This window comes from Urtica dioica, chromosome 7, assembly GCF_054948205.1.
Source record: "Urtica dioica subsp. dioica isolate 48M chromosome 7, U.dioica_male_clone48M_v1_H2, whole genome shotgun sequence".
In the NCBI taxonomy this organism is placed as follows: Eukaryota; Viridiplantae; Streptophyta; class Magnoliopsida; order Rosales; family Urticaceae; genus Urtica; species Urtica dioica.
Genome location: NC_142762.1, coordinates 45,423,088 through 45,554,391, shown reverse-complemented (window position 1 = coordinate 45,554,391; position 131,304 = coordinate 45,423,088). Strand labels below are relative to the sequence as shown.

The window sequence follows — 131,304 nt, the reverse complement described above, 5'->3', positions numbered from 1 at the left end:
AAAATTCATTTGAGATGAGCAATTCATATAACATTTTTGGGCTGTTCCCTTAGGGACTCATGTTTTATAACTTTTAAATAACTATATTTGCTTTTGTAAAGAACAGCATTCGTAATAATAATAAAAAAACCCCTAAGAAATTAATTATAAACTAAATCTATTCTTAGATTTAGAAGAACACGCATTGTGAATTCGTATCTTCCAAAGGACATGATAATCTATAATAATGTGCCTTATGGAGTTTTTTTTCATCTTCCAAAAAAGATAAGTAATTGGTAACAAGGAAGTGAGCTATATACTATATTACTATATCGCTATAAACTTTTTAACCAGAAGAGTTTTTTTTTTTTTTTTTTTTTTTTTACTTTAATTCTCCTTAAGTTCGGAGTCTAACTCTGACCATTATTCCATATCTTGAAAAACATGACAACGAGAAATCTTTTGGTTTGAAAAACAAGCCAATACCCAATAGGAAACTAACGGAGCAAATACGAGGAAAAAATTGGAGGGCCCTCATAAAACAGTTAATAATTTCGGAGAATTTTTTCTATAAAAAAACCGATGAGTAATAATTTACGAGAATAATATATAATATTTATTTTTATTGTATTATTTGAAATCGAAGAAGAGCCAAGTGAAAAGAAGTTCAGGTTAACTTTTCTTGCGAAGTGGGACCCACTTCATTACCTTTTTCTCCCACTTTCCTATTCACAGCTTACGTGTCACTTGCTACAGTCGTACCATACCATTGTTTTCGCTTGGCTGTGTGAGTAAAATGAGAGAGTCGTTAATTCCAAGGCAAACTAACTCAAAGCCAAAGCCTCGCTCTTTTCATTCCTCTGTATTAGATTTTGCACAAACTGTTGCCCAATTTGCCTTTTTTTTGTCCTTCTTCTCTCGAACATGGCCATTTTGATCTGCCAACTTCCAGGTACCTCTTAATTTTTTTTTTTTTTGTATTTAAATTTTATAAATATTTCATCCGCTTCGAATAATGATATTTCACTCTTACTCGTTGTCACAAGTCACAACAAGCAATTACAACATCTGAAACTAGAAGAAAAAAAAAGACTCAGTGAACGATGTTGTATATCAATAAATGAAACAAAATGAGTATTATTTACAAGATAATAACAGAACCGCTGACGTGTCATCTGTCCATTTAATGATGATGAATTGGTTTCGTTGTAGCACCTTCGGATCATTTAACACCGAATATCCTCATCTCATCTCATTAGTACGCCAACCAAGACCAACCTCTTTTTTTTTCGGTTTTTTTCTTTTCTTCTTCCGGTATAAATTCTTATATATTTCATAGGTCACAAATTAAAAAAAGAAACCACACTTTGAAAAGAGAGGAAATATCTTTAATTATCTTTCCCTTCCCAACTAAATAACAGACAGCCCATCGATACAGAGCTTTTCGGTCCTCCTAGTCCTAGTCCTAGATCAACGTCTCTTTCTCCAACTCCATTAATTAATCAATTATCTTTTTTGGCCTCATCTCAAGAAAAAAAAAAAGAAACCTTTTTATTGATGTTCATGTGCTGTATTGGGTTCTGGGTTTTGTTTGTTGTGTAAAAAGACTAGAGAGAGAGAGAATGAACGCCGTTGGGAGGCTAGGAGGGTATATATCACGTGGCGTTTACACGGTCTCTGGTCCGTTTCACCCATTCGGTGGCTGCGTTGACATAATCGTGGTTCAGCAACAAGACGGCTCTTTCAAATCCTCGCCGTGGTACGTTCGCTTCGGCAAATTCCAGGGCGTCTTGAAGACCAGAGAGAAAGTCGTCACCATCTCCGTCAATGGATCGGAGGCCGATTTCCACATGTTCCTCGATCACAAAGGCGAGGCCTATTTCCTCAGAGAGGCCGACTCGATCGGAGACGGAGACCTCGTCGCCATGAACACCTCTTCCTCCTCCGGCGACGATGACGGACCTCCGGTCGCCGTCGCTGTCGCCAGGTCGAATTCTCGCCGGGCCAGGATTCTAGGGCTCGTTTTCGGCCGGAGTTCGTCCAGGATCGAGAGCGATGTCGAGAGGACCGACTCGCTCGAGCGAGCCGAGTTCGCTGCGAATCTCATGGAAGTCAAGTGGTCCACCAATTTCGATCCCGACGCGGCTCTGATCGACAGAGTCGATTCTTCCGCGGAGGTCCTTCCCGCGAAACAATCCGGCGAGGAAGAGGAGGTCTCTGGCGACGAAGTTCGGTCCTTTGTCCATTGTGAATCGTCGGAGTGCTCTTTTGCGATCAACGGTTCTTCGACTGAACAAACTAGCGAGGCTATGATCGTCGCCGGCGGAGAAAGCGAGGAGCTTCGTGTTCTTTCGGAGGCGGCTATAGCAAGAAATGAACCGCCAGTTGAGGTAAACTTGCTATTTATGTCAGATATTGATTGCTTAGTAAGTACTATGTTTGTACATTTGGTTATTGAGTGAGTCATATGAATTTTGTTTAGACTGAGGTTATAAAAGAGTCTGTATCAGGACACAGTTGTTGAGCATCTCTCCGAGGATTACGAACTCGGGATCGGTGACAAGCCTATTGCAGAGCTAGAATCTTGTACTCGAAGCCAAGCCGGCGAGTCATCACAGGATCTATGCACTGTTTCCAGCTTCCACAACTCGGTTCTTCAACCGGAAGTTGAAGAAAATGTGAAGGTGGAGAGATCCTTAGATGACTCGGGATCATTTTCCGAGTCCTTCAAAGACATAGCATCGTCGGTTGTTCTAGAGGAAGAACAATTGCTTTTCGGTGACATCGATGAGCTCAGTTATGGGGAGGTTCAAAGGGTCGAAGACGCGAAAGGGTCTATCGATGAGAGTGATCGACCAAAGTCACCGTCCGAGAAATCTGTTGACGAAGAAGAAGAAGAAGAAGAGATCTTGACGGAGAATTTGCAGGTATCATCGAGTCCCATAGCTATCACCGGAGCTCGGAAGGAAGTGTTGAAGTTGGCAGAGTCATTGCCTATTATGTGGGCCAACAACATTCAAACTTTCGAGGCAGGCAATGTTGATTGCCTCAGCCATTCGTTGGATTCAAAGTCCAAAATTCTTGATTGGGCACTTCAAAGCAAAACTATTCCCAGCTCAATTAAATCCGATGTACAGAAAGATCCGCAATCGGTTCCGGGGCTTTCAGATACGAGCGATACCGTGAAAACTGGCGAGGTTGTGGATTCTTTGTCCGCTTCTCCAATTGGTAAGAAATTCATTCATCGAATTCATCTTTTTATACTTGGGCGGTTAGGTATTTTGCTTGTTTTGTACAAAAAGAATGATGTTGTTATGGTATTTTGGGGATAATATTTATATACCTCTGCATTAAATTTCAATATCAAGCTCTTCTAAGCTCATATAGGACTGCGTATTTATAATCGATGTCTTAATGAATTTGTGTCGTACAAACCACGCTGAGCATGGCAGAGACTTTTCTTTGCAAGCACTTTAATTTATGTAGGCTTGGTCTTGAAATCACGAAAGACAATAGACTTGACGTGGCGCGTCCAACCGTTTCAAGGATTCGCTTCGTTCATGACCACGAAACCAAAAGTCAAGATGTGCATTGACCTGGTTGAGAAAAATGTTTCAGGGGACCCATCGAGCGCCACTGCCTCTCCCAGAGGAAACTGGAGACTCTGGCCATTTTCTCTCCGGAAGTCAACATCCCAAAAGTCAACGCAGTTGGATTCGTCTAATGTTAGAAGCTCAGACGTTAAGATTGCTTCCGAGGAGGTCAAAATCGACTCGAATCAAGACAAAAAGGAATTGGTGGAGACCAAGGCTGCGAGGAAAATGGTACGTGTACCGTGTCCAACGTCAGAGCAATTGGCTTCGCTGAATCTTAAGGAAGGAATGAACACTATCACCTTCACGTTTTTGACTCCGATGCTTGGGAAACAGCAGGTACTTTTACTATATGCTCTTAAAGAGTTTAAGAAAATATGAAAAGCATTATCTTTTTCATAACTTTTTTTTTATTACCTTATAGGTTGATGCAAGAATTTTTCTGTGGAAATGGAATACTCGAATAGTGATCTCCGATGTGGACGGGACTATCACAAGGTAATAATGTTGTAGGTTTATTATAACTTATATTTTACGGTGCTGTATTTGTCTCTGATTTTCTGTGCTATTTCAGATCGGATGTTCTAGGCCAGTTTATGCCTCTGGTTGGAGTAGATTGGTCGCATTTGGGTGTTGCTCATTTGTTTTCCGCTATAAAGGTTGTTTATTTTTGGGTGTTCAATATTGTGTATCAGAAAATGTTCAGGCTTCATATATAAGTGAAGTGATGGATTTGATGTGTCGTTTTTTATCTTTGGATCTCAGGAGAACGGATACCAAATGCTTTTTCTGAGCGCACGTGCGATCTCACAGGCCCATCTCACGCGGCAATTTCTCTTCAACCTTAAACAGGTTCGCTGGCAAAGAAACCATTACTCATTTGTGATTTCAGTTTGAGAAGCGTGAATTTTTTTTTTTTTTTTTTTTTTTTTTTTTTTTTTTTTTCAAGTCCTCGGAAGCTTTTATTTATTTATCATCGAGTTTGTTCCATATCTCAGGATGGGAAGGCTTTACCCGACGGACCAGTGGTCATTTCACCCGATGGCCTTTTTCCATCCTTGTACCGAGAAGGTAATCTTTGCATTTGCATCTTATATATTCTCTATTTTTTTTTTAGTTAATTGAACTCGAAGCTTTTGAGTTTTCGGAGGAATATATTTTATGGCGATTAAAACCCACACGTGATTTGGTCGCAATGTCTTAAGACTCTGACATCCTACTTTATACATCCAGTTATCAGAAGGGCTCCTCACGAATTCAAGATCGCGTGCTTAGAAGTGAGATTTCTAAGTTCTCCATTCTTTTTTTATCAGAATGTATATCGCCTTATTTTGACATCATTTTTATCCAAATCCAAATCGCCAGGAAATCAGGTCTTTGTTTCCTCCAGATTGCAATCCTTTTTACGCTGGTTTTGGGAATAGAGACACGGACGAAGTGAGCTACCTTAAGGTTGGAATCCCTAAAGGGAAAATCTTCATTATCAATCCCAAGGTAAATAATATATATTATTAGTAATATCAATTCAACAATGTCTATGATATATCATTATCAAAAACTTCTTTTTTCTAAGCTCTCAACGGCTTTTAGGGAGAGGTTGCTGTGAACCGCCGTGTCGACACAAGATCGTATAAATCAATTCACACTCTTGTCCACGGCATGTTTCCGCCGGCATCCTCGTCTGAGCAGGTTTGTCATTTAAAAATAAAAGTGAATGCAAAATAGATTGTTGATTGCATATTCAAATTTGAATCCCGCAATTTTTTTTAAAGCTAAAAGTTTGGCTCCCTTCTTTAACAATCGTGAAAGCTCAGCTATTTTACAATAAATGACTTGGTGATATCTGGTTCTGCATAATGGGGTATTAAAGGCTCCGTTTGGAATTCGGATTTTACTTGGGAAATCGAAATTCTCTTTTGTGTTTGTACTGTAAGTCAACGAAAATTTGGGAGTAAAAATGAAAAAAAAAAAGATAGGCTTGAAGGAAAATACTGAGGAAAAGTGGGTTTCAAAAAGGCACGAGAAGTGAGATAGGAAAGAAGATAGAGAGAGAGTCCCAAGAGAGTAAAAATCTTTTGTGATCGAATTTCCTTGGGTCCTGATTTTCCACAGGAAAAATGAATCCATGTACAAGTCCTAATTACAACTCGATTTGGGCACGATATTGAAAAGAGTTCTTGTTTGTTTGTCATAAATGAATAGCAGGAGGATTTCAACTCGTGGAATTTTTGGAAACTACCTCCACTGCATATTGATGAGTAAACCGAGTTTGTAGTCGACGAGAAAATCTCTTTCTCAAACCAACTAAAATTAAGGGGAATTGGCGAGTTCGAAAAAGACTATTAAGGTGATTTTTGTTTTGTTTCTGGAGTAATCCTATATACTTTTAAGGTTTAGTCTTCCATTTTGATTTGGAATGTCTAAAGATTTTTTTGTTAATTTTGCTTTATGAATGAAATTATAGGGTAGAGATCTTGCCAAGGCTTGGCTGGCTAAAGCTCAAGCTTAGTTCTTCACAAGGTTTGCTGACTAACTTACTGAGGATCGGAAAACGACATCATTTCAAGATTTACAAGGGTAACAGGTATTAGGGTGAATGTTGCCACTGTTTTTTTCTGTTTTAATTTTTTCTTCCCATGCTTAGGAAAAAAAAACGTATCAGATTTATATTCTTTGTGAATATTAGTGGGATCGTGTTATACGTCGGGTGGTAAATAATACATTTATTCATGTATAATATTTATGCCTTGTATTATGTTATATACCGGCTAGTCATGTAGTCTATTACTTCTGGTTTATATAATACATTTGCTCATGTATAATATTTTTTTGGCTCGGATCGTGCTAGTCATGAAGTGTATTCTTGGTACCAGATTTATATTCTTGGTGAATATTAGTAGGCATTTTGTTTGTTGACGTTGATTCATTTAGATCAACTACTTGCCTTTAATTTTAAAAGATAACCGACAAGAAATTTGTACAAAACATGTCGTCTGATAGAGATGTAGGTTTATTTCAAAAAAATAAAAAAAGCCAATTAAGCCAAACGGCAATAATTCACCACTTTGCAGGCTAAAACATCAGGTCTATGATTCCCACAACGCCTATCTCGCGTTCAAATAACTAGAAAACGTCATCAACTTGGCCTTAGTCTTGTAAGACAGTATTAATACAAAACTAGGTATTGTTGCTTCTGGTTTACGCAATACATTTGTTCAAAGTTTTCGATTCGCAGCATGTTATACGGCGAGTAGTCATGCTATAAATTGGGTAGTCATGTACTCCATTGTTCACGTATGATGTTTTTGTTATGATTGCAAAGTGATGAAGAAAAATTTGGGAGAGAACAAAAGTGAGGCTAGATTTTCATAATATCTAATAAAAATTTATGGAAGAGGTTATAAAATAATACTTATATAATAAACATTTACACGAGACAATAAAAAATTTCACCTTGTATACTTTTAAAGATCAATGTTTGTTGACGTTAACTCGTGGAGCAACTCGTTGCCTATGATTTGAAATAGATGTACGACAGAAAATCGGTGGAAAATAATACGTCGTTTGGTTGAAATGATGGCGGGTTTCAGTTTAAAATTCAACGTCAAACACGAACGAGAAGTTGGATAAGTTTTGGGGGTTTGTGTGTGTTTGGCTAAAATTCCAATTAGGAATCCGGGTGAGAGGGAAAAGGGAATTTGATTCATAATAAATGCACTTTTATGCGATTTCGACGTCCACTACCAATTTGGATGCTGAATGATTGATTCCAATTGAACAATGAGATGCTTATTCTTCTTCCTACCAATAAGGTTTTATTTTTATTTTTATTGTTTTTTTTATATAGATTTTATTTTATTTTATCTATTATTCCCATGGCCGCAGAGCTTTTTGAATTGGTATTTTGATCTTTATCTTTATTTGTTTTTTATTTTTATTTTTATTTTTTATTTTTTATCCTGGACTGACGTTTCCTTAAGGTACGTGTAGTATATAGAGTTTCATAAAAGAAAAAAAAAACAAATTAGTAGGAAAAATTTGTTTGTTTGTTTGTTTTTTTTTTTTTTTTTGTTCTTGTTTTTTTAAATAGGGTTCTAAACCGGTGATTCTATTTTAAGTTGAAATCAAGCCTAATATTTTGATCAATCTACTCTTGTAAAGATATGGAAACTTTTTTGTGAAAATAGTCGAAAGTAACTGTTTTTCGTAACTTGTTTTAATATTAGTCGTTAAACTTTTTAATTTTCATAAATAGTCGTTTTCAATAAAAGTTCACCAGATTTCAATGATAGTTGACCAAATTTCAATTTCAATAACAGTTGATCAAATTTCAATAGTTATTGATCATATTTCAATAATTATTGATCAGATTTCAATAACTTTAAACCATATTTCAATGACAATTAATCAGATTTCAATAATAGTTAAACAGATTTCAATGGTTTCTTGACCATTTTTCAATAATTGGTTATTAGATTTCAATAATTGTTTATTACTAGTGAAATATTTTGAAAAAATGAAAAGTGACGCATGTTTTAAGTTAATTATGAAAAAAATTTCGCTTAGTTAAGGTCTTGTTTGAATCGCCAACTCGGTTATGTATTGAGAATCATGAATTTGCATTCGTATTGAAAGTTTCAACATAGTATTATTGGTATGCACTTTGGAGGGAGGGTTTTGAATTTGTCATAATTGAAATTCACAAAATAGAGCTCAACTTCGAATTCGTTATTTGCTATCTGATTCTATTAACTTAAACTTATATATATTTTATGATAAATTGAAAATATAATTTTATGTTCACTTGAATTTTGTATTGAGAGCATATTCTATTATAAGTTTATAACTCATAAGCAAAGAGCTTAACTCAAGTTCCAAAAAAATCATCTCTAAAATAAAAGGAACATACGTTAAGAGATTAAATCATTGTAATGTTTTTGACTGAATACCTGAAAAAAAAAAAAAAAAAAAACCCGGCCGGATCCTTTTCTTTAGCTGAAAAAAGGAAAAATACATATATATTTGTTTATAATATAATATATATATATATATATATATATATATATCAATATTTGTATAGGTTACAATAATAGTGTTTCTTTCCATTGCAAGTAATCTTCCACATGCGGGTCTATATATTAAAAAAAAAAAAAAAAAAAAAAAAACAGACACATAGGAGTACCTTGTAATTTATTTACTCCAACAACAGACACACACACGGGATTTTCTTAATATATAAGAGAAATCAGACATATGAAACAAACATCGATAAATAAAGTACCTATGAACGATAATATACAGATATTCAATGACTACGGGTTTTGAAGCCACAGTCAAAGGCATAGTCAATGAGGTCGTCCATTTCTTGGTCGGAGATCTCGACGAAGCCGCTGTTATCGGCGTCGACGCAAGCCATGGCTCGGCCGGCTCTGAAGCCGCCGAATTTGGAGCCGAGATAGTTAAAGGCTTGCTTGAGCTCAGCTTTGGAAAGCCTTCCGTCTCCGTTCAAGTCGTAGCGCTTGAAAGCTTCCATGAGCTGAGCCTTTGTCCACTGCACTTTCGGGCCTCGTTTCTCGTTTATTTTGTGGTTGGAGTTGGGGTGGATTTGAATAACCATGTTTCTTTTGCTTGCTTGTTATATGTTGATGAGAGAGAGAGAGAGAAAAGGAAAACAAGGTTTTTGTTTTGGTGTATATACAAGAGCTTGAAAACTTGATTTATATAGGAGACTTTATGGCCTCCATTCAGCTAATTAATTTTTTTTTTTTTTTTTTTTTTTTTTGGTGGATAGAACAGTAGAATAGCTAATATAAAATTTAATTTTGGCTAATAGCTAAACAGTAGAATGGCCGGGGATTCAGGCTCCGAGTGTAGAGACGTTGGGCATAGTGGAGATATCTTGGTTCTTCACCTTTTTCGCGTTTTGGCGGCGTTTCGTGGCATTCTCATGGTTCTTGATTGTGTTTTCCTATCGCCCAGGGAGTCTCCGATCGATCTCAAACTCGATTCGAAATTTTCTCGGAGAAGCAAAACAAATTTCGGTTTTTTGATATTTGAGTTCTTAGTGAGATAAATTGTTTGGTTTCCTTTTAAATTGTTTTCTTTAATTTATTTTATTCACTTTCATTTAAGAATTTACAGTAAAGTTTTATAACACGGGTACGATTTTCTAACGATTCCCAATCAAAGCATTAAACACTATTTTTTGTTTAAAAATTATCCACGTGTCATAGAGTGTATGGCTTGCCTAAAGTCGTCGGTCGTGTTAAATAGCACAACTCAAGAATTTAAGAGAGAGATTAAGAACCTGACAACTTTATTAATACTTTTTTTAAAAAAAATATTTTTGTTAGCAGGGAAAAATTTGGTATTATACATTGTGAAAATACTTTTTAATATGAGCAGTATCATATATATAAAAAATGGCTATTTTTTAAAGATTTTTAAAACGTTTCGACTATGATGCAATCTCAATGTTTGACGTGGCTTATATCTCGTGTCACTTTTATTTTATTTTTACTCGCAAGTTAGTTTTTTAATATTTAATTATTATTCTTTCACATGTTTTAAATATTTTGATGACACGTAATTAAGATGTATACTTATTTAGGTAAATAAGTATATAATACCTAGAAATGAATAAAATTTTAAAATTACGATTCATTAATGGAATTAAATATAAAAATTCGGTTTCAAATTATCACGCGCTGATTTGGGTGAAGATTCGGAGATCATAATTGAAAAAAAATGTATTTCGATCACAATATTGTTCTTGGTTATCTATATCAAGAAAAAGAAAATATATAATGGTTTAAGGGCAAAGAAGCATATATTATTATTGTCAATTGGACGTGTGTGTGGTGGTTGGATGACCCTCGAGATCATGGAATCATTGTCGTCCAGAATCTTCAATATTTGCTTAGTGGGTCGAATATTGTATGTCGCCCAGAGAAATAGTATATTATGCTTTTTTTTCAAATAGTACATTATGCTTTTTTCAAATAGTATATTATGCTAATTATGTGATTTTACATTTATAATACACATATACCTTATAGAAAACAATGATACGTGTGGTACCTAGGATAGTCTAGTGGTAATTCCACATCACCTCCTGTGTGGAGGTCGTGGGTTCAATCCCCACTGAAACAAAGTTGCCTTAAAAAAAAAAAAATAATGATACGTAATATAAAAAAGGAAAAATTATATTAAAGATTCCTTTTTTGTGGACTCACCTTGACCAAATTGAAAATTTTCCTTTTTATTTTGAGAAATGGATTAGAGATGGAAATTGATTACAATGTCTTCATAGTTTTTTTTTCTTTTCTATTTTCCCTTAACGTTGATCTCATGCCATTATCGCGTCGTTTGGAGAAGATTAATTGTGTGAATCTCATGTAACTGGTTAAACCAACGCTCGGTTCATATACCTACTGTAGTCTTAAATTAAAATGTTTAATTAAAAATATTAAAACTAAAATTTACTTTTAGTTTATTTCAATCAGAGATTTAAATAACACAATTTTGAAATATTTAATTAAACCCGTATTAGTTTGAAACGTATACATTAATTTTGTTCCTGTAGACCGTCTTGATTAAAACTTTTAATTTCATATCGTTTTTTTATTCCACTAGTACAAAAACTAGATTGCAAAAAATAAAAGTCAATTATAATTTTTTTTTTTTTTGAGTTCGCTGATTCGAGATCCAAATTTTCTATTAGTTCATGCCCGCACTCTAGCCGACTTGTGCTACCATCCCGCAAGAAGAACAAGATAGATGGACAGACAAGACAAAGAGAAAATGAAAAATAAAATCATGGAGACGAAAGAAAAATAACAAGACGGCACACACAAGAGAAGAAAACGGAAAAAAGAGACAAAGAGGAGAAGGAGGAGAAGGATTTTGCCTCTTCCATCTCGCGACGGATCTTTGGTCCAATGGTGGATCCCGAGTCTCCCGTCCCTCTTTTGGGTGATCACTCACTCGGATCCAGTCACATCTTCGACGCTTCCATCTCCGATCCTCACAATGGTATCTCCGCGGTCGTCCTCTCCCTCCGCCTCCCCCGGCTCTGCTGGCCCGTTCTGCCGCGACCTCTCCCGTGCGTTAGTGGTGTTTGTTGTTGTTTTTTGTGGTGGGTATTTTTAGAGAGGACATTAGTTTAGGATTAGAAATAATTTTTGTTTCTTGGAAATTGTGTGTTTTATCTTTGATGTTAAGGGGTTTGGCTAGCTTAGTTTATCTTTTGCATTTAGTTGGTGTAAGTTTTGATACTTTGTCCACTATATTATGGTGGTTTTTGTGTTCCGAATATGACTTAGTTAGCTATCGTTTCTTAATTCAAGTTTTGGTTGGTCTTTTGGCAGTGCAAACTTGAACGTTTTTCTCTACGATTTCGTTCGCTAAAATTTGAGGTGGTGTTTTTTTTTTTTTTTTTTTTTTTATAGAGCCAATAATTTTAATGTGGTTTATATTCCGTTTCTCAAAAATTCCTACAGAACTTGTTTTCATCCAGTTTTAGTATTGTTGTTGATATCTCATTCTATCTTATTAAGTGATGTAAGATCTTTTAGTTTAATACTTATCATCTAGTCTTGAACTACTTATATATATATATATATATATATATATATATATATATATATATATATATATTAGGGGTGGCAATTCGGATTACGTGTCGTGTTCGTGCCGTGTCTTAGTCGTTTTCATGTATTTTTTGACAGACCCAGACACGACCCATTTATTAATCGTGTCTAGGAGCAAAACCCAAACACGATCTGCTATTTTTTTGTCAAACCCAGACCCAACCCATTAAGACCCATTTATTAATGGAAAAATGGTATGGAATAGCCAATTCAAACTATGACTTTTACAAAATAGCCATAGTTTCATTAGGTATAGCAAAATAGCCAATTGAGAGTATACGATTTTTAATCCTGCCTCGATTAATTTTAATTCAGCCTTCATAAAGTTTACATTCTGTCTTTATAGTTCGTTGGGATTAAATTTAATCCAGCCTAGATTAATCTTACTTAGGCTAGTTTGCTTATAATTGATAAACTATGGCTATTTTGCAAAAGCTTAAGTTCTATTTGGCTATATAGCCGCTTGACCCTTTATTAATCGTGTCTCAATGGACCATGTAACCCACGAACCCACTTAGACCCACAGACCCATTTAGACCACTAAACCCATTTGAACACGCGAATCGGTTTAGGTCCTTAGACATGTTTACTTCAAAATATTGAAATTCTCTAAATAAAATTAAATAACAAATTAGTCAGAATAAGTAATTAATAAAAATACTCCATATAATCAACTAAGCCACCAACATAATATTTTTAATACAAAAGAGAAGTTCAAACACAATCCATTGGGTCATTATGGGTCTTTATCGTGTTTACCCATTAACAACACATTTAATATTCGTGTCTAATTGGGTCCCAATGAGTTATCGTGTTCGTGTCGTGTTCACCCGTTATTTAATCGTGTTAATCGTGTTCGACACGGATGGACCCAGATCCATTTTAGGTCGACCCAACTCAATTACACCGTGTCGTAACCGTGTCGTGTCTCGTGTACGCCCCAAATTGCCACCCCTAATATATATATACATATATATATATATATATATATATATATATATATATATAACTATCAGATTCTATGAGCATAAATAAAATGCTAAAAACGTTCAAACAATGTCACATCATCACAATGGTTATTTATTTAAAATTTACAAAAAAATTGTTTTTTTAGCAAATCTCCAAATTTTTAGTGGTTTAATTACTCAATTAATTGTAAATATAAAGGAGCTTATTTAGTACGCAAGAATGTTTATTAGATTCTCTAAAATCTTATCGCCTATCTTGTTTAGTGTATATGCAGCCGTGCTTAAAAAATATCCAAAAAGTGTACTTATCTGAAAATAAAAATTATTATTTTTGCGTGTTTAACTAAGCTAAATAGTCAATTGAAGCTAATAAATTTACAAAGTAGCTTAACTTTATTTAAAGTTAATAAAATAGTCAAAATCTATCTAAAACTATTAAAATAGCCAAATTCTAAAGTGCTAGCTGTCCATAATTTATATTGATAGTGTCAAACTTTGACTATTTCAGTAAAACTTCATAATTTTTATAATTTTGCTAAAAATCTTAATATATCAATTGATTTTGAATAACTACTGTAAATTTTTTCTTCCTTTAAAACTAGTTAATCGGAAAGCTAAAAAAATATGTATTTTTCAAATAACTTTTTTTATCTGATGACTAGCGTTATTAAAAATATATATATATATTTTTTTTATTTATAATCTGGGGTAGTTTAAATCTTAATCTTAATTTCAATATTCTATATAATATTTACAGTTAAATTTATACATAATCACATATGAAATTACTTGTTCTATTAAGAAGGCATAAACTCTTGCTCTAAGAGTCTCATCTAATTGTATTTTTTGTATATCAAACTGTTTATTTTCGTTGTGAAGGCTAAATTTTGAGTCAATTTTAGTCTGTTTATTACTTGATGTATCTATTTCATTGCCTATATTCGATTAACTAAATTGTTACATATATAAAGTCAACATATATTACTTGATGTATCTATTTCAACGAATAGTTTTGTCAGTTTAACGGAATCTATATCACTATAATACAGACTAAATTTATTTTAAGAAAAAAAATACATGAAAAACATTTTAACAAAAAATAAATCTGTATATACTTCTTTTGTCGCGGCAATAATATCGGTGCTTCGCCACAAAGCAAAGTATATCCCCGAAGTTTAATAAATAAGAGGAATCTTGATACTAAATTAGCTCTTTCTCAAAACTTCTTACAAAAGAAAGTTAAAGCCACAGACACCTGTGGTATGTAATATAATCGTTTCCTGATAATCTATATAATATATATTTAACCGTGTATTTTTTATACACACTTATCGTATAGTTTTAAGCTTAAATCAAAATAAGTCCTTAAATATTTTTGATAGTTTTTCTAGTTTTTTTTTTTTTATATATTTTTAATGAACTATAAGTGTTTTGAGGATAGTGGACCAATTTTGAAGTGATTCGAACACTTTTCGGACAAGAGTGAAACAAGAAATACGACGTTCTCTTCTGCATGATTTTGAGATTATCTGACGATTTTGGATGAATACTATTCCAGCAATGAATAAAGCTTTCTCTTATATTAATTTGCGAAAATCAGAGATTATGCAAGAAGTTATATGGTCATGTCAACATCATTAATGTGCGATCTACAGAAAATTAGTGTGGCGGACAGCTTCGTGGTGCGGTGCACCGCATCCGAAAACTGAAAAAAAAAATATTGCTTGGCAAAAAAATTAGAACCTCTGAAAACACAAATTTTGTTTATTATTAGGAAAAATTTCCTTGTTTGGCTAGATTAGAGAGAGAAGAAGAATTGGAGAAGAGGGCCATATCATCACCGTCACCAAAATTCAGCTATTCATCTTCTAATCTTTTCTTTGGAACTCTCGTTATGCTTGTTTATTTTAGTTTGATTGTCATGAATTTCGTTTATTTATTTTCTTCTTTTGTGTTTTTTGTCGTCATGAACTAATCCCCTTAAAGGTTTAATTATGGTTGTGAATTTATTATTTGTTTATTGAAATATTCTTTGCTTGTTCTTACTCTGTACTTAATGCTTGTGTGAGATTAGCTAACTCGTGCTTGATTGTTAGGTTTTTTTTTAAATAACTCGAGAGAGATTTGAATGATTTGTGCATAAGATTAAGAGCACCGTAGTGCATTCTTAGAGACAAGAGTTAGCCTAGATTGCTACAGAGTCATCTGTGCGTTACCGAAATTACTGCTTGTCGTATTTTTTAAGATTTGAGACCGAGAGATAAAAATACGGCATTGACTAAAGGTATTAGATGCGCTCGAGAGATTTAGCGAGAAGATAGTGAAGCCAAAACTCTTGCCTCCCTCGTATCCATTCACTCACTCATTTTATTTAGATTCTTAGTTAATTATCAACCTCTAGTTATGATTTCAAAATATAACTCGTGTTTATTTAGATTATTAGTTAATTACCCCGTTGATGGCAAGGGGAATCTAAAATATAACTCAGAAACGATTTCAAAGAAAAAGTCCTTGATAATATGCATATGTCTATGTCTTCATCTGTATTTTTTTTTTCTTCGGAAAATTTAATAAAACTAAAACATAAGATAAAAGACCACCTGGTTGTTCTCACGGAAACATTCTAATCTTGCCATGATATACAAACAAAAGAAAAATGACAAGAAGTACTAATAAGAAGATTACATATATATAACACTTTTTTTATCTTCTTCTAACCAGGACACTTTTTCGTAAAGCTTAAACTAATACCAAAACTCATCACCCGGAACATCTATATTATATATACACACACATATATAGATAATTAAAAATACTATTGCCAAACAAAAAGCTAGGGCTTGTGGGATAATATAATTAATATATATATATATACATCCAAAGTTCTATACAGCCTAAAGGGTATAACCTCTTTTGGCGGCGTATTTGGTGACAGCTGGGTACTCTGCGGCTTCGATGAAGCCGTCTCGATTCTTATCGGCTTGGTACATGGCTCGGATGGCTCGCCAGCCTGGCATGGATGAGCCGGCTTCCTTGAAAGCGGCCTTGAGCTCTTTCCGGGTGAGCCGACCATCGTTGTTTCCGTCGTAACGCCTCAGCACTGAATTGAAATCAGACTCGGCGTCTTTCGGTACCGGCACGCGAATGTTCACGCACTTCCCTGATATATTCTTCGCATTAGTGGCACTAAACATTTTCCCTTTGTATATAGAATTGTGTGTGTGTGTGTGTGTGTTTGTTGTGTATAGCCTTGAAAACAAGGAGATATTGATCACCGGGGTTTAAATAGCGGATATATGCATGTATATTTAATTGTATTGTGTCTAGATTTGGAATTCCAGTCATATACTTCTCTGATATCATTTGTGCTGTCCCACTAATTAATCACTTTTATGCAAATTGTTTACTAAGTATATTGTTACTTCAAGGTTTTGTTTATATTAATTTAATTGACGTGGTATAGTTTTATTGGAGAGGCGTTAAAGCCGTCTCCAGAAATTGATAGAGAAGAAAATAATTGTCTAGTTCTCTAGAAAACCAAAAAGTACGTGCCATCTAGCTATATATGCCTTGGTTGATATATATCTAATAACAGCGAATCTAAAAATATTTAGATAGAATAGAGAAGTTCAAAGCTATCTTACAGTAGTGATGATCCACAAAGTGATATTGAGGAGATTCTAAGGAATTTAATAATTGAGAATTTGTGGGACCGATAGTCAAAGGGATTATTAGGGTACACTGATAGTGTGTGTGAACGTTGGATGTAGGAGGGAACACAAAGCATCTAATTTCAACAAGTTGAAAGATCTAAATATCAGGATATATAATAACAACAATAATATATATATATATATAGATATATATATATATATATATATATATATATATATGGCTTTAGCGCTTGAACCTAATGTGCTAATAATTAATAAAAAGAACCATGCACCTAAACATTAATTTATTTAATTTTTTAATATATGTGTTAATAATTATACTATACACGTAAAGATGAGTTTTCAATTAAATATATTACATGCAGAAAAATGTAATAATATAACAAGTTAGTTATCTGTTGCTTTCTTTCATCTTTCATAAAGCAGATTTCAAAATCATTGAAACTTCAAGGTTACAAAATGGATCTCTTTCTTTATTATTATTATACAGTTTGGCGATTTAGTTATATCCCGATCGTTAGATATAGAATAATTCGTGAGACCACGTATCGGATAAGATTATTAATTTTGTTGCATCTCTTGAACTCTTTTTTGTGCAACATGTGTATGGGGAATATTAAAAAGATACATCCTCATAATATTTTTGATAGAATCCAGATTTCCAGTATAAGATATGATTCCAAAAACTAATTTTATATATGCAGAAAAATCACTGTGCTCAAAAAGCAGATATATATTGTGCGCTTTCTTAATTACACTTGATCGATTAAACGTAGATACAGTTTTTTACTCTGCCCTATCTCTCCGAGTCAAAATGTTGAACTGATTACCCGATAATAAGACGAGAAATCGTTATCTTTTGACGGTAGCAAGTCCTTGATCTGGTTCAAATATACGGTACCGTCTATGTTTTCTTTCATCAGTGATTGTTTTATCAATCCATAATGATATTAAGCAAAAAAAATAAAGTTAAAATTCCTCTTTGTGGCCTATATGGGGAGCTAGAAAATAAAATAAAAAAAATAAGCCAGATACAACATAATTGAGAATAAATCTATTTTAGTTTAGAATTATCCTCAAAATTACCTAAAATTATCATTCTCATAAATACTTCAATTTTTTTTTTCATGTCACATTGTTAAGCTTTGTGAATTGATTTGTTTCGGGTCCAACAAAAAAGTACACGCTGTAATATATATTGCGTCTAGATATTATAATTGTAGATTAAAAAGACAAGCAAAGATTATTCATATTTTAAAGATTATGCATGTATATCACCGCCCCAAGATGCTTCAATTTGATCTGATCGAATAGTCACAATAATATATGTTTTCATCATAATTAATCACGTTTCACAATCTACTCTGTTAAATAGATACTTAATTTGGCAACAAATAAAGTGTAATCGTTCGATCGACTTTACTATGATGTATACTGTTACAAGGGCCAGAAGATTTATGCAAATTATATTAGATATCACTGATACTGTTGCTTCATCAGAAAGAAAATTCAAACTTTAAAGAGCCAATAAAAGGAAAAAGTAATAAGTATTGAATTCTTTTGAAGGAATATACGATATTTAAACTTATTCGTTTTGTCCATAAAAAAATAAAATAGACTTTATTCGTTATTCATATGTAGCCTCTTGAAGTGGCCAACGGGTGGATTTTCTTAGGCCTGATTCTCATGATAAAAAAATAAAAATTATTTTGGTCGTAAATATTTCTGTTTGTAATTTGTATTTTTTTGTTTTATTATTTGACATCCATTGTCAGTCTATTAATTTACGTGAATATTGCAATGAAAAAGTACATGTACGTCTGTAATAACTAAGTTTGAATCTGGTTTTAGTAATATATATAATTATGAACGACTTAGTTCTATAATTTGAATACGGTTTAATAATTATTTAGCTATATATGTAGGTTGAAACCTATACCTTTTTTTTTATTATTATTTATTTATCGAAAATTTGAATTTTATGTATTTATAAAATTAAATTATATATATGAGAATTCCTTGAACTTAATTGGTAGAATCAATTATTAACGATGTTGAAAATTCATAAAGTTAGCGAGTCAAATAAAAAACACACAAAATATATGACACTAGTTCATCTTCTTCCTCGAGTGCTATTAACTATGATATTAATATGGTACAAAACATAAGCACTTCGCAAGACCAGCTTAATGTACACGATACCGAACATGCTACAAGAAAGAAAAAGTAGGTCCACCTAAATTAATTAACCTACAACAACAAACTAAAAGCAAAAAGTAAAAAGAACAAAAAACACCCATTTACGTACGCATGGCGTGAATTACTTGACAGAGTAACCATGACGCCTGGCGTATTTGACGAGAAGGTTGAGCTCATCTTCGCCGTCGATATAGCCGTTACGGTTGCGGTCGGATTCGACCCGTGCGAAGTGGGCCCGGATCCGTGGAGCCCGAGACCCGAGGCTCTTGAAGGCTTTCCTGAGATCGTCTTTGCTCAGACAACCATCCTCGTCCGAATCGAACTTCTTCAAAAGCCCTTTCAGCTGCGCTTCCTCGTACGGCATCGACAAACTCCGTGTCCCGTACGACGCCACCGATAGTTCGATAACCATTTATAGTTTACTATTTATTGAGCTATATATGAAGTAAATTTTTCTTTTTAAAAGTTGTGTTTTTTTGTGCTTGTTATCAGTTGTGTACTGCCAATTTATATAGAATTTTCCTTTAAAGTGGGACGGTACACGCAAATGCTGTGCAATATAACATATATATTTAATAAATTCATTATTAATACTTAATTAATTTGTCAAGTGTTTGCTGTTATGTTATTGTACGCACTAGCTACTAGTGGCCATTTCTTGGGAGCTCTTTATTCGACTTTATCCAGGTATGTGGTGAAGACCATGATATGTATAACGGACCAGTGAAAGAGAAGAGTTCGTTATTATTAACTGTTGTTATTCGTATATGTTTTTTTTTTTATTATTATTATTATGAATCATCAGCTCAGCCGTTTATAGCACTTTTAACAAAAATGTGTATCAAAGTATCGTATATAAGCATTAATTGATGTATCATATGACAAGTTAGATGTATCTTTAGGCATTGGCGGATCCAAACTCGGAAGGAGGGGGTTCAAAACTGAATTTAGGCTGAAAAAAAAAAAAATTTTTTTTTTTTTTTTTTTTTTAAGCCCGAATTTTTTTTTGGGCAAGCCTCTTGAGGCCACCACCTGGGTCCGCCCCTATCTTTAGGGTTTTCAAACGAGACGAGGCACGGAAAAATATATACTGCAAATTTTGCGGATAATAAAATCTCCAACAAAATTGACAATTACCCAAAATTAAACCATATCATATCTTGCGGGACATAAAAACAAATGGGGCAATTAGATCAGTACCTCAAAAGTTTATTCTCTTTTTAAAAATAGATAGAATATTATTTTATTAAGAAAATAGCTCATAAGACTTACAGTAAATTAATTAATTAAAGAGTAAATAAAATAAAATAAGTAAATTAAATTTACTAATTAATTTATTGCGGATCTGATCAGCTATTTTTTTAATAAAATAAAATTTTGACTATAATCTTATAAAAATTAAAAAATTAGTTACTCACACCAAATTTTTGTAAAAAAAATGCCAACGGTGTCTAAATATATGTGTGAAACATGTTTTTTGTGAGACATCCTGCACAATTTTACCATAGTAAAAAAAAATCCAATAAGACCATATTAACACTACTATATATGTCGTGTTTACACTATAAGAAAAAATCATCATAAAAAATATTAAACGTAAGATCCAAATACCTGTATAACTTTCCGTGACTATAAAAATCCCAATGATAAGGTACGCAACTTTTAACTAAAAAAAATGGAAAATAATTCATCTGCCTTTTATTCTTAAAGGAAAAAGAATCTACATTATATTGTCCTCTTGAATATTTACCAGGGATAAATCATCAACATATAAAATATGATTTGTGAGTTACGTCCACTATATTGGAATTTTTCAAATTTTACAGAATAGTAGAACCCAACCAGCAAGGGTAACTACTAATCATGGTTAACAAAATATTCTCGTGTAGTCCTACTCGAGGAAAATAAAAAAGGGTACTTACTTTCAAAGATTAGATCAATATTCTACCCCATGGTGATGGAATAATATACTTTCTAAGTTCACATCACGCATAAGCATCAAGTCAAGTGTTCAAAGAATTCTCTAAAGCAAGTGACCGTCCAAACACAAATTTTTTATGCTCAAAATCCTCGGACAGGGCAAATAACAGTCGTGACTCAACCTTTATACGATATCCCGAGTGTATTTATTTTTTTTAATTTATCATAATGATGACGTGTAATAATTATATTAGAGAAAAATATCGAAATACATTATACAAATAGTAAAGATTTGTTATTATGGTACATGGATCATTAGTCTAGACTCTAGACCAACAACACGAGATAATTAGCTTTGGCTAAACTAACGCACTTAACAGAACTGATTGAACAAGGCAACAATTAGGCGCCACTTTGCTTATGATTCTTCACCAAACTTCTTGGTTTACTACTTGTATCAGGATTCTATCTTTTGTCTGTCGATATTTTTGTGTGTGTGTAGTTCCCAAAAAAAAAACATTAAAGTTTTCCTTTTGATTTACACGTGTCTGATGCGGTATCAATTATGTCGGTATAAGCTTGGAAAATAATATTACTCACAATATCTTGTCCGTTTTGTTTCAAAATCATAATTTTAACAAGCATTAGATTCGATCGGAGCAAAAATAGACTAGTAAGCCTTTTCGTAGATATCCAAAAGTTTAGAAAGGTTATGCTAAGAAATTATCTAACATATCAATTTTTAAACTTAATTCTCTAAGTATCAACTGGGATTTTTAATTTCATAAAGTATCAACTGTTTAAAAATAATTTCAAGGTTATTATCTTAAGTATATAATTTTATTTGACTTTTTTCCTTGATGTTTTACTTCTTAATTTTATTTTTATTTTTACTATATATCATTTTATTTAGAATAAGAATTCTTGATATGAGCGTAAAAATGGGTATCTGAAAAAACTTCATAAGTTTAATTGAATTATATCAAATTTAACAGTCTCTTATTACACTACATGTCTTGCAATTTTGCGAGATTTTTTTTTTCTTTTTTTTGCGTAACCACATTTTACCTATGTCGCTAGATATCATCGCAAAAATAGTTACGCAAATATTTTCCACATAGAAATGGTCATCACCCAAACATTTGTGCTGCAAGAAGTCATAGACTTTTACTTGTCACGCAAAAATTTGCGCTAATTTTTTGGGTAATAATAATTTGGGTCTTGGCGCATGAGCAGATGACATTAATTACATATTTTTCATGGACTCATAAAAGAACTCATCAGCCATAATTAGTCTGATTTTTACATAACATAAAAATAAAGAAAACGGACACATCTCGACCAGAGACGTAGATTCTATTGAACGAGGTCCCCAAATTGGTGGTCATAATAAAGCGAGTCACACCGTGATCTCGTGGTGAAACACGTTTGTTGACTCCCCACGGAGATGCTCGTCATTGGGTGCCTGAAGAGAAGATCGGTTCGGTTTTTGACATTTTTAGTATCCGAATCCGAATTTTCAGTTTTTAAAAACTCGGTCCAGTATCCGGTCCAATTTAGTCTAAAATCGAAATTCGGTTATCTGAATATTCGGTTATCTGGTTTCTTAAATCCAGTATCCAATTTTTAAAATTCGGTTATCCAGTTTGTAAAATTTCAGATCCAGTTTAATATCCAGTTTTATAAAATGGATATTCAGTTTCTAAAATCCAAATCCGGTTTGTAAAAATTCAAAAAACGAGTACAAACGATTATTATAAAGCTCCAAAATGACAATACATAATCTAAAATTGAGTAAAAATATAAAATTCAAAAGGACACTCGTCTCCAACTACCTGTACATGTAAATATCATAATATAAAATTAAAATTACAACCCTAATGATCATAATAAACCATACAACAATTGAATTTGTATGTTACCTTTATAGATCACATAATCAAGTTGTAGTAGCAGTAGAAGTTGATATATGAGAAGTTTGTTCTTCTATGACAACTTGACCATCATTTGTTAATAATAATGACATAAATTTAAAATGTTAGGTCTGTCTCAAAATTAGGTCAAGTTTTTTTTTAATATATATATTTTTTTAATTAAAAAAATCGGTTAAATAACCGATATCCAAATTTTCTCAAAATCAAATCCGATATCCGGTCCAGTTTTGTAAACCGGATCGGTTATCCGAATCCGAATTTCGGTTAGCTGACGTGGCTCCAAATTTCGGTTTCGGTTCGGTTTGGATATCGGTTTTATCCGATTTTCGGTTCGGTTTTGTACAGTCCTAGTCTTAACCTCGTCTCCATAGCGATATAGAGAGGCGTTGTGTCAGGAACATTGTACGTAGGAACAAGGTTTGATCTCATTGAGGGGCGGGGCTGTAATGAGTATCGAGATAGGAGCATATAAGAAGAAAAATGGAGGTGGTATCTAGTTTGGTCTAGTGGTAATTTCACACCACCTCCAATGTAGAGGTCGTGGGTTCAATATTCACCGCAGAAAATACCCTTAAAAATAGGAAAAAGAAGAACATGTAAAACCTGTTTTTATTATAAAAAAAAAATTCTCTAAACTTTATGGGATAAATATTTTATCATGCAAAATTAAAGTACACGTACATGCCTAAAACTTAAGAATATATTCTTGCATCTATATATTAACGTAATTCGTTTTTTGCATCTATAATTATTTCCTATCGCGCAAAGGCTTTGCACACAATAGAAACGATTGTGGAGCAAATTCCATCAAGTTGCTTGTATTTTAATTTAGAATAGACACTCACTCGTACTCTTAATTAGTATAGTGTTCTTTCTTGCTTTGATGTTTTCTTTCTTGTCCACAATACACTTTTTGGAGAGAGTATAATTTTAACATGTTGTCGGGACAATATCTGGACGTTATATACAACGAATTGCATGTATACATATCATGTGGTTCCTACTATAACTTAGTTAGTAATTACACACCACCTTCAAAGTATCCATGCTCCTAGCAAAACTACCTTAAAAAAATCATATATATTTGGGCTTTCTAATAAGTGCGATTTATTCACACTTACCAATTCTTTTCGAGTAAAAATCGAGACTTGTTCTTAAGACTTTTGATGTTATTTTTGTAGTTTCTTTTGATTTTATAGGTTATTAAGGAGCTACAAGTATTACGAGGATAATTGAGCAATTTCATGGTGATTCCAAGACTTCTCGAACAACGTAGAGAAAAACAAGAAAGAAATTGCTTTCTTCTGCACGATTTGCAGATTTATAATTAACTACTTTGGATGAATTCTTTCCAGAACTAAATAGATCTTTCTCTTAGCTTTTCAACGCATGTTCATTTTCCAAAATCGGAGTTCGAAGCAAGAAATTATGGCCAATTCAAGTTTGTTGAGCGTTTTGGACAGAGGTTCAACATGTTGGGCGCGTCTCAAAGGCGCTCTGCGCCTTCAATGTCCCCAGTACGCGCACCGGGCCTAAAAGTGGTGCAACACGCTGCTCCGCAGACTAGCCTCATTTTCTCCGCCTTTTTATGTGTTTTTGATCCTTGGATCAAATTCAAGAGTCTAGAGTGCCCCGAAAACACTCAATAACTTTAGGTTTATGTTCACTTGTTGGGTCTAGACTTGATTTTAGAGAGTTTTTAGAGAGCTAAGCTTGGGCTTGGAGAACGGGAAGGGGGCATTGAAGGAGATTGAAGATTCTTGGAGAAGAACAAGAATAAGAAGAAAGAGACCCATTCCTTATCACCAGGCTCCATAGTTTTATCCTTCTATTTTTATCTCTTATTTCTTTTGTTTTGCTTGAACTCTCTTTTATAAATAATTTCATTCCTTTCTTGAATTTAATTAGATAATATTCGTTGATCTTGATTTAGATTATTGTGAGATTCTTGGAATTGGCATTATTGAATTTTAAATGTCTATGTCCCATCACTTTATTACCTTCTTTGCTTTGATACGGTAAGGTAACAAAAGTTGATTGGAAATAATAAATATTACTACTTTGTCATAGAACAACAAAATTCCCAATTATTCTGCTAATAAATAATGCATACTTTTATTCTTGGATTAGATATATTTTTTTATCCGAGCAAACTCCTCCTCTTCGCACCAATTATTAAATAAAATACGAAAAAATAATACACACATTAATGTAATAAAAAAATCCAAGTTTGAAAAAAAAATCACATGATAAGTACAGAATTTCACCATCTTGAGAAATAATAATAATTTGTGATTACTTAAAAGGCCAATAAAGAAAGAATATAATATTTGAACTTATTTGTTTTGTGCATTTATATTTTATAGCCTCTGGAAATATCTAACTGTAGGGGGCTTTTCGTTGGCCTGATTCCCATTAAAATATAAAGTAAATTATTATTATCTCAAGCGACTAGTAGTGAAGAAACCTAAGAGTAATATATGGCAATGTTGATAAATTCAGAAAGTTAGAGAGTCGAATCAGAAACACACAAAATATATAACACTATATTCATCTTTCTTTCTTCGGTGCTATTATAATATGGTACAAAACATAAGCACTTCTCAAGACCAGCTTCATTTACATACAGAACATGCATTAAAAAAAAAAAAAAAAAAAAAAAAAAAAAAAAGTAGGTCTAGCTCGCTAATTAACCTACAAAAACAAAAACTAAAAACATAAGATGTAAGAGAACAAAAACCCCATTTACGTACGTACGCATAAATTACTTGATAGAGTAACCATGACGCTTGGCGTATTTGACGACAAGTTCGAGCTCATCTTCGCCGTCGATATAGCCGTTGTGGTTGTGGTCTGCTTTGACCAAGGCGAAGAGGGCCCGGATCCATGGAACCCGAGACCCGAGGCTCTTGAAGACTTTCCTGAGATCGTCTTTGCTCAGACAACCATAAGCGTCCGAGAACTGCTTTAAAAGCTCTCTCAGCTGCGCTTCTTCGTACGGGATCGGCATCATCCGTCTCCCGTAAGGCGTCACCGGTAGCTCGATAACCATTTATACCACACAAATATATATGAAGTGAGCTTTTTCGGTTTTTTTTTTTTATTATTTGTTTATTTTATTTTGTTTTTATGAAATGGTGTGTTTGTGGTTGTGATCAGTTGTGCACGACCCACTTATATAGAATTTTAGTGGGACGTTACATGCAACGCTATAGTAATAAACACACACATATTTAATAAATTCATTATTAATATTTATTTTTTTTCCTTGCGGTCATTATCGTTGCACTAGTGGCCGTTTCGTGCGAGCTCTTTATTCGGCTGTATGTAGTGACGGAGTCAGCATAGCTAATTAGGAGAGGCAAATTTGAAGAAAAAAAAATTCACAAGGGGCAAAATAAAAAAAAAAAAAAAAAACAATCCCAAATGAGGCCCTTTTTTAAAATTTTAGGGTAAATTTTTTATTAAAAAATAGGCCAAAAATGTATTAATTATTTTTAGGGCTGTGTAAAATAGCCAAAATGAAACTATGAAGTTTGTTTGTGGCAATAATTAAGGTCTGATTTGCCCTTATTTATTAACAAATTCGTCATTTTCTCTCTCTTATTTTTTTCCTATATTTTTTTTACATAAAAACTTCAAAAAATCATATCTGTCTCATATGAACTCGAAATTGAGTAATTCCAAATCCTGCGAATTCGTGACGCCGAGATCTTCAAAAATAGATCCATTGTGTTTGATGAAAAATCATGTTTAATACCATAGATGTAGAAAAATCACGTTACTACTTTAAATATATATGAAAATAACTGAATTTTTTTTAAATTATCACAAAAAATGGAAACGTAAATATGATGCATTAAACATAATTTTTCAACAAACACAATGCGTCTATTTTTGAAGATCTCGACGCCACGAATTTGTAGGATCTGAAATCACTCAATTTCGAGTTCGTATGAGAAAGATACGAATTTTTGAAGTTTTGATGCAAAAAAAATTATTTGAAAAAAAATAGGAGAGAGAAAGTGACGAAATTGTTAATAAATAAGGGCAAATCAGACCTTAATCATTGTCACATAAGCCATTTGGCTATATCCCTAAAAATTATCAAACGTAGGCTAGATCCAAAATCACATGTTTAAAGTGGGCTAGTCAGTTACAAATCTCTTATTTTTAAGGGTGTCACGTGACCCCATGAGTTTCATGTAAATCCGTGCTTGACTATATCCAGATATATAGTGAAGACTGTTTTATATATGGACCAGAGAAAGAAATGAATTCGTTAATATTATCTACTGCTATACATATATATATATATATATATATATATATATGCTCCATTATTTTTAGGAAAATTAGTATGAAATGACCAATTCAAACTAATTCTTTAGTAATATAGTCATAGTTTTATTTGTTTGGTAAAATACTCGTCTTTCAAAAACTTTAACCAGAGAAAGACGATTGAATCGGCTTCACTCTCGCCGCCGGCGGAATCGGCTTCGTCCTCCTCGACCACCACTCCCTCCGCGATCTCGCCGCCATCGCCGTCGACGCTGCTCGGAGAATCGTCTTCGAAGAAGGCGCCCTAAGACCTTCGAGTCTTCTCCCGCAGCGATCCGGTTCCGCTGCCGCCGTCGGAACGATCGGGAACGTCGCAAGCGTCGAGGACACAAGAATCGCATCGCCGAAGAAGGAGTTGTTCCGGTTCTGCTTCAGATCCTCGTCTACGGTGCCGGATCTGATGCACATGAAAAGACGGCTGGATCCGTTGGATTTTCATATTGTCATTAAATTTAATCATGCATTCATTAATTTTAATTTTGCCTTCATTAAGTTTAATCATGCCTTTATTAATTTTAATCATGTCTTTATTGACCATTTTGCATGTACTTGGTAAACTTGAGCTATTTTGCAAAATCTTAAGTTCTATTGGGCTATATAGCCGCTGGACCCTTATTTTTACAAATAATTAGCAAATTAGCGATATTTACACTTTTAGATTGCTATTTAATTAACTTTTAGTAAATATTTGGTAAATAATCACGTCCACGTATTTACACACGTAAATTGACTAAAATACCCCATTTTATTTGCGCACTAGGCGGGAAATAAAATGAGATATTTAGTCAATTTACGGGTGTAAATATGTGGACGTGATTATTTACCAAATATTTACTAAAAATTAGTTAAATAACAATCTAAAAGTGTAAATATGGCTATATATCTAATGAACCTTTATTTTTATATGAATGATAAGCCGCTCATAGCACTTATAGTTAAGAACATGTGTAATAAGTATGATATAGAAAAAAAAGACACCTTTTGAAAAAGCAAAACTGGATGAGAGAGAGAGAGAGAGAGAGAGAGAGAGAGAGAGAGAGAGAGAGAGAGAAGGAGGCATACCGCGTATGACGTCAGGCATTCCTCTACTCATTTTGTAAGTCAATTACTACTTGAGAACACTCATACTCTCTTTAGACTACTCTATAAAATTTCCGAGCAAACGGGGACGTTTCTCCATAACGTGAACATTACACCAATACTAATATTGAGCGTCGGAGAGCGCAAAGAAGGAAAACTTTATGCCCCCTCTAGTTCACTATTTACGTCCTCACATGGATTTGAGCAGGAGCGACTCCGACTATTCAAAGAGGTCGGGGATCTCAGGTTTTTGATGAACCTGCCTACGTGCAATTTCAGAGTCCGATCCTGAGTTGAACTGCGAACGGTTCACTAGTGTTGATCCGAAATGGTGCGTAAACGATAAGGATTTGAACCCATATGTTTATTTGTTATTTATTACTAACAATATACAAATTATATTGAATTCTAACCTAAATAAACTATTACGTACGTAAGACTGTCCATGACCATCAAATATCAAATTATCAGTATACCATAAATCGGTTATAATCTGTCTTGGAATATAAAGCAAAAAAAAAAAAAAAAAAAAAAAAAAAAAAAAAAAACTATGTTATATTATCTCTTGATTATTTACCAGGATATATAGGATCATCGAGGGATGTCAAATATTGTTCAAATTTGATAGAATTGAACCCACCCACCTTATACCCAACCAGGTAGGGTAACTTTTTAATCATGGTTAACAAAATATTCTCCGTTGTTTAGCCCTTCTCAAGGCAAAGAAAAAAGGGTGCTTACTTTCAAAGATTTGATCAATATTCTACCACATGGCGATGGAATAATTTACTTTAGGAGCTAAAGTGCTCAAGTTACTGGAGTAATCGATAAGTTACTGCATGATATACCGCTTATCGCTAGATTTCAATAGTAAAACGTGTCAAATCGTGAAATATCCGTAAAATCGAGATTTATCGCGTTAGTATCTGTAGAGAATCTCGTGATGCAAAAAATCGATCCGACTCAGTTAAAGACTTCATAAAAATTGGAGTTTACTGTGAGAAAATAGTAGTTCATTGCAATTATAAATAAAAATATAGATAGAATAAATTTAAATAAAAATAAAAGTTATGAAACCTTATTTTATATTTATTTATTATGGAAAATTTTCAAGTTTTATTTTCCAAAAACTCCACAATAAATCTTTGCGATAAGAGATATGTCGTATACCCATAAAATTTGAGTTCTGACACGAAAACCATAGACAATATCTCAAATCTTGTTTAATTCACATCAAATAAAAAAATATCGTGGTCAAAAGATCCGTTCCAAGTGCTGGAAGAATTTATTTTCACTCAAAAGTAAGAAAATGATGTCTCTAAGCAAGTGACCATCCAAACATAATTTTTAATGCTCAAAATTATAGGAAAGGCAAATAACAGTCGTGACTCGGCCGTTATATATTTCATACAAAGAATATATTATCTTGTTGGTAATTGTGGTCAATGTAACTCTTCAGACGACTTTATATATATAACTTTAAAAATAAGGGTTTTAAGATTATGCTCCAGGTCAAACCTATGCCGCAACAGATTATGATTTTTGGTGACAACCAAAAAATTATCTGCAGAAACGAATACGAAGATGGTTGAAAGATAGAGTGAACAAAGATAAATCAACCAAACAACTACCATGTCTAATAAACATCAAAATACGTACTTTTAAAATTTTTCTCAAATTATAAAAACCCAAAAATATCTCTAAAATTACTGCAAGATGGACTATAACACTAACTTCCGTTAAATTAACTCACTTTTAGAGAACTGAAGGCACCAATTACGGGTACTTTGCTTATGATTCTTCGCCAAACTTCTTGGTCTTATACTTTATTAGGATTCTTTCTTTTATTTGTTGTTTTTTAGTATGGTTATATAAAACATTAAAAGTTTCCTTTTAATTTCCACGAGAGCTGATGCGGTATTAACTATGTAGCTTGCTCAAGTATCCCGTTGAGTATAAGGTTGGAAAGACTATTTGGCCCTTTGGTTTCAAAATCATAATCTAATTTAATAAGCATTTGATTCCGAGCAAAATACACTAGTACAGCTTTTTGGTAGATATCCACAAGTTTAGAAAGCTTATTTTACCTCATAGTTAGATTTTAAAAAAATATAGTTCAAAGTAAAGCAAGATCATGCGCCATACTATGAAGGCATAATCATGAGTTAATAATAATTAGACTATAATTTTAAATAAAAATAATCATTTGTCTATTTCATATTTTTTTCCTTTTATTTACTGCTTCATTTACTTTACTAAGAATAAGAATTGTTATGGTTTCAGTCAATGTTTAAAATTCCGGAGAAACTGGTATGTACAAATTTTTCAGTCCGAATTTTTTTTTTCTTTTCAAAATCCCGATACTGGTATGTACAAAATCGTTCACTTTCCGTTTTTCCTTGAATTCCTAGGAAACCGTTCCGATTTCCGGGGAAACCGTACACTTTCCGATTGTCTTTAGGCAAATTTTCTCGCATTCCGACGGAAACTTACCGGTAAGTGGTCAAATACCGACAATTCTAAAAATTTGATGATTAGTGTTCTTCACGAAATTTTCGTTAGTTTTTGATGATTTAGTTCAAATTCTTAATTTCTAACTTCGTTATTGTGTTTAAACTTTAATTGGAGTTTGTATCCAATTTTTTTCAAGTTTTTTGTTACATTAGAAAATAAGATTTAGATTTGAATGTGTTTTTGACTTTTTATATTTGTTAAATTAGTTGTAGAATAAGAAATTTTATGTCTAATTAATTGATTTTCAACATGAATATCATCATTATTTTAATTTTGTACTTTTCCTTTATCTTTTCTGTTTTCCACGGTATTCTTTTCGGATACCAGTGGTTATTAGTAAATTATGAACCTCGGAACGGTAACGGTATTTCGATCCTTGGTTTTGGTTTAAAAAGTTGGTATTTTGTGAAGTTTTCATATTCAATATTCTCAAAATAAGCATAAAAGCTCGATATCTACAAAACTCCACAAATTTAATAGCATATTAAATTTATCTGTCTCATCACTTATTCCACTACAAATGACTTTCTTACAAAGGGGCACGTTAGCTAAGGACAAAAAGGCATATATCCTCTTGAATATTTTAAAATTAAAATGATTACAACTAAAGTTTATCATTTCATACATTTCAGCTCAAAATAATATGATTTTATCATATGTGGTTCTTTGAATAATTTAGAATAATTTTGTTTGATCAAATTTGCCCATGACCATAAAATATGGCTCCCCCACTGAGTAAGATTATAACTCTTTCACAGAATCACAGGAAAACTCTCCCGTATGTCTTTTTTTTTTTTTTTTTTGCATAATATTGAAACTTTTTTAATTGAAATTGTAAATTACTTTTATTCTAAATAAAATTGTAGTCAACAAAATGAAATTATAAACAGTACAATAAAAAAAAGGTGATGTAGCTAAATAATCAACTTAAGTTAGAATTTGAAAAATAGCTAAAATTTATCTTAATTTAGTGAAATAGCCAAAATATCTTGTAATCTGGTTTCAAATTTTTTTTTTACCCAAAGAGTAATTTTTTTGAAAGTGATAAATTGCTTAAAATAATCGACAAAAATTTTAATCTTGGTTGTCAAATTTTTTTTCAAAACGTCAATTTGACTTCTTTTATGAAAAGTTGAAATTTTGGTTATTTTGCTAATCAATAAGTTTTAAATGATTATTTTGTACAATTTTTCTTAAAAAAATTGAAAAAATAATGTTGGTACATGATGGGATTAAATTTATTTGTTAATATTTATGTAATAAGTTCCTAAAAATTGATACATTGGGCAATTTCTTCGTAAATAGCTAAATAAATGTTTTAAGAGAGGGAAATTTGCATCAATGTCACAAATTCGTCGGTTTTTTGCATTTGTGTCACAAAGTTGTCAAAATTGCATTTGTGTCACGTATTTACATTCGTGTCACATGTGTAAATTTCAAATTACTCTCTCTCATCATTTAATATTTTTATTAGTTACTCAATGTCTTCTGAATTTTTACAATACCTCATTAAAAATCACTTCATCTTCCCCTAAAACTTTCTAAATTTTTTGCGTGTGACTTATTTCCAATTGGATTGCCAATTTGTGACATAAGATGCAAATACCACTTTAAGAGATCACTTGGATTGGTTTCTCAAATCTCGTATAAATTGATACATTGGGCAATTCTTCGTAAATAGCTAAATATGGTGGAAGTTACACTACTTAATAGAATTTCTTACCCTCTCTTAGTATTTTTTTTATAAATTATAGCCAAAGTTTCATTTTATTAAGAAAATAATCCACCATATCGAAATAAATTAATGTAATTAAAATAGTTAATTTAATTTATTTCGACTTAATGGTCTATTTTCTTAATAAAATAAAATTTTGACTATTTAAATGCATGTGAACTATTGAACTACTGATTTAATTGTCCATAATTTTAAACATACTCCTTCAAATACAATTTTTTTTTACTGAATACATTTTCATTTTTGTGTGTTTATAATTTCATACAAATTAAAAATAAAAAAGTTATCTGTGAAATTTTTGAAAATGTGATATATTTAATAAATTAATTTTTAAATGGCATATTTGTATAATTCTCCCGCTAATATTTGGACTCGAGTTGCCAACATTCATGGATCCTATATGTAAAACCATCGCTGTGAGATCCACCCCGACGTTTTGATTTATTTTCTAAAAAGAAAAATGATATTTGGAAAATGGCCTTAGATTTCATCAAGGATAGAAATATTCTTATTGATGTACTCAAATTTTGCTGAAATACCGAGAGATACCAATGGCTTATCGAGATATTCAATAAAAATAAAGGTAAATTATACGATGAAATTATCGTTACTGACGTAGTTTACTGACAAATATCAAATTTATCGATGGGTATTTAATAAACACATTATTATAAAAAAAAATATTTTCTTACATAGGATAAAAATATTAATAGTCTAAATACTTTCATTGCAATGCTCGTGTTGAATTGTAATAAAGATATTGCAAATTATTATATTTTTATTCTATGAGTTACCGACTTTCTTTTCTTTTTCGAGAACAATCTTTAAACGACGGCGTCTTATTCATCGTAGGATTAATTGGCTAATATTATTGTCGTTGTCCAACTCGAAGACTGAAAGGAAAAACGAAGCTTCGAACGGAAATCCATGGAGTCTCCAAAACCCTACGGCTCGCCCTCTAACCCTCTGATATCCCTCTCGGCCTTCGTGCACCAGAACTGCCTCCGCCTCGGCGCAGAGCTCGCCTCCCGTGCCGACGAAACTAAGCGGTTCGCCGGAGCTCTGACCGGGAACTGGAAGGCGACGGCAAACCGGGCCAGACGTGCGGCGGCGCCGCCGAATTCTCCATTCGCGTGGTTCGGTCAACCGAAGCCTGCATTGGCCGCGACGGCGACACTAGGACCGGACCACGTGGCGAGGACACTGGCCGGCACGGCGGTTTATACGGTGAGCAATTCGAATAACGAGTTCGTGCTCATCTCCGATCCCGACGCAGCGAAATCGATTGGCTTGCTCTGCTTTCGCCAAGAAGACGCCGAGTCGTTTCTTTCTCAGGTTTGGCGCTTTAACTTTTTCTTCGTCTACGGAAAAATAAATTGGGACGTAGATGTTAAGCATTGATTTTTAGGTTATCATAATATATGTATTTCACCTGACTTTCTTTATGTGAAATTGAAACTGGTGGATTGCAATTCGTGTTTGGTTACATCTAAAACTTGAAATGCACCGTGAATGCTATTTGTTTGTCATGATATGGTCAATTTGCGGTTGAATTTACAGTTGTATGCTCTGAAATTTACAGGTTCGGTTGCGGAGAAGAGAGCTGAGAAGCGGGGCTAAGGTCGTCCCTCTTACGCTTGACCAGGTGACATTTTTTCGCAATAAACTTCACAAGTAAATCTATGAGTGTTAGGAATGTGTTTAAGGTGTTGAATTGTATGACATGCCGTTTCTGGATGACATTTTCGATATTCTTTTAAATATATAAAAAAGAATTGCCATTAATTCATTTGGTGGTTAGAGAGTCCAGCATCGGTCCTTCCATTAATCGTGGAGATTTACATTTCTGTAGTCTAAGTGCAATACGAATATGCTGGTCATAGGAGGATTGCTTGTGAGGATAAACTTCTCTTGGTTTTGTTCAGAACCAAAGTATGAAATTATAACGATGCAGCCAAAACGTTTAGGTATATTTGTTGAAGGTTGAAGGAATAGCGTTCCGTTTTCTGCCCGATCCAGTTCAAATTAAGAATGCCATTGAGGTAGGTTTTCTGTATTTAGTTTAAAGAATTGAGAGTTTGCCTTTTGGATTTTTTGTGACAGTTTAGTACTTGTTTTGTTCTAGCTCAAATCCGCGGATCTCAAGAATGGGTTTGATGGAGTTCCTGTATTCCAGGTATACGCTGAGTCATTTGTTTTAAAATCCGCATCTTGTCAGCAGTTTAGCAAAGAAGTTAGATCCTATATGTAATTGTCAGCGAATCAAAAACCTTCAAGCTTAATCCTTTGTTGTTATTATTATTATAAACTGATCTTGCATTGTAGAAACTAAAGTTTTGTTTCTTAGTTTCTAATCCGAGTTGCTATCTTTGTTTACAGTCAGAGCAACTGGTCGTGAAAAAGAAGAACAAGCGTTATTTACCAATATATTTTACCAAGGTTGGTTTAACGACTTTTTTTTTCCTCGAAACATTATGTTGACGATGACCATTTGTTTTAAAAGTCACTCGTTTCTTTCTTGAGCTGCTATACAGGAAGACATTGAAAATGAGCTGGGCAAGGTCTCAAGAGCAAGAAGGCCTCAAAATATTCTGGTACCAATGTACTTTCCATGATTTATTTGTCATCGCTCTCTTGTTGTCGAAGTGTTGGTTTGTTATTCAGATGATTAAATTGCGCTTTTCTTTTGTTGGATTCTCATCATATGGTTGTAAATGGTGTTAACAGGTTGGTAGTCTTGAAGATGTTCTAAGGAAAATGGAGGTATATCTGTTTGCCGATACAGTAAATTGATATTACGTAAATTTCACTGATAAAAGAAGCTCATGATCTGGTTCATTTGGGTCCAATGCAGACAAGTGAGATGAACTCAGGCTGGGAAGATATGATTTTTATTCCACCTGGTAAAAGTTCCTCTCAGCACATAGAAGATGTGAGTAAAAAATGAGGACATAGAAACTGACCAGAGTTCACTTTAAGATTCTAGAAGCAGTTATTTGATGGTGTTTACTGATGGCTCATGGGTCACAACTATGCAGGTGAGTTGTCTCTTTGAATTCTCTCTCTCTCTCTCTCTCTCTCTCTGAACTTGAATTTTTGACGCTGCAGCTATCTAGAAGAAATGTGGGCTGGCTTAGCTAAGTTTTGAAACGATTATAGAAGAATGAAGTTTATTTATGGCGGTTGATTAATACTTCGGAAGAGGTTTCAGTTGATTGTGTATTTTTTTTGGGGGGGGGGGGGGGGGGGGGGGGTACAGATTGAACTTTAAACTTTATTTAGTAATATTTTATTTATTTATTAACTCTACTGTTGTCTGTTATGCCCAAAGTTGATAAAATATCTTGAAGCAATCAATTTGTGCTGCATTGTTCTTCAAATCAAGAAGAAAACAAACACCCAAACAAATCTTCTGAAACAGTTGTGGAGTATGATAATTGCCGGTTCATTAATAATTACATTGGTGATTCCCATTTAAGAGCAGATCGATTTTATTTTTCATTGATCTATCACTAAATTAATTTCTAATTTCCTTCATATAATAGGATTATGTGACGGATTATATTAGTTTAATGGGTTTGGTCCCAAGCTGTAGTTGGGCTGATATCAAGAAGTTGACTAATAATATAAGGCATGCTAGTCTATCCAACCATCTTAAAATATCATGCAAAACATATGTCCAATAATTATACAGTATTATCACTTAATGTGTGGATGTTAAACCTAAAATTATTTAGACAAGATTGATTTGTCTAATAAAAATTGGGATTGATAATTGACAAATGGGAAATCGGTGGAGCCTCAATTTCGTAACGAATAAAAGCGACATCGCACTGCACGTAAGAAGTTGACGGCTGAACCAAATAGTAGTTGAGGCCCTAAAGAGGACCTCTTTGAAGATTCCGATATCACCTAATTTTCTCTTAGCAGTTGAATTTACCATTTTGTCCTCTGTCTCCAATCTCGTTTCTAAGTATGTCGTATTTTATGTCAAAAGCAAGATACGTGTCCTTCCACAAGAACATTGATCCCATTCTAGCTTAAAAACAATTTTTATGAAGACTACAAATGAAACGCCACGTTCTTTAGTTGCTCATAAGTTAAGCTTCCATTAAAATCTTCACTCCACTTTGCGTCTCTCATCTCTCAAGCCCCTCTAATCCCCAACAACAAATAGGCAAACAGTTAATCATAATAATAATAATCATGTTGGAAGGAGGAATAAGCTTCAATCAGAGGCTCATTAAATCGGTTCCTTCAAGAGCTCTGGTGATCAGAGTCAACCTAGTTTTTCTCGCCGTGTTCGTCTTCATCTACGCAACTCTTCTCCTCCGACCTCAGTCACCGCTGAACGCAGTTTCAAACGTGCGGTGCTCGTTCAGAGAATGCCATCTTCACAAGGTAAGGTGAGCCTGAACTCTCCGACAACCAGTACTAAAACATATAGCCGTTTTCATTGGCAGCTCTACTCATTCACTAGGTTAATCATCATCAGGAGAAAATCAACGGCGTGAGAGCAAAAGCGGTGCTGGAAGAGACAAACAGCACCGGCGAGTTTCAGCTCCCAAGCTTCCTGACGGGGAAGAGGATCGGGATGGTGAACATGGGCGAAGAGGCGGTGAGGCAATGGAACTCAGGCGAAGGAAAATCGGCGGCGGCGGTGGCGGTGAGGTTCGAGAGGGTGTCGGAGATGTTCAAGTGGGAGGACCTGTTCCCGGAGTGGATCGACGAGGAAGAGGAGAGCGAGGTTCCGACGTGCCCCGAGATCCCGATGCCGGAGTTTGAGAAATACTCGCCGGTGGACGCGGTGGCGGCGAAGATTCCGTGCGGCGGCGGAGGAAGGGACGTGGCGAGGTTGCAGGTGCATTTGGTGGCGGCGGCCATGGCGGCCAAGAGAGGGAAAAGGGGTGTGAAGGTGGCGGTGCTGAGCGAGTGTCGGCCGATGATGGAGATTTTCCGGTGCGGCGATTTGGTGGCGAGAGAAGGGGATTGGTGGGTTTTCCAGCCACGGGTTTCGAGGTTGCTCCAGAAGCTGGCTTTGCCTATCGGGTCTTGCCAGTTGGCTCTTCCCATTTGGGGTCAAGGTACGTTATTGTGTCATCGCTTGTTTTTTTTGGTGGGTTAATAATAATACGGTTCTCGTGATGGTTTCCAATGACTTGTATACCAAGCAAGATTAATGTGAAGGGAAAAAAAAACGAGGGAGGGTAAAACACCGCGCCAGGTAGGGGTCGAACCTACGACTTTCTGCTTAGGAAACAGACGCTCTATCCACTGAGCTACAGGCGCTTGGTGACGTTAATTAATTATTAACAATTTAATTATAGTAAAATTTCTTAAGATCTTCATTTCGTTTGTGATTTTACATTAATCACCATACTTACTTGCTAGCTTGAAAATTATGCGAAAATTTATCTAATAAATACATGAAACGTCAACCTCCGAAAATTTTTCGTTTTCATTTGTGATTTACATAATTACATTAATAATTTAACTTAGCTTATATATAATTTTTTTTTTGCTAGCACCTAACTTAGATGTTGGTTCAGAGTAGACTATCAACCAAACAACCACCAAAAGTATTTAACAAGTCAGCATAATAACTTTACATTTATATTTACATATAATTAAAATAATAAATACTACAGGAATCCACGAAGTATACGAAGAGTCTAAGATCCCGAGCGGCGGCACGGAAACCCTACCGGCACGTGAGGCGTACGCGACGGTGCTCCACTCGTCGGAATCGTACGTCTGCGGGGCGATCGCGCTGGCGCAGAGCCTCCGGCGAACAGGCACGACCCGCGACCTGGTACTCCTTCACGACGCGTCGATCAGCCGCCACAAGCTCGCCGGACTTTCCGCCGCCGGTTGGATCCTCCGCCTCATAACCCGGATCCGAAACCCTAACGCCGAGGCCGGCTCGTACAACGAGTACAACTACAGCAAGCTCCGGCTATGGCAGCTCACGGAATATCGCCGAGTCGTGTTCGTGGACGCCGACGCCGTCGTCCTCCGCCCGCTCGACGTCCTCTTCCGCTTCCCGGAGATCTCCGCCGCCGGAAACGACTTCTCGCTCTTCAACTCCGGCGTCATGGTTCTTGAACCCTCCAATTGCACGTTCCAGGTTACATATATACTTATTATTTTGTTTTCATTTTGGTCCAAAAAATTGTTGTTCATTGATACATAAAAGTTTAAACATAAACAGTGTCATATCGGTTCTCATAAAAATCTTAAGGATCCAATAATTTCTATTTACATAATATATTCAACCTTACACTATACAATTACATTAATTAGACGTCTTCAAGCGTCAACATAGAAACCTTTTACTTTTCATTTCACGGTGATTGAAGTCTTGTCCTCCAACACAAGTGATCTTTTAGAAAAACCCATTGGAGGCTCATATTTCATTTAGTAGTATAGTTCAGCGTTTAAAACTTTTTTTTTTTATAATATTTTATTTCGTATATAGTACAATAATATTTCATTTTTCTACAGTTATTTCCTTACTATTTACAGTACTTTCATAATTTTTTATATTTTTTTAATATTCTCTTTTAATTTACAGTTTGATTAAACTTGTTCTTAGTTATATATCTAGAATTTCATTTACAATTTGAAGTATTTGTATACAATTTCTACCTTGTCTTTTAAATTAGACAGCCTAATTTAACCCATTATTATTAGAAACAACAAATACAAGTACATAGAGGACTAACATAACATATGGATTTCCAACACGGACCAGGCTCTGATGGAGAGGATCGGAGAAGTGGTGTCGTACAACGGCGGCGACCAAGGGTTCCTGAACGAGGTGTTCGTGTGGTGGCACAGGCTTCCTCGGAGAGTCAACTTCCTGAAGAATTTCTGGGAGAATTCGACGGCCACGGAGATCGGTTACCGCAACGAGCTCTTCGGAGCAGAGCCGCCAAAGGTGTACGTCATACACTACCTCGGATGGAAGCCATGGATGTGCTACAGAGACTACGACTGCAACTTCGACAAACAAGAGAGCCTCGTCTACGCCAGTGACGTGGCACACCGCCGCTGGTGGGCCCTACACGACGACATGGACGAGGGGCTTCAGAGCCACTGCAAGCTCACCAAGCGGAGGAGAATTGAGCTCGATTGGGACCGGAGAGTCGCCAGGAAGAACGGCTTGGAGAACGGAAGGTGGAGGCTAAATGTTACCGATCCCAGACGACACCGTTTGGTCGATTGATTTTCCCTTTTTTTTTTTTTGTCAATAATTTATTACATGCATGCATGGATCTCTTATTACGTCGATCATGTTAATATTTTGGACCCCCTTTTTTTTTTTTTAATATAATATACTTGTGTTTGTTAAATAGGAGAGTTTTATTAAATCAGTAAGAATTGATGATGAGAGAAATATATCAAGGACAAGGTTTTGAATAAACATAATTAATTTCGGTCCATATTTTAAAAATCAAAAGTTATTAATAGCTGTTTTATGTTTATGGCTATGTGTATATTTTGGAAGATAAAGAGTAAATTAACACGAGTAAAGACTGTATGGTCGTATTATATATCACAAGGTGATACCTAACATATTACACATCATTTATATATAACTAGTAAAGTAGAAGGAAAAAAAAAAAAAGTTGCACTTGCGGTGGTTGAGACTAGAGAATCGATTACGTTTGTTCAACTTGCTAAACATATTATAATACAGTTAAGTGCGTTGAAAGATACAAGCTTTTGCCTTAGTAACGAGAGATTCATGAATCCAGATTTTTGGTCCATTTTTACTGTTTTTTTTTATTGTCCTCTAAATCAAAATAAGTTAATTTAATTATTTTAATCTATTTTTAAATAAATATAAATTGATAATTAAAATGATGACACGATTTATTTTGATTGGAGATACAAAAAAAAAAAAAAAACCAAGTAGTAGAGGATCCGGTTTCGACATTCATATATACTCTTGAATTCATTCATGTCAAACCGGTATATTATTGCTTATATGTTTAAGCTAAGCTTATATGTTCATATAATCAATTTTTAATAAACTTTAAGTAAATAGTCACGAGATTTTATTAACAAAGCAAAAAAAAAAAAACGTTAATAGTTATAAATAGTCGTAATAATTGTAAATAAACAATAGACTCCAATGACATAAATAAAATGCTAAGCATGTCTAAATAATGTCACATCACTATAATGATTATTTATTAAAAATTTACAAAAAATTAATTATTGAGTAAATCTCTAAATTTTGATAAATTAGTTACTTATAAATTTGTACATATATATATATATATATATATATATATATATATATATATAATATAGCAATACGTTTAGAAAAAAAAAGGTAGAAAATGATCATCGAAGAAATTAATAAATGTAATAATAAATTAGTTGGCCTCGAGTATAGTCAATAAAATTAATATCTCGTACGTATATAATTAGCTTACCTCTTCGAAGACATGAATCCATCAAATTAACATATGGCTGCTTGACTTGTACATAGATAAGCTGATTGATTAAATTGATATAATTTTTTAAGTTTGTGACGCAATTCAGTATTTCATAGATACTGACTATGCCCGGAAATAGAAAAGTTTCTTACAAACTAATATACGTAAGGACATTACAAATTTACATAGCAACAACGGAAAATTTACGTAGCAACACATCTATTAAGTAAAGGAGTCCGATGCTTGGTCTTTATCATCGGGGGGTTGGGTTAGCGATGGCAATATCTACTTCGGAAAATATTATTTGATTTGGGTGCAAGTCAAGCATTAAGGATAATAGAGAGAGTTGGAGTTTAGTTGTGAATTTACTGAATATCTTTGTTGTACCAACTGATTAGAAGACCTTTGCATTCCATTATTTTATTTGGGAAATTTTAATCTCTTATTAAGAGTTTGCATATGATTTAAATGGTTATATTAGTACCAAAGTACAGAAAAAGAAAATAAAAATATGTGCTTGTTTGACAGAATTAATAGTACTTTTACGAGGAAAGTTCTCATAAAACTACAAATTTTGAAAAAGAAAAAACAAAATCACATTTTAGAAATAAAAAAAAAATATTATTAATATCTTCGTCGACCATGCCTTTATTTTCTTCAAATGAAAGCAATAGTATGCAATCTCTCCACCATTTTGTGGTCCATCAAGTGTCCAACTTGTTGAAAGAAAGAGAGAATCGGAGAACAGAGAGAGTGTTCCGAGACTTTGAATATTTCTTATATTTGATATGAACTTTATCACCTATTTATACATATGGTGGATACAAGAGAGAGTGTAATAAATACATGTAATAATTCTATATAGGAAATAGAACGTAATAAATGTTACACAGAAAATAAGACATAGAAAATAGATGACAATTAAATTAACACAATTTCCTATGTGATGAGTTCCAAGGAGAGAGGACTTCCGAGGCACGCTTGTCAGGAGGAAGGGCGAACTGACGAACTGACGAGCTGGCGAAGTGGCGAGCTGGCGTAGTGGCGAGTTGGCGAACTGACGAGCTCGATTTCAACACTCCCCCTCAAGCTTGACTGTATATGTTGAGGAGGTCAAGCTTGCTACATAGCTCGGAGAAGGTTGCTCGAGGAAGGGCTTTAGTGAGAATGTCGGCGAGCTGACGACCTGATGGAACGTATTCCATATCGATTATTTTTTCTTCAATCTTTTCACTGATGAAGTATCGGTCGATCTCGATATGTTTTGTTCTGTCATGATGGACTGGATTTTTGGCTATGCTGAGAGCAGCTTGATTATCGCAAAAGAGCTTGATTGGACCTTCGATGATGATCTTGAGGTCGTCGAGAACTCTCTTCAGCCAGATGCCTTCACATACTCCGCTTGCTAAAGACCTGAGCTCGGCTTCAGCACTAATTCTTGAGACAACGGACTGCTTCTTGCTTCGCCAGGTAACAAGATTTCCCCAGACGTATGTGCACATGCCTGATGTTGATCGTCTGTCTGGAACATATCCGGCCCAGTCCGCATCTGTGAACACTTCGACACCTCGACTTCGTCTTTTCTTGAAGGAGAGACCAGTCCCTGGGGCAGCTTTGAGGTATTGGAGAATCCTCATGACTGCGTCCATGTGAGTTTCCGAGGGATTACTCATGAATTGACTTACCATACTCACTGCGAATCCAATATCTGGTCTCGTGTGAGTTAGGTAGATGAGTTTTCCTACGAGCTGCTGAAATCTTTCTTTGTCGGTGGCGGCCTCGGTGATGCGAGCTAGAAGTTTCACATTGGCGTCCATCGGAGTGTCAACTGGTTTACAGCCAAGCATGCCAGTTTCTTTGAGGAGATCCAACGTGTACTTGCGCTGGGAAACAGAGATGCCATTTTCTGATCGAGCTACCTCCATGCCGAGGAAGTATCGTAGGCTGCCAAGGTCCTTGACTTCGAACTCAGATGACAAAGTTTGCTTCAGTCTCCTGATCTCTTCTAGGTCGTCTCCGGTGATGACTATGTCGTCCACATACACACTCAGGATGGTGTGCTTGCCTTGTGTTGAGATCTTTGAGAATAGTGTTGGATCGGCTTGGCTCTGCTCGTAGTCGCAACGCTTGAGTACATTGGTGAATTTTCCGAACCATGCTCGAGGGGACTGTTTTAGACCGTATAGAGACTTCTTGAGTTTGCAGACTTTGTTTGCTCCTTGATCATTGTCAAATCCCGGTGGGAGTTGCATGTAGACTTCCTCTTCCAGTTCTCCATTTAGAAATGCATTCTTCACATCGAGCTGAATGAGAGGCCAATCTAAGTTGGCTGCTAGTGAAATGAGGATTCTGATGGTATTGAACTTCGCAACTGGAGCGAACGTCTCTTGATAATCAATGCCATATGCTCGAGTGTACCCTTTCGCGACAAGGCGGGCTTTGTATCTCTCCACTGTCTCATCTGGATTGTGTTTGATGGTAAAGAGCCATCTACATCCAACAGTTCGCTTGCCTGGTGGTAGCTCGACGATATCCCACGTATCATTCTGTTCGAGGGCTTGGATCTCGGCATGACTCGCATCTCGCCACTCAGGACTTTGAAGGGCTTCTTCGATGGATTGTGGCACTTTACCTTCATCTAACTTCGCCACATAGGCTTGGTAGCCCGTAGATAGGTTCACATAATACACGTAATCCTCTATTTTGTATTGTCCACACGACCGAGCAGGTTTTCTCAATGTAATTGGTAAGTCCGGAGATGAGATGTTACCTTGTTCAATAGTGTCGTGGTTCAGGTTCGGAGAGACATTTTGTTCGCGAGCTTGTACCGGACTCTGGATGATGTTCAGTTCGCATGGAAAGGGTTCAGAGGCTTGCGAGCTGGGAATCAGAGTCGGACTGGGCGAGCTGGGAATTTCTTGAATAGGCGAGGTCGGACTGTGGGGCGAGCTGGGAATTTCTTGAACAGGTGAGGTCGGATTTGGGAGCGAACTAGGTGGACTTAGTGGCGAGGTGAATTCTGGGTTTATGATGAGCCAATTTGGGAAGTCATCTCCATTATATTCCCCATGACGAGCTGAATTGGCGAAGTAAGGACTTAACTCATGAAATGTTACATCCATGGAGACTATGAATTTACGGGACCGGGGTTCATAGCATTTGTAGCCTTTCTGAGTTGCTAAATAGCCAAGGAAGATGCACTTGAGAGATTTTGGATCAAGTTTACCTTGGTCATAAGAATGGGTGAAGACTGAACATCCGAATACTTTCGCAGGGAGAGTTGAGATGAGTCGAGAGTGAGGGTATGACTCTAGAAGGACTTGGGATGGGATTTTGTAGCCAATGACACGAGATGGCATTCTGTTTATGAGGTAGGTGGCTGTGAGGACTGATTCTCCCCAAAAATGAGATGGAACGTTTGAGGAGAACATGATGGCTCGAGCGACCTCGAGTATGTGTCGATTTTTCATTTCGGCTACCCCATTTTGTTGTGGGGTGTGAACGCACGAGCTAGAGTGAATTATGCCATGTGTTTTGAAGAAATGGCCGAGCTCGGAATTAAAGTAGTCTCGGGCGTTGTCGGTGTGGACAATTTGGATGGAGGTGTCGAACTGTGTTTGGACCATTTTGTGAAAGAATTTGAATAGGTTGGATGTTTCGGATTTTTGTTTCATCATGTATATCCAACTAAGTCTAGTGTGGTCGTCAACAAATAGAAGAAACCATCGAACTCCAGTGATATTGGGAATTTTTTAGGGTCCCCATACATCACTGTGAATTGTGGCAAATGGGCGAGATGGTTTATACGAGGTTGAGTGATATGAACTTCGAGTATGTTTAGCGAACTCACACATGTCACACTGAATGGAATTGATATTTTTATTGATAAACAAAGAAGGAAATAGTCTTTTGAGATACATGAAATTTGGATGTCCTAGTCTAAGGTGATTGAGCATGATCTCTTTATACTGGGGTGATTGTTGGGCGAGCTGACACATGGCGGACTGATCTGACTTGATGACATAGAGTCCGATACTCAGCTCGGCATTACCAATCTGTCTCCCCGTGACCTGTTCCTGAAACACACATGAACTTTCATAAAAAATAGTTCTGCACTTAGAGTCTTTGTTGATCTTATGCACAGATAAGAGATTGCATTGTAATTGGGGAACAAAGAACACCGATTCTAGCCTCATAGACTTTGTTAAGACCACGGTGCCAACACCAGTGACTTGAGTTTTGGCTCCGTTGACGATGGTGACTGATATGCTTTTATTACAAGCGGAGTAAGTTGTGAATAGACTTCGATTACCAGTCATATGATCAGAGGCACCGGAGTCGACAATCCATGCTGTGGGATTCTCTGAGCTTACATGTTGGAGGGCTCTAGGAGAGTTACCTAGAGGACCAACGCTGGAGGTTTATCCACTGAGTTGGACTTGTTGGATAAGTTTTTGGAGAATAACGAGCTGGTCGTTGCTGAAGGGAGAGTCCGAGGTCGAGGTCGAGGTCGAGGCAACGGACGAAGTGGATACTAAGTTTCCGACTGAGTTCGGATCCTTAGTGTCTTGGGTTGACTTCGAGCGGTGGTTTCCCATGCAGCTTCCAGCAGGTTTCTCGGAGGTGTCCAGGTCGTCTGCAATGATCGCAGTAGGGGCGAGGTTTGCGAGGTCTCTCTGTTGAGACACGGGCTGCAAGTACTTCGTTTCCATGCGTGGTGAGGGCGGACGAGTCTGAGGATGAGCCCGGAATTGAGCTCGATTGGATAACTCCCAGCATGAGTTTCCTCCTGCTTTCCTCGTGTCTGACCGCGGAGAAGGCTTCACGGAGAGATGGTAGTGGTTTTGTACTAAGTATCCGACCTCTGACCTCATCAAGGTCTTGGTTGGGACCGGATAGTAGTTTAAACACATGTTTGGTCTCCACTATCCTGCGGTAGAGTTTTGAGTCTTCGGGGCAGGTCCACTAGTGCTGTTCGTAGAGGTCGATCTTCTGCCACAAGTGTGTGAGCGAGCTGAAGAACTGAGTAACAGACATCTCTCCTTGACGTAGGTCGTGGAGAGTGTTCTCAGTCTCAAACAGCTCGGACACATCTTCGGAGTTGGAGAAGATTTCTCTAGCTGCTTGCCAGATTTCTACTGCCGTTGGGTAAAGGAGGAAGGTTTCCCCGATTTCGGGATGCATAGAGTTTATGAGCCAGGACATCACCATGTTATTATCTGCCTTCCAACTCTTGAACGCCGGATCTTCGATCTTTGGAGATTTTGCCGCGCCTGTGAGGTAGTCATCTTTACCTCGTCCCGATATGAACATGAGCACGAATTGTGACCACTGTAGGAAGTTGTGACCGTTGAGTTTGTGACTCGTGATATGTTGGGAGAAGGATTCAGATTGAGACTGAAAGGTGGTCGGAGTAGTGTTCATGGTGATTGATTTTCCCTGCTCTGATACCATGTTGAAAGAAAGAGAGAATCGGAGAAGAGAGAGAGTGTTCCGAGACTTTGAATATTTCTTATATTTGATATGAACTTGTATCACCTATTTATACATATGGTGGATACAAGAGAGAGTGTAATAAATACATGTAATAATTCTATCTAGGAAATAGAACGTAATAAATATTACACATAAAATAAGACATAGAAAATAGATGACAAATAAATTAACACAATTTCCCATGTGATGAGTTCCAAGGAGAGAGGACTTCCGAAGCACGCTTGTCAGGAGGAAGGACGAACTGACGAGCTGACGAGCTGACGAAGTGACGAGCTGGCGAAGTGGCGAACTGGCAAACTGACGAGCTCGATTTCAACACAACTAGATTGTGGTAATACTTTAGGTAGCTATATCTCTCCACCATTTTTATGTCTCGAGACAATATATACACAATATGTCGTATATGTTCATAATACCTCGCGATATTTATCTGAATCTTGGGCTGATACAATGCTATTTATAAGACAATTTATCGTGTATAATTTTTTTTTTTTTTATTCTCGGTCAGAAACCAATTAAGGAACTCGTCAAACCCTTTAAAAAAATATTAGAAACCTGGCCAGATACATTCGATTCTCAAGGTTTGGCTTGTTATCTTAAATGTTCGTGTATTTCTTCTTTAATCTCGGTAAGATACGACATAAAATTAGCGACGAGGTACACAATTTTTTAAGGTCCAATACTTGCATGTGGCTTGAGGAAAAATAAAATGAATTAAGAAAAATTGCATAGGCACATGGTTAAGGTTTCATTATTTACTTATGTTATGTGCCTTCATACTAAGAAGCTGAAAGAAAGAGAAAAATTACACAATTAACAGCCGTCCGACGGCTAGCCACCCAACAGCTCTCTACACTACTTCAAATTGGTCTCTTAGAAGTAACTTATCTCTTCTAAAGATCTTGAATTTAAATTTTTGTCTTTTTTATATATAATTTAGGGACGCTTAACAAGTCAAGTAAATTTTTTTTGAAATTTTGAGCGAGTTTGACTTCTCAAGGGTGACATTAGAAGCCAAGTGCCTTTTCAACTTTAAACCTGGTTCCGCCACGTGGCGCCGCCAAACGGCGACACGTGACGGTCATTTTTTTTTTTTTTTGCCTTTTGCCTTCCGATTTTTTTTTTCTTTTGCCTTTTGCCTTTTTTTTTTTTTACCTTCCAATTTTGATTTTTTTCCATTCCAATTTTGATTTTTTTTCCTCACAAACATCAATATATTTTGTATAATTTTTTTTTATGTATATTATAATAATAATTATTAATACTATATCAATAACATATATTATCATTTATTTATTTTTTCGACCTTTAATTTTTTTTCCCTCTCTCATCAATATATTTTGAATATATTTTTATTTCAACTTGAATCTTGGTGCCGTCAGACGGCGACACGTGAAGGCCATTTTTTTTTCCTTCCGATTTTGATTTTTTTTTCCTTTCGATTTTGATTTTTTTTTGCCTTCCAATTTTGATTTTTTTTCCCTTCCAAACATCAATATATTTTGTATAATTTTTTTTATGTATATTATAATCATAATTACTAATACTATATTATACTATATCAATAACATACATTATCATTTATTTTTTTTTCCCGAGCTTTAATTTTTTTCCCTCTCTCATCAATATATTTTGTATATATTTTTATTTATATTATTTTCTTTTTTCTCCCTCTTTCATCAATATATTTTGTATAATTTTTTTATGTATATTATAATCATAGTTACTGATACTATATTATATTATACCAATAACATACATTATTTTGAGTATATGTTATTATATATCTATAACATAGTTAATAAGGAGCAACTCCTCCCCCACATGCATCCTAGGGCCATCATGTGGCCCCGCCTGACATCGACACGTGGTCGTTTTTTTTTTGCCTTTTTTTTTCAGCCTTCAATTTTTATTTTCCAGCCTTCAATTTTTTTTTATCTTTCATCATTATATTTTATATAATTTTTTTTTTATGTATATTAATTTTTTTTCCCCCTTCTCTTATCAATATATTTTGTAAATGTATATTATATTTAATACAATTACAAGTCTTCAACTTACTCTATTTTACTTATTTTTCTTTTTCATTTAAAAAAAAAAATAGTGCTGACTCGCGCATCGCGCATTTTTTAAACTAGTCCTTCTAAAAGTTCAAGTCCAAATCACTATAAATCTTTCTCCTCTCTTTTGTTTTTTTTACCTCTCTGTTATCTTCCTATTTGATAAAAGGAGCTGTTTTTAAATAAATCTAGTGATTGATTTGATAAATAAGACTTGAAAAGTTAATTTTATGATCATATCCTTACAAAACCCAATGACTAATTAAGCGTTTAAGATTGCGTAATCAAGCTCATTTGAGCCCGTCAGCTTAACTAGGAAGCAACGGCGCTATCAACAACACAATCCAAAAATAAACAGCTATGTGTAGACTCTAGTTGAACTCTTAAATTAATGCAAATGTCACACTTCGTGTATACGCACTACCGTTAGTCGTAGCGTCTGTGTTGCCCACAAACCGCCAAGCTATCTTTTTTTTTTTTTTTTTTAATTGCTATCTTTTGTTTTTGTTTGTCATCGATTGGTTATTTTCACAAAATACCAAATTTCAATTAATCTGATCTAGAGGTAACTAGTTGCATATACCTCCAGAGAATATAGAACCACGTGGATGTATCAGAACTCAGAAGAATAGGCTTAAAAAACTGGCAAACCATAATACCACTTATCCATAAATTGCAAAAACAATTGCTGCCACAGATCCCAATCTCTTCTCATTGCGACACAATTATATGAAATGAATGGAACCTTCTTTTTAATTGTTGTTAATTTTGTTTTTTCCTTTACTTTTGCGATTCCAATTTCCAATTACCGAAAACATGTTCAATTGCGTTGGAATTCCTATTCCAAATAAGTCTCGGCTCATGCTTTTACCATAAAATAATGATTAACGGTCATGATTGTGCTTTGAGATCTGGACCCACCAACAGCTAGGACTGCCTTTTTAGCTTCAATTTGTCCATTTGTTAATATTTGTTTCCATGTCTTTTTTCTGGTTTGGCTTTTGATTTTTTCTAATTCTTATTTCCGTTATGTGTGTTCCTTCCTCTGAGCTTTTACTCGGCCCACACAAACTCATCGTCTAAGCTCGTGGCTTCATTTAAACGCGTCTTTTCTTTTAAAATATTACAAAACTCCCATTTCACTTCCTCAGCAAAAACATTAAACCCGGGCAAGCTAGTAAATTCATAGCGTTCGGCGGTGAGTTATTTATTTTACCTTCCGCTATTAATGGCTATTATTATCTTGAAAGGGCTTCATTTATTATTATTATTATTATTATTATTTTAGTCACTTTAAAATAATAATAATAATAATAATGTGTTGAAAGGGTAGAGCATCTTTAATGGTTTAGCTTAGGCTATTGCTTAGTTAAATAGTATTTTTGCCACATAGATTTTCTAGAGCTAAATAGTTAAGCAACTAGCTTAAATTAGCCAATTTGCTTAGATTTGCTTAGCTAAATCAATAACCAATATGCAAAACAATGGTTAAGCAACTAGCTAAACATTTTTTATATTTGCAAGCAAATCCCTACAATTCTTAAGCAAGAAACCATTAAAGATGCTCTATCTTGATCTATAGTCACTTTAAAAAGTGTTGTGTATTATCTCAAGTACTAAATTTTTTTTCCGAATTCAAGCTTTTTCTATAAATAAGAAAATGAACACTCGAAATTAAATGTGGGAATGGTTAGATTAGTTCACCTAAAAAATACGTGTCTATTTGCTTTTCTAGCTCAACGACAGTGAAAAGTGTCATATAGGGCTCGGTTGGGATTTAAATTAATTATATATATATATATAAATAGATATAATTGAAAGAAATACCCCCATTTCTCCAGCATATCAGCTTCATTAATTTTAGTCAAACTTTCATCCCATGACGCTAACCTCTTCTTAAGTTAAAGACGGAAAAGTCATTCTATAGTCACATACTCACATCTAAAATAGCATTAAATTATATAATCACTTCTTAATCACATTAAATTACAATCACTTCTTAAATCACATTAAATTACTTTTTGTTCTTGGGATGAACATTTTATCATAAATATTGAATCCCTTACCAAAAAAAAAGTAAACCAAAACTGACCTATAAGATGGAAAATGTAATAAATCAAATTGGCAGCAGATAGTACATACAGTTAATAACTAAGGTATATAAAACATCATAATTGAAATAATAATAAAAAAATAGATAAAAGAAAAAGACAAGTGAGAGTGAGGTGGACAAAAAGGGTCCAAAGAAGAGAAGGTGTGTGAATGAGTATTATGGAGTAGCTCTTCTGCTTTCTGGGCCTCCATTTATAAGTCAAAACAAAAACAAAAACTCAGAAAATACTACAAAAGTCGTTTCATACTATTTACTAATATTAATTTACACTTGATAGCAAAAAAATTAAATCTTAAAATAGGAAAATAAATATATACGAAAAAATAGAGAGCCGCAGAGTGGATCGAGTCTTTGCGAAGAGGTAATAAGCTCCACTCACGTGTATTATTGATTTCTATTCTCCCCGTTTTCTTCTCTTCCTATTTTTAGACTTTTTTTTATATTTTATTTTAGCAAAGCTTTTGTTTTGCTAATTCCTCCTTTTTCCTGTTAATTTTATAGAATTCCTTGATACCATCATTAATTCAATTTCATTTCTGGATAATCCGGTGAGCTCTCTCTCTCTCTCTGTTTATTAAAGGAGTTTAATCCGAGTTTAGATTTTTGATTTCTGAGTTTCGGGATAGAATTATTGGTAATTAGTGCGTCTCTGGCGAACCTAAATCTGTATTATTATCTTTTTAATTTGTTGTTTCTTCTTTGACTAAAAGTCGCTAATTTGCTTTAAACTCATGTTCGTAGATTAAAGTTCCTCTGGTTTTTGTTTCTCAATATTCCTTCTATAGCTATTTGCTATCAGAATATTATCTCCTCGTCTTTGCAAGTTTTTTTTTTCCAAAATTATCTGTCTTTGAGGTTTTTTTTAAGGCTTTGTATTCATTGCTTGATACCTGTATTGGATTGGAGATTAGAATCGTATTGGACCCAGAAAAACCTAAATTCTTTTTGCTCAAAATATAGTGACTAAATAATATCACTTACGGTTCAAAGACAGAAAAAAAGTATGTGCTGAAGAATTGAATTACTAGTTAGATATCAAGATAAAAATAAATGAATAAATAAGATTCTTTTATGGGTTTCAGTCTAGTTTTCTCATGTTATAAAGTCGATTTTTAGCTGGTTTAGCCTCACTGCATTTCACCGTTAAAAGTGTTTATTTTTTAAAATAAATCATTGAACTTCTGTTGAATTGTAATATGTTGATGACCACATAACAAACCTTGCATTAGAGTTCTTAAAATTTTTGAAGTATTGTCGAAATCTCTAAAACATACTTTTTACTGATTCAGAACTCAGCATCGATATCATTTTGCACTTCTGATTGCATTGTGCAAATGGAGGAGGTGAAAAGTGTTGAACAATTACCTCCAGAACCCTCATCAACACCCCACAATGATGTCGAGGAAAACCCGATTCTCAATGGAAAAGTTGAAAACAGCACAGAGTCTGTAGTAATAAAGTCGGTATCTGAACCAGATGCTCCCGAAGAAAAAACCCAGTCTCTTCCAATAGATGATCAAGTTTCTGACCCAACCATCACTGAACAAATCAGTGAAACGGAAGAGACCCAGATTCAGGATTCTGTGCCCGAAAGTGCCGAAAGTCGAGGCTTAGTAGAAGCTGAAAGTGACAGCCACGGTAATGGGGTACCGAATCCAGATGTTGGTTCGACTGGCCTCAGTGACGTGATCGAATCATCCGATTCCTTTCTTGAGGCAACGGAATCTAAAACGGACGATGTGATTCAACCCGTGAAAGCCCCTGTAATTGCTGTCAGAAAACAAAACGCTGCAGATTCTCCGAGCAGAGGCATTATCGATACGGCAGCGCCTTTTGAATCTGTGAAAGAAGCTGTTTCAAAATTTGGAGGGATCGTTGATTGGAAAGCCCATAAAATTCAGACTGTGGAGGTACTTAATAAGTTTTCCTTTTTTCTTTAACCCTTTGTTTTTTTTCTTCTTGTTTTCCCTATGTTAACCCATTGGTGGAAATTGTAACAGAGACGCAAGCTTGTAGAGCAAGAACTCGAGAAAGCACAGGAGGAGATTCCCGACTACCAGAAACGGTCGGAATACGCGGAAGAGGCGAAAGTTCAAGTTCTGAAAGAGCTGGACGGTACAAAGCGGCTCATCGAGGAGCTGAAGCTGAACTTGGAGAGAGCACAGACCGAAGAACACCAAGCGAAACAAGATTCGGAGCTCGCGAAGCTCCGAGTGGAAGAGCTCGAGCAAGGGATCGCCGACGAGTCCAGTGTGGCTGCCAAGGCTCAGCTCGAGGTCGCAAAGGCCAGGCACACATCGGCGGTCTCCGAGCTGAGATCCGTGAAAGAAGAGTTAGAAGCTCTGCGTAAAGAGTACTCTTCTCTGGTGATCGAGAAAGACGTGGCCGTGAAGAGAGCCGCGGAGGCCGTTTCCGCGGCCAAGGAGGTCGAGAAGACGGTGGAAGAGCTCACGATCGAGCTGATCGCCGCAAAGGAATCGTTCGAGTCGGCCCACGCGGCGCATCTCGAAGCGGAGGAGCAGAGGATCGGAGCCGCGATGGCGAGGGAGCAAGATTGCCTCAGCTGGGAAAAGGAGTTGAAGGAAGCCGAGGAGGAGCTCGGGAAACTAAACCAGCAGATCGAATCAGCGAAAGATCTCAAGTCGAAGCACGACGCAGCTTCGGCGTTGCTGGTGGATCTGAAAGCCGAGCTGGTCTCTTACATGTCCTCGAAACTGAAGGAGGAGGAAGAAGGGACTTCTCTGGCGAAGAAGGAGGTCGAGGAAATCAAAGTCAGCATCGAGAAAGCCGTGACGGAAGTGAAGTTCTTGAAGGTCGCGGCGGCGTCGCTCAAGTCCGAGCTCGAGAAGGAGAAATCGGCGCTGGCGTCGATCGAGCAGAGGGAAGCGATGGCTTCGGTGGCGGTGGCTTCCATCGAGGCCGAGCTGAACAACACCAAGTCCGAGATCGCCGTGGCCCAGATGAAGGAGAAAGAGGCCCGCGAGAAGATGGTTGACATCCCTCGGCAGCTTCAGAGAGCGGCCCGAGAGGCCGACGAGGCCAAGTCTCGGGCCCAACAGGCCCGCGAGGATCTCCGGAGGGCAAAAGAAGAAGCCGAGCAAGCCAAGGCCGGAGCGAGCACGATGGAGTCCCGGCTCGTCGCGGCCCGGAAGGAGATCGAGGCCGCCAGGGCCTCCGAGAGCCTCGCGATCGCCGCGATCAAGGCTCTGCAGGATAGCGAGTCCGCGAGGAACTCGCTCGACGCGGAGTCCCCGACAGGTGTCACGCTCTCGTTGGAGGAGTACTACGAGCTGAGCAAGCGGGCCCACGAGGCGGAGGAGGAGGCCAACGCGAGGGTGGCCGCGGCCGTGGCGCTGATCGAGGCGGCGAAAGAGTCGGAGCTCAAAAGCCTCGAGCGGCTCGAAGAGGTCAACCGGGAAATGGCTTCGAGACGGGAGGCTCTGAGGGTCGCCATGGAAAAGGCCGAGAAGGCCAAGGAAGGCAAGTTGGGAGTTGAACAAGAGCTCAGAAAATGGCGCTCCGAGCACGAGCAGCGCCGCAAGTCCGAGGAGTCCGCTCAGGCCGCCGCGGCAGTGACTGAGAATTCCGGCGGAAGCCCCGGCGGCGGCGCTTTCGGGGGAGCGAAAGGAGCCACGTTGGATCGCCACTCCTCCGAGGCGGCGAGCCCTAACTCGTACCGACACGGGAATAGTGACGACAGCGATTCGTTACAAGAGCCTAAGCCGACGAGGAAGAAGAAGAAGTCGCTGTTCCCGAAGTTTCTGATGTTTCTGGCGAAGAAGAGAGCACAGGCGAACAAGTCGACGACGTAGTTACTACTTTTACCAAAGGCTATTTTTTATTCCATGTACATGTTTTGTAATAAGTTGATTCATGGTATTGGCTGATTTTTTTTTTTTTTTTTTTTTTTTTTTTTCTGGTGTATCTCCGGTGGTTTTTCGGAGAAAAGAGGGAATAGCATACTTGTATAATGTATAGCTCTTCTGTCAATTGTTTTTTCTCATTATTGTTATTGTTTTTTCTCATTATTGTTATTGTTTTGTGGAGACCGGTATGTATAGGGTTGTAATATTGAAGGTATACTCTTGAGTTTGCATAATGAAAGGATTTGGTTGGGTTTCCTGTGATTGACTACTTCAACGTGGGGATTGTTATTATTAATTTTCTTTTGAATGTAGCGAATGAAAGTTATAAACGATTGGTAATAAAAGCATATAAATTCTACAATTTGATTTTGACATTCATATAATGCAATATAGTTTTTGCGCTAATCTCAGTGGAATATACAAAAAGCGATTAGTAAAATGTCCGGCTTGCCGGATTCGAACCAGCGACCTAAGGATGGCTGTTGGAAACAATTACAGTCCTCCGCTCTACCAACTGAGCTAAAGCCGGGTTTATTAATTAATTTTGTTTTGTATTAATTAGCCTTAAAAAAACGTTTTTTTTAAACAATTTAATCGCAGGAGCGAAATGCTACTAGTGACCAGCGCTTTACATAATAATAATATTGTAATGCAATAAAAGAATGAAGCTCGAATTAAAACATGGTATACGCATTACGATATGAGGCAGCCAAGAATGGTTGCTTGTTTGGTGGTGAGAGAGTAATAATATTAACCAAAGTAGGCATTTTCATTTTTTTTTTTTATAAACTAGAGTTGGTCAGTGTCTGGATAATGGTCTTGTGCCATGGATCAGAGAGATGGTCCAGAAGATTGTCAACTGGTCCCACGTGAGTCACGGAGGCTTGAACAAAGAATCCGAGCATCGCCATCATCGCAAGACGTCCTGAACAAACCATAACAACTAAACAGCTTAAAAACAAAAACAAAAACTTTCAAAAGCACCACCATAATAAACAAAAGGTACTACAAAAGAACTGAATCGAACCGTTCTTGATCTCCTTGAGCTTCCAAACATGAGCGCTCTTGATGTCTTTAGCGATGCCCATAGGGTTTAGAATAGGACCACCCGGATATCTGTGAATCTCAAACCATATACACATAAAGTATATAAACAAATAAACAAACAAAGCTCAGCTTTTTGGTCTTTGCTCTAAGACTGAGAATTGCTAGAGAAGAAGAGAGAAATCTACCCGGGCTCTAGACCCGCGAGCGCAGACTCTGCTCCAAAAAAAGATCCTTTCGTCGCTTGGGAACCGGGCCTAACAAAATCCATGTATCTCTTACTTTCCACAAATCTGCATGAACATGGGAATCAAGTAAAGTTGGAAACCTAGAGAGGAGCGTAATTCGGGTATTTCAGTGATTTATTACGAACCCCATCAGGATTAGTTGGACGAGGAACAGAGTTTCCGTGTCAGCGAAATCAAACTGAATTGCTCCGGCTTCATACCATATCGGCATATTGCTCACACCTACTACGCGTAATAACTGCAAGAAAGAAACTATAGTCAAAGAGAGAAATAATGTGTAGGCAAATTGTTTATGAGAAGAAGAAAAGAAAATCCAGAGGAGTCCGAGAAATCACTGACATCTGTTAGAAGAATCCCGGCAACTCCAAGCATGGCAAAACGGCAGTGAACCAGCTCTGCCTGAACGTACCACTTCAGGCTCTTCGGGTCTTCTCCGAGCCCAAGTGGGTCAAACCCGAAATCCCCAGGTAGGCTTTTCATGTAATGGACGGAAAAAAAAAAAAAAAAATGAATCAGCCGAGCTCGAGTCCAAATGAGAGCATTATGGATTGACAATTCACCTTCCATCGAGATAGGAGGGAGGGTCGAGCCCCGGAAGCCATGTGGGACGAATCTGGGCACGAGCCACCACAAGATTGCCACGACTTTGAGCCGGCCATGGATTTCTTGTCGCTCTAAACTCGCTCTTCCTACTAAAAGATAAAGGACACTGCAGAAATTGGAGACCTCTTCCCACTGTAAATGCCATATTCTTTTTCAAATTTTTTTTTTTCCGGGGAAGTGGCTCACTCAATTCTCATGCCATGAGGTCCACAGGTTTCAGCTACGTATATTTTATAACTACCATATGTTCATGTATCTCTAATTCTATGGAGAGGTGACAGAAAATTATGGGACCACTTCCCATATCCTTGTGCTTTGTGGCCAAGTTTGCAAAATGTATGCAAAGCCTTGTGAATTCAGATAAGAAATATATATATATATATATATATATATATATATATATATATATATATATATTTTAGTCTTGATAAATCCGCCATCCAACGGTTTAAGACTGTCACAGCACTTTCCTTTCAAACGTTACAAAGATTTATCACCATCACTAATATTTTCAACACCATTAGCTGAAGAGACGACGATAATTTCGTAATGAAAAAACATCAAGCAACTGCAACAACAATCATCCAAAACAATGTCTGAAGCAAACACATTACTAGGATTCAGAAGAGACTCTCAGTTGCTCTAAAAGGCCTAAACACCCCTGGGAAGCCCTAAACAGAAAAGTTTATACACTCCATTTGCTAGAGAGAGAGAGAGAGAGAGAGAGAGAGATGAAACTGTCATCGCCTGTTGGTGGAGATGCTAAAGGAGCTGACTTTCATGGGGGTCGCGATGACAAGCGGTGCCTCGGGAGAGTCGGTGACGGCGAACTTGTCGTGCATGAAGCGACTGTCGACAATGGAGTCGTCTTTCAGGACCACCTTGTAGCAATAGCAGCTCTTCAGTCCCTCCTGGTTCTTATAGCACTCGTGCGAGCTGTCCTTCACCTGTTGGAAATTCCATATCGCACTGAACTTCCCAACCGTCGCCACCAAATGCCTCTCCTGCTTCCCACTCTCCGTCACCTAACCCCATTTCAAATCAAAACCACCACACATTCATATTCATATTCATATTCATATTCACATTCAATCCATTGCTAATTCAAGGAGTTTAAGGGCTAAAAGGCTATATATATAAATATAACTTACCCAAGAGAACTGGGCGTTGCGGAACTTCTTATCGGCTCCGGCGAGGTGAGAGTCGAGAGGAGTGAGCTTCAACAGCCTCGGAGCGGAGATCCTGTTCCCCATCCTGCCGCCGAACCCCGTCTTCGATTTCCCGTCCTTGTCGATGAAGAGAGTGCAGATGAGGATCAGATACGTGTCGGTGGTCCCGAGAATCCATTTCCCGTCGTAGGTCACGTCGACGTGAGTGATGGGCGACCCGAGGCCGGGAAAAGCCGTCTTGGCCATCCTCATCGAGCTGCTCGAGTACAGCCTGATCTTCCCGTCCAGAGACCCGACCACGATCGACCCGTCCCCGGTGCTCGCAAAGCACTGGAAGTTCGTCCCTCTGGAGAATTGGTGTCCCTGAGTCCAGTTCAGGACGGGGCCGTCGGATTCCGCGAGATTCTGGACGATCCCGTGGCGGTCTCTCATGTCCCACCGGCAGAGACGGTTGTCGTCGAGCCCCAGGAACGTCGAGCCAGCCGGGTCGAGCTGGGATCCTTTGCTGTCGTTGGCGATGTCTCTCATGGAGATATCGGTCCCGTCCTTCTCGAACTTCCACTCCGTCACGATCTTCCCGGTCTCGATGTCCAAGTGGTGAAGCCCTTTCGCGTGGGGTTTTCCTTCCGTGATGGGGCTCATGAGAAGCATGTTCGTCTCGGCCTTCATGAGCAGAGCTTTCTTCGGGGTCGAGTGGACGAGCTTCGGGCCCGCGCTGAAGCTTCCACGATCGTAATCGACGAACACTCCTTTGCCGTGGATCCCGTGGCTGAAGTTCTTGACCACCTGAATCCCCGAGTTTCCGACGAGGAAACTGTTGTCCAGAGCTCCCAAGGCCAGGCTCTGAATCCCTCCGCCGTTCGAGGCCTCTTCGAACTCTTCCCTCAGGTCGTGGTTGACCCTCCGCGGCACCGGCGAAAAACTATCTTCAGCGTCTTCCCACATCGAATCGTCCGCGGCCTCTGGGTTAGCCCACCCAACGAAGTCTTTTCCGAAGACCTTGACCTTGTTCGCGTCGGTGTTCTCAACCCCGTAAGTGTTCTCAAACATACACTCTCTGAACTTTGCGACGAAGCTTTGGTAATCCTCTGGCGTGAAGAACTTCATCGCCCACACGCCTCGGGAGACCAAATCCACCCTTCGCTGGTCCGCTAGGGTTTTCAACTGCAGCTCCGACGAGACCTTCTCGCGGATCTTCGAGCCGACCTTGAGAAACCACCAAGAATCTCCTCCTCCGCCTTTTCCCTGTCTCTCGTCTTCTTCGTCATCGTCGTCTTCGTCCTCGTCGTCGTCTCTGGAGTTTTTGGCTTTGACGAAAGAGTAAGAGGCGAGTTTGTCGGAAATTACCCATTTGGCCTTGGGGGTGTTACCGCCGATGTGGAGGTAGAGCTTGACGGCGTTTTTGGGGTTCGGCGAGGCGTACTTGAGCTTTAGGGCTTTGAGTTTGGCTTCGACGTCGTCGATGGAAGACGGAGTTTTGGATCTCTCGCTGCTGGTTCCTCCGGCGGCGTCCTCGTACTGATCTTCTTCTTCTTGTTCTCGTTCTTCGTCCTCTTCCTCGTCGGAGTCGGTGATCTCGAGATCCTCGCGGCTGTGTGAACCACCCATGGCGCCGAAGAGAGAGAGAGAGAGAGCGGCAAATTTCGAAATTTGAAAAAGTTCGTTTCTAGGGCACGTTGGTTGGTTTTCCTAAGCGGTGATGAGGAAATGAGAAGGGGTGTGCCAATTACCTTCTGGACAATCAGCGCCTCATATTTCTTGTCGTATTTCTTCTTCAGCATTTTCCGACATGTCGTATTTCATCTTTACCGCTTTACGAAATGTCGATTTTCGTTTAAGTGTTCTACGACATTTCGTTTTTCTTGTAAACTGTTATACGACATGTCGTTTTTCACCACCATTCTACGATGTCGTTTTTCATCTAAACTGTTCTATGACATGTCGTTTTACTCACCGTTCTACATGTCGTTTTTATAAACTAATCTACGACATGTCGTTTTTTTACACTTCTACGACAAAATTTTTCTTCTCTAACCGCTCTACGACATGTCGTTTTTTTAACTATTCTACGACATTTCGTTTTAAAAAAATAATAAACACCCTTCAATCTTCCATCTAATTTAGAATCTGTACTATTTAATTTTGTTTGCAAGTTTTTTTTTTTTTTTTTTTTAAAAACCCTGAACTAAACAAAATGAAAAAAAAAACTAAGAATTTCTTTTTTCAACTAATGCTCTGAAGGTGTTAGTACATGATAATACAGAGGACAATTTTTTTTTTTTAATCAAACATAGCTATAGTTGAGAGAAATTAGAATTGACATCTCTCAATGAAGTGACTTGAATCATGCTAAACCCACCGGAATCTCCGGCGGCGGTCTCTATGATCATCTCTCTCATTTTGGCCACGTCATCCCATCTTCCATTGATGGCGTAAAGATTGGACATCAACACGTAAAACCCGCCACTCGTGGCGTCCAACAAGAACATCTTCTTGGCCAAATACTCTCCAAGCTTGACTTGTTGGTGGACACAACATGCTCCGAGCAAAGCGCCCCATATCGCTGAATCGGGCTCTATTTTCATATCTCTGACCAAAAGCAAGGCCTCGTCGAAAAGGCCTGCCCGGCCCAACAGACCGACCATACAAGCGTAGTGCTCGAGGCCCGGCTCGATGCCAAACTCTTTCCTCATCGCCTCAAAGTGCTCTCTTCCTTGGCTTACTAGGCCTCCGTGGCTACAAGCCGCTAATAAGCCTATGAAAGTGATGCGATCCGGGTCCGACAGCTGTCGTTTTCTCATCTCGGAGAAGCTGGACAGAGCTTCGCGTTCTTGGCCGTACAGGCTATACCCCGAGATCATCGAATTCCACGCGGCCAAACACGGGTCTCTGATTGAATTGAAGACTCTCTCGGCTCGCTCTATTCTTCCGCATTTGGCGTACATGTCGGTCAGAGCGGTCTCTACAAAGCTTTCGATCTCCACGTCGTTTCTGAGGATGTAACTGTGGATCGTCTCGCCGATCCTCGAGCACCCGAGTTGACCACACGCGGATAGCAGACTAGTCATAGTTATGGCATCGGGTTTATAGCCGAGCGTTTTCATTTCGGAGAACAAGTCGAAAGCGAAAACTGACCTACCAGACTGTACACAACCGGAGATCAACGAATTCCAAGTAATCAATGGCTTTTCGCTCATCTCGTGGAAGATGGAGAAAGTAGCTTCTGTTTGATCCAACTTCGAGTACATGCTTAACAGCCCGTTTGCGAATAAATTATCTGTGCTCAGCCCGACTTTGACACCGTAACCATGAAAAGCAATCCCGATGGCGAAGTGAGCGGGTTCCGAAATCCCGTGGACAATGCCAACCATAGTAACCGCGTCGGGTTTCATGTCCAAACGCTGCATTTGGGAAAAGTGTTCAACAACAGATCGCATTTCGCCTTTCTCCGCGTGGCACGAGATGATCGCGGTCAAACCCACCAAGCTCTCCTCTTGAGACGACATGTAAAGCTCTTCGGCTGATTTCGAGCTCCCGCGTCTCGCGTACTCACAAACAAACGAGATCGTTACGGAAAATTCTTCGACGAGGCCGGTCTTGATCGCGTAACAGTGTATGGTTTCGGGGTCGGCGTTTGCAGATAGAAGGCACACCATTGTCACCGTGTTCGCTTCGACTCTCTGTTCCCTCATCCGCTTGAAGACCGTCACTGCTTCGTCAGAGAAACCATTCTGGCCAAAGGCACTGATCATGGTGTTCCAAGAGACCACGCTCTTATCTTCCATTTCTTCGAACAAACTCTCGGCCGATTCAACGCTCTCGCATTTCGCATACATCGAGGTCAACGCGTTCTTCACCTGAGAGTCCAAATCAAGGCCGGTCTTGATTCCAAACCCGTGGACAGTCTTCGCGTTGAAAGCCAGACCTAGCCTACCACACGACGGAACCAACCCAGCGAAAGTCGTGTGGCAAGGACTAAATCCCTCTCTGAGCATTCTAACAAATAAATACAACGCGTCAAAGTGACACCCATTTCTTGAAAACCCACAAATCAACGCATTACAAGCCACGAGGTCTCTGTCAGGCATATCGTCAAACACTTGCTGTGCAAGCTTCAAGTATCCCAACTCCGCGTAGAAACCGAGAAGAGCAGTGCTGAGGTGTACAAACTGGCAACACCCAGATTTCATCAGCTGGTTGTGAACTAGATTCGCTTCGACTAAATTCAATCGAGAGGAGCTAAACGTACTAGGAGTTGCACAGCCTTTCATCAGCAAAGCGAAAGTATGGTCGTTGGGCTTCTCGTCGTAGATCAACAATTCGCGGAAAACAAGCAAAACGCGCTTTGGGTTTTTGCTTTCGGTGTAGCACTTCAACAGAGCGTGAAATTGAGCGAGGCTTGGCTTCGTCGAGAGACCAAACGAAGATATCAAGCTCATACTCTGCCTTCCAGAGCTCGGGGGCGGCGCGAAAACTTCAAACCAGCTACTACATATGAAAACTCGCTTCGCTCAAACTGAACTTGTTGAAGTTCGCAACTTTCCAATATAAGAGAGAAAGAGAAAAAAAATAAAGCACATTGTTTGGCTTCGGTCAAATTAAAAGTGGAAAGCTCTAAAATTATGTTATATATTATTTAAAAACGTTATCATTATAATGATAACCGTTATTACACACCAACGCCATTTAGTAATACTTCGTACTTTTGGCTCTACATTCTTGAAAATTACCACATACTTTAAATTCACTCGATTTAGGCATACATATATATGAGAGAGAGAGAGAGAGAGAGAGAGAGAGATCAGACACAATCTCTAATTCTTATCCCACACGGCATAAGCTTCACCGCTAACGGCAACGTAGTAGCCATTGGTGGTGACCATGGTTTCCAAATCGCTCCCCAGATTCATTTTTGGACCAATCTTCATTATGGTCTTGTCATCGATAATCGCCATGTAGATGTCAGGCTCGGCCGCCAAAACCTTGACGACGCTTCCGCTGTTTATTCCGTTCTTCTTTCTGATCGCGCTCAGCTTGCTTATTTCCTCTTTCAGCCCCCACTCTATCAGGTGATCATAGAACTGCAAAACACACACACACACACACACACATCATTATATACACGTGCACACAAGAGAGAGCAAGAGAGAAATGAAATACTTACAACGGTCGGAGTTCCCGGGTGGGTGAGGATATAGACGTAACCCAGCATGACTTTGTCTCTAGGAAAAGGCCACAGGCTCTGAGACCACGTGTCGTGGTTGTCGATGAACGTCACCGCGCTCTCCGGCCTGATTCCGATGAGCCCCGGCGGGTTTCCCGCGGAGTCTTTCAACCTAGACAGCTGTCCCTTCACCGCCTCTTGCAAGACTCCTTTAGTGGTGAAGTCGAAGGCCTTGACCGCGCCTCCGGCGGCATCGACCCACGAGGCGAGGGCACCGCGGTGAGAGTCTGAGTCCACCAAATCGTCCCATTTCTCGCCGACTACAAACTCCGGCTTCACGGCCTCCACGTAGATTTTGGCGACGGCCGGGGAGTATCCGGTGACCATGTCGAGGCGCCAGCCGGAGAAGCCGACCTCCGGCGAGGAGAGCCACGTCAGCCAGTCGGAGAGCTCTTGCCGGACGCGGGGGTTGGTGTGGTCGATGTCCGGGGCGCCATGGAAGGGCGCTCCGGTGTCGTCGTTTCCGGTGCCGGGGAACTCTTTGTCGTTTCTGCAGATGGATTCCGGGCCCCAGTCGAGTCTCCCGTCCGGAGTCCCGCCCTCGAAGATGGACTCTGGACCCTCCGCCGAGCGGTGGTTGATGACGATGTCGGCGATGCTTTTTATTCCGGCGGAGCGGAGGGCGGCGATCAAGGACACGAGCTCCGCTTTGGTTCCGTATTTTGACCCGTCAAGGTCGTATAGCCTTTGCGGAATGTACCCTTTATAGTTTAATACAATTTTACACCGTCAAAATCATCAAAACATGTTAAAAAAAAAAAAAAAAAAAAAAAAAGACGCTGCTTAAAACATTATATTTTAAATTTTAGTTATTTAACTAATTATTTTGCTATTTTACATGTTTGTTGATTTGACTGATTTAGCTAATTATTCTAAAACATTAATGATTGGGATGGTAATTATTGGAATTAGATTTGGTTTAGGTTGTTTTAGCTAGTTAGTGGTCGTTTTATTTCCTCGTCGTTTGTGTTGTTATCAATAACTATAAATACCTGTCCTTGTTCGTTGTTATCAATTAATGAAGATTATTTCTTTTTCAAATTTCTTTTCCGATCTCTCTTTGCAAATCTTCGACGAAGCTCAGTCGTGAAAGTAATCAAATTCATATTATAGAACAAAATATATGTATATTTTATTTTGCATGGATAATTTATATGTATATAATAGTTTATAAGACAATTTACATCACATAATAACTTATATGAATTTTTTTTTAATGTATTTCACGATTAACTGTATTATTGTATGTGTTTTTGGAGAGTTATGCATATGGGTATGATCTATTTAAAAATTTAGTCTAATTATCTAATACTTAAAAAAATAAAATAGGTCAAACTAAAATAATATGCATGTGTTATACAATGCGAGAATTAAGCATAAGATAGATTATTTTTAATACTTTAAATACTTGGATAATAATTTTAATTGAGGATAACCTTTCAGATATCTCAAGAAATTTCTTCTATATTTTTAAGTAAACAAAATTTATATTAGTGAAAAAAAATTGAATTTATTTACTGTATTGTTTGTTTTTTATTGGTTGTTATTATTTAAGTTATTTGTCCGATAAACAAAAGTTTTAATTCTTTTTAATATGTACGATACGAAGGAAAATTTCATACTCCATGTGTGAACTACCATGATTCAATTTTTAAATAAAATTTATCATAAATATGATAAATATGTGTATTTTGACCAGTTATGTCCTCTCCTTTGACCGAGTGTTATTGACCATAATTGATTATACACTACTACAAATAAAGGCATCGGGTGCAACGGAAAGTTGCACCCGATTATCAAAATGTCGCACTTTTATGAGTATTTTATTAAGAGAATTTTGAAAAATTCAATTTCTTTTTTTTTTTTTTTTTTTTTTTTTTTTTTTTTGTAAAAAATTAAACGAACAGTGTAGCACTTTTATGAGTACGTGTCATAATCTCAAGTCTTATTCGTAAGAGGATAAGTGGTATTACTAGTCTCAAACACGTTTGCGTGTATCTAAACACTAGTATAAGTAAACTAGTTAATTTGTCATTTCTTTCTATTGTCATCTTGACTGTCTTAATAAATACCTTAATAAATATGGGGGCACAAAATCTTAATGCAGTTGATTTTATTTGAAATTTGAATCATATAATAAGTAGCGCACCTTGGGGAGCATTGGCATTAGAGTGAGAAGGAGGGGGAAGCCAGACATGAGTAATTCCGGCGCCAACCAGATCCGGAATTTTGTCCTTTAGTGAGTTATACCATCCTCCTTTCTCACTTGAACCCCAATTGAAACCCTAATTAATTACAGCGTATTATTATTAACCCAATAATTATATCATCATGTAAGTCAAGTAGTAATAAATAAGCTGCTACTTTGTACCTGGAATAATATTGTGGAACTAGCCAAGGAAGGGAAGAGATAAATGCAGAGGAAGAAAGAGCAAAGTGCTTTGGCTTTGACGAGCGAAGCCATAATTGGTCGTCCTGTCCTGTGTGTGTTTGAGATGAGAAAATCTTGGTGTTTAAATAGAGGTGGTGCTATTATGACTCATCTCGACTATTCCACAAAGTTTGGCGTAACTATCGATTTTGTACAAGCTAATTGGATTTTGGTGACCCCACATCTTATTGACTGACTCCAAAGATGGATAGTTGAGTCAAGTCGCTGTGCGTCTGTATTAATTTCTAGGATAACTCATCGCAACTTACGGATATAGTGAGCGACTGTTTGAAGCTGTGGAAATTAACAAGACCCAACCCAATACACGATCTAATATTCAATGGAGGTTCGCAATGATATATGACGTCATTTTTTGAAATCAAAATGAAATATTATTAGAAACAATATTTATTTTTACAATTCATACAAAAAAGTTTGAATTGGCCTACTAATTTTTTTTTACATCATACTAGCTTAATCACAAAAAATAAATACTTTGCCTTCCAATGCGTGGTTAGGAGTCCATATTTTCTTTGTGTTGTTTGGATGGAGGAAATTAAAAAGGAAAGAAAAGTATTATAATTGTCAATGAAGATTGAACTCACAACTTTAACATTGGAGGCGGTGTGAAATTAACAGCTATGCTAGATAGATATGACAAGTGTATAACTAATTAGTTGATTACATTTTTATGAAAAATTGGGTGAAAAATGGAATCTATACTAATGAATACACGTGGAGAATGCTTGTGTCTATTTTTTCATTTTCCTATTTTGATTCCTCATAATTTAAAATTTATTTTACGTTTCGGACTACAAAAAAAAAAAAATATATATATATATATATATATATATATAGTAAAGAATCGGTTACCATGGGTTAGCCTTAATAGTTCATTGGGTCCTACGCCCGTCCATATGGGTCATGACCAACCAAAAAAATATATAAGTATAGTATATACCTCTTTTTTTTTAGTCTGGAAGATCTCCTCACAAAAATAAATACTTGAGCCAATTTTTTTTTTTTTTTTTTTTTTTAATAAGATGAAAAGTGGATATGGAGCTAAACCACACTAATCAACGATATGATGGTACGTATACCATATCAAATTTGAATAAATGAAACATATAAAACGAGAGAAGAACAAACGAAATAGACTAAAGAAGATGTGGAGTTTTAGCGTGAAATTGGGCTAGCTCATGCTTTGCGTCCAAAAAGTTAGTACGAAAAGTTCAAACGATCCTCGGACTTTTTCAACGACTAATACATTTACTTGCCAGAGTTTCGAGTGACTTACATTTGGCAGCTTATGCAATATAAGAAGAAAAATACATATGACTTGGTAAAGGTGGCAGCTTTTCAAATATTTATAAAGATTTGTTGTATATTGTGATATTAGGTTCCAAAATTGTATAGAAACTTAGAATCATAAAAGTTGAATTTGACCTATAAAATATGAAATTTCTCTTTTCATTTCATTTATTTCATTTTATGTTTAGAACAGTTAATTATAACGATGACCAGTGTAATTCATTTTTTGTTCTATATTTTAGAGCGCCGATGTCATCAACATCAACAAATCATCAGACAATATTACCATTCTTGTTGTGGATCAACTTTATATTTATATTTATATTCTTGTTGTAATCATGCATTCTCCCACAGAGCATAGTCTTGCTCGGCAGTGAGAAAGTGAGATATTACAAGGGAAAAAAAAAAAAAAAAAATAGGTAACCCTGTAATGAAATGTACATCGGTTACCTAGTTTTCAAAATAAATTTTAGTTATGTCTCGGTATGTTTAACAAAATAAATTGTGTATAAAAATACACATTAAAAATTTAAATAAATAAAGAATGTGCTAATCCTAGTCTAAAAACACGAAGACTAATCCCAATAAAGTTGATAAAATAAAATAAATCCAGTAGCACGTACTCAATCTCTTGTATTTTGCATCAACTCGAACCACTGCAACCAAAAAGGGAAATAACTTTTTTCAGACTTTGCCTAGATTTTAGCCAATAGTAAACTGAAACTTAATTAATGAAAGCGAAACTGGATTTACCTGTCTTAATAAATCAGCGAGTGTCCTCGGAAGCACCTCAATATTTCTGAGAGCAATGTAGAAGGGAAACGGAAAGGAGTCCATGTACTTCGTAAACTTAATATTCCCGCCTTCAAACGATGCTTCCTATAACCACCAAGTAAATACAAATATTTTCTTTTTATCAGAAAACATGTACAAAGAGAATATATATTTCTACTTTTTTCAAATATACTTGGATGATTAAATTTACCATAAGGTCTACAATGGATTCTTGCGGACTGTCGAGCAGCAAAAATGCAACCATTCGCTTTCTACTCAAGAAGTCCCTCACGCAGCGTTTCAAACGCTCCTGCATCGATCACAATTGGTAAGTTCAATACTCAAAGAAAATATTTGGTGAAGTGAAATAGGAAAAAAAAAATACTATACAAAATTTAGTGGGATTTTGGAAAAAAAAAAATGAATACCTTCTCATGGAACCTGCCATCCGCAATTATCAAAACAAGTTGTTCCAGTGGGTTCTGTCCCGATGGAAGTCTTGCTCTTGCGACTGCAGCGTCGAGCTTGGTGTTCAGATACTTCAATAGATCGACCACTGGTTCGTCGGCAATGGTATTCTCTTGCTTGAAAGTGAAGCTAGAGATCATCTGCGGACAAGAAACAAAGACGAACCCAAAAACCAATAAAATTAATGAATGATCCGGGTACCTCTGAGCAAAATTTACCATCGTTAAAGATTGAATATTATTTGAGTATACTAAAAATGAAATCAAATACATAAAAGACTAATTCACCGTTCCAAGTGTAACAATAATTTCGGACTTTTCCCAGAATGAGTACTGACCTTGACCCCAGCTTCTGCGGTGAAGGGCTGATCGAAATCGTGAAGTAATCTTATGTTTCCTTTGGTACCGAAATTTGCCACAGCCAAATTTCCCATTTCAAGCTGAGACATGGCTCGACACACAGCAACGAGGGCTTCAATGGCAACACTCCCACAACCACTCTCAGACATACTTCGAGAATCGTCCACTGCAATAACCACTTGGTAGTCTCGCTTGTTCGGCCGGGTTCTCCTCAGCCATATCTTGTCCCTCCGAAAATGACTAGCTATGTATGGAATGACCTGATTGGAGATGAAATGAAATCAAATATCAATATTATACCAGCACACTAACAGTACGACTTTGTAATGTTTTTCAAGGAGAGTCCAAATGAAATAATACCTTTTTCATGTTTATGCGTTTTCCGGTCTTGTAATCACCTTGGAGCTTACTTGCCACGGTCGGCTCCATAACTAGACGCAACTGCTCGGCTAACTCGTGAGATAACCGGGTTGTACTCGATTCGTACCTTCTCCACAGGTCCATTGAGCAATTCGCAGGATCAGCTGATGAAGCCTCTGCTTCATCCCGAGCTTTTCCCAAGTCACTCTCGTCCATAGAAAGCTTACTCAGCTGATCCACACCTTCCCTGTAGAAAGTCTTTCTGAGAGAGACTAAGCCATCAGACAAGCCTGCCATGTCATCATCATCGTCTTGGGTTCTAGTTTCTTTGGGTTCATCCATTAGTGAATCCTTCAACTCTGGAGTGGGCGTTTTATCCTCGGACCTGCCTTTGGGAAGCAAAGGTCCGTTCTTCAGTGGCAGTGTTTTGGAACTTTCTTTCTCGTTATCGATGTCCATAATATCATCTCCGTCTGCATTAGGCTCGTCTTCGGTTCCTTTTTCACCGTTTACGTTACCCTCGATTTGCTCAGAGGTTGCAACTCCTAACGCTTGTGATGTCCCTTTCTCAAACTCTGACACATATCCAAACTCATCTGCATTTTCATCCTGGATCTCGTCTCCCTGTGCTGCTGTGTCATCGGTCTCGAGGTCAAGAAACACTTTCACCCTTTCCTTCCATTCCTTGAGTGGATCGCCGAGACTACGATTAGGGTTTGGTTGGTTCTTCTGTACAGCTGAAGAGTCACGCTGAGGCATTTGAGATTGTGATTGATCACCGGCGTTTCTCCCACTATTAGCCGACTCAGAAACCATTGTATCCTGATCAGAGGCGTTGCTAGACGGTAAACCTCTCAAAGGAGCAAGACCATTCTGCATATCGTTATTCGACCAGTTTGATTCTGGTGCCATGTTATCTGTATTGGATTCCTGTAAATTGCCATTGGGTTCCGCGAGTGATTCTGAATTGGGATTATCGCCAAGTCCGTTTGAAATTCCGAGTCCAAACACTTCCCTATTCGATTCCGTTGGATTTTTTTCAGGATCACCACTGGTCTCGTCTCCCTCTGTAGTTGCGTCCTCTTTTCCAGCCTCGCCCTCTACCATGTTTTCATCATTTTGATCAGCGCTCTCTTCCCCAGGATCTTCTTGATCCACCGTTTCCTCTTGCTCTGGAGAAGCATCATCACCTTCTACAGAATCTCCAACGTCTTCTTTATCCAAGTCCATATCTTCACCGGGATCTTGCTCCACCATATCCTCGGGCTTCAAACCCGTTGGATCTGCAAATGCTTCTTCTTTGTCCATCTTAGCATCTTCCACGTTCTCTTCATCATCACCAAGTTCGTCTTGGCCCCCTTTCTCACCATCGGATCCATCACCTTCTTGGGAGTTAGTCTCTTCATGCTCATCAGTCGTAAGAGCAGAATCATCCTTGGCTCGCAGCTCCCTGGAGTTCGGATCTGTATCTTTGACCGCGGACCCAGATTCATATTTCTCGTTTTCATTATTTGGATTTTCTTCGTCCTCTTCATCTTTATCGTCCTCATCACCAAGTTTTTCTTTAATTACTTCACTATTGTCACCAGTGTCTCCCATCACAGAGTCGAGTTGCGGCTCATCGTCATCATCATCCATATCATCTTCTTTAGATTCGTCCTCACTGACATCAAAAGTATCAGCTTGAAAATCCTGCTCCATCTCAATACCTTTATCGTTCTTGTTCGGTACTTCATCAGAGGCATCCTGTTCTTCATCGAGCTGGAGAAGCAGACAAGGAAAGTTCAGCTAAAGCAAAAAAAATGCAACAAGTTTCTGTTCACACATAACACGATCTAATTTTATCATACCTTATTAGATGCCCCAAGAAGCTGATCTTCATCTGTTATCTGATCACTGACATCCTTGGCTCCCACACCTTCGCCCATTCCTGTTCCACTTGCATCTTGTTGCTTATCACCGGCTTCATCACTGCCTTGATCTTCTGCAACTCCAAACCCTTTCGAATATAATGAAGCAAGAACGTCTGATAGTAGGCGAATCATCATAGAAACCTGCATTGAGCATAGACATAAGTTTCAGACTAGTACAAAACTAGAGAAACAATAATTAGCTAGAGAATTGTAGCGTGGTCGAATTTCAATCTCTATTCTCTGACAGGGTAGGTTGAATTAGCAAAATCCGAAGTGGTAACTTAGGAACTGATAACTTACTGTTTTATGCATGTCTAAATGTTCTTGCAGAAGTTGGTCACCAAAATTCACGAGCACGTCTAACGACACTGGCAAATGCTTAAAAAGAGCTCCAGAGAAGGCAGAGATAGACACGTTTTCGCTCCCAGCATTGTTAAGCCGTTCATTCTGTGCATCAAATCAATTATGAGACACAAGTTAACGAAGTTCCAATACTAAATCAATCAAAGACAGAAAAGGGCTTTTCAAACTTACAGCAGACGCTATCACTTTTAGAAGCTTATCACGTAAATGTACCAAACTCAAGTTCTCCACCAACGACTTGAACAGTATTCTCCACGAGGTAATCTTTCCCTGAATTGCAGGTAGACTTTCGTCATTGCATGGTGAACTTAACTTTTGCACAACCTGCTTAATGTCCTCGAATATGCTACCGAGTGACCGAACAAGTTCATCGTCAAGTACAGAAATGCTATGATCGTTCATGCTCTCATCTTTTCCCACTGAATAGAGCTCCATTTTCACTAAATCTACCTGCAGAAGTTAAATAAATATGTTGTTTTAAGGTACAGTCTGGAACAGAATCACAAGCCTGAAAATGAAAAAATAAAATAAAGGGCTAACCTTCGTGAACAATTCATCAAAATGACTGAGCAGAGCATCTTTAACAGAGCTCCTATCAACATCTGCCTTGTTGAGTAGAAGAAGATGCATTTTAAAATCTTCTATAATATGGAAGTTATGACACACCAATTCTTCCATTTCTTTCGACATAACAAAAAGATGTGAAGAAGCCACATTAGTTATAACTCTATTCTGACCGAGAAGATAATTATCCAGCGATTCCTGAAACACATATATATAAATTAATATACAGCAAGAGCTACTAGTCTCATGCAAAAAACACAAGGACAAGAAATCAAACCTTGGTACTCTTAAAAACCAGAAAAAATTTCTCAATGGTAGTGAAGATCCCATGAGATGCAGCATGGACGGTTCCACAAGTTTTTGGATGGGTTTGATCAAATTTCCTTAGCAGCAACAGTTCATCGTGTGCAATGGAGCATAAAGAATCAAAAAGTTGCTGCATTGTATTAGAAATTTATTTTTAGCTTCCACAAAGATAAATTTAAGAAAAACCAACATAAAAAACGGCAGGGGACTGACTTTCTGCTGCCACATGCACTTAAAGATGGCATCCCGGCTGTGAACCAAACCAGGCAATCTGTGACTTTCATCATCTGAACTGCTATAATTCGAATACAAGCTCTTCACAGCAGAAACATGATCCTTGAAACTTTTCAAATCCTTGGCAAAAATAGAAGCTGTATCGTGTTGTTTCTGTTGTATCTCAATAAGCTGTTGGATGAAAGATCCTATCCTGTCCACCTACGAGAGCGAGCGACAAGCATCAACAAAAACAGAACAGATAATATCAAGAATTTCCAAACCTTAACAAAGGAAAAGAGGTTGAAGATATGCTTGGAAATGCTAAAATAATTGATTCCAAAACGCACCTCTTCGCAACCAATATCCTTGTGAGGGAAAATCTGATGTAGAACCAACATAGACGCTACACTCTTGAAGTAGCTTCCAGTAACATTGTTCCATTCATTGGGTAATTTTTTTGGTGATGTACTATCAGATTTTCCAAGATAATCAGCAGTATTAATCAAATTGTCAGGCAACACATCTTGCAAGTCATGCAAGGGTTGGAGGAACCACCAAGATGTAGGCTGATCCTACATATTACCAAAAATGAAAAAATATATATATGTAATTTTTTTTTTTTTTGAAACGGTAACTTTTTAATTGATATCGGCATAAGCCATAGTTACACAAAAAGAATGAGACGGGAAATATATATGTAATAATCACCAAGTTATGATTCAGGACAAGAAATAACAAAATATAATGATGATATATATACCTTTATGTGTACAGGGGTATGTTTAGCTAACCCACTGTTTTTTAAAAGGTTTAGAAATTCTGATAGAGCCCATTTCTTTTTTTGGCTCTTGTGTTCTTCCTTCCAGATATCGCCATAATCTACAACCTTACTTATGATACCCGTAAGCTCAAACCACAAGTCATTCCAGGCATCTTTGTATGGGACGCATGGCTTGCCCAAGCATTCACCTTCGGATGCTATCTTGAGTTGTAAATGCTTGAACACAGCCTCGGCTCTGTCTTTCCACTCAGCATACCATTCAAACCTAGTAAAGACATATTGGTATAAAAATTATGGAGCAAGGGTATTTCGAAAGAGAGCATATCGGGAAAGAATGCAAAGAAAACTATAGCAGGCAAAAACCTGTGTTCTTCAGCACAAAGGGGAGAAGCAGAAGTAGCACTTGGCATCACTAGCTGTGTTTCTGTTAGGTCACTGAGAAACTTTTGACCATGCTCAGGCTTGAGTCTTGTTTTTTGCAGTTCGGCTTCTTGGTTAAGAAAAACCATTGCAGGTTGCTGCAATAAATCCTGTAGAAACAGAATTTAAAAGGCAAAGATCAAAAACATGATTCACGTATACATGGCCGTAGAATCGGACAGCTTTTACATTCAAAAAGTATAAGAGAATGTTTCAACTAGACTTACACGCCCTTGCACGCTTAGTAAATGATCATGAGTTAACTAGGGAAAGCATTTAAACTTACATTGTACTTCTGTACGAGTTTTTTGAACTTCTGCCTTGTCTTTTTTGCATTCTCCATCGACAGAAAACTCTCTTTGCGGTCCCAGGAACATAATTTCAGAAGTTTCTTCAGCTCCTTCTCAATCTCTTTCCTACTATGTTTTATATGTTCCAAAAGACTGAAATGGGAAAACGTAGTCAGAGAAATACCCACAAAAGAAGCTTACAGCTAGATGAATAATCACAAGAAAACAGTATGCATCCCAAATAAGATCACTCACCGTGGTAAGGATTGGACATAAAATCCAACAACGTTGTACAAGATCTTCAGATTTTCCATCTCAGACAAACTGCAAGAACTAGTATCAATTAATAAAGCACTAAACTGACTCGTGTATAAATCAACAGTAAGGATAAATACATTGCACATTCAAAGTTGAAAAATAATTAAATAGTAACCATAGAGGAGAATTCAAAAGTTTTCTTGTTCTTTTTCAAAGTCCTTATCCTGTCATTCAAATCATTCCCACCTTTGATCATGGTTCAGCCATTTAGTCACACATACATGACCAAGGAAAGCAAAGAGAAGCTGAAGACGCCTTCTGAATTCACCAACGCTGGATGTTTCAATAAAATCCTTTAAGCTGCAAGATATGTGATTGTTAAATTGGAAAGTCATTAATAGTTCAAATTTTGAAATAAAGACAGAATCTAGATTAATGGATTCAAAACATACCTTTCCATGTTATTGCTCATTCCCGGTTGACTTTCCTTAAAGATGATTGGATAAAGAGGAAACCACAACTGCAAGAACAAGGGTTAAACATTAGATCTGGAAAAGTGGGAAAAAAGCCACATGCTATTAATCCATTGTAAGGACACGAGTTTTAAAGACTCGGATTTGGCTAGGAAATAGGTCTAATTACACTACTCGTTATGTTTATATTGATGCTATATCGTATGATATTTTCTAACTATCAAGGAAAACCAAACTTCTGTCTTCCTTCCCCAAAGAATGCTAAGAGCATTAGCTTACCTTCCCCGCATTAATGTCATATTGATGCTGCACTTCATCAAGCAGTACCGGCCATGACTGAAACTCCATCTTTTGCCATGACACCACCAGAGCAAGAAGAGATTCCAGTTGATCTATACAACATTCAAGGAAAAAAAAAATAAGAATAATGTATTCAGAGAAATTCAGCATATCTTTGCTCAATGAAATAACTTAATCTTACCTGTATGACGGAATTTTTTTGAGCCGTTCTCTTGCTGTGTCTGAATATTCATTACTAGAAATTGCAATCCCGAGAGAACCTTGAAAAAAAATAATGTGCGGATCAATAACTAACATAAGCCGAAATGTTTGTGTGTTTTGAGACCAAATATATATATATATATATATATATATATATATATATATATATATATATTTGAAAAAATGCCTCGAAAGTAAATATCAAGGTAAAAAATCACTTCGAATAACAAAAAGGAATATGAGACCCTACCTTAGCAAGTGGTGTGGTCAATGGAATATTCGAGAGAACTTCGATCACATTTAAGATCTTATGAAGTGCATGATCATCCTCCCATTCGTCAACAAAAGAACGGACATGCTGCTCGAGAGGACAAAGTATTCTCGAAAGTTTCGACATCTCCAAGGCATTTGAATCCTACAAGGGACTTTAGTCAATAAAATATCCAAAGCGAGAAGAAAAAAAAATACTTTAAAGCGGGATAATAGTTTTCCGAACCTTGTAAAAGTTGTATATGCGAGCTGATTTTTGAGATGAGGAAAACTTTTGGTCATGCTCTAAGCAAAGGCGTAGCAAGTTCTCTGGAGCCAGACGAGCATCCAAACTAGACAAGGATGTACTTTGCAAACCTGATATCCAATGTGATAGATAAGATAAATAGATAACATATTAAATAAATGAGTGGGAGGTCTTCTATATTATCCCACCTCTTATTATCGTTGTCCCAAGAATGTAAGAGTCGGTAAAAGAATGAAACCGTTCGTCTTCTAAGATTTGTGTCGTACCCTGTTAGATTAAAAAATACATATTGAGAAGGTTTATAAGTATCCAATCATAGATATATGACCGGATATACATGCAGAATAAGAGATGGACAAGTCAAAAACATATAAAGCATGTTATTCGATTGGAAATATAACATAACTTCGAAAGAATACTCACAGTTTTAACAAAGCTATTCAGCCGGAATAACTGATCATGTAAGTTCACGACTCTGTTAAAGACTGATTCATCTATGATATTCCATTCTTCTTCCAAGTCGAGTTGCTCCTTGGAAACATCGTCCTGATAAATAAAATTAATTTTAACAATATAAATTATTGGATGCAAAGGCATAAGTTGCAAGAAAGAAAAATTGCATGATTCTTTATGAAAGTTCCTTTTACCTGATTTTTGTTTTAAAGAAAGTTATTAATTTAAAGGCTCATATTCTCTCCTCTCTCTCCCCTTTTAATTTTTTAATAAATGGAAAGAGGGTTGTAATGACTTGTTTATATGCAGCTTGAAAAGAAAAAGAGAAAAGGCAACTTATAAGATAAAAACTTTAATTTTTCTTACTTTAGCACCATGTTCGTCTTCAGAGACCAATTCCTTCCATTCCAAGAAAACTTCACTCGTCAAAGCTTTCTCAAGAGTTGAAATGTCAAGCTCAATAATACTGTCTATCTTGAACGCACGAGGCCTGAACTTGTATTGCTGCGAATCCGAATTTTCCCTAATTTTTACTTGAGTCTTCATCCTAGTCCAAGAATCAGTGAATTCAAGAAACATTTTTTCCAAGATCTGTGACATATGACACAAAACAAATCATGAGAAACCTGATATGCAGCAACCAGAGGCAAGCAAGGACATGAGTTAACTAGAGCATACCTTAAACGACGAAGAATCCATCATCTGTGCATTAAACACAGAATGTGTAGTTCGGAAAAGCATATTCTGTTTCAAAAAAGCTTTAAGCTGAGAAGGAGAGACCTGTTACATTTAGCACAGCAATCAGTTAAACATTAGGGAAGATTTTAGAAAACCGAACAGTGAAAAAATTAAAAACAAATAAAAAAATCTTATAAAGTCAAATTTGGACCATCCAATGAGATAACTTCTTGAGATGAAAGACTTACTGATTGATCTACCGTAACATCACCAACAAAAGTAATAAGGTTATCTAGTAGATCAATATCTTCCGTACTCATGTCCGCTGCAATTTCTACTTCATTCGGTGAAACCTCCGGAAAATCACTATTCAGCTTGACAGATTTGCTTTGTGAAGGAGAAGCGATAGGAAATTTCATCAAAGTATAAAGTAATTCCTGCCAAGCGTTCGAAGTCAATCAGTGACAAAGCAAAGCTACATGAGCTTCACAAAAAACAGGTGGAGAACTTAGCCTACCATAAGTACATCCATAGTGTAAGAATCCGCTCTGCTTTCTCCTATAGGTTTCAACATTGTATTCAATGCCCTTTTCTCCATGAGGTTTGACACAACCAGAGAGACACCTAATTTCATTTCATATATAGCAACCTGAACTGGTTGAACAAAATCAACATACTCCGGGTACTTCCCTGGCAAATCTTTCTCTATGAAAGCTGTTGCTGTCCTCTGAAGTAAGTGAAAACAATAGAACAAAATGAAGACAAGCGAAAGAACAAATAATTCCAAACTATACACGTCATTGCTACTTCATACAAAAATTAAATTGCAGCTTAAATATCGGAGTATTTACCTGCCAGTTAGAGATCTGTTCTGAGCTGATGGCTTCGAGGGAACTACTCCACAAGAACTTTGATGATTCGAAACGTGCAAGAAAATTTTTGCACTCACCTTTTAGTTTCTGAAACTTTTTGTAGTTGGAGCGAAACACAGCCTAAGCACAGAGATATGTTAATGACGATCAGACAAAGAAGAGAGCATGCAATGATAGCTCCCAGTTAGATCCTAATGTTTGATAGTTTATCTTAATTCTTGCTCTAAATGGTAGGTATAGGAGATAGATTTTCAGAGAACGAAAATGAGCACAGCAAGGTAAACTCCTTCCTTGACGAAGCTCCCCTCTGATAATTGATTAAATGTGAACTGAAAAAACAAAATATACCTTTCTTTCTATTTTTCTCCTTTTCTCTTCAAGCCTCTCCAACTCTTTCTGTTGCCTCGCGTAATCTATTCTTGTAGAGAGCCGTCCAGCCAAGTAGTTGCATTCTTGCCGCACCTAATGTTATAATTTAAAATTAGTAATTTGGAAAATAGAGAAACGATAACTCGATAGGAATATGGTTATACTGAAATTTGTTCTTGTACTGTTCTCAAAGGAACAAATGAAACAATATGGTTATACTGAAATGAATAATTAAACACATTGTTTGAAGTATTTGCATTAAGGTAATATATTGTTCCTTAACTAAAACTAAAGACATGGTTAAAATGATTTGGCAAAGTACACTCTGCCAATCTCTACACAGATTGGACGAGGAAATAATTAAATTACGGTGCTAGGCCGGTAACCAAAGGGCGATTCGTCTATATATCTTATCCCGCAGAAAATCCCGAGAGAAAGCCAATGAATAAATAAATAATAAATAGTAAGAATGATTGAGAGATGCAAATGAAAAATAAGATACAATCATGTATGACGTAAATAGTAAACATCACGTGATAAGAATAAATTAAAATAAATATATAAATATTTAAGATACCTGAATTTCCAGCTTAAGTGAGGATATCTTGTCAGTTAACTGTAAAATCTTGCAATGATATTTCACGGCTGGATCCAAATCATCGCAGCTAAGCAAAAGATTCAAGCGTAATCCCCCAAGGTACAACCACGCACGGCCAACATTAGAGATGCAATCTATAAGGAAATACAGTGTTAAAGCCACATCAAAACAAAAATGAAAACAATTAAAATAAGGAATTTCCCTGAACCCTAGTAGAAATATAATCACCCGTGAATGATTGCCCGCATAACTCCCCGAGCAGTGGTGAAATATATGTGTCGAATGATGTTTTCAGACCTTGATGGCTTGAATTATGTATCTCTCTTTTGAACTTCTCATGCTGTCATCATGGGAAAAATTTAGTACTAGTATATTATTGAGAATCGGGGAGTGAAATACAAAGTACATATACCTCAGACTTATTCGTCCACAGGTTAGGAAGAATCTTCTGGATACGCTCAAAACTGTCAGCATCAAATGCTCTGCGGTGTGCAATTATGATCTGAAAATAGAATAGCACAGAACATAATAACATAATTAAATTATTTTTTAAAGAATGGCCTAAATGTAACAATTAATTGCTTGTATGTAAACAACGCAGCACATAACAAAATTATATAAATACAAATATTATAAAAACTGGGTTATTTTTTAACTAAGCTTAACAACCTGCTGAAACAGAGATCGCAGAGCAGATGAAAGAAATCCACTAAAACTTGATCCAGGTGACAAGCTGCGCCAGAGACTACACGATGCTACTCTAAGCTTCAACGAGCTCTCAAAACAATTTTTTATAACAGTGGTACCACTAGACGTCCTGAGTCAAGCAAGAAAAGAGAGGGTAAACTTACAAAATACATACAATTAACTTGAAAATTATCTGATGGCGGATTGGTCATGAAAAATGCAACTTTTAGCATGGTAGTTTACATAGCGAAGCCTCAACAGGCGGACTTCAAAAGAATGGCAATATGTGGCACGATAAATGATTGAGAGGTCTTACAATATCTGGAGGACTGTACTCGTCAAAACAGGCTGAACAATCATATCAGGTACTGGAATATCATAACGAACGTCTCTTGATTTGAAATCACTATCGTGGAGAGAGCAGTCAGACATTCCCTGAGAGTCCTATCATATCATAACATGACACAGACACATTAAGCTCACTCCCATAATCATATATGAAATGGAGTCTGAAGAACGCATACCTTGACTGAAATTGGACAGCAAGTCCAGAGGGATTGATGCCAACTAAACCACATCTCGAGAACAAAGCTGATAACTTTTGCTTTGACTGCAAAACCAGGTGTAAGTATAGAGATACTGTAGGAGACAACCAAAGGAAATAAATGTACTTACCTTCATCAAATAAAGTCCACATATCATGTATCCAATAAAGTTTTTGATGCGGAGAAAACAATTGTGGAGGTCTTGATGAAAAGCTCAGTGAAAAATCAAGCGCACTTTTCAGATGCTCAGATATAACAGTCCATTTCTGCAATACAAGAAAACGAAATTCAAACAAGACAATAAAATAATACTATTAATTGGGAATAGAAAAATAACAAAGAAAGATATAATCTTTGCAGATCAAATAGCATAAGTGTACTCGATGAGACAACATCTGACTTGTTGGAAAATTACCGGATTTAAACCAATAACAAACATTATATTTTTGATATCTTTCTCTTTGAAAGAGATCTTAATTCCAGTTACGGTTTCATATTGCATATGTGAAACATTTTCCTTATTTTTATTGCGTTAAAATGAAGAATTACAGCTTATATTATGGACACGTACAAAGCATTGTATTCATATGATTTTTAGGAAACCTTTACCTCCTTTAAATTTTCAGAACCAGTCACAAGCGCAGATGATAGTTCCTGAAGCAACTCCATGTCAAAGTAGAAGCTTGTTATGTCAGTAAAGGGAAGAGTTTCCTGCCAGCTGTCGAAACCAAACCTATGGCACAGTATCTCAGTGGGGAATGAACAAAAAGCAGAAGAATATCCTTCTAAAACCTCCAATTTGTTGTGACCCAAATTCTTCTCGCATTTCTGCTTTGCATATTTGAGGCATTTGACGAGGTTCTGTATCAAAACAGTCTTCATTATGTGCTTTGAAAAGGGGAAAAAGAGCAAAGGGAAAAGGAAAAAAAGAAGCAGGGAATCAAATTACATTAGACATTACTGAAAGTCATGCTCACCTCATGAATTTCATCCAATTGCTTTACAGCATGGTTTTCATCATAACCCCCCAAAGCAAGTTTAGTCATAATAATTGGCAGCTTAGAAATACCTAGAAGAAAAAAAAAATTGCAAATTCAGAAAAAGCAATAAAAAAGGCATGGTCTCAGTAGAAATTTATATGTAAGTATAGGATTTAAGCAAGCAAACCACCTTCCACTACTAGGGTTCGAAGTTCAGAATTGGATGTTGCAACAATTTCAACCACATAATCCCCTACTGCAAAAAAGAATGTCAACCAAACCAATGGTATGTCAAGACTCAAATTACAAGGTTACAATTGTTTTTAAAGCAACTGAATAAAATGTAAGGCCACCAAAACATACCAGGATTCTCAGATCTCGCCTTTTCTTTCTTGTCCTTAATCAATGTTGACTTTGTTGGCCAAAGCGGGTCACAAAATTTCAAAAGCTCATTCTGCTTATCAAATAAAGCAGCAGCTGACGGCAAATCAGGATGACCACCATAATCCCATAGCAAGGACTTCTCTGAATGAATGCACCAATGCAAAATCTTTTCCAGACTTTTGCTATTCTCCTACCAATCACAACATAAACTCCAGATTATCTTTCACAGTTATATATTCATCACATAAAAAGGAGATGAGGAGAATGTTATGGCTTACCAGCAGCTGATCAACTGCTATTGGACAGACATCCTTCAATTTCGCAGCATTCTTCAGCAATGACCGCCAAGAAACTAACAATGGCCCAAAGTCTTCTCTCTTAAATTTCTTTGCACAGTTCCAAAATAGTATGTGGTCTTCCAGGAAATTCTCATATGTTTGAATGTGTTGGTCAAAATCCTGAGACTCCACAAGCTCAACAAGCTTCTTGAGGAAGTCCTCTTCCAACATCCGCAAATATTCTAACATACCTCTAAATGGTTGAACTTTCTCGTTTTCCATTTCCATGTATTTCCCCTCGTTTTCCATGTGTTTCACCTCATCATTCCACTGCTTGTAAGTACACTTTAAAGGGCCCACAACAGCTTTGATAGCATTGTAAAGGAATATTTGGTTTTCATAACTTGGTGCGACCTCATCAACCAGCTCCAGTGACAGCATCGGTATTGATCTACTCATAGAATATACTTCTTCACACAGCGAAGTGAGCTCTTTGTAGCGGTCACTCATATACAACCAGACAGGATGCTTCATAACATCTTCTTCAATTAACTTCGAGAACTCAGCTAAGATCTCGGACTTGCAAAACCACAGAATATACAATTTAAGATCAACCTCAGGTGCCTGTTCAATTGCCCAATCGGCAGCAAAAAATAGCTTCTTTTCACACGATGTAATGCTAGGGTCCTCCTCGGAGCTTGAAATCATAATTTGACGTGACTTGTAGTCATCCATCAAGGAAGGATTTACAAACCCACTAGCAGTATCCACATCCATCGAGGAAGATTCAGAATTCGCGGTTGAATTGGGGTACATGCTACATAGTTGAGACGCCAAAAAATCGACGTACATACAATTTTGCTTCACAGTGCATTCCCGTGGGTGCAACACCCAGTCCTCCAACTTCAGTGGCATAGGCCAACCTCCGGGCAAAGACAAAGCTGACCCCAGAGACTTGCAAGATTCAGACAATTCATCGGCCGATAGAAAAGCATCTTTTGCATGGGTAACAGTACGTCCCCCATCAGCCTCGCCAAATGATGATGTGTATATATGTTCCCAGCTTGTTGTTAGGCTCCAGATAGACGGGTTCCCATTCGTGATAAGTTGCTGGAACAATTGAACCCAGCGGGCGAGCTCCAGGTATGTTACAGAAATATTAAGGCTGATGCCTTCCTTTCTGGCATAAACATGCGCTTTAGACATTGCTTGCACCAAGCTCTTGGTTGGAATACCCGACAGAACAAGGAATCTGTTTACATCTTTAAACTCGAATTTGTCACCGCTAAATACGCTAGGCTCTTCCAGCAGCCAGCAAGGCTGTCTCACAAATATTTCGACTCCTCTGTTTCGCATTGCCCGAGACACTTCTCCGTAGCTAGGATTAACTGTGAGGAACATGCGAAAGTTAGGGTGCGGGTGAAGAACAAGTGGCTTTCCATCAACGATGCCACATTCGTTTACGGTTATTGATCCGGATGACTCCACCAAAGAGTTAATCCTGTCAAGAACCTAAGAGAATGTTGGAAGAAAAAAAGTTAGATGGCACAAAAAAGCAGATTTCTAATCATATATGGAAAAATTTAATGAAATGAAGAAAGATGCCTCAGCTACAAAGAAATATGCATACCGTAGGATTACAACAGTTTGCATTCTCTAACACAATCCACTCTCCACGTTCAATGGCCTTAATCAGCAACCCTGAAACCCATTCAAATTTCGCTGAAAACGACCTTTTCTGATGGCCTTCAAGCAACTTGAAAATTATCTTTGTGGCTTTATCAAGATCTCTGCTTGATCGTGCATTCACACCCAGACCCGACTTGAGCTGTTGTATGATTTCAAGTAACTGTTCAAGAGAAGTGCCAATTCTCTTCCTATCTTCCACACTACTTGAAGTGAAACACAACACCAAATTGTCTTTTATAGCTAGAAAAGCAGACCATTTGGTGAGAAAGACATCATCAATTTTACATTCTTCCTTCGCCTTTCCCAGTTCTAAGTTGATGTATTCATCAACACAACACTCGATCTCATCAACAACAGAGAGAAAGTTCCGGATAGGATTATATTGCTCAAAGCAACCAAGAATTTCTGATATATCGGTGCCAGATGAAAGATGTAATTCATTCAGAACATTTCCAGTGAGCTCGGCCAGCATTCTAATCAATGACGTCTTACCAGATGATGCATAGCCGACCAAAATACATAACCACTGATGACTTATGCACTCTGCTGCAGCTTCCAAACTTTGGCGTATCCCAGGAAGAATTTTTAGTGAATTGTTTGAAACCTTAGATGACTGAACAGAATTCTTTTTAACAGAAACACCACCGACACTCAGGTATTCTAAACCGAGTTCAACTCTTGGGTAAGGATTTATATATGGCTTTACATTAAATACCTCCTCATACAGATTCAGGACTTGTCGGCGGTCAGCTTCTGTGCGCATTCTCTGAACATAAACCACGTTAAGGAAGCAATACTCCTTTGACTTGTCCGGTGAACCTGATAAAAGGAAGAAGTGAATGTTTTTCTTAGAAATCAAGCGCTGCTATTTTCTAATAGACTACAGAGAAGACAGTAGAGAGTAATCAAACCTGCAATGATTTCACAAGATCGAAGTACATCCCGTAAGTTGAACTCCCAAGGAGCACCATCCTGAGCAAATTTATGATGAAGCATGGTTTCCTCATACAACCGTTTGTTAAATAAAATTAGCTTCTGAAGAAGAAGTTCAGATATTGTGGGAAAACATGAACGACAGATCAACTCATAGTCTTCCTGACCCAACTCATCCACGTAAACCTGAAACAATAGTACATTTGGGAGTCATGCATATGAATTCAGTAAGCTTACGCATAATTTGAAATCGTACAATAAGCCAATACTAAAATTACCTTAGTAAAACGATTGAGAAAAGATTTAGGAAGCCCTTTTCGGCCACCCCCTTGGTATGTAGGATTTTGACACGCAAAAATTCTGAAGGTTGGAGGACACTTAAATGTGCGATTAAGCTCTGGGATAAAGACCGTGCCTCGATGATCCAGGATAGCATTCAACCCCTATAAAATATAACTGGCTCAGTTTTCCAAAAAATAAATAAATAAATTAAAAAATAAAAATAAAAAAAACCATAACAATGTAGCAAAAAAAGTGGTTCTTCCAGGGAAGACATAATTTAAGAACAGTGAGAAGGTAGTTGAGTGTAAACACCTCAAGTACAGATTGTGGAGCAAGATTAAGCTCATCAAGTAAAACCCAGCAACCTTCCTTCAAAGCCTGCAAGATCAGCATGAATGAGAAAAAGGAAAATCAAAGCACGCACCTAAGTATGTAAAGGAGCTTTAGCACAAAAAAACAAAAAACAAAAAAATTGAAGGCAGAACTTTACCTGCAAAAGAATCCCATCTGACCATGCAAACCCCATGCCATCTTCACTCTCAACGGGCAAGTCCGACCCCAACAAGTCCATCATGTCAGTCTAGGCACAAACAATATAAAATAATTGTCTCGTAATTAGGGAAGCAGAATTACAATGGACCATGCAATACAAGAGAGCTTTAAAAGGAAGGCTATAGCTAGACAAAGGAAATCGAAGGATCAATTCAGACCTGTTCAGACAAGTTTATGCGTACAACTTTGTGCCCAGAATATTCTCCCAATGCAACAACTAAGCTAGTCTTCCCAACACCTGGACTCCCTTCCAGAAGAACTGGAATGCATTTAAGCAAGGTTATGCTGTTATTAAGACATTCCAAAGCACAAAATAATAAGATAATTAATGAACAATGATCACACACCAGGCTTTCGAAGCTGCATAGCCCGAAGTACACGAAGTGCATTTCTGCGGGTTGTCGGTGCTGAAAACTCGAATGTCCCATCTATAGGTCCAGAAACTACAGCCAGAATTGCATTTTTGTCAATAGAATCTTGACAATGACTAAAACTTTACATTATCACTTTAAATCACATATACTCTATAATACACGAGAAGTTAATAACGGAATAAAATTTCAAGAAGTCCAATAAATCACCTATTTTAATGTAGAAAGGATCAATTCCAAACATGTCGCCACATCTGACACCAGCATGGCCCGAAAATTCTCCAGCTGTATCAACGTCTGGCCAACCGTAATTTTGCATCATTGAAAGCTTTAGGAAATCCGAATTAGCACGATCCACCTTTATTCATAAGGTACAAATCAAATTGATCATTTTGGACGAACCCAGTAATGTTATTAACAATTTTTCAAGTGAAAGTAGACCATCGGAAATTTATAAGAGAGAAACAGGGAAACAAACAGCTTGACATAGATATTACAGATATTTACATAATTAAAAATACAAAACCTTCATTTGCTCTAAAAGAAAAGACAAACAGCACTTTCTAAGTTCTCCAGCCTCGTTTTTAGATACTCCAGACCCTGAAAACAAGGTAAAAGGAAGTGAAAGATTATAACTTTGGCAAAAAAAAAACCCTTCTTTCCGTTTAAAGTAATGAAAATGGGAAATAAAAAACACAAGCTACTAAGAACGTACCTAAATTCAATCCGTCGAGCAAAATAAGGAAAAGTCCGTGAAGACATGCATATTCAGATCCTAGTCCAATCTCTGTTACATTTATAAATTCAATCCACGACAACAGATCTCTAACAGTGAGCAACTTCCCGGTCTGCAAATGGCTGAACCACTGTAAAACAACATGAAGAAAAAACATATCAGCAAAGCCAGTTTAGAGGCAGCGTTCAGTTTGATACGCTAGTACTTGTTCAGTTTGATAGTAGCTGGGCATGATGAAATTTATCGACACGAGATAAGTAGTAGATAACATGACTCTGAACAGCATATATATAAGCAAAACATGAAACATTTTAACCAACAGAAGATAAATTCAAATCTGTTATTATAGTTAAAAAACCACACATGTACTGCTCCAAAGTGTGTCATTATAACAAGTACACTTAGAGCATAGGTAAATCTTGTGGTCAGACCATTTGAAAACCAGCTATTTGAACCTTTAAATTAAAATGAATATGTAACATACACACGAAACAAGAAAGAAGATGTAGAAGAATACATACTTCCCAGAAACATAGCATGGGGTCCACAATGCATGAGAGTTTTGAGGAGGACAACCTGTACACAAGAAAAAATAGTAAACAACAAAAAAAATACTGTTGTCTAATAGCTCCAGCAATGTGTACCTCAGAGATACGTACCTACTCAAAGCAATAGATTTCAGCTCTTTTAGATCGCAAACAGGAGGGACCCATATCTCAGTGAACCGATTTCGAAGAGCCGGAGAAAGTTCCTTCTTGCCAAAATCGCCACCAGGGTTCATTGTTGCTAGTAGTAAGAATTTAGGCTCAGCAACTATCTTCTCCATTTCAGAGCCTCCCTTTTCTGCTAGAGACTGCAGATAACACACAAATGAGCTGCTCTACTACTATGAAGACGGTGAAAAAAAAAAAACAATGCTGAGAAAAGAAATCGACAAACTAGTACTAAGTAGAAGAAAAGGAAATTGTGCTACAAATATGAAACATGTGCTCAAAGATGAGAAGCCATGTAAATGTTTGGAACATTTACATACGTCTATACAGATGAATCCAAGCCTGCTAACAGAATCAAGAAACAGAGTAAACTCAACTCACCAAAGTTCTTTCTGTTTCCAAAACACTATTCAACCTTTCAAGTACACTATCATCAGCCAAGGAGATCTCATCCACTAAAAACAGATCGCCATCCCTCATTGCATTGACAAGGGGTCCATCGTACCACTTGAAAACAGCCCGCCACTTCTGATACAGTTCAACAAGGTCCTTCATTGCGACTTGTAGAGTCACTATGAAGTCTGCATCTGAACACAAACCTTGCTTGAACTGATCTATCATATGTTGCATCACTTTAAAAGTCGAAGAGGCTTCACCAATGTCTGAAGAAATTGCCTGGGGCAAATAAGAAAGAAAAAGTAAATTATCCTCCAAGAAGGAAATAGCAAGGAAGGAAATCATTTAAAATGATAGGTCGTAGAAGAACAACAACGTACAGGAGGGTCTTGTTCAAAACGCTTAAAAGCATCCGATTTGACCAACTCGTCGATTATATTTTTGTAGTCCGACATCAATTCCGATCTCTCTCGAATAGGAAAAAACCCCTGTAAGAAGAGTTTGGCTAAGACCATCAGCACTAACAGAACATGAATGGAAAAGAAGCAAAGATGATGAACTGACCCCAAGAAAATCGGAAGTTTCTGTGTATTGATGGCAGTTTAAAATGCGCAAGTTTAATCCCAATCCCTCACTCAGGAGTTGACAGACTGTTGTCTTTCCTCCTCCTGTTTCACCAACTAGAAGTACAGGCTCTTGAGCAGTATAGCAACGTTTCAGAAGAGAACACAATCTCCGCATTGCCCCAGTCAACGTAACTCTGCAGTGAACAATACCTTAGTAAGTAAAAATAAGTAAATATAACAAGGTAAACCAGCATCGGAACAAATTCTAAATTATTGAAACATTCTGAATTCGTACCTTTGAGCACCGTCCTGAAAAGGAGAGTTCTGAAAGGGGAACCCAGCTGATTCCTGCACATTATAAATGAAATGGAAGATTTCTTTAAAGGTTCAGAGGGTTTTCAGTACAGTTCCTACTATCGATTTGTGTCTGGTGCATCTAGAGATTGATTCTATGAGTGAAACAAACGGATTCTATCATATCAATTGATTTCTCTAGCAAGGTAAAGCCATAAAAAAAATTGAAAAGAAAAGCCCGATGAGGACACCACAAAAGGAATTTATTCTGATGTGAAACATCGTTAAGCGACAATGTTAGAAAGCAGAGTTGCAGTAAAAGTTACCTCATTGTACAAGTCACTTTCGTCTAGTTTACCAGGGAGATGCTTGTTCAAAACTTCAAGAACAACAGACTTCTCACCAACTTCCCTTAGTCTTTCAGCCAAAAGATAATACCCCTCTCTGGACAGATCCTTATAAGATGTGCCCTCAAACTTCCTAAAGCGATCAGCCCATTTGAACAAGTCACGTGGAGTTATGTACCCATGTTTCCCGGCAAATACTTTGCTTTTTTGTCGGTTTATCTGCAAATCCTTCATTACCTCAACCATTTTCTTAGCGTAACTTCCTGGTATCCTACACCTTTGCTCTATTATCGTGCTCAACTCTTCTTCCGGAATATCATCCACGTTGATTTCTACAAATCGGTTCGTAAGGGCTTGTGAAAGTGTTTTTCGGCCAGCGTATGAAGGCGGATTCTGAGTAGCAAAAAGCATAAAATTTTCATGTGGTCGAATTGGCTCCTTAAGTTCGGGCACCACAAGCTCCCTGTTATCATCGAGTAACCGATTCAGTGCTTCAAGTACATCCGATGGTGCCAAGTTAAGCTCATCCAGGACAATCCAGGACCCATTCCTTACCGCTCTAACCAACACACCTTCCCGAAACACAAGCTTCCCATTTGTATCACTGACGTAAGAACCCAAATACTCTTGCAAGTCAGTGTGTTCATGGTTGTTTATTCGAACAAATTCACGGCCAGATATCGCAGCGAGGTAGCGGACAAGACTGGTCTTCCCGCTAGATGTGGGTCCTTGCAGAAGTACGGGACACTTTTTCATCAATATAGCACGTGCCACGTTCCTCAGATTCTCCTTCACGCTTTTAGTTAAGATGTATTTCTCCACAAAATCATCATCAATACCATTCATTACTGCATCATTAGATCTCAAATATCTATCAAACGGTACATGACCGGGGTTCTTCCCCCCTAGTAGCATGGATAGAATCATCTCTTCCATTATCTTAGCACTGGTTTTGTCCAAAGACGTCTGGAAAAACATGGAGAAGCCATCGTGTATGGCTTTCTGCAATCCAAAACCTTCTTTTGCAGCCTTTCTTACATATTTCAGCGCTCGTTTAAGAGACCTTAAAGTATATCGCGGTTTCTGATTACCTCCGTTGTGGAGCCTTTCCTCGGCAGCTTGCTTTGCTGCTTTATAAAATCTGACAATCTTATTCACAAGGTCTTGACCTGATCCCATATCGCCCAATGATTCCTTGGCAATAAGAGAGAGTTCTTCACCGTCAAGCACATCATCAACAAAGTATTCTGTGAATCGACTCCGCAAAGAGAACGGCAAGTCCCTCTTCCCAGCATCAGTGGCAGGATTCATACAAGCAAACAAACGAAAATTGGGGTGTCGACGGATACAAGTTATATCACCTCTTTCCATTAAACAAAGAGAGCCAGTATCTCCTTCAAGAACACCAACAAGTCTCTGCAGAGTCTCTGGAGGGGCTAAATTCACCTCGTCCAGCAAAATCCATTCCCCGTCTTTTAATGCCTTGACAAAAGCCCCTTCTACAAATGAAAATATAATCCCATCTATTTGACCACGAGCTGTTTCAAGTTTCATAAGAAACCTTTCCCAGGATTTGATTGATTCCTCTTCCAAAGGCCGCTCTCTCTTTTTTGCAGACTTCGTTGATTCCTTTCCACCCAACTTCCGAGCAACGTCAACACGAGCTGTTTCAAGTTTCACATCAAACTCTTCACAGGATTTTATTGCTTTCTCTTCCAAAAGCCTCTTTCTCCTTTTCGCAGACTTTGTTGATTCCTTTTCAACCAACTTCCGAGCAATGTCAACACCTATTTTATGAAATGCCTTTAATAAATCTTTCCATTTTTTATTAGCTAGATACTCCTGAAGTCGAGAAAGTAACTTGTAATTTTCCTGAAGAAGCGGCAAAAAACTATATTAGTTAAACAGCAGGAAATATATTTCCAGCACAGATATCTGACATGGATTACCTTCACAGAAGTGGTCTTTGAGACGAGATCTTCAAACTCCTTGTACAAGGGGAAGCATATAAACTGAGCACTCATAGGCTTAAACCCCCCCAACAAATCAGCAATATCACTTTGCTGACTTAAGTTCTGGTACAAAAAGAGATATGGCGGTCTGAGACTAGAAACAAAGAAAACAACAGAAACATGAGGATTCCAAAAAGAAATATTACCAAAACTGTAAGTCTCTGACCAAGCCTCATAGCCAGATCCTGTACCATTGTAGTCTTTCCTGTGCCAGTTTCACCAACCATCAGAACAGCCTCATTGTACTTTACAGAAACAGCTAGTTTCTCGAGCAAATGAAGAGAGCTGTTAATGTCCACAAACGATTTTCTTTTCTCACGTGACTGCAAAATAACACAAGAATACCAAACCTAAAGCCAGATTGGAGATAAGTGGGAGAATGAATATCCAAAGAAAAAAAAAAGCGACACTAACAGTAGTTAATATTGATCGTGCAAGAGAAACTCGCCCTATCCTTGTTTCTGATATCAAATCCTGCAGCATTGTTGAACTGTTAATATTGACTGTAGTACTTCGCTTAACACAAGTAAATAATAATTTTTTTAAAAAGAAACAAGGGACTTCTTATTGAAACACAAGTATATAATATAAGATTGAAAAGCTCAGAAATCAAGGACCTGAGTTATAGGTTTATTAGCAGGATTCAATGTCTCTGCATGGGTAGGTGGGACCATCCACAATTTGGCAATAAACTTTCTTATAGTCAACCGATTGTCGACTGAAGTTGAAAAGGCTGCAAATATATCAACAGCCTGAAGACACAAGAAAATTAATCAAAATTTAATGGCAGGATTGAGAAATAACTAGCGTGAAACATTTTTTTAATAAAATAAAAAACTTATAAAAATAAGAATGATCCAACAAAATAGTACAGCTCAAACATTAATCAAACTGGCAACATTCAACCAGAGCCTGTCTAAAGTTTGGACCCCTCGATAATAATAAAAAAAATTGATAACCAACCTCTTGATAAATAGAATTACATTCTTCAGCTGACAAACTGTTCCCAACAAAGCTCAAACCCAGCCCTGCAATGCGCTTACACCACTTAAGCAAATCCCTGCCATCAAGATCATGGTTAAAGAAAATAAAGCAAAAAGAAAGACATGAGGAATCCGCTTAAGTCCTTCGAGAAAACTAGAAACATAACACTGCTGACCTTACAGAGAACCTGCTTAGATAACCAAAAGAATCGCTGTTTCCCTGGTGAGATCCAGCAAGTTCCTCAAATTGACCAGATTTAACCCTATCAAAAGTTTCTAAAAGCAATGCTACATGTTAGCCATATCTCCAATGTTTAATTAATTTGAAACCAGTTTGAAGGGACAGTGCAACCAACCAACAAGCTTGTCCGCTAAAGGTTCCAGACTTGGATAACTTGCTCTCACAATGTTTTTCAAGTCTTCAACACTTGGTGATCCAACCATCACTCTCCTCCAAAAACTAGAAAGTGAATTTCCACCTACCGAAATTCGATTACCATATTAATAATGCACCAAATAGCCCTAAAATTACAAGGCATTACTCGAGGTAATAGAGCAAGCATTGTATAAGCATATTTGCTAGATTGTTTTACCTTTTATACTGCTAGATATTTCAAGTTTAGATGTTGTAATTGTTGCAAATAACTGAAAATTTTCCGCTACACGTAACTCCTGCAAGTTTGGCAAACTATCAGCGGTCTTCTCAAAATTTCAACGCAAATGCATCCCCAATAAGCAACATTGAAAGCTAAAAATACATGTATAATTTGACCAGGTCAAGTCCTTCGCACAAAAGCCCAGCGCGATACCCAACATAGTTCTAATCAACGGTTGTATCAAGCCCAACTTTTAATTCCACGGAAATTTTACAGTCAACGATGAGTCCTTTACAGGACATGAGTCTCATCAATGAGAAGCAGAGTTAAAAATCATATAGTAGACAGATAGGTTTCAGGAGTTGTAAAAAATGGGTTTTCAGTGTTAATATTGACTTCAGCCCACCACTCATCTTATACCCCTACGACCGTTACGTGAACATTGGAAATACAACCAAAATATGATGTAAAATGTCCTCAAAGTTGAGACCCATAAAATGAGATAAAACCAAAAATCAACCAATACCTCTCCATTCCCAGTTACAAATGAGCGAGCGCCTTCTAAAAGAGGTAACAAAATTGAATGTACATCTGAGGGTGCTTTGTCTATATCCTCGAAAACAACCCAGTATCCATTTAGAACTGCCTGTGAGACAAATATGAAAGTTTAAGGGTAGACGTACTAAGCTCACATATGAAAGAATAAGGGTAGACGCATTAAAGTTTTGGTAGAAAGTTACCAAAATAAATCATTCTGTATTGAACACGTGAACAACAAACCTGAGTAAGTGACCCTTGCTGCCATCTAAATTCGCCGGGTTTTTCGGCACTTACAATACTTCCGACTAATGTCTTTCCATCAGTTTGATCATCCATGGGGATCGGCACAACTGAACAAAGAGAGAGGGAGTTAAAAAAACAGATAAATGCAGAGTAAAAAGTTATAAAAACAAAACACATACAAAATATCTTAACAACTAACAGCAGCCCAACACCTAGCAGAGCTTCTTTATAGACATAAGAACTCTTTTTTTATTTCTTTAGTGGTAAATATTAGACACATCGACAAAGGATAAAAACAAAACACATACAAAATATCTTAACTAACATCAGTCAAACACCTAGCTTCTTTATAGACACAAGAACTCTTTTTTATTTCTTTAATGGTAAATATTAGACACAATACTTGAAAAGCTAATATCGACAAAAGCACAAGCAATAGACTAAAAAGGCCAGAATACAAATGAGAAGCCATAACACAGAGGCCTATAGAAACTTCTGCGATCTTGCCATCCTTCCAACGTCATAAATTGATAAATTGAAACCCAAATAGAGAATTAAAAAGGACGGAGAGAAAACAGGAAATTGCGGACTTAGCATAAAAGTTCAGAGGAGACTTGCTATTTCCAGCGAAAGGAAAAAGAAATAAGATAGTTGCAGAAATATATAACTCGGAAAACAAGACATACCTTGTATTCCATGATCCTCAGCCAACTTGCTGACCAAAAGGGATTTTCCACCCCCACTAGGACCATATAAAAGCACTGGCCACTTTTGATTTACTGCTAATCTAACTGACTCAAAAATTTTCTCCATGGCTGATGTCAAAACGAACAGATTCCCAGAGGCTGCAGTATCACTGCAGAATCATAATATTACTGACATCAACATGACAAACTAAAGAACCATTATCAAAATTGTGAGCAGAAAGCCGATGTAGTTCTATCTTTTATGATAACTGGAACTAACTGATTTATAACCAATGGTTTGCATATAAAGTAGCCAACCTAGAAGAATAAAATAATTAAAATCCCTTTACAAATATTACTAAGTATCAAACCAACTTAATTCATGTGATACTAAACAACAATCCTAAAAATCGAAAATTAGTGACACACTCCGATAAAAGATCCCAGAGAAACACGAAATTTTAATGTCAGTATGCCAAGTGTAAAGAAGAGTTATATCACCATGTCAGTCTGCAAGTTGTCGAAATATGGAAGATGTTTTGGGAAAATAAAGAGATAAATTGGGTCTGTTTACTCTTTAGAAGTAAAACTTAACCTACCAAGCAAGCGGTGAACACCTAATTGCAGGCTCGAGTCTGATGGCTTCAGTATACCAACCAGCTTTCTCCACTGAAACATCCTCACGGAATTTTTCCCACCTTGAAGTTTGAAAAAAAAAATGTATAATCTGCGAATTGATTATATTTAAAAGTTTAAAGATTAAGGACCAACCTAGAGTAACATGATAGAGCATCTTCCTTCGTAATACTCGAACTTTCAATAGCTCTATCACCCGACTTGTGAATGAATGACACTATTTTTACCGAACACCATAGTATGTCTTGACTTTCAGTAGATTCTGTTGACTGCTTCACGAGTTTCGAGAAACACGACCAGTCCCAAAGCTTGGCAAAAGTCCCAGACGCCAAAAGGAAACAATAAGACGTCCTGAGTGCACATAAAAGCGAACTAGATTCTTTCTTCTGCATAGACACCAGATAACTTCCCCCCTAGCAAAATTCGCAACAATAAGCAAGATAGAGAAACACCCAGAAAGATGAAGTATTTAGTCTGTTTTCTAATTAAAAAAACAAGTTATTAAACGTTTAAAGTAGTACACCTGAACCCTCACCTTGGAGAATTTCTGGTCTGTCAAAATGCGTTGAAAGGGAGGAGGAGCGAATTCAAAATATTTTGAAATGGACCTGAAATTTTATTTATACAAGAAAGATATACCATCAATTCTTAAAGAAGAACAAATGAGATAAAGGGAAGACAGTGTGTTCATATCTTACTCCGACAAAGAGGGATCCAAATCAAGAGCGCGGCAGAATGCCAAACAAGCAAGCTCGTGGAGGTCTAGACCTTTCCCGTTAACACAGTAGAAATCAATTACAGAACCTTCCTCATAAACTATGTCGCCATTATTTGAATTGCACTTCAAATTGGGAGCAAATCGGAGAAAAGACACAGCTTTCTCTACAATGCTTCTAGCTCTCGGTCGGAAACAGCCGATCAGAGGAATTGTGCAATCTCGCCTCATGAAAACATCTGCTAATATCGTCATCACGTCATCTTCGCCCTGAATTAATCCAGAAACATCAATACAAAGCATCTTTCTCTATATCTGTTCAGACAGCAAAATCAACCCAAAAAAAAAAGAAAAAAAAAACTTCCTTTTTTCTAATTTTCTTTTATATCATAAAACAAATGCCGTCTTCTTTTTAAATGAATAAGATTTACCCTCCTGGTCTCATCTTGCTAAACACGAAACAATCTAATGAAGCTTGTCCGATTCTGACGTAGTTGCCAAACAAAAAAGATGCATAAAAACTCCATACCTGTTCTGCCGCCGATTCGAAACGCCATTGGACGCCTGGGCAGCGCTCTTTAAACAACTTAAGACTGTATCTCCAATCGTCTGCCATCTCCTATACTCGCAAACACCAGTAAAAAAAAACGAACATATGTAAGTACAACTCCCATGTAATGTACCCTAACAATTTGAAGATTTCCGATTCACTAAGTCAAAAAAGTGCTAGAAAACCCAAAAATGCATACATACGTCGACAACCTGAAAAAATAAAAATAAAAATAATAAATAATAAATTGTTGTTCGACTCTATGTTCCTTTAGCACATGAAAATAAAAGTTTAAGAAATCGGAAGATAATCGATAGAACCGAATAAGAAGCAAGAACTGTGGGAGTAACGCAGGAGCGAACGGATACTGTGAAACCGAAAGAGAAAACACACAAAACTTCGACAATATAAAGTTCGATGAAAAAGGAACCTCTGATTTGAAGACGATGATGAGAAGAAGATTTCCGCAGACGCTGTGTCGGTACAAGAAGAGAAGGAAAAAAAACAAGAAAACAAAGGAAGCGCGGGTTTATTAGGGGTTTAGGGGTTGAGTCGAGGGAGTAGAAAATAAAAGAAATGTATAGGTTTTTTTTTCCTTAAGGGAAAAGAAATATATAGGGCAGCGCAAATAAAATGAACCCAATCATATCTTCTTTCTTTTTGTGTCTCTTTTAATCGTAAAACTTATTAATTATTCGTAAAACAAATGCCGTCTTCTTCTTTTTTTTACCCTCCTAAAAATAAGAAATATAAGAGCATCCACAATGGTAAGCTAATGTCAAATTAGCTTACCATGCCACATAAGTCATAGCAAAATATAATTTATTTAAGCTAAATCATCCACAATGGTAAGCTAATTTATCATCTTGTTTAAGTTTATCCCACTTGTCATTTTCTATTTTTGTTTATTTTTTTATTCAATTTCCACTTGTAAAAACAATAAAATAATTACTAAAATATTGTATTGAGTCCCATGTAGTTTGTTTAAGCAATTAGCTCTATAGAGCTAATTTCACTAGCCAAACACATAGCTAAAATGCCAAATAATGGTTAAGCAAATAGCTTAACATTTTTCTTAATTGCAAGCAAGTCCTTAAATTGTTAAGCTAGGAACCATTAATGTTGCTCTAAGAGATTTACGCTCCTTTAATCTCTTTTAATGAATAAAACTTCCTTTTTTTCTAATTTTCTTTTATATCAAAAAACAAAAAATTTTGTAATTAATTAAGCCACCTTAAACTCAAGGTTTGGGAATTAATCACGGATAATTTTAGAAAAATAATCAATTATATTAGATGGTACTAGAGATAATGTGTTAAAATTTCATATTTGTGTTTAAATAAATATAACCTTTTTTTTTCTAGATACATCACTTACTCTCTCTTTGTTTTTTAATTCGTCATTTTCTCTCTCCTATTTTTTTTCAAACATTTTTTTTCATCAAAACTTCAAAAATTCATATCTATCTCATACGAACTCGAAATTGAGTTTTCCAAATCCTACAGATTCGTGGCATCGAGATCTTCAAAAATAGACTCATTGTGTTTGATGAAAAATCATGTTTAATAACTGGAAATTTTCGAAAATCATCTGAAAATAAATGGAAATGTAAATATGATGCATTAAACATGATTTTTCATCAAACACAATGGATCTATTTTTGAAGATCTCGGCGTCATGAATCCGTAGAATTTGGAATCACTCAATTTCGAGTTCGTATGAGATAGATATGGTTTTTTGAAATTTTAATTGAAAAAAAAAAAGTGTAGAAAAAAAATAGGATAAAAAAGTGACGAATTTGTTGATAAATAAGGACAAATTAGACTTTTTTTTTGTTTATCAGTCTGTTTGACTATATTCATAAAGTTTGACAAACATTGACTAAAAAAAAAAAGTTTGTTTTGACCATATTTTTATAACGCCCTAAAACAAATGCCGTTTTATTTTCAATCAAAATAAGATATGTTATTATTTTATTTTGTTAATAATTTATAGAGATTTGTAAGTAACTAGGCCACTTTAAACATGTGATTTTGGATCTAGTATATGTTTGACAATTTTTAGGGATATAGTCAAATGGCTTATGTGACAATAACTAAGGTTTGATTTGCCCTTATTTATTAACAAATTCGTCACTTTCTCTCTCCTATTTTTTTCAAATAATTTTTTTTTACATCAAAACTTCAAAAATTCGTATCTTTCTCATACGAACTCGAAATTGAGTGATTTCAGATCCTACAAATTCGTGGCGTCGAGATCTTCAAAAATAGATCCATTGTGTTTGATGAAAAATTATGTTTAATGCATCATAGTTACGTTTCCATTTATTTTTTTTATAATTTCAAAAATTTCCAGTTATTTCCATATTTAAGGTAGTAACGTGATTTTTCTACATCTATTGTACTAAACATGATTTTTCATCAAACACAATTGATCTATTTTTTAAGATCTCGGCGTCACGAATCCGTAGGATTTGGAATCACTCAATTTCGAGTTCATATGAGATAGATATGGATTTTTGAAGTTTTTATGTAAAAAAAAGTGTAGGAAAAAAACAGGAGAGAGAAAGTGACGAATTTGTTAATAAATAAGGGTAAATCAGACCTTAATTATTGCCACTTAAGTCTGTTGGCTATTTCCCTAAAAATTGTGAAACATATACTAAAAACAAATTTCATAGTTTCATTTTGGTTATTTCGCTACAGTGCTCTAATTTATATTTGTTTAAAAATAAATTAAAATGATCAAATTGATTTAGTTTAATTCAGAGGGACAATACACTAAAAAAGAGACAAGAATATCTGAATTCGAATAAAATGGCCAAAGATAATCTGGACAGGGAAAAAAAGGACAAAATAGTCTTCGAAATTGAAATTCCAGCTATGAAATTCCATTTAAATTGAAATTAATCAATTTAAAAAATATAAAAAAGAGGAAATAAATAGTTGGCTATTAGGCACGCAATTCTTTAGTATCACTACTATCACCCTAGTCGTATTTTACTTTCTAAATTTGTTTTTGAAACAAACGGACCTTAAATTACCTGTCTCAAAAAAAAAATACCCATATAATCACGAAGAATTTTAATTAAATTATAATCTAACTAATAAACAGTATTGATAGTAAATACAAGTTAAAACAATTTAGGAGTATTAAGAGTAAGATTATATTTTAGTGAAACTTTTTTAAATTATTAAGAGTAATATGTTTTTAAGAATTTTAACATATTATTCCCTCTTTATCGTTTTTCAAGAAGAATATGCCATATGTTTCGTTTAAATCGAAATGCAATGACTATTTCGATAGTTTTAAAAAAAAAAATATGTATCTATTACTATAAATAACATGTTAATACTTTAAAATGTATCATTAAAACAAATACCACTTTTTCTATAAATTTCATTGACTTTCTGTGTAAAAATAAAATAAAATTGACAAAGTACCTTTAATAATATAACTCTTAATTTAAGGATACTTTGATCATTTCATTAATGATATTTCGGTCATTTTAATTTTTTTTACAAATAAAGTCAATGAAGGTTGTAAAAAAGGGCGGTATTTGCTTTAATAAAATATTGTAAGGCCAAATTTCAAGCACCTTACTAAATTGTTTACGCAATTCTAATAACAACTTTAATCGTCTATCAGAATTTTAGTATGCTTATGTTATACCGGAATTCTAGAAGCAATTTGAATCGTACACCAGAATTCTAGTACGAATTCTAGAACAGTTTTAATCGTCTATTAAAATTATAGTATACAACTTCTAGTATGCTTATGTTATACTTAAATTCAAGTAGCAATACTAACCGTATACCAAATGTATAGTGGGAATTGTAGCAGCAATTTTAATCGTCTATCAAAATTATAATTTACGAATTCTAATATTCTTACGGTTTACCAAACTGACCAGATCGCGAATTTTAAAACTACCTATCAAACGGATTTTGTTTCAATTTAATTCTTTAGCCAAACAGCCACGCAACAACCTAGATTGGAATCGTACCTCCTTCGTTATGCTCGTCAGAGTCTTTCGCGCAATGTGGTGCCCTTGGTTCGCCACTGATGGACTTGCGTCTCGCTAGAGGATGGCCAAAAGCGACGTCAATCATCCACTTGATCAACGAGTACCGTACTCGTAGCACAAACTCCAGTAATGGCACAAAACACTATGAAATAAAAGATTCGTTTTGGTCTACACAAAACCGAATATGGTTGGTTTGAGTGTCTTAGATATATCGCTTATAAGAGTATCTCTCACCTCATCTTGGCGTCCAAAAAGTTGATACGGAAAGTTCAAACGAGCGTCGCTTTTTCAAAGACATACATTTACTTGGCAGAGCTTGGAGTGACTTGCATTTGGCAACTTGGTAAAGGTGGACAACTTTTCAAATATTTATAGAGAAGATTCGTTGTATAAGTGTGAATGTGATATTAGGTTCCAAAATTGTATAAAAACTAAAAGTATGCGCATTTTTATATAATTACCCTATCATGTGTGTTTTTTTTTTTTTTTTTTTTTAATAGAACGGATTTTCCATTAAAATTGGGTAAAAAACTCATCAATACAGGAGAAAAACACCTCAGTACATGAGTCACCAAGACCTAAGTCAACACCTCAGTACATGAGTCACTAAGTTCCGGTAAAAGTACGTTATGTGCAAACTTCCGACAACGGGAATAATTACAAGCACAAAAAGAGCACACGAGAGGCTCGTTCAAAAACCCAAAGATTGTCGATGGAGAAATCTAACCAACCTCGGTCCGATGGCCACGAATAAGATGGCTATTCAACCTGCATAGATCAAAACCTAACAGAAAATCCACTACGGGATATGAGACTACGGCTAATCCGAATCCAAATAACAAACCAAAAGAAACCAAGCAGAAAAATAAAAAAGTCGGAGCAAGGACCCCAAAAGATGCAAAGAAAAACTTGAATCTAAACTAAAAATGTCTTCAACATGTCCAAAGAAAAAACCCACGAAATCCCACCCCACAAGATCTGCAACGGAGTCATCCTCGCCGAGAAGGATCTGAAACAGCGGGCCGACGGGGCCGGCGGCGACCTGGACGGCATCTCTGGAAGGAAGGCCAAAAAGAGGAGCTGGATTCGGGGACCGAAAGCTCCAGATCTGGGAATCAAACCGCATGGCCCTGCAAAAGACAGAGACTGCCATCTGCAGCGGGGAAAGATGAAGAGCATGGCTGTTGCAGGAAACTCCGGCGAGGACAAGGACGTCCGGCGAGGCACGGGGTCTGCGAAGGAGACCCATAGAGGCGGGATGGGTAAAAGCTTTTTCCGAGGTCAAAGAGAGAAGACAGAACAGCCTCCCCCCCAAGTCGGAGCCGACCAAAGCGCCGGCGTCCTCCCAGGAGGGGAGCGGCGGAGAAAAAAAAAAGGGAAAAAAAAAAAGAAAAGGTTTCTGCGTTTTTGGAGAAGCAGGGGAAGGAGAGAGAAACCAGATCTAGTATTTTTAATTGAGTATTAGAAATTATGTGTGTATTTATTTTTAGAACGGTTAATTATAATGATGACCAGTATATTTCATATTTTTTTTATTCTACATTTTAGAACGCCAATATTATCAACATCAACAAATCTTCAGACAATGACATCGTTTGATATAGCTTTGTTTTACAAAAAAACGCTTTTAGATTTAGTTTTTGGAAAAAAACTGTTTTTTTTTAAACTGACAGGTGTTTGGTAAGATGTTTATAAAACGATTGTTGCTGGTAACAAAAGCTGATTTTGCGTTTGGTAAAATAAATATATTATAGTAAAAAGACTAAAATAGACATAAAAATAAATATTTAACAGTGCTATGGATAATCACGTGAGGATATTAAAGTAATTTTATATCAAATACAAAAACGCTTTTTCTAAAAGCTAAGATTCGTAGCTTTTGTGACTCATGTACAATTTTTAAAATCGCTTTTGAAATTTTTTCTAAAAACTATTTTACCAAACAGTAATATTGCAGTTTGGTTTTTGCTAACAGCAAAAACAGGCTTAAAAAAGCTGTGCCAAACACGACCAATATTAGCATTCTTGAAGTGGATCAACTTTATATTTATATTGGGGCCATGAGATTAGACAAACATGTAATCATGCATTCTCCCACACGACATAGTCTTGCCCGGCAGTGAAAACTCTGTAATTACGCGGCGAAAGGTCCCCCAACTCCTTCCTTGGGCCAATCTTCATGACAATCTTATCATCGATTCTCGCCATGTAAAGGTCAGGTTCCGCCGCCAAAATCTTCACGACGCTTTTGCTGTTTATTCCGTTCTTGTTCCTGATCGCGCTCAGCTTGCTTATCTCATCCTTCAGCCCCCACTCTTCCTCTATCAAATGATCATAGAACTGCAAAACACACATAATATCAGGGAATCCCAAATTAACCGATAATGTATCATTTCTGCTTCTTATAAACATCTCATTAAATCAAACGAAATTGAGAGGGGGTGGATTAGTTACAATGGTCGGAGTTCCAGGGTGAACGTCACCGCGCTCTCCGGCCTGATTCCGATGAGCCCCGGCGGGTTTCCCGCGGAGTCTCTAAGCCTCGACAGCTGTCCCTTCACCGCCTCTTGCAAGACTCCTTTAGTGGTGAAGTCAAAGGCCTTGACCGCGCCTCCGGCGGCGTCGACCCACGATGCGAGGGCACGGCGGTGAGAGTCCGGGTCCGCCAAATCGTCCCATTTCTCGCCGACGACGAACTCCGGCTTCACGGCCTCCACGTAGATTTTGGCGACGGCCGGGGAGTATCCGGTGACCATGTCGAGGCGCCAGCCGGAGAAGCCGACCTCCGGGGAGGAGAGCCACGTCAGCCAGTCGGAGAGCTCGCGCTGGACGCGGGGGTTGAGGTGGTCGATGTCCGGCGAGGGCTGGTAGGGGAGGCCGGTGTCGGGGTTTCCGGTGCCGTCGGAGTACTCCGCGTCGTCGCCGCAGATGAGTCCCGGGCCCCAGTCGAGGCGGTCGTCGGGGGTCCCGCCCTCGAAGACGGACCACTTGCCGCGGGAGTCCTGCCGCTCCGCCGACCGGTGGTTGATGACGACGTCGGCGATGCTTCTGATTCCTGCGGAGCGGAGGGCGGCGATCAGGGACACGAGCTCGGCTTTGGTTCCGTATCTTGACGCGTCAAGGTCGTATAGCCTTCCCGGCATATACCCTGACATGCCAAATGAATTTTAATTTTTCCTAGTTAACGTGTGATATGATATGATGATGGAATAATAGGAATCGGATCTTTTCTAATTATGAAACGCGATCAATATTTTTTTTTTCAAAATATAATAATTGCATTGATAATAATTTTTAATCAGAAAGACATCAGATGAGACCAAATTAAAAAAAAAATTAAAAAAAAGATATGTATTTATATTCAGAATTGATTTTTGGCACGATTAACGACTCAAAACGATCCGCTCACGTGTTGACACGTGGCAAAATCGTTTTGAGTCGTTAATCGTGCCCGATAGCTTTACTCATTTATATTAATACATACTTGGAGATAAAGAAATGAATTAATGAAGTAGTGCACCTTCGGAAGAAGCGGATTGAGAAGGAGGGGGAAGCCAGACATGAGTAATTCCGGCGGCAACCAGATCCGGAATTTTTTCCTTCAGTGAATTATACCATCCTACTTTTCCACTTGAAAACCAATTGAAACCCTATTTAATTACAGCATGTTATTATAAACCAAATAATTAGACCATAAGGTAAGTCAAGTAGTAGTTATTAGTTAGTAAGTGTACCTGGAACAATATTGTTGAACTGGAAAAGGAAGGGAAGAGATAAATGCAGAGGAAGAAAAAGAAAAGTGGTTTTGCTTTGACGAGCGAAGCCATAATTGGTACTCCTGTGCTGCGTGTGTATGAGATGAGAGGATCTTTGTAAATAAACAGACGTGTTACTAAGATGACTCATCTTGACTATTCCACAAAGTTTGCTTAGCGATCGAGTTTACACTGGATTTTCAACATAAAAATTGATTGGAATTTGATGCCTCCGTTGACGAAAAAGAGGGATAGTTGAGTTAACTCCTCGAAAGTTTTTTTTTTTTTTTTTCGTGCTCAATACGTACTAGCTATTTGAAGGTGGAAATTAACAAGGAAAGATCCAAACAAACGAATTAGTTTTATAATCGAGGCTCACAATAAAACGATATTACGCAGTTTTTACTAAAATATTGGATGGGATTTGTGAAATTTCATATTAATATATGTGAAGTAATAGGTCGAATTCAACTTTTATGTTTAAATTTTAATAATTTTAAAAATTATGCGTATTTTTATTAAATTACTTCAAAAACGCTCTTTGGGAGAGAGAGAGAGAGAAAAAAAAAAAAAAAAAAAAAAAAAAAAAAAAAAAAAAAAAAAGAGTTGCATGAGGTGCCCTACGGTCATATGGTCATGACATGATTTTCTTCTAAAATTCAATATTCAAATATCTATATGATAAACATTTCGTGTTTTGTTTTATCAGACCCTTAAAATTTGGTACCGGAATTAGCAAACAACACAGCAACTGACTCTTTACCTTTCTGTAGGACTTATTAGAATCGTAAACACTCTCTTCTCACGAGCATTGGTGACATGAAAACTTAAAACGACATCAGTATGCATGAAAAACGACAACAAAGGAACGTGCATACCATTTCGAATATCTTAAAAAAAAAACTTTGAATCAAATAGAAATTATTGGGTGTCGCTAAAGGTAGGAAAAGCAATTAATTCAGTGATGGTGGTGATGATTCAGAACACGGTAGAATCAAATGCTTAATAAGTGATGGTTCATCTACCTCTGACAGAACCACCAACCCCAATTGATGATTATTCCAGATTTATATTGTTTCAACTCTCTTATGATCTCATCACATGCCCTATTCACCAGTCATTTTCAAATCCCATGAATGCCTTTGGCAAAGCTCTGTGTCGCTTTCCACTTTTCATGTTAATTCTGATTCAGATCTCTATGTGTGTGTCACACAAAAGGTTTTACTTGAAGAAGCATCACAGACAGTCCATCAATGTTGCATCCATATATAATATTTGTATAAGAGATTAAAGAACTGACATTGCACATTGAAAGACACATAAATTGACACAATAATATTGCCAGACTACTATGGTGCTTGATCAGATCTCCAATATTGATTTCCAGTTTCCATGTAAATCAATTTTGCATAAACAAATATATATATATATATATATATAGAGAGAGAGAGAGAGAGAGAGAGAGAGAGAGTAATGCAATTGAAATCACCAATGGAACTTTGCTCACAGCTTTGCAACTGGGATCTTGGGGAAGATATCTGGTGTGAATTTCTGCGCCGCGGTCAAACTTCCCTTGATCTTCAATGCACCCCTATAAATAATTTATCACACCAAAATACATTACAAAAAAGAAAAAAAAAATTACTACAAACACAAGAAGGTCTAACTTACCTCATGAAAGCCATCTGAGGGTTCATCTTCCCAAGAGCAATTTTGACAAAATCTTGTTCCTTGAATGAAAAGACTGCATCAGCTTTTCCTTCGACCGGCCCTGAGGATTCGACCAGAGATCATGAGAGAAATCGAGTGTCACGTTTAGAAAACAGAAAGAACTGGGAAAGAAAAAAAATGAGTAAAAAAGACTTTTTGAGTGTACATAACCAGTCATTTTAAATTTACTAGTGTGAATAAGAAAGACCACTGATAAAAAAAAGTCGTTAATACATTGCAATGCTACAGCAAGTATTGTAGCAAATTTCAAAATTTTGGTGGTTTAGTTACTCAATTAATTGTAAAACTTATTACTCGTCACTTTATGGTGTTACACTGTTGAGACAAATTCCAAGTATCGTTTGCTACAAAACAAATCTAGGCTCAAAAGTCCAACAGCATATAATACAGCCATAAGAAGTCAATACTTCAGTAACTGAGCTTTAAGTATAATCAACATCCACATTAAGACCCAAGAAATTATAGACTAAGCAGGGTATTTCCCAAGTAAAATCTATCAAGACCAGAACTTTTACTTTTTCTTTTTAAACCGAAAGGCAAATGAAAAAAAAAATTAGAAAGAATGTGACAACCTTTGGTGACTTGCCCTTTCTTGAGATCAACAGTGTAAACTGCCTCGTCGACTCCGATTTTCTGCGATACCAAACTAAATCATAAGAACAAGACTCTCTCTCAATACACAACGAAATCGAAAAGAAAGGGAAAAACCTTGGGAGCTATGCGCATCTCGTAAACGAGGTCAATCTTCTTGCAAAGCTCTTTTCCCTCGTCAGTCTCGAAGTGCATTTTCATCAAATCCAACAAATTCGCAGACGTCAAACCCTCCATTTTGTCTCTATTTCTCTCCGAGACTCACAATTCGCCAATAGAGATATAGAGTTGAGCAATACGAGAGGACGAGCGATCGACGAATTTATATTTGGGAAGAGAGAACGCGAATAAATTAGTTAGGTGTTGAAACATGGCACGCCTTTCTATGCTTTCAATGCGACGATTACGTGTTCAAGCGATTTTTTTTAGCTGTTTAATAAGCAGGGGATTTGTTATTGTGGGACCCACGTGTTTGAAACAGGCCTAACTAATTCAGTAGGTATAGCCCATTACTATTAGCCCCGTCCATTAATAACTATGATCAACCTACTAACAATTATTTATTATCACCGGTACTAAATCACCCCCATATTACCTAGGGAATTTGACGTTAATAATACCATCTTGTTGTCACTTACCATATTTAGCCCAAAACTCAAAATTTGACACATGTAATACCTACACCAATAGGTAAAGACTATTATACCCTCAAAACTCATTTAAACGAAATAAATCATCCCAACCCAATTTTCTCCATTTTCCCTCGCACACCTACACCTCTTCATCTTCTCGGTTTATCTCCCTCCCTCTCTCTCTCACGATTTTTCAAACCTCCAACCCCTCCCACATTTTCGCTCTCACGATTTCACTATCTCTTCATCTTCCCTCCCACGATTTCGCTCTCTAATCATCTTCCTCTGTGTCTCTCTTTCTCTCCCTGTCCTTCTCTTTCTCTTTCTCGCTCAAAAATCGCGACGACCCATCTCGGGGACCCACGACCCAGCTCTCGGCGACCCAGGTCTCGGCGGCGAAGGCGCAACCCACCTCTGCTCGACCCAGCTCTCGGCGACCCAGCATTCGGTGACCCAGCTGTCGGCGACCCACTCCTCGGCGACCCAGCTCTCGGCGGCGAAGGCGCAACCCACCTCTGCATGACCCAGCTCTCGGCGACGAAGGCACCTCTGCTCGACCCAGCTCTCGGTCTCTATCACATTCTTGACGTTAATCGGTGAAGAAGAAGAAAAGATTGTGTTCATCTTCATATCAAGGTAAATCGGCCGATCTCTATTAAAGCCTCAAATTGATTGAAAACTCTATTTAACCTCAAATTATTTGATTTAGGGTTTTTGGCTCAAATTTTTTTTGGGTGTTTTAGTGTATTTGGTGTTTGGGCGAGTGTTTGTTGTGTTTGGCCGAGAATGTGTTGTATTTGGGCGTTTGATTGTATTTGGGTTTGGGTGTTTGAGTGTATTTGTGTTTGGGTGTTTGAGTGTATTTGTGTTTGGCCGAGAATGTGTTGTCTTTGAGTGTTTGTGATTATTTGTGTTTGGGCGAGTGTGTCACGGAATGACCCGAGTCCGTGACACTTGTGTCACGAAGTGGATTCACTCCGTGACACATATTTCATTTATTTCGGTCTCTTAAAACCCTAGAAATACTGGTGAGTGTTTGTTAAAACCCTATTTCATTTACTCAAAAAGGTATGAGTATCTCTATTTCATTTATTTCGGCCGAGTGTTTGTTGATTTAGGGTTTTTGGCTCAAATTTTTTTTGGGTGTTTTAGTGTATTTGGTGTTTGGGCGAGTGTTTGTTGTGTTTGGCCGAGAATGTGTTGTATTTGGGTGTTTGATTGTATTTGGGTTTGGGTGTTTGAGTGTATTTGTGTTCGGGTGTTTGAGTGTATTTGTGTTTGGCCGAGAATGTGTTGTCTTTGAGTGTTTGTGTGTATTGTGTTTGGCCGAGAATGTGTGTGTTTGTGTGTGTTTCGTGCTCGTGTATATATTTGATTGAACAATGTTAGGGTTTGACGAGTGTGTGTGTGCGTATTTGGTCTTGAAGTTGTTGAAAATTGGTGACTTGATTTGTTTCAGGTTTTATATATTCAATGACGAAGTCTAAAATAACCAAGGTCGAGGAGGCCTCAAACGTTCGAAGAAGTTCTAGGACGGCTTCGAAAAGGAAAATAATTTCGCCGTCCAAGCGTTCCAACGATGACGACGCGTTCGTCGTCGCACCAACAAAGATAAAGAAGGTATAGAATAAAAATGAAGTGACTTAATTAGATGTATGTGCACCTGTTTGATTTTGTTTTGTGTTTGATATAGCAAAAAAACAAGGCTGAGTCATCGGGCGTTGCGACCGCCTTGGAGAGTCCTACAACTGCTATTCCCCGAAAGGTGAGTGTCAGAAACTCATTTTGATCCTGGTTCGTGACAGATGTGTCACGGACTCGATGACTTCGTGACAGATGTGTCACGAAGTCAGCGAGTCCGTGACACATCCGTCACGAAGTGGGTGAGTCCGTGACACATCTGTCACGAACTCAAGCATAATGGTTTCACTAATAATGTCATTGACTCATATGTGTAGGAGTGGAGACGGTTTATACCTGAGTCCAACGTTGAAGGATTTTCCTTTAACTTCCACGGGGGATTGGAAAATTTCCTCGCTCTCTTACTCGGCCGCAGCGCCGAGACTCAAGCTGGATTCGCCCAATCATGTTTTGGGCAGTTCGTGGGGCAACCCAAAATAGTCCGGTCGTCGGCGATTATAAGCCACTTGGTGTTGAGGACCGGGAGCTTCGAGGGCGAAACCACTGACGGGCTTCTGATTGAGATTGGAGGCCGAGTCCGGGAGTTCACGAAGAGAGACTTCCAGGAGATCACATTCCTCAAAGTCGTCGATGACTACGAGGAATTCAAGTTCGAGGGGGTTGTTTCTAATGACAGTCTGTTCAAAAAATTCTTCCCGGGGAAGTATTTGAGTCGGAACTTGGTCAACCAATTCTTGGAGGCGAGCGTAGATTGGCCGACAGAAGTTCAGGTAAATTACCTGAAAATTTACTTCGTCTTGAGTGTCCTCCTGGCGGACGATGCGAAGAACAGGACACCGTGCGTAGAGCTCATTAAGGCGGTGGAGGACACGGACACATTCGGTCGCCATCCATGGGGCAACGTGGTGTGGAACTACCTTCTCGGCGAAGTCCGGAAGTTTGTGGAGAAGGGTGGCGAGCCAATGGAGCAAGGTAAAAAAAAAAGGAAGCTCCATCTCCCCGGATTCGTCGAGCCGCTTCAGGTTTGGGGGTACGAGTGTCTTCCTTTCCTGACGAACATGGGGGTTTGTGAGAAAGTCTCCACCACAGCTCGGCCAATAATGCGTCGGTGGAAGTCTATCGGACTTGTTCAGGATGCCGCCATGAGAGGAATCAACTTCAATGAGGTAATAAATTTGTAGGTTAATTCATACTTAATATTGATCACACTCATTTGTTAACTTGTCCCACGTATAGGTTGAATTTCACGGAATCGGCGACACTTCTTCAAGCGTTGCAACCCCTCCTACGACGGCAGCGGGGGTGGACAAACGCTCGGAGAAGAAACCCAAAAAAGCCGCCCCACAACCAGAAACACCACCACCACAACCACCACAACAACCGTCCCATTCACAAGCACAGACAGTTGAGGTAACACAATTTTGGGTTTCTATTTTAATTTAAATGAATCCACTCCGTGACACATCTGTCACGGAGTGGATTCACTCCGTGACAGATGTGTCACGGAGTGGATTCACTCCGTGATAGATGTGTCACGTACTGGATTTACTCGTCAGTCAGCTTACTTTGTTATTTTGGTCATGGACAGTCCCGGCTCGACTCTCTCGAAAACTCAGTTGGAAATCTCGACGAGCGTTTCCGCTATATGCAAGACGACTACAGGAAGTTCAAAAAAGAAATTTTGGACGCGGTGAAGAGCTACAGAGTGGCTCTTGATGAACTGGATCAGTACTACGATTGGAGAAACGAGTTACAGTTAGAAAAGAAGCGCCGGGAGAAGAAAGCGGCCAAATTGAAGAAGTGGGAAGAAGTGATGGTGAAGAAGAGAGCGGAAAAAGAAAAGAAAAAAAAAGAGGAAGAAGAATATGTTGAGAAGCTGAAGAAAATGCAGGAAGAAGAGAAGAAAATGCGGGAAGAAGAAGAGAAGAAGCAGAGAGAAGAAGAAGAGGATAAGAAGAAAGAAGAAGAGGAGAAGAAGAAGAAAGAGGAAGACGAGGAGGAGAAGAAGAAAGACGAAGAAGAGAAGAAGAAGAAAGACGACGAAGACGAGAAGAAGAAGAAAGACGACGAGGACAAGAAGAAAAAGGACGATGACGGGGACAAGAAAAATAAGCAGGACAAAGACGACAAGAATAAGAAGGACGATGGCGCCAAGAAGAGCAAGAAACAGGAGGAGAAGAAGGATGGCAACCAAAAGAAGAAGAAAAACGAAGTCGAGAAAGGGAAAAAGAAACAAACCAGTCAACAAGAGGTACAAGATATGCAATAGACATATTATTTTTTTCTTTAAGAGTGGATTCACTCCGTGACAGATGTGTCACGGAGTGTACTTAGTGCGTGACACAGTGTCACGGAGTCGATGAATTTCGTTATTTTGATTACACTCATGTTGAACTAAATGATTTTGAATGGTCAGGAGGATGAAAGTGACGTCGAAAACACACAAAGTCAACAATCTTGGGGTGATGAAGATTCGCCTCTCAGTCTAGAAGCCCAAATGAATGCAGAGGCTATGGAAGAGTATGAGTTGTTAGGGACACAGGGGGTTCAATAGGTACCTCCATTAATTTGATGGTTGAACTTAATTCTTGACTTGTTTAGAAGCATATAATTGTTATGGTTGAACTCAAATAAGCATATAATTGTTATGGTTGAACTCAAATAAGCATATAAAACGTGTCGAATTACAAACCAAACCAATGTCCCATCCCCGGAGCCCTCATTTCCGGTGGAATTGGGTTGCGACACGTAGCTCTATTGTGACCTACACCTCCACAACGGGAACATTTACGAAGCGGGGCATCAGATTCTCCAAGAGAGGGAATCCTTCTCTTCTTAGGTCTACCCGCCGGACGACCTAAGAAGTTAGGCGGATTTACTTTGATCTGCTTGATTTCGTCGGGAAAAGTCCATGACGATTCACTTCCTTGAGGATGAATAACCCCTGCATACGCCAATTTCCAATACTCGGTCGTGTAGTACTCTGCACAATAGCTCTCAACTGGTAGGTTGCGTAAGCGACAAGCCGCAATGGCATGGACACATACAAATAGATCAGTTTGAAATTCTCGACACGAGCACGTCTTATCAATCAAGTTCACTGCCCATGGTGTTCCTTCTGTGTCTAAAACCTCGAATTCGTATACTGCAGAAGGCCGGACCTAAAACATAAGCAAAAAAAAGTTTAAACATAACCACTCAGTCCGTGACACATGTGTCACGAAATGACCCGAGTCCGTGACACTTGCGTCACGAAGTGGATTCACTCCGTGACACATGTGTCACGGACTGAAGTCACTCCGTGACACAAGTGTCACGGACTCGGGTCATTTCGTGACAGAATTTAAAAATTAAAAACACACTATAACCTGCATATTTGCCGAGACAGCAAGTTTTTTTAACATTTCGGTATGATATTCCATTGACAACACACTTTGAGTTGATGCCGCCTTTTCTCGTCGTTGGTAGAACCAAACTTGCATTCTCTCCCTCAACCAATCAAGGCACTTCACTATTGGAAATGATCTTGCTTTAACAGTTAACGCATTCAAAGACTCTGCGTTGTTTGAAGTTATGATCGTATACCTTGATGTCTTGAAAAAACAACGTGCCCACTTCTCATTTCCTACTTCGTTGACAAGGTACGGACGTATCAACGGGTCTTCCTTGTCCAACATGCGCATAAACTTTTGATATTCAAATATAGTATACGCTTTTGCTGCACCGTAGAACTTCCAATTGAATTCCTTGCCAAGTTTTTTGAATTTTGCCTTGACGTTATTCTTCACGTGGTATGCGCAAAAACCATGTTCTGCTCTTGGAAAAACTTTCTTCGCGGCGTTAATGATTCCGGTGTTTCGGTCGGATACGATGACCATGTTATCCCTCTCCCCCAATGCTTCCTTAAGTTTGTTGAAGAAATAAAACAAGGACTTGGAAGTTTCGGACTCACCAATACCATAGGCAAGCGGGAATATTTGCTCATTTGCGTCCATCGCGGAAGCCGTAAACATGCTGCCCTTGTGATAGTTTGTCAAGAAGGTTGCATCAACAATTACAACAGGTCGACAATACTTCCATCCCTCTCTGAACGGAGCCAAAGAAACGAAAAAGTACATGAAATATTTATGACGGTCAGTTTTTAGGTCGATGAGAGAACCTGGATTCTTTTGCTCTAACATGTACTTGTATTTTGCAAGAGAGGCATATGACTCATCATCAGTCCCATACAAGGATTGTATTGTACATTCTTTTGCCCTCCATGCTTTTCTGTATGAAATATTGACTCCAACCTCTGTTCGCATGTAACTCTGAATCTCCTTTGGGGTACAACTATGTACAGTTGGATCAATAAATTTGTGTTTCACCCTCTCTCCAACGAACTCTGCAGTAGCTTGCGGTTGCCCTTTTTGTCTTTCCTCCACAGAACAAGTGTGCTTTGGATCATATCTTGAACCATAAACACATACACACGATCAAAAACAATTTAAAATTAAAAGGGCATACATTTCCTGACATATCTGTCACGAAGTACATCCACTCGTGTCAGGAGTGGATTCACGTCGTGATAGATCTGTCACGGACTGATTCATCTACGAAGAGAAATGAAATTTCAAATAAAATCAGTTTTTAGGTCGTGAAATTTTACCTTCTAATTTCAAAACAATCCGTGTTCTTTAGCTTCACTGCCCGGACCGCCCAATCACAATTTTTACCCGCACAAATGACATGAAGTTTGAGCGGAGATGAGTTCTTCGTTTTGAACCGATAATGATTATTGATTGCATCCATCCGCAAATGCTTCAACAACGCCGCTTTGTTTGCATATAATCCTTTTTTTTTACTCTTACCGGAGATAAAATATCCAACACCTCAATATCGTTACTCTCGACACATGTATTTGATTCGGGAGCCGTAACCGAACACCCCCCATTCTCTTGGCTCGATACATTCTCTTTTCTTTGTGATCGAGTTGGCGGCTGTGGTGGAAGAGGAGGCTCTTCCTGGTGTTGAGTCTGTGGTGGAGCCTCTATTGACAAAATAACTGGTGGTGGAGACCTTCTGGGTTGGGGTGTTGCCTGGCTAACAGTATTCATGTCATCCAACCCAACAGTATCATTGTCGAAAGCCTCCGGACTTGGTACGTCCCATTCACGTGCCTCGGATATAGGACTCGGCATGTTTGGAATGATCCTGCTTCGATTGCAACCAAATCCACTCTCGCTTGTGTTTGCTGTTGGAGTGGATCCAACCCGTGGAGAAGACGCGCCATCCGCTTTTTTATCCTGAAATGCCTCCGGACTAATCTCAAGTACAAGATTCAACTTCGTCCGGTTCGGTTCGTTCTTCCTCAAGTACAAATAACATCGCAAACTTTCGTCGTCGTCTATGGTTGGCGGTACGAGCCCGTCAGCTTCATGCTTGACGTTGATTGAATGCGTTGCAGGGGTCACGTTCAACCGAGCATACAATGTTTGCATCAAACTTTGGTAATTCAATTTGGTAGGAAGTAAAAGCGTAAGAGTACCACCCTCTTGATATATGCCCGGTTTTACCCATTTCCCGCTATGCTTAGCATATAAACATATTTCCGCCATACCTGTATACGTTCACTCAGTATTAGAAATGAGTATTAAAAGACGGTTATTAACATGGAAAAACATCCAGTTCGTGACACTAGTGTCACGAAGTGAATCCAGTTCGTGATACCTGGAAAATTTCAACACTGAAATTCCAAACACCATTTTTGGCGAAGTAAAAACTCAAAAAAGCTTTGGAACACGTTCAAACTGAACGAAATCACTAAAATAGCTCTTAGTTGTTAGAAGAACAAGCTACTTACCCAGATTTGACGCCAAGATTTGACGGTCACCGGAGAAGACACTCGACCCAGATCTGACGACGGTGACCGGAGAAGACTTGGACCCACGCTGAAGAGGGTGAGCGATTGAAGAGTGAGCGTGAATGAGAGAGATGCTTGGAGGGAAATGAAGATCTGAGTCAGCGTGAATGAGAGAGCTGCTTTGGAGCGTGAATGAGGGTTTTTTTTTCAGAGACCGTGAAAGAGAAAGTGAAGATGAGAGAGTGAGCGCAAGAAGGAAGATCTGAGGGGAGGGTAATTGAGGAAATTTTTATTTCTCTTTCCTAGTCAAAGTAACATATGTGTCAAAATATTGGTTTTGGGCTAAATATGGTAAGTGACAACAAGATGGTATTATTGCTGTCAAAACCCCTATTACCTACTTCATATTTAAAATTTTGATTATTGTCAATTGTTTTTATGAAAAATTGTACAAAATAGCAATTTGAAACTTATTGATTAGCAAAATAATAAAAGTTTCAACTTTTCAGCAAAGTAGTCAAATTTACGTTTTCAAAATTTTTATGACAATCAGGAATAAAATTTTTGACGATTATTATAAGCAATTTATCACTTTCAACAAAATTTATCATATGGTCAAAAAAAATTTTGAAAACAGATTGCTGCACATTTTAGCTATTTCACTCATTTAAGACAAACTTTGGCTATTTTGCAAATTCATAGCTTTAAATTGGCTATTTAGCTACATCATCCTTCAAAGTTATGTTATAGCCAAATAATTCCATATTATCATTATACTCGTGATTAAGATTCCTACGAATTTAGTTAACTCTAAGAAATATCTCAACTTTTGAAATTCTAGCCAAGTTTAATTTAGGCAAGTTAGGGGATTAGTAATATATTAATCTAAATGATTATATTATAATAATCATATATTTTTAAACCATTGTTAAATAGTTATGGTGTAAACTAAAAATGCATGATAAAATTTTCATATATTTATTACCTTCAGTTATTTATTTATTTATTTGTTCGACCTGTAATTTTCATATATTTGGAGGACCTCTAACAGAGGTCAATTAAGATCATATAAAAATGAACAGAAAAATAAATAAATTAATGTGTCCCTCTCCCAACACATTTAGTATCATAAAATAAATTAGGACCATAAAGCAACTGGCAAACAACTTGGTACGAATAGTAATTGCGTTAAACTTCATTTCACCAACACACAACGAAGAAGAACAAAAAAACATAAATGCAAACAGAACAATGTTCTTTTTTGGGTTAGCATGGAAGGAAAAGGAATATGGTGTGTATTCACATATATGGGAGAATCACATGAAAATATATGAGAACGTGAATCGAACCTTGCATCATACAACAATAAAAGAAAAAAAAATGCAATCTTATGAGTATGGGTGGTTCACTCAAGCAAGATTGTAAACCACATATATGGGAGAATCACATGAAAATATATGAGAACGTGAATCAAACTTTGCATCACATACAAAAATAAAAGCAAAACCTACAATCTTTTGAGTATGAGTATGGGTGGTTCACTCAAGCAAACTTCTAACCACGTTCCATCCATGATGAGACGATGTCTTTTAGTGTTCAAAGTCAAACAAGTTTGATTTTGAACCAATCTTTTGAGATCTCGTATACTATAGCGTTACTGGCGGCCCATAACAAGCATTCTATTTCTTTAGATGTGCTTAGAGCCTAAAAAAGTAAGATGTAAAGGAAAATAGGATTGCCTTTTTTTCGTGTTATTCCGATTGCGAAAAACGTGAGAGAAATGAAAAAAAAGAGGAAATTTTATAAACAAAAGTAAGGTTTCATTATCTACATAAAATCATACGGAAAATGAAACCCGTCCAAATGTTTACATGCAGGCTTTACTTTGTGTCTCTTGTCCTCGTTTTTTTTTTATAACTTTCAAACCCAACATAGGAATTTAGATTTTTCTTTCGATATTTTTCGTCAAGACTTCCCTCCGCTTTGTCCTAGTTCTGAAGCGTCCCTAATTGTCGGATTATCGGGGGTAGACTGTTTAGTTAAGAAAAGAATGTTACCAAACCTAACACAATCCGGATCAGACCATCATATACGTTTTGAGAAAAGAAAAAAAAAATCAGACTAGTAGATCCAAATGAAAATATAAACCATGATTTCAGACAACACAACAAGAGAGGTTTCCATAGTATCACTTTGAATCACTATGAATGCTTTGGAAAAATTTTAATTGTAAGTCTTTGATTATGAGCTCATCTCCCTATATTAGAATTGAGATGTAACCTTTTTCTCGAAACATTTGTCTTTGTAAATTTTGAATGTATTCATTTTAATATTTTTAAATCTTTAAATTTTGATTATTGGATGAAAATATTTACAGCTATTGAAACTTTTTTACAGTATATAATGGTTTTGTGTTTGTACATTCTTACATTTTCTTGAAATGTTAACATTTTCCGAGACCGTTTACATTTGTTAAAATTATTTAAAAACTTTTTATTTTCAATCATTCAAATATTTATATTTTCTTTAAATGTTAACATATAGTAAATTTGTTTTCATTTGACTTCATATACCCTTAAGAATTTCACTAATAAAATAAGTAAAAATAAATTTGTTAAGAGAAGTAAAAAAAAATAAAAGAAGTATAATTGTCCAAAATACGAGTAAACTCGATACTCTTGGAAGATAAATTTGACTAAAAATATGATTCATAAGTCATGAAATTGAGTTTATTATTTAGTAATGTGAAGTATTTTAAAATACGACTCTTTATACCCATATATCCGCGATGACCGAATCAATTGAGAAAATCAATGATTCTATAGTCTCCGTAGTTGGCCGCCAAAAAAAAAATGTAGTCTTTATCGGTATATTGGTCAAGTGACTAATTTAGGCAAAAACATATTTAATCAAAATTTTCTTTAGGAACTTGAAAAGTAGTGGATGTTTTAAGAATTCTCATATTCAAAATGGTATTCACGCTTTTCCCCAATAACATTTTAGGTTTGGCCTATATGTATATATTTTGGCTGTATCAATAATGGGCCTCAGGAGCCCACTAAGGTTGGCAGGAGAATAAAACATAATTTTTTTTGGAATAAATTACACTAATCCCCCTGAACTACTGACAACTTAACAAAGTCGTCCCTAATTTTTTTATCCTGACAACAATGACCTCGTACTTTGACATTCTTACAAGGATCATCCCTCCTATTTTTCAGACGTTCTGTTAATTTTAGAGGCATGTTTTTGTCACGTGTTATGTGAAATGGGGGTATTATGGTAAATGACGCACTTTGAAAAAAAATTAATAAACATATTTATTAAAAAATAATTTAAAAATCCCAATCTCTGTTGGTTGCTCTTCACGAGCATTTCTTTTCGTTTTATTTTTTTGATGATTTTTCTTATTTTACATAACACTTTACCAAAAAGTGTCCCTAAAACAAACCGAATGTCTGAAAAATAGATGGAGAGACGATTCTTGTAAGAATTTCAAATTCAAGCAGGAAAAAAAAATAGGGATGGCTTTGTTAAGTGGTCAATAATTCAAGGGGCATTTGGTGTAATTTTTTCTTTAATTGTCAGAAAATAGAAACATAAATCATTCCAGGAGCGACAATAGTGGATATGGTCATAGATCGTGTCCACTTCCCATTCGTTGGTTTTCATAAGAACTCGGATTCGGCAAAGAACGCGCTTCTTCACCAACACTCAGACGAAGAGGTAAACACCAATATATCCAGTTTATTTCTCCATAATTATTACTCTATCACACATGAGTTATAGCTTTATTTCCTTGGCTGTCTCGTTCTAATTAACTGCAAATGATTCGTTGCCTTCTCGTTCGAACATGAGCAACTGTCAAAGCTTTCGAGTTTCATTTGGGAAAAAAAAAAAAATTCTAGTTCTGAAGATAAATGCAATCTTTCTCTGACCTAGCTCTTTAGATAGATTAGTAATACGGCTTTGAATGCGTTCAATGGCACTGCGAGTCTTCAGATTTTTTTTTTTTTTTTGGCCTTAGTCTTGTTACTCTGCTCGGCTTGAAGTTTGTTCATGTATATTATCAATGTGTGATACGAATCTACAGGAAACAGTGAAGATCCGATTGACTTATAAGGATAGAGTCTTTGACTAGAGTGTATTACTATTAGTACCATGCAAGTCAAGAATACCTCGGATTGCAAGTCATTGCTCAGCTTCACCAGAACAAGCTCAAACAGATCACTCAAGAAAAGCGTGAACTCCATAGTTATGGGTCCAATTCACGACAGAATTAACCCGAGACTAGCCGTCAAAAGGCGGAAGAACCGAGTTAGTTTTAGGTTTAGCCGAACAAGAGCCGAAGCTGGATATGGAAACCAAGGAGAGATTCCCGAGGAAGACGACGATCTTTGTCCCGTGGAGTGTGTGAAAGAGTTCGATAGTGACGAAGAGTTCAAAAGGATTCTAGACAAGGCCAGCGAAGCGGGGTCTCTGGTGATTGTGGATTTTTATCGAACATCTTGCGGGAGTTGCAAGTACATCGAGCAGGGCTTCGCTAAGCTCTGCCGCGGCTCCGGCGACGATGAAGCCCCGGTTATATTCCTAAAGCACAATGTAAGAATCTCGATTTCTTGAATATTCTCTTTATATAGTGAAATTTGATTGGCTGATCTCGCTGCAGGTACTTGATGAATACGATGAACAATCCGAGGTCGCTGAACGGCTTCGAATCAAGGTAACTTTCTCTCTCTCTCTCTTGGAATTCTCTAATTAGACCTTTATCGTAACGTGTGTGTGATTCTGATATTGATATCGTTATCGATACATAGACAGTGCCACTTTTCCACTTCTATAAAAACGGAGTCTTATTGGAGGCTTTCGCAACAAGGGACAAAGAACGGATTATGGAAGCTATCCGTAAATACACATCCTCTGAATCTCAAGTCTCATGAACTATTCGCGTCTGTGAGAGAGAGAGAGAGAGAGAGAGAGAGAGAGAGAGAGAGAGAGAGAGAGAGAATCGATTGATTACTGTAAAATAACATTTTGGTATCTTGTTTGAGATGTTGATAAATATATGTCCCATAATATACATAAAGTGACAGTCATGATATATTCATGGTTTATACTATTGTGCACATGGGTTAATAATCTAATGTGCTCATAGTAATGAGTCATTATGCTCGTCATCATCATCATCATCGTTTGAGAGTGGGTCTTCGGGGTCTCTGTTACCTGCATAAGACAAACAGCAATGAACTCTCTGAGAGTGCTCGGGTTAACCCAATGTCGGTGACTTCGAGACTCAAATCACCGTACACTAAGTCGATGTGAGATGACGTGGAAGTTTGTATCTAGTGTAGAAAGAGAGAGACGATGAGAGAGCGTTTTGAGCCCAAAAAATTGTCTCACATGCCACCAAATGAAGGGCGTGACTTGAACAAGGAGGAGCGACGGCCATGAAGCCCAATGCGGACACAAAGGAAAAGATAAACACGGAAACAAAAAAAAAATTTACACTAAGAGCATCTCAAATATAGAGCTGCTCTTGTTGAGTTGTATGTAAAAGATGAGCAACCATTGTTTTGAAGATTAAATGACTTATTTGCGTCAAACACCCGAATACCCGAATATAAAGATATTTTGAAGATATTTACTTGCTTGTCAAACATGTCATTAGATCTTCAAACATGTCATTGAATCCTCAAAGAAATCAATATATATATATATATATATATATATTAATATATATATTCCTCTATATATATATAGAAATTTGCGAAAAATGAAAAGTAACAATCGAATCATCTTCAAAACATCACTGAAGGTATACGCAACGCGGGAGAGAGAGAGAGAGAGAGAGAGAGAGAGAGAGAGAGAGAGAGAGAGAGAGAGAGAGATTAATGACATCCGAATCATCTTTGAGGAGGAATTGGTGAATAATAAATGATTTTTTAAATGATATTATCTTTGGCCAAACCCAAATCTAAGTTATAAAAGTAGAATAATCATTTGCTATTGGATAATGAGAAAAACAAGAATCAGAATGTCATACATATGGAATCACTCTATGTATTTGATAATGATGTGTCATGTGGACTTCGAGCTTAAACAAGTAAGCCCAAAACTCTAATATGCATGAGCTTAAATTTTAACATACTTTGAGCAAAAAAAAAAAAAAAAAAAAAAATTAACATACATAAGAGCTGTATAAAATCACTTTTTAGTCCTTTTTTCCTACGTAGAATTTCTCCTTTAACTCAAATTTGGGTACAATAAAATAAGAAAACACAATTACTTGAATGCTTGAAGCAATTTCTTAATGAACTTCTCAGTTCTATCTTTCTAATTCAATTGTTTTAGGTTTAAAATTTGGATTATTCTTATTATTAGCTAGTTATTAATATTTTTCTTATTTGTATCAATTTTTTTTTATTAGGATAGAAGATGAATTATCTACTTTATAAAATGAGCTATTGAGACATTTCTCATAAAGAAAGATTTAGATACCAGAGGTAAAGAAAAAGATGAAGATGATAAAATTAATAAAATCTTGATTGATTTTACCAGCCATGACTTAAGGTAAGAAAAGTATAATATATATAAATATTTTTTTTTCAACTTACTTTTATATGGGTCTTTTAGTTATATAGGCATTTGACTTATAGCGTTTTGTATAATACGCAATTTTTTATATATTTTTTGGAAATAATCACCTCAACTTATTTACGGCACTTAAAAGGATCAAAAAAACCCAAATTAGGCGAGAATGTTTTTGGGTATTTTTGTCTAATTTGAGTACCGTAAATAAGTTGAGGTAGTTATTTACTAAAAATCTACAAAAAAGTTTGCCTTATCTAGCAATTCTTAGACTTTCGGTAGCTTATTTGGTTAGTTTTTTGTTTTTATATTGCATGTATTTGTACGCGTTATTAGCTATATCAATAATATTATATATTAAAAAAAACAACTTTAAGCCCACCAAGTATTATACTGATGTTCGTAGTGAAATGTAATATTTTGATTTTTAATATCAATGATGGTTAAAGATTATACAACTTTTTCTCTAAATATATAATCTTTTTCTTTTTTTTGTAGTTTACTTTTGTTTTTAAGAGGCCTAATTTTGTTTATGGCATAGCCGGCCAGAGGGCCAAGGTAAATTAAGTGTTTTAGTTTAACGCTAATAATACTGAGCCTTTAATCTTTATCATTTCGATGTGTATAACTATAATAGTAATGACTATCAAGATGGAGGAGAGCAATGCCTAGGCCTCAAAAGGTGAGAGGCAACCGAATGGTTGTTCGTCACTTCTTGCGAATGCAACTCAATTAGCAAATGTGATCCACCGGACCGATTATGACGTAGTGCTCATGAGAAAGACTTGACTCCGAATAGGACATACAAGTTTGAGCACAACGCGATCATGTTCTTTAACCTCGAATTCAAGCTAAGTACGAGTGAAGGCTAGAATTAATTACCCAAATGGCTATTCTTTTTCGGATCCGGTGGATCTCGTGATTTTTTTTCTTTGATAATCTAGCAACGTAACTAATTTCAAACACAATTTTAAGGATGTGTAACCAACGTTTGATAAATTTTGTAATCTAATAATTTATAAAAATAAAAGATTAGAAAATATCGAAAATACCTTATGTAAGATAAATTATAGAAATCAAATAAACTGAAATCAACCCAAAAAAACTTGATATCGCAGTTAATTGGACTACAAAAAAAGAAAAAAAAAATATATTATGGAATAAATCAACTTAATGTGTATTAAAGTTGTATTACTTGGCTGCGATCAAAACGTTGGAGATATATATATATATATATATATATATGTATATATATATATTCAGCCGATTTTAATAAAGGTTAATGTAGTGATTTGTTAAATGACTAATAAAATCACGTCATCATTTGTGGCTATTTTTGAAACTTAAATGAAACGTTGATTATATTGCAATTCAACGTTTCAAGCAATTTAATCCGTGTAACTTTTTTTTTCGGTTTGTTTCAGTGCCATTGATGAAATTTAATGCGGTGTAGATTTGTGTTGGTAAGCTACAAAACTAATAGATAACTAATAGGATAGAGATTCGATTACATAATTCCCATAGTCCACACTTTTGGCTCCAAAAGTCATGATATGTCTTCTCACCAAGTCCAATTTTGCGGGGAAAAAGAGTTGTAGCCACATTTTAGGTAGGGCACAATGAGAGAAGATCATCATAATAACAAGCACTTCACAACTTTGATAAAAGGGGCTTTTAAGGAGAGCCCTATGAAACAAACACACATTGCTCTTTCGTGGCCTCTCACACAAAGCTTTATGACCACAAAAAAGACACGCCCACACCAAAAATGCCTTTGGGAGACAAACGCACGTGAGTGATGGCCAACTTTGCATACGCTACGTCGCTCTGAATCAGTTGCGACGAGTCCATTCACATTTTCAACAAAATAATTTGGTGCACAATTTTTTTTTTTTTTTTTTTTTTTTGCATGAATTAATTGACTAACTATTCAAGGCTGAAACAAAGGCGCATATATGCTCATATTACAAATCAAATCCCCTCGATGGTTTTTCCGAAGGGTTAAGCAGGGACACAATGCCGATAATTAATTAATAGAGTCGCAAAAGAAAGAGGTTTTAATAATCAATAAATTATGGCCTAGCTATATAGCAATGTTCTTAGTTTGATTCTCTCCAAAATCTGGCAGGAAGGCCCTTCTGAGGCACCGGGAATGGACTGTATTGGATTCCACTTTCCGATCCCACTAATTCCCACCTGAAAATTCCACACAACCAACAACTAAATAAAACGTTGCTGTTACATAATGAATCCACAAAGCGTTTTGCAAAAAAAAAAAAAAAAAAAAAAAGCTCTCTTTTCATATTTAATTTTTTTGGGTCTACACTAAAAGCTCTTGTCCTTTTCCAGGGATTTGTATTTTCTGCTTCAAAGATATGATTTCTGGCTAAATAAAGAAATGTTACCATCGACGTGGTTGAGTTAAGGACAAGTATATGCGTGTGTATGTGTATAGATACACATACATATATATATATATATATATATATATATATTATAATTACCTGAAGTTAGTGACTAAATGGTGGACCATAACCAAAATTTCAAGCTTGGCAAGTTCGTTTCCGGGGCAAGCATGTGTACCGCTGCCAAATGGCATGAATGTATTGGGCTTCGGTGACACCTTTAAAACACATTTTGAAAGAAAGATTAAAAAAAAAAAAAGTCAAAACTCCATATTCGTTGCTTGTATTCATTTCACATTACCAATTATAAAAATATTATTAAATGATAATAAAAATGGTAATAATGTGTCACAATTGTGAAGCATGCACGTACATCAAATCTCGATGGATCGAATTTCTGGGGTTCAGTGAAAAACTCTGGATTGTGGTGAATGTTTCTGAACAAAGGCATTACCTTCCAACCTTTTGGAATCAAGTAACCTGTCTCACACATGAACCCAAAGTCAATCCTCGTTTTGAGTAATATACTATTATTATTGCCAGCGGATCTAGAATCGTTCTTAAATGTCAACTTTATTATGGGTCTTGACTTTTTTTTTTTTTTTAGTCACTAGTTTCAAGATAAAATATTTTGGTTATATTAAGTTTGACTTGTAACTTAATTAATCTAGTAAAGATGACATACCCTTATACTCCACGTCAGCCACTGCCTCTCTAAAAGTGAAAGATATTATGCTTGCCATTCGCAAGGTTTCTAATACCACCTACAAATATAAACACATAATGAATTTGTTATATAAACTATTTGTCGTTTTCAGACTCTATATACAAGACAAATTAAACACCCTTTTTTTTTAATGATTTATATACCCTTTTAAAAAAAATTGATCATATACCTTGTGACTAGTAGACATGTTTCTAGTCTGCTTCCAAGTCAACGACTGGTTACTTTCTTCATTCAGCTTCTTAATCTCCTTCTGCTCAGACTGCCCATAATTCAACACATAAACACCAAAGAAAATAAAATTAATAAAAAAAAATCTTTCACTATATGGGAAAACAAAAATGAAAAGTCCCATGAAGTGGACGTGATTGTATTTTTTTTCTCCTCTAGAACCCACGAGACGTACGGTACACATAATGAAGCTGACCAATAAATATAGATTTTGACAATATACACAAGAAATAGACTAATAATTCCATAAAAAAAAGACTAATTAATAATAATAATAATAATAATAATAATAATAATAATTATAATAACAATACCTTGACAGCCTCTAGAAGCTTCGGTTCATCATGGAGGAACTTGACGATCCAAGTCATCACACTAGCCGTTGTGTCTTGAGCAGCAAAAAGGACTCCAATTATATTATCTGCTATTTGCTCATCCTTCAACGCCTCTCCTTTCTCATCTTTTGAGTCCAAAAAACACCCCAAAAGATCATTCACAGCCAATCTCTTTTCCTTCCTCTCCGAAATTATGTCACCCAAAATCTTGCTCAACTTTTTCCTTGCCTGCCTCAATTTCATTAAAATATTTATAGATTGACCAAAAAAAAAATTAATAAAATAGATCAATAATTTAAGAGTACTTACGGAAACGGCTTTCTGATAAGCAGTTCCAGGGATAGAGTTAGGGAAAGAGTTATAGCCTTTGTCCACAATGGAATAGTTCTTCTTAAGCTCTTCTTTATACCGAGACTCCAAATGTCCGAAAATCGACAAAATGCCCACATCAAAAGAGTACTACAAACATTTAAAAAAAAAAATAAAAAAAAAATCATCAGTCTCTCATTGATACATAGAAAAACAAAAACCCCACATCAAATTATAAATCATAGTCACCTTTTTCAATTCACGGAAGGTGTTGACCACGCGACCGTTGACCCACGAGCTCGAAGCCGAGTCAGCCAAGGACTGGACATCCGTGACTAAGTTTCTGATGGCGTCGAGAGAGAGAGAGCCTTGGACGAGCTTTCTGAGGCGAGCGTGATAGTCTCCTTGGTGGAAGAACAACGCCGATGGACCGATCAAGCCTTCCTTGCTTTTCGGGTAAGTCGGCTTGAAGAGATTCGATTGCGTCACCAACACGAACTTTGATGCTTCTGGGCTCGCCAACATCACGCACGGACAACCCAGTATGTGCGTCTTGAATATCTCTCCGTACCTATACACCATAACCATGATCATCCGGTTTTAGCCTAGCCACGTACGTGTGAATAAGTTTGATTTTAATATTTTGTACCTTTTTTGTTTGAAAGAGAAGAAAGTGGATGGGTCTTGGGAGTATAGTTGGAGCGTCTCGCCGATGTAAGGCCAGCCAAGCGAGCCCGGAGGGAGTTTCCGGTGATCTCTTTGCAATGATGACGTCACGCCGATCTTCTTGAGAAAAATAAGAAAGACAATGAGAATGAGCGCATAGAGTAATATAGTGGAGATCATTTTTTTTTTTTTTTTTGGGAGTAGGAGTTGATTTTCAGAAGCTTCTCTAGAGGACTATGGTGTTATATGGGTTTGTTTTGGAGTTATATTAGTTCTCAGATGAGAGTTGAGACTATGGGAAGTGAAGCCTTATATAGAGCTAGAAAGTTCAGAATATGTTTATATTAAATAATTTTTTTTTTATTTGTCCTGTTCATTAATTTATTTGGTTACGGGGATGGTTTATAAGAGGGGGAAAAACGAACAGAATCAATGTGATAAGGACGTATCATCCTATCCTGTAGGCAATAAAAAAAATTATTTAAAAAACAAAATACTTAGTACGTTGATGTGGTTTCCATTAAGGCAATTTTTGTGAGAGTAGTGTATGCCTTTTTTTTCATACCCAATTTTAAATTAAGAATATAATTTTAAAAGTGATGAGTAATATGCTGATCTTTCCTTATTCTCTTAGTGATATCACTTGACAAAATTAGCCTATTACTTGGATTACTATCCTTTTTTATGATTAACAATCTTATCTGATAAATATCATAATTAAAAGGTGAACACAAATCGTGTAAGCGTTCGCTAATCCATTAGAGAAAGAAAAAGTAAGGGGTTGTTTGGTAGTTAACTCAAAAAGTTTTTGTTTTTTATTTTCTAATTTTTTGTAGTTGTACTGAAAAATTATTTTGCAGTTGTTTTCAAAAAGATGTTTGGTACAGTTTTCATTTTTGTTTTTGAGAAATTGAAAAAACTGAATAAAAGTGTTTGGTATAGTTTTCATTTTTTTTTTGAAAAAATGAAAAGAGAAGATGAGGAGAAGGAGGAGAGAAGAGAATAATTTTTTTTTTCAAAAACACCTTTTATTTGTTTTCAGTTTTCTTTACTCTTTTACAAACCAACTGCAAAATTTTTTAAAAAAAATTTCCGGAAAATTAAACCAAACACATTTTCGTTTTTTGTTTCCAATTTTTTTAATTGAGATGAGAATCAAACATGCCCGTCAGTTTTTAAGATAATATGGCATGAGAAAAGTAGTATACTGATTTAAGTCCAACCCAAGTATATATAGACAACCATATTGAAAGCATACGTTTTTTTTTTTTGAGTAATTATCAGATATATAGATTCCTGCCGAATATAGGGAAATACATCCAGCGTATTTGAGTAATTATATATGAGTAATTATCAGATATATAGATTTCAGATTATTCTTTTCCAATTTAAGGTTGATGACCCAAAAAGTAATTATAGAAAGCCGAAATATATTTTATGTGATGATCTCCTTTCATTGATAAATTGATTTCATCAGCCAAATTTATCAAATTGGCATTTTTCATATGATGGAGTATATATGTGGGCGATAATTTAAAAATTATGTGTAGTGACTAATCCTAAGGTGAACATTTGTCGTGGCATTTTCTCTCTACCCGCCCTCCCCGACAAACTTTTCTCTAGACATTTTTGATATCTTGTATGGCATTGGTATTTCATTGTATTCATGTAAATATATTCTTTATGAACGCTTTCACCCGAGCACGTCGCCGAGTCGGATCTGACTTGAGATTAATTAAGGATAAAGTGCTTGTGCTATATGACCATCAAAATCTTAGTATTTGTTTTCACTTGATAAAATACGAGTGTCTCGTAAAAGAAAAGGACATAGATATAGATCATAGACTAAAATTGACTCACTTTGTTCGATAAGAACCCGGAAGAGTTGGAAAGTAATTCACACGTTGGCAATGTGATGATTAGAAAACATCGAATAACTTGTCATCTCACGTCGTATTGGGAAGGTCATGTGTAATTCAAGGCTGTTAATTAGGGACCACATAATTGAGAATAACTTAAATATGGATTAATGAGTACAATCTATACAAACAAGATATATACATCTTATCTGCAGAAGTCCATGTCTTTAGAACTTCAAAGTTAATTGGAGAAAGTCCCCGAGATGAATGATCTCCTCGAAGTGTGCAAGTGAGGATAAGGCACTCTAGAAAGAGTTGCGTTAGTTTTCTAAGGTCAAACGTCGATTTATGAAGTAAATATGATTACGTAACTGTGTATAAGAGACACATGTCGGTGGACTAAGGCTCAATAAAAGCTTGAAGTGGGGACGTACGTTACAATAACTTAATTATGTGAGATTATGTAACAATATTGTAGTTAATTCAAAATGAGCCCAATGACACAAGTTTTAACTCGTTATAACCTTGATGATTGTTTCTTATTTCCTATATCTTACTCTTCGAAATTTGAGAGCATATACTTAGATAGAGATATTTGTAAATTTATTATGTACAATCTCGAATATATTGATATCATTGTCAATATAATATAAACATGATTTAGTCGAGTATATGTGAATTTTTATATGTTACTGCGATTCTTTTTCTAGTATGAATATATTATTATTCTTCTATTATATTTATAATATTAAAAAAATGAAACCTTAGATTTTGTACACGAACATTAAATTTAAATTTTATCATTCTTAGCGCACCTTATTATTTTGTCTAATTAAAAAAAAAAATTAGACCACTATACATCTATGAGCCTAATATTACCAGTTTAGAAGCTTGGTGGTTTAAAAAATTTCAGTTTTTTTTTTATGGAAATTTTTTTTCAATTTTAAATCTCAATATTTACTTATTAACAAAAAAAAAAAAAAAAAACACTCAATTTGTATCAATACCCGTATCTCTTATTTTAATATTAAATAGAAAGACTTTTTTATGATATTAAATATGAACTAAAAACAAAGACAACAATTTTATGAAGAAATCCTTTCCTTCAGAAAGAAAGCAAAGTTTTAATGTAAATATGGAATAATATTTAATTCAGCCCTATTACTACCGGCCTATCAATTATATTGACAACTTTCGTTGCCATACTCACCGTGAATCTAATATAAAACCAACCATTTGAATACCCTGCGGAGAACAGAAACAACAACAAAAAGATATAAGAGCTCAGAAGTATACATATTAAAATTTATATATATGTGGCCACTCCAACTTGCCAATATGTTTAGTTTATGGATTTTTAGCAAAAGTTACCCTAAGCTAAACTTGTAGTATAAATATTGCACTTAAGTCCTCAAACCTGTATATTATGTTAGTCTCTCTGAATTTTTCTTGTTTTTTTTCGTATTTTCAGTCTCTCGTCTCTATAAAGAACAAAAGTAAGTACCCAACAAATTCAAGAAATTGCCTATTTTCATGGATATAGATAGTTAAGACATCTTGTTTCTCGTTGCTCACTGATTGCCAAAAAAAGATTCAAAACTAATAATGTCTCCTAATGACTAGCACAACCATATTTAATTGTTTGCAAGACCAGATAACCAAAAGGAAAACATGGTTTGATGTTGTTATTTTTCAACAAAGGCGGTCATGGTATTTGTATTTGGTCTATGATTTTTTTTAGCAATGTAAGCGGAGAAAGTATAGTGGTAGATAAAAATGTCGGTACCTGCCTTTATAAAAAAAAAAAAAAAAAAAATTAATGTATATATAATCCGTGTAGGCGCGGGTTCAAACTTGGTCTTCTGACCTAAAAGAACTGAAATTTCCGATTTTGTCTAGTTTCAAAGGCCACCAAAGTTCTATTTTGTATATATGAGAATACGAACGACTCTTCTTCCGAGATTGTACTGTTGGACGTAAAAGCTTTATAGTAGTTAAAGTATACCTTCCGCAACAATTTTTAAAATTGTATATATTATCTACAATATTTTTTTATATATTTTTTTTATCAATGTCTCCCAAGAAAATCACGTGATGAAAACTTATATATTTGTGATTATCAGGCGCATATATGAATACAAGATCATTTGGAATGGACTGTCCGTCCATCCATCTGTTTAAGTTTTCCTCCATTTCAATTTATTTTTATTTTTTTGTTATTTTTATTTTATAATTAGTCGTGTGGCCAAAATAATATAAATCTGGACAATCGAATGGATACATTAAATCTGAGCATTGGTTGGTAGTGGACGTTTCACTTCCAATGACCATAAATTTTCGGTCATTAACGGAAGGAAGATTTCCAATTATTAAGGATCGGAATTTCGACTTATTGGAAGTGGAAGCTTCCTTGTCATAATTTTCGGTACTATATTTATGAGAATAAAAAAATAATACTTTTTTTCTTAAACCTAAATTATAGTTTATGATCTAAAAAAAATCGGATAAATAGTATTGAAAGGTATCTGAAATTTCACTTCACTTAATCATTGAATCAATATTTTCGATTTCGTAAATAGTGACAGAAGAAAAAAAATTCCGACTTTCTTCAGTTCCGTTTACCCATATTTAAATACAACTGTTATTCAAACGGACTCCGCTCTAAATGGAACCGATTTACTCATTCCGTCCAAATGAGTTTGTTTATATGTTTTGTGACTTTTATCTACATGCATTTATGTAAGAAGACTTGAGCATATACGTGTACCATATGTATTCCTTAAAGAGTTTCTTTTAATCCTCTTCATCCTATTTGCAATCCTATTTGTTATATATATATATATATATATATTATATACATATAGTAAACATCTGATTATTTATATATATATATACCTATATGCTAGATATTTATTTGAGGAGCTATTTATTATTATTATTATTATTATTATTATTATTATTATTATTGTATACTAAGTGGCTGAACCCTGCAAGGTCCAAGAGGATAAAATATATTTCTTTAATTTTTATAAATATAAATTTTACGTACTCAAAATATTTTAATTTTTAGCCTAAAATTATAAAGAAGATCATAAATACCTCTCCAAAAATTTGTCATCATTTATGTCTCTGTGGTTGTGAAATCTAACTCCACGCTACTAACTATACTTCCCTCTTCCTCTTAGCTATACATACAACTTTCCTACCCTAAGTTTTTTCCACTAACAGAACGTGGACCAACTCTCTCTCTCTCTCTCTCTCTCTCTGGCTGTATTTATTTCCTCAAAATGTCGGTGTGTATCTCAATAAGCCAGAGCTAGCTACTACAAATTTGAGGGCAAGAAACTCATCAAAACACACAAGGCACATATACAATCAGAAATTTGACTGTCTGGTTAACATACAGCCAATGTGAATGTGACGTAGATGAAATTAATTAATTAATAATAAAAGGCTCCAGATAGGATTCGGGCTTCTGGTTCTCCGTGACTCTTGTGGGTCCCACTATGCTGCTCTGTACGGACACAGCTACTCCCACAGGGCAGAAGAGGATAAATATATCAGGCCACGTCGTTCAACACTTCGTATCAAAGAACAGTGCTATTTGGTATTTATAATCATTGTTATCTCATCATGAACCTATCATCAATTCATCATCGTGACACTATCGACACGTTTTATTAATCAACGTCACCCTATCATCTTACCGAGTATATTTTGAAGATTTTTAAAACTTTCAATTTTGAAATATGAATGCGGACGTGTAATTTATTTTGTGACAAATATATATACCCGCTTATTACCAACAAGTATACCAGATAGGATAATTAAACTCTTTTTTTTTTTTTTTTTATGACATAACCCTGAAAAAAAATCTCTCAAAAAACAGAAAATAAAAATAAATATTCAAAATGTCAAATTATTAAACCAAGATGAATGATAAATAGTACGTACATATGTTTCGATAACAAAATAAAATTGGGGGATGCCAAATCCTACGAAAATGTTTGTCTGATATGCTGGAGCTTTTATATTGTTTTGCTTGTACCAAGGTTCAAACTATATATCGATAAATATACCGGACGGAGCTAGAATACGTCGAGGAAGACTCAAAATTAACCCTCTTCAAAATTACATTTTATTACTCTAAAAATTTTCACTTTTAGCTTATTTAAAAAAAAATACATTTTATTACCTTAAAAATTTACAAATTAGTCTCATTGAAACTTTTTTTCAAATTATTTCCACGTGGTGAGTTTGATCTCTGGCTTTGTCCCTTTATTCTAATACTTAATATTGGTGTGTCCATATATGTTTTATCAAGGATATACAAGTAGTTTCATTTTATGGAGCTTTCATATATATATATATATATATATATCGATAAATTACAAAGAATTACTTTTTACTTCATACTATGCGATTATCACCATTTTTATTGAAGGACACTATAGTTAATTAAGTAGCCATTTTGAAACGTTGAACTTTCATTTAACCCAACGTTTGATTAATATTTAAAAATTAGCCACTTAAATGATTAGTTAACTGAAAGCGACAAATACCCTTTAATAATTTTTTTTAAACGACTACAATTTATTGCCGACATTGAATAGCTAGATGATAAAAAAAAAGCCATCATTTTGACTTAAAAATTCATTTAGAAACACAGTACAATAATACATCATCATTTTTTATAAACTTTTTCCAAATTTTAATTATAGATTTGTGTAAGTGTTTAAAATCGAAGGTTAATAATATTTAATAGTTGTTAATATTAGTTAATACTTGTTAGTAATAGTTAATAAACAATAATATTAGTTAATATTTGTTGGTATTATCAGCACCCGCTCTAGAATTACAGCTCCGCCAAGCGATCTCCGACCCTTTAAACTCCACGGCGATGAAGTTCGTTCATGTAGTCACGATAGAAGTTCCTAAGGTCATTGTTGTTGAATCGCTTACTGTCTAAAAAGGCTCAGACGCCTCGATATCTTGTCGTAGTAGACGCACATCTTTTTGTTAGGGTTTTGGACAAAGATGTTGAGCGCGAGGTTGCAGTTGAGGTTGTTTGCGGCGGCGGATTCAGAGAGGTTGAAGGAGGTGAGCTTGGCATCGTCG

At 36.7% G+C, this 131,304-nt stretch overlaps 15 protein-coding genes and 2 non-coding genes across 25 annotated transcripts; 6 read left to right on the top strand and 11 right to left on the bottom strand.

The window, feature by feature from the left end:
* Window positions 1-1,245: 1,245 nt before the first annotated feature.
* PAH2 (phosphatidic acid phosphohydrolase 2) lies at window positions 1,246-6,444 on the top strand. 3 transcript variants are annotated; one of them, XM_089619672.1, is made up of 12 exons: window positions 1,246-2,369; window positions 2,478-3,207; window positions 3,598-3,911; window positions 3,997-4,070; window positions 4,147-4,231; window positions 4,338-4,424; window positions 4,571-4,643; window positions 4,806-4,849; window positions 4,938-5,066; window positions 5,163-5,261; window positions 5,778-5,919; window positions 6,037-6,444. In XM_089619672.1, exons 1-11 carry the CDS (start codon window positions 1,602-1,604, stop codon window positions 5,832-5,834), a joined length of 2,460 nt encoding a protein of 819 aa, XP_089475798.1. In that variant the 5' UTR covers window positions 1,246-1,601; the 3' UTR covers window positions 5,835-5,919; window positions 6,037-6,444. The 3 variants fall into 3 exon arrangements, with proteins under 3 accessions (XP_089475798.1, XP_089475797.1, XP_089475799.1); XM_089619671.1 differs by having other exon boundaries at window positions 1,247-2,369; window positions 5,775-5,919; XM_089619673.1 differs by having other exon boundaries at window positions 1,249-2,369; window positions 2,490-3,207; window positions 5,775-5,919.
* A 27,017-nt stretch (window positions 6,445-33,461) lies between these two features.
* On the top strand, window positions 33,462-35,829 carry TIC22-IV (Tic22-like family protein). 2 transcript variants are annotated; one of them, XM_089619388.1, is made up of 9 exons: window positions 33,462-33,923; window positions 34,171-34,233; window positions 34,556-34,630; window positions 34,714-34,764; window positions 34,968-35,027; window positions 35,123-35,182; window positions 35,316-35,351; window positions 35,443-35,626; window positions 35,697-35,829. In XM_089619388.1, the coding sequence occupies exons 1-8, from the start codon at window positions 33,516-33,518 to the stop codon at window positions 35,533-35,535; spliced, it is 846 nt and encodes a 281-aa protein (XP_089475514.1). In that variant the 5' UTR covers window positions 33,462-33,515; the 3' UTR covers window positions 35,536-35,626; window positions 35,697-35,829. The 2 variants fall into 2 exon arrangements, with proteins under 2 accessions (XP_089475514.1, XP_089475515.1); XM_089619389.1 differs by having other exon boundaries at window positions 35,112-35,182; window positions 35,697-35,823.
* A 780-nt stretch (window positions 35,830-36,609) lies between these two features.
* On the top strand, window positions 36,610-39,995 carry PGSIP3 (plant glycogenin-like starch initiation protein 3). 3 transcript variants are annotated; one of them, XM_089619386.1, is made up of 4 exons: window positions 36,610-36,989; window positions 37,084-37,672; window positions 38,237-38,715; window positions 39,343-39,995. In XM_089619386.1, the coding sequence occupies exons 1-4, from the start codon at window positions 36,795-36,797 to the stop codon at window positions 39,814-39,816; spliced, it is 1,737 nt and encodes a 578-aa protein (XP_089475512.1). In that variant the 5' UTR covers window positions 36,610-36,794; the 3' UTR covers window positions 39,817-39,995. The 3 variants fall into 3 exon arrangements, with proteins under 3 accessions (XP_089475512.1, XP_089475511.1, XP_089475513.1); XM_089619385.1 differs by having other exon boundaries at window positions 37,069-37,672; XM_089619387.1 differs by having other exon boundaries at window positions 36,610-36,994.
* Window positions 37,805-37,877, bottom strand: TRNAR-CCU (transfer RNA arginine (anticodon CCU)). Its single transcript has one exon. It is a non-coding gene; the product is annotated as a tRNA-Arg (tRNA).
* Window positions 39,996-50,874: 10,879 nt separating the features above from the next.
* On the top strand, window positions 50,875-54,828 carry LOC149392115 (protein WEAK CHLOROPLAST MOVEMENT UNDER BLUE LIGHT 1-like). 3 transcript variants are annotated; one of them, XM_089619591.1, is made up of 4 exons: window positions 50,875-51,068; window positions 51,209-51,255; window positions 51,997-52,617; window positions 52,708-54,828. In XM_089619591.1, exons 3-4 carry the CDS (start codon window positions 52,042-52,044, stop codon window positions 54,517-54,519), a joined length of 2,388 nt encoding a protein of 795 aa, XP_089475717.1. In that variant the 5' UTR covers window positions 50,875-51,068; window positions 51,209-51,255; window positions 51,997-52,041; the 3' UTR covers window positions 54,520-54,828. The 3 variants fall into 3 exon arrangements, with proteins under 3 accessions (XP_089475717.1, XP_089475718.1, XP_089475716.1); XM_089619592.1 differs by lacking the exon at window positions 51,209-51,255; XM_089619590.1 differs by lacking the exon at window positions 50,875-51,068 and having other exon boundaries at window positions 51,122-51,255.
* On the bottom strand, window positions 54,642-56,696 carry LHCA5 (photosystem I light harvesting complex protein 5). The gene is made up of 6 exons (XM_089619594.1): window positions 56,426-56,696; window positions 56,205-56,337; window positions 55,991-56,103; window positions 55,806-55,910; window positions 55,601-55,689; window positions 54,642-55,498 (listed from the first exon to the last, which is right to left on the bottom strand). Exons 1-6 carry the CDS (start codon window positions 56,611-56,613, stop codon window positions 55,356-55,358), a joined length of 771 nt encoding a protein of 256 aa, XP_089475720.1. The 5' UTR covers window positions 56,614-56,696; the 3' UTR covers window positions 54,642-55,355.
* TRNAY-GUA (transfer RNA tyrosine (anticodon GUA)) lies at window positions 55,015-55,102 on the bottom strand. Its single transcript is given in 2 exon segments — window positions 55,015-55,050; window positions 55,066-55,102. It is a non-coding gene; the product is annotated as a tRNA-Tyr (tRNA).
* Window positions 56,697-56,993: 297 nt separating the features above from the next.
* Window positions 56,994-62,091, bottom strand: LOC149392112 (Vacuolar import/degradation, Vid27-related protein). The gene is made up of 3 exons (XM_089619596.1): window positions 59,939-62,091; window positions 57,620-59,255; window positions 56,994-57,493 (listed from the first exon to the last, which is right to left on the bottom strand). Exons 1-3 carry the CDS (start codon window positions 62,074-62,076, stop codon window positions 57,209-57,211), a joined length of 4,059 nt encoding a protein of 1,352 aa, XP_089475722.1. The 5' UTR covers window positions 62,077-62,091; the 3' UTR covers window positions 56,994-57,208.
* Window positions 62,092-62,204: 113 nt separating this feature from the next.
* AMY1 (alpha-amylase-like protein) lies at window positions 62,205-65,509 on the bottom strand. Its single transcript, XM_089619593.1, has 4 exons — window positions 65,233-65,509; window positions 65,011-65,146; window positions 62,802-63,562; window positions 62,205-62,718 (listed from the first exon to the last, which is right to left on the bottom strand). Exons 1-4 carry the CDS (start codon window positions 65,323-65,325, stop codon window positions 62,452-62,454), a joined length of 1,257 nt encoding a protein of 418 aa, XP_089475719.1. The 5' UTR covers window positions 65,326-65,509; the 3' UTR covers window positions 62,205-62,451.
* A 1,382-nt stretch (window positions 65,510-66,891) lies between these two features.
* LOC149392110 (midasin-like protein) lies at window positions 66,892-93,994 on the bottom strand. The gene is made up of 73 exons (XM_089619589.1): window positions 93,721-93,994; window positions 93,549-93,647; window positions 92,950-93,119; window positions 92,261-92,370; window positions 92,007-92,126; window positions 91,478-91,556; window positions 91,241-91,363; window positions 91,061-91,160; window positions 90,865-90,961; window positions 90,519-90,653; window positions 90,316-90,375; window positions 90,048-90,224; window positions 89,839-89,964; window positions 87,869-89,761; window positions 87,544-87,596; window positions 87,247-87,442; window positions 87,063-87,170; window positions 86,668-86,961; window positions 86,233-86,426; window positions 86,095-86,149; window positions 85,553-85,703; window positions 85,364-85,437; window positions 85,048-85,195; window positions 84,814-84,909; window positions 84,625-84,725; window positions 84,405-84,494; window positions 84,227-84,292; window positions 83,911-84,075; window positions 83,611-83,818; window positions 82,641-83,518; window positions 81,011-82,522; window positions 80,712-80,922; window positions 80,539-80,604; window positions 80,346-80,437; window positions 79,978-80,229; window positions 79,499-79,634; window positions 79,348-79,433; window positions 79,140-79,267; window positions 78,806-78,953; window positions 78,549-78,638; window positions 78,365-78,476; window positions 78,116-78,270; window positions 77,518-77,631; window positions 77,149-77,289; window positions 76,815-77,024; window positions 76,546-76,734; window positions 76,298-76,399; window positions 75,986-76,210; window positions 75,590-75,712; window positions 75,355-75,433; window positions 75,146-75,276; window positions 74,900-75,064; window positions 74,630-74,708; window positions 74,428-74,540; window positions 74,128-74,195; window positions 73,922-74,035; window positions 73,673-73,741; window positions 73,414-73,570; window positions 73,071-73,237; window positions 72,687-72,972; window positions 72,274-72,498; window positions 71,924-72,145; window positions 71,682-71,840; window positions 71,381-71,602; window positions 71,012-71,290; window positions 70,778-70,924; window positions 70,415-70,618; window positions 68,565-70,325; window positions 68,183-68,464; window positions 67,806-67,985; window positions 67,589-67,687; window positions 67,357-67,482; window positions 66,892-67,259 (listed from the first exon to the last, which is right to left on the bottom strand). The coding sequence occupies exons 1-73, from the start codon at window positions 93,975-93,977 to the stop codon at window positions 67,227-67,229; spliced, it is 15,882 nt and encodes a 5,293-aa protein (XP_089475715.1). The 5' UTR covers window positions 93,978-93,994; the 3' UTR covers window positions 66,892-67,226.
* A 60-nt stretch (window positions 93,995-94,054) lies between these two features.
* Window positions 94,055-95,428, bottom strand: LOC149392109 (midasin-like). Its single transcript, XM_089620097.1, has 5 exons — window positions 95,281-95,428; window positions 94,830-94,919; window positions 94,284-94,570; window positions 94,109-94,193; window positions 94,055-94,066 (listed from the first exon to the last, which is right to left on the bottom strand). The coding sequence occupies exons 2-5, from the start codon at window positions 94,914-94,916 to the stop codon at window positions 94,055-94,057; spliced, it is 471 nt and encodes a 156-aa protein (XP_089476223.1). The 5' UTR covers window positions 94,917-94,919; window positions 95,281-95,428.
* A 5,531-nt stretch (window positions 95,429-100,959) lies between these two features.
* LOC149392108 (alpha-amylase-like) lies at window positions 100,960-103,013 on the bottom strand. Its single transcript, XM_089620096.1, has 4 exons — window positions 102,612-103,013; window positions 102,398-102,527; window positions 101,332-102,025; window positions 100,960-101,272 (listed from the first exon to the last, which is right to left on the bottom strand). The coding sequence occupies exons 1-4, from the start codon at window positions 102,702-102,704 to the stop codon at window positions 100,960-100,962; spliced, it is 1,230 nt and encodes a 409-aa protein (XP_089476222.1). The 5' UTR covers window positions 102,705-103,013.
* Window positions 103,014-103,946: 933 nt separating this feature from the next.
* On the bottom strand, window positions 103,947-105,357 carry SCP2 (sterol carrier protein 2). The gene is made up of 4 exons (XM_089619595.1): window positions 105,072-105,357; window positions 104,936-104,996; window positions 104,304-104,403; window positions 103,947-104,223 (listed from the first exon to the last, which is right to left on the bottom strand). The coding sequence occupies exons 1-4, from the start codon at window positions 105,189-105,191 to the stop codon at window positions 104,136-104,138; spliced, it is 369 nt and encodes a 122-aa protein (XP_089475721.1). The 5' UTR covers window positions 105,192-105,357; the 3' UTR covers window positions 103,947-104,135.
* A 1,880-nt stretch (window positions 105,358-107,237) lies between these two features.
* On the top strand, window positions 107,238-109,781 carry LOC149392106 (uncharacterized). The gene is made up of 6 exons (XM_089620095.1): window positions 107,238-107,243; window positions 107,292-107,351; window positions 107,545-108,393; window positions 108,464-108,637; window positions 108,816-109,478; window positions 109,644-109,781. The coding sequence occupies exons 1-6, from the start codon at window positions 107,238-107,240 to the stop codon at window positions 109,779-109,781; spliced, it is 1,890 nt and encodes a 629-aa protein (XP_089476221.1).
* Window positions 109,782-109,911: 130 nt separating this feature from the next.
* LOC149392105 (uncharacterized) lies at window positions 109,912-111,127 on the bottom strand. The gene is made up of 2 exons (XM_089621146.1): window positions 110,596-111,127; window positions 109,912-110,388 (listed from the first exon to the last, which is right to left on the bottom strand). Exons 1-2 carry the CDS (start codon window positions 111,103-111,105, stop codon window positions 109,912-109,914), a joined length of 987 nt encoding a protein of 328 aa, XP_089477272.1. The 5' UTR covers window positions 111,106-111,127.
* Window positions 111,128-116,638: 5,511 nt separating this feature from the next.
* Window positions 116,639-118,755, top strand: LOC149392104 (Thioredoxin superfamily protein). Of its 2 annotated transcripts, XM_089618865.1 has the most exons (5): window positions 116,639-116,795; window positions 117,163-117,671; window positions 117,739-117,792; window positions 117,887-118,044; window positions 118,077-118,755. In XM_089618865.1, exons 2-4 carry the CDS (start codon window positions 117,231-117,233, stop codon window positions 118,007-118,009), a joined length of 618 nt encoding a protein of 205 aa, XP_089474991.1. In that variant the 5' UTR covers window positions 116,639-116,795; window positions 117,163-117,230; the 3' UTR covers window positions 118,010-118,044; window positions 118,077-118,755. The 2 variants fall into 2 exon arrangements, with proteins under 2 accessions (XP_089474991.1, XP_089474990.1); XM_089618864.1 differs by having other exon boundaries at window positions 117,887-118,755.
* A 2,419-nt stretch (window positions 118,756-121,174) lies between these two features.
* Window positions 121,175-124,630, bottom strand: LOC149392103 (abscisic acid 8'-hydroxylase CYP707A1-like). Its single transcript, XM_089618863.1, has 9 exons — window positions 124,311-124,630; window positions 123,911-124,232; window positions 123,662-123,811; window positions 123,332-123,580; window positions 122,959-123,048; window positions 122,748-122,826; window positions 122,436-122,542; window positions 122,162-122,280; window positions 121,175-121,853 (listed from the first exon to the last, which is right to left on the bottom strand). The coding sequence occupies exons 1-9, from the start codon at window positions 124,505-124,507 to the stop codon at window positions 121,757-121,759; spliced, it is 1,410 nt and encodes a 469-aa protein (XP_089474989.1). The 5' UTR covers window positions 124,508-124,630; the 3' UTR covers window positions 121,175-121,756.
* Between the last annotated feature and the right edge of the window lie 6,674 nt (window positions 124,631-131,304).

Coding starts and splice junctions, on each gene's coding strand:
- PAH2 (XM_089619671.1), top strand. CDS start 1,602: ATGAACGCCGTTGGGAGGCTAGGAGGGTATATATCACGTGGCGTTTAC. Junction 4,850..4,937: donor TCAAGATCGCGTGCTTAGAA/GTGAGATTTCTA, acceptor CCAAATCGCCAG/GAAATCAGGTCTTTGTTTCC. Junction 5,262..5,774: donor CGGCATCCTCGTCTGAGCAG/GTTTGTCATTTA, acceptor ATAAATGAATAG/CAGGAGGATTTCAACTCGTG.
- TIC22-IV (XM_089619388.1), top strand. CDS start 33,516: ATGGAGTCTCCAAAACCCTACGGCTCGCCCTCTAACCCTCTGATATCC. Junction 33,924..34,170: donor CCGAGTCGTTTCTTTCTCAG/GTTTGGCGCTTT, acceptor TGAAATTTACAG/GTTCGGTTGCGGAGAAGAGA. Junction 34,234..34,555: donor TCCCTCTTACGCTTGACCAG/GTGACATTTTTT, acceptor CAAAACGTTTAG/GTATATTTGTTGAAGGTTGA.
- PGSIP3 (XM_089619385.1), top strand. CDS start 36,795: ATGTTGGAAGGAGGAATAAGCTTCAATCAGAGGCTCATTAAATCGGTT. Junction 36,990..37,068: donor GAGAATGCCATCTTCACAAG/GTAAGGTGAGCC, acceptor CTCATTCACTAG/GTTAATCATCATCAGGAGAA. Junction 38,716..39,342: donor CCTCCAATTGCACGTTCCAG/GTTACATATATA, acceptor AACACGGACCAG/GCTCTGATGGAGAGGATCGG.
- LOC149392115 (XM_089619592.1), top strand. CDS start 52,042: ATGGAGGAGGTGAAAAGTGTTGAACAATTACCTCCAGAACCCTCATCA. Junction 52,618..52,707: donor ATAAAATTCAGACTGTGGAG/GTACTTAATAAG, acceptor AAATTGTAACAG/AGACGCAAGCTTGTAGAGCA.
- LHCA5 (XM_089619594.1), bottom strand. CDS start 56,613: ATGGCATTTACAGTGGGAAGAGGTCTCCAATTTCTGCAGTGTCCTTTA. Junction 55,690..55,805: donor CTCGCGGGTCTAGAGCCCGG/GTAGATTTCTCT, acceptor TGAGATTCACAG/ATATCCGGGTGGTCCTATTC. Junction 55,499..55,600: donor GCTCAAGGAGATCAAGAACG/GTTCGATTCAGT, acceptor TGGTTTGTTCAG/GACGTCTTGCGATGATGGCG.
- LOC149392112 (XM_089619596.1), bottom strand. CDS start 62,076: ATGAGCTTGATATCTTCGTTTGGTCTCTCGACGAAGCCAAGCCTCGCT. Junction 59,256..59,938: donor GTCAATTCTAATTTCTCTCA/ACTATAGCTATG, acceptor CTCTCTCTCTCT/CTTCGGCGCCATGGGTGGTT. Junction 57,494..57,619: donor GCAACGCCCAGTTCTCTTGG/GTAAGTTATATT, acceptor AAATGGGGTTAG/GTGACGGAGAGTGGGAAGCA.
- AMY1 (XM_089619593.1), bottom strand. CDS start 65,325: ATGGCTTCGCTCGTCAAAGCCAAAGCACTTTGCTCTTTCTTCCTCTGC. Junction 63,563..65,010: donor TAATGCCAATGCTCCCCAAG/GTGCGCTACTTA, acceptor TAAACTATAAAG/GGTACATTCCGCAAAGGCTA. Junction 62,719..62,801: donor ACCCGGGAACTCCGACCGTT/GTAAGTATTTCA, acceptor TGTGTTTTGCAG/TTCTATGATCACCTGATAGA.
- LOC149392110 (XM_089619589.1), bottom strand. CDS start 93,977: ATGCAGAAGAAAGAATCTAGTTCGCTTTTATGTGCACTCAGGACGTCT. Junction 83,819..83,910: donor TTCTCAATCGTTTTACTAAG/GTAATTTTAGTA, acceptor CTATTGTTTCAG/GTTTACGTGGATGAGTTGGG. Junction 72,146..72,273: donor AGGATATTGGTTGCGAAGAG/GTGCGTTTTGGA, acceptor TCGCTCTCGTAG/GTGGACAGGATAGGATCTTT.
- LOC149392109 (XM_089620097.1), bottom strand. CDS start 94,916: ATGGCAGACGATTGGAGATACAGTCTTAAGTTGTTTAAAGAGCGCTGC. Junction 94,571..94,829: donor TCGAATCGGCGGCAGAACAG/GTATGGAGTTTT, acceptor GGATTAATTCAG/GGCGAAGATGACGTGATGAC. Junction 94,194..94,283: donor TTGGATCCCTCTTTGTCGGA/GTAAGATATGAA, acceptor ATAAAATTTCAG/GTCCATTTCAAAATATTTTG.
- LOC149392108 (XM_089620096.1), bottom strand. CDS start 102,704: ATGGCTTCGCTCGTCAAAGCAAAACCACTTTTCTTTTTCTTCCTCTGC. Junction 102,528..102,611: donor GTTCAACAATATTGTTCCAG/GTACACTTACTA, acceptor GTAATTAAATAG/GGTTTCAATTGGTTTTCAAG. Junction 102,026..102,397: donor TCAATCCGCTTCTTCCGAAG/GTGCACTACTTC, acceptor TTGGCATGTCAG/GGTATATGCCGGGAAGGCTA.
- SCP2 (XM_089619595.1), bottom strand. CDS start 105,191: ATGGAGGGTTTGACGTCTGCGAATTTGTTGGATTTGATGAAAATGCAC. Junction 104,997..105,071: donor AGATGCGCATAGCTCCCAAG/GTTTTTCCCTTT, acceptor TTGGTATCGCAG/AAAATCGGAGTCGACGAGGC. Junction 104,404..104,935: donor GAAAGGGCAAGTCACCAAAG/GTTGTCACATTC, acceptor TCGAATCCTCAG/GGCCGGTCGAAGGAAAAGCT.
- LOC149392106 (XM_089620095.1), top strand. Junction 107,352..107,544: donor CAACTGCTATTCCCCGAAAG/GTGAGTGTCAGA, acceptor TCATATGTGTAG/GAGTGGAGACGGTTTATACC. Junction 108,638..108,815: donor CACAAGCACAGACAGTTGAG/GTAACACAATTT, acceptor GGTCATGGACAG/TCCCGGCTCGACTCTCTCGA.
- LOC149392105 (XM_089621146.1), bottom strand. CDS start 111,105: ATGGTCATCGTATCCGACCGAAACACCGGAATCATTAACGCCGCGAAG. Junction 110,389..110,595: donor CTGTCTCGGCAAATATGCAG/GTTATAGTGTGT, acceptor CTTATGTTTTAG/GTCCGGCCTTCTGCAGTATA.
- LOC149392104 (XM_089618865.1), top strand. CDS start 117,231: ATGCAAGTCAAGAATACCTCGGATTGCAAGTCATTGCTCAGCTTCACC. Junction 117,672..117,738: donor TTATATTCCTAAAGCACAAT/GTAAGAATCTCG, acceptor ATCTCGCTGCAG/GTACTTGATGAATACGATGA. Junction 117,793..117,886: donor CTGAACGGCTTCGAATCAAG/GTAACTTTCTCT, acceptor ATCGATACATAG/ACAGTGCCACTTTTCCACTT.
- LOC149392103 (XM_089618863.1), bottom strand. CDS start 124,507: ATGATCTCCACTATATTACTCTATGCGCTCATTCTCATTGTCTTTCTT. Junction 124,233..124,310: donor TTCTCTTTCAAACAAAAAAG/GTACAAAATATT, acceptor TATGGTGTATAG/GTACGGAGAGATATTCAAGA. Junction 123,812..123,910: donor CCTTCCGTGAATTGAAAAAG/GTGACTATGATT, acceptor AAATGTTTGTAG/TACTCTTTTGATGTGGGCAT.